Genomic DNA, 119328 nt, shown 5'->3' with positions numbered 1-119328 from the left:
ATTCCGAAGGTGTGCTCAGTGCAGAGAGTTAGAAGAGGACGTGTACTCAGATGACCTGTGGTGGGGCGGAAGCAGGCCTGCCTGGCAGAGGGAGCTGCGCAGCTCGGTGGGGGAAGCACATCTGTGGGAGGCCTGGGGGTGTGGGGCAGGAGGCAGAGAATCAGGGGCTCATGGAAGCCTTGAAGGACAAGTCCTGGAACTCGGGGTTTATGCTTAGAGAGTGTAGGCCAGGAAGAGCTTCTGGGTAAGAGAAAGCTGGGTCCTGGCTGACCACGCTTCAGAAAGGATGGATTGGAGCAAGAGCACCAAGGCTGTACTGCAGGAATGCGGGGCCACAGGGGCAGGACCAGAGAGCATGGGAGAGGCTTCCGGGAACCCTGGGACAGGGATGCTGCCTGAGGGGGAGGCTGGGCGCGGGCAGGAGGGGCAGCCCGGGGTGGCGCCTGCCCTCCTGGGAGCCTTAGGGAGGGCCCAGCCACCCACCAATCCATTTACTTATTCATCATCAAAGGACGTGCCAGTACATGTGTCAGGCTCCTCTATCCCAGACTCTGAGGTGAGTCTCAGAACCATATGCACAGTAATTAAATGAAATAATGCAGTACCTCGCCCAAGGTAAGTGGGCCCCAAAAGTCTCCAGCTATGATGAGCTCCTAACCTAACTGGAACAGTTAAAATCAGGGAGCCCTTCCTGGAGGGGAAGGCATCGGTGTGCAGCACAACTCCTGAGGGGCACAGGGAGCCATTGACAGGCTTTACACAGGAGAGTGACTTTGAAGCTTTATGTTGGTCTCACCAGACTATAACTTCTAGATTACAAATCACCACCTTCTTCTTTTTCCTCTAAACCTTTCGTGGCTTAATTTTCGGTATATAAAATTTCAATCCATCTAGACTTAAAAAACAACATTTATATGAATAAGTTTAGAAATACTCAACAGTAGAGAAAAAAAGTATAATGAATTCCCTGATATTGTATATAAAAAACCCTAAAGAATCCACTCCAAAACTACTAGATCTAATATCTAAATTCAGCAAAGTTGCAGGATACAAAATTAATACACAGAAATCTGTGGCATTCCTATACACGAATGATGAACTAGCAGAAAGAGAAATCAGGAAAACAATTCCATTCACAATTGCATCAAAAAGAATAAAATACCTAGTGAAAGACCTGTACTCTGAAAACTACAAGACACTCATGAGAGAAATTAAAGAAGATACCAATAAATGGAAATACATCACGTGCTCATGGATAGGAAGAATTAATATTGTTAAAATGGCCATTCTGCCTAAAGCAATCTATAGATTCAATACAATCCCTATCAAAATACCAACAGCATTCTTCAATGAACTAGAGCAAATAGTTCTAAAATTCATATGAACCACAAAAAACCCCAAACAGCCAAAGCAATCCTGAGAAGGAAGAATAAAGCAAGGGGGATTATGCTCCCCAACTTCAAGCTCTACTACAAAACCACAGTAATCAAGACAATTTGGTACTGGTACAAGAACAGACTCAGACCAGTGGAACAGAATAGAGAGTCCAGATAGTAACCCAAGCATATATGGTCAATTAATATACGATAAAGGAGCCATGGACACACAGTGGGGAAATGACAGCCTCTTCAACAGCTGGTGTTGGCAAAACTGGACAGCTACATGTAAGAGAATAAAACTGGATTATTGTCTAACCCATACACAAAAGTAAACTCGAAATGGATCAAAGACCTGAATGTAAGTCATGAAACCATAAAACTCTTAGAAAAAAACAGGCAAAAATCTCTTGGACATAACCATGAGCAACTTATTCATGAACATATCTCCCTGGGCAAGGGAAATAAAAGCAAAAATGAACAAGTGGGACTATATCAAAATAAAAAGCTTCTGTACAGCAAATGACACAATCAGTAGAACAAAAAGCCATCCTACAGTATGGGAGAATATATTCATAAATGACAGATCCAGTAAAGGGTTGACATCCAAATTATATAAAGAGCTCATGCACCTCAACAAACAAAAAGCAAATAATCCACTTAAAACACAGGCAGAGGATCTGAACAGACACTTCTCCAGAGAAGAAATTCAGGTGGCCAACAGGCACATGAAAAGATACTCCACATCCCTAATCATCAGAGAAATGCAAATTAAAACTACAATGACATATCACCTCACACCAGTTAGGATGGTTAACATCCAAAAGACAAACAACAACAAATGTTGGTGAGGATGTGGAGAAAAGGGAACCCTCCTACACTGCTGGTGGGAATGTAAATTAGCTCAACCATTGTGGAAAATAGTATGGAGGTTCCTCAAAAAACTAAAAATAGAAATTCCATTCAACCCAGGAATTCCACTCCTAGGAATTTACCCTAAGAATGCAGCAGCCCAGTTTGATAAAGACAGATGCACCCCTATGTTTATCGCAGCACTATTTACAAAAGCCAAGAAATGGAAGCAACCTAAGTGTCCATCAGTAGATGAATGGATAAAGAAGATGTGGTACATATACACAATGGAATATCATTCAGCCATAAGAAGAAAGCAGATCCTACCATTTGCAACAACGTGGATGGAGCTAGAGGGTATTAATGCTCAGTGAAATAAGCCAGGCGGAGAAAGACAAGTATCAAATGATTTCACTCATCTGTGGAGTATAAGAACAAAGAAAAACTGAAGGAGAAAAACAGCAGCAGACTCACAGAACCCGAATGGACTAACAGTTGCCAAAGGGAAAGGGACTGGGGAGGATGGGTGTGAAGGGAGGGATAAGGGGGAAAAAGGGGCATTATGATTATGTACATACACATAATGTAGGGATGGCACGGGGAAGACAGTATAGCACAGAGAAGCAAGTAGTGACTCTATAGCATCTTACTATGCTGATGGACAGTGACTGTAATGGGGTGTGTGGTGGGTACTTGATAATGGGAGGAGTCCAATAACCATAATGTTCATGTAATTGTACATTAATGATAGCAAAAAAAAAAAGTATGATGAATACTCATGTATCCATTTTCCAGCTATTATTCCACAACTTTTGGGAACAGACCCAGGGCTGCCAAATTTTAATCTATTAAGTAATGATAAAAAAATACCATTTACTAGGCTACCATCCAAAAGACAAACAACAACAAATGTTGGCGAAGCTGTGGAGAAAGGGGAACCCTCCTACACTGCTGGTGGGAATGTAAGTTAGTTCAACCATTGTGGAAAGCAGTATGGAGGTTCCTCAAAATGCTCAAAATAGAAATACCATTTGACCCAGGAATTCCACTTCTAGGAATTTACCCCAAGAATGCAGCACTCCAGTTCGAAAAAGACAGATGCACCCTTATGTTTATCGCAGCACTATTCACAACAGCCACGAGATGGAAGCAACCTAAGTGTCCATCAGTAGGTGAATGGATAAAGAAGATGTGGTACATATACACAATGGGATACTATTCAGCCAAAGAAGAAAACAAATCCTACCATTTGCAACAACATGGATGGAGCTAGAGGGTATTATGCTCAGTGAAATAAGCCAGGCAGAGAAAGACAAGTATCAAATGATTTCACTCATATGTGGAGTATAAGAACAAAAGAAAACTGAAGGAACAAAACAACAGCAGAATCACAGAACCCAAGAATGGACTAATAGTTACCAAAGGGAAAGGGACTGGGGAGGATGGGAGGGAAGGGAGGGATAAGGGGGTGGAAAAAAGAAAGGGGGCCTTACGATTAGCATGTATAGTGTTGGGGGGGAGCACGGGGAGGGCTGTGCAACACAGAGAAGACAAGTAGTGATTTTACAGCATCTTACTATGCTGATGGACAGTGACTGTGAACGGGGATGTGGGGGGGACTTGGTGAAGGGGGGAGCCTAGTAAACATAATGTCCTTCATGTAATTGTAGATAAATGATACCAAAATAAAATTTAAAAAAAATACCATTTACTATTAACATGATTTCATAAAAGGACATTTTAACACATACAAACACTCAGATGGAGGCTTTAAATTGAATAAGTTCAACTTGGGGAGAAAGGACCCCCCCGGGGTCTCTCCTTTTGTTATGTCACCAGGGCTGAGTCCGGTTGGAGGACAGGAGTGGGGCCACCCTGGCAGAGGATATGCTTTGGAAGGGCCCAGGCTGGGGCTGGGTCAGTCGCCTCGAGTTGAGGCTGGAAAGGGGCCAGATAGGGGACACTGATGGGATACGAGGGGCTGACCCATTTTAACCTGGAAATTTAGTTCTTCTGTTTCTCTTCCTTTCTTCACTGCATTAAGTTGCAGTCTGGGTTGGGAAGGAGCCGTTTTCCTTCCTACCAAAGGCCTGTTGGTCCCAAATGCTGGTAGAAAGGTGAAAAGCTAGCATTGTTGATGATTAAGGCCACTGGGAGGAAAGGAAAGAGGGCATCTGGGTGGAGAGAAAGAGGTAGAGGTTCTGGGCAAGGCCTCAGGGGATGCCAGCAAAGGGGTTCCCGGGTGGGACTCCAGCCCTGTGATCTGAGGGTGTGGTCCAACAAGGGCATCCCAGTGCTGTGAAGAGCTGGCTTAGTGGCTATCAAAAAGGAATGCTGCAGGGGCCAAGAGGCAGCCAGGCCCCACCCGACTCCCCAAGCACCCAGGTTTCTCAGGGACAGAAACTTCCACATCTGCCACATCCCGGTTCCCCAGCATTCTGCCTGGCAATGGACAGGACCAAAATCGGCCACATGGATTTTTTTTCAACTGCCCAGGGCAGCTATCTCTCCAGAGGTCTGTGGAAGCCAGGGCCTGAGACCAGAGGAGGCTGAGCTGAGCAAATGGCTCTCCTCTGACAGGGTCAGTGGGGAGGCGTCAGTGAGGCGGGACACAGACTCAGGGAATAGTGGGTCTCACTGCAAAGAGGGGAAAGCTGGAGTGAAGGGAGCACCCAGTTCTGTGTATTGGATAAAGGCATGATTAAACAAATGAATGAAAGATGTTCTGGCTTCTTTTCCCCAAGCCTTTATTTCCTCAACTAGAAGCTCAGGACCCATCTGCCTGGCTGGGCTGTCATAAAGTGTCAGTGAAATAAGCTGGATTAGCTTCACCCCCTCATTTAAGACACAGCTCAGACATCACCTCCTCCAGGAAGCTTTCCAATCTGAATATGATACCATCTGGGCCCCAGCATATCTCAACACTATGCTTCCCCTGCCCCACCCCTTCCAACCCCCACTTGGGAAACTGCTTCCATCACTGAGTTTGGAGTGCTTTCAAGGGAGAGGCCACATCTGACTAATCTCTAGGTACCCCAGCATGTGATTTAAGTGCAGTGTTCTGCACAGCGTGGGTGCTTACTGAAGACGGACAGATTGACTTGGCACACAGTAGGAGGCCAGCAGGTTGGCCTCCTTCCCCCTAGCTGACCTCATGACAGGAAAAAGGCCAGCAGAGTAGCCTCTGGCCACCAGATGGCACCCTTTAGCCAGGTAATGGCTCTACCAAGGGGCACACCCAGGATGCTGGGGGCAGGAAGAGGGCTGCAGAGAGTGACTTGACCCTCTGCCCAGGCTATGCAGCCAACAGCTCTCAGCAGCCTAGGCCACGCCTTCCGCGCTCCCTGCCTGATCTCTGGCCTGCCAGCAACTAGATGTTTAGCTGGGCAGAACGAGCAGCGGTGCTCTCAGGGGTGCCCCCCCCCTGCAGTGCATGGCTGGCAGGAAAGTGGAGGGTCTCCTGGGGTACCCCCACAGTGCAGCTCCTGCTTTGGAGCCAGCAAAGGCTCCTTGTCTCCCTCTGTCGCCTGCCCAGCCTGAGATTAGTACTTCAATTAGCACCTCTGGGCACGTGGCCCATCTGGGAAGAACAGGAATCCTGGGTGCACTGGGGGACCCTGGGCCCCGGCAGGCAGCTCTGCGAGGCAGCGGACGCCGCCGTGGGCTTGGCAGCTCTGGGTGCACCCCTAGTTCTGCCGGCCCCTAGCTGTGGCAAGTATGTCACCTCTCTGAGCTTTAATAGGTCACAGCTTCCATTTACTGAGGACCTGCTACTTGCTAGGCACTCCTGGGCACAGGCGTCCTCTCAGGCATTATTCACCAGACTTACAACTGTAGGGCTGACGGCGCCTTCCTTAAGGGATGGGCGGCCGGCTGATGAGTGGGTAAGGGCTGAAGCGTAGGCATGCAGAGGCACCTTGAGTGCAGGTGCCCACAAGGTGGCAGAGGCAGCCTGAGCTGGCCCGCAGGACGAGGTCTCCTGTGATCGTGGCTGCTCCGCACCGATGGCAGGTGGCCTCGTCCTGTGTCTACTCTTGGTCCCAGCAGCAGCAGTCCACCTGTCTCCATAACCATCAGTGCCACCTATGATGCCCGGGGACTCCCAGGCAGCTGCGGGGTGGGGCAGCAGCTCCTGGAAGGCCAGTCCCACGAAACCAGGCCCTGCAGGCTGTGTGCCTGGACAAGCCCATCTATGTCCCCTGGCTGAGCAGTCGTGGGGAGCTGGGGCCACAGGACCCGTGTGTTCTGGGGCTCCTCTATCCTGGAGGCTGTCGCCCTGCACTCCCCCAGGACCACGTCAGGAGGCACACGTGCACGGATTCTCCAGTGGAGGGCATGCCCACGCCATGCATGTGGTTCTCCTCTGACCTTCCCACTGGGGTCAGCCTTTCCCCACAGCTGCACTCCTCTCTCCGCTCCGAATGTGGTCATCCCTGCCTGGCACCAGGAGCACAGCCCCGCTTCCTCAGACATACCTTTATGTGCTGACTTCTTAGTCTCCTTCTGCAGACGGGCGCCCCCCTCCAGGGCAGGGACCAGGCCTTACTCGTCCATCTCCTCCAGTACCAGCAGGGGGCATAGGGCAGCCTTTACAGACTGCCTGGGTGAGAATGGGTCCGACACCGCCTGTCTGCAGGAGAGGACATGGCAGGGGCCGGGGAGGGCGACAGGGCTGGGGGCCACACAGATGGCAGGGCCAGGTGAGGCTCCCCCGTCCCCTGCCCCATCACATGGGGCCACAGGACCCGTGTGTTCCGGGGTTCCTCTATCCTGGAGGCTGTCGCCCTGCACTCCCCCTGACACAGAGGTCAGACGGTAGCAGAGACAGGCTAGGGAAGGGCCCAAAGCCCAGGCATATAATCTGCAGAGCCTGGTGCAAAATGAAAATGCAGGGCCTGTTTCTCAAAAATCACCTAAGAATTTCAAGATGGCAACAGCAGAGCGCAAATCCAGCGTGAGGCCCTTCATGACCACATGAGGTCTCAGCACTTTTAGTGCAGCCTAATGAAGAGACACCCATGCCCAGGACAGGTCACAGCTCTGACGGCCACCCCAGGTGGCCATCCCAGATGGGCCAGTGGCCGGCATGCACTTTGGGGGACACTCAACTCAAACGCACACGTCATGAAAGAATGGCAGTGATGTTTACAAAAAATTAAGTTTATAAATATTTTCTCCACTGTACAAAGTTTTCCCAGGCCTGCCCACCCCATCACTGTTCACATTTTTCATGTTTTTAAAATCCCAGCTATATTTATTTTTTAAATCATAAAATATACTTTTTCTTTGTTCATATTTAAAACTATTTACAGGGGCGCAGAGAGGCCAGGGGGCCCGGCCGAGGTCAGGAGGAGTCCGTGCAGGGAGAGGGAGGGGGCGGGAAGAGGTGGAAATAGCTCCTGTCCGTGGCGGGCGAGGGGGGGCAGCTGTCCTCCGCCGACAGGTACGGGCTGCGGGGCGTGGGTGGGGGCGGGTAGGGGTCTGAGTCCGAGTTCAGATCCAGATAGTACTTGCTGGCCTTCCAGCGGCTGGCACTGTAGTCGCTGTCGCACACATCCGTACTGCAGGGCGTGGCAGGGGGTGCCGTGCCGCGGACGATGTAGGGCCTGAAGGGGACAGGGAAAGGGGAATGGGACCTCGGTCCGGGGAGACCCACATGCACATCTGAAGAGCACAGGGCCCCGCCCAGCTGCATGGTCTCTCTGAGCCTGAGTATCGCTGCCTCTAAAGTGGGCACACCTGCCCCTGCCCCGTGGGGACCGGCAGCCCCAGGCCAAGGTCGCCTTTCTGGAGGACAAGGCCTCCAGAAACAACCTGGTTAACCATGGACACCTTACTAAACCCCTCTGGCTTCACTTCCTCATTGACAAAATGGGGAGGATGGAACAGTACCCATTTCAGAAGGGGATTATGAGGACTACATGCGATTCTTCACGGCAAGTGCTGGAAACAGTGCCTGACACCAGAAAGTGCTTGACAACCGTTCCCCATTATCATTATGTCACTATGGGAGGCAGCTGGCTTGGAGCAGTCACATCTTGAGTTAAAGCAGCCTGACCCTGGAGATGTCCCCTGACCGCCCCGATGACGACACTACAGGCCAGGCACTGCCTGTACCCTGAAATCCTGTGTTGGGCTGCCTTGTGGCCTAAGGTGGGGACTGGGATCTTAGAATGTGGGGCTCACAGAGGGCGGGAAGGCGGAGCCAGAGCCCAAGGAACAGCGGGGGCACTTGAGGCTGGGAAAAGCAGCAGGAGGGTGAGCTCAGGGGGCCCGAGGGGGAGGGAAAGGGGGTCAGAGGTGGGACCAAGATCAGGACAGAACAAGCAAAGCATGGGAGGACCAAAGACTGAGGGGCCCGGCTGGCTGGTGCGGATGTGACAGCCCTGGGGCCGGCAGCAGACGAGGCTTCTGGGGACAGACTGAGGCCAGGGCACCAGGGAGCCACAGCAGGTCCCAGAACAGGGCCACGGCCCCGCACAGAGAAGCATCTCTCCTGAGGCAGCAGGGCTCCCAGCAGCCACGGAGTCCCAAACGGCCACCAGATGGCAGGTGGTGCGCGTCCTGGTCTCCACTGCTCGGGTAGCTGGGCAATGACGAGGGGCCTTCGCCACTCCCCAGCGTTGCCTCCACCGGGGTGGTCCAGGGGCATGCCGCAGCCCTCAACCCTACAGAGGGAACTGGCCTGGCCTGGGCCCCCTGCCACCTACCCCATCAGGTAGCCCACTTGGGGGTGAGGTGCCCAGTGTTCCCGTGGGTCAAAGGTCAAGAAGCCCACCCTGCCCACTGCAGGCTCTGACTGGCCCCTGGACACTGGTCAGCACACCTGGATCCCACTCCTCACATGCCCCTTCCGCGCCCAGGCTGGTGGGGCATGAGACCCCAGTACAGACAACATGGGGGTGGGAGCTGAGCAGGCCTGTGGGTTTCCAGGCTCAAACAGGCCCTGCAGTGGGTGAGGAGAGAGGACTGTCCCACCAAGGCAGCTCATATGGACTTGGATTTGGTCCTTCTGGGGACCGGGCACTGCGCAGAGGGTCACTGCCAGGGTCCCACAGCTGGATTCAAACACAGTCCATCTTGGGGCCTAAGTCCTTGACCCCGGCAAACTGGCCTCCTGGGATGGGGGCCTGGCTATGCTGCCATAGAAACTGCCTGGTGGCACCATTCAAGGCATGTCTGCATGGGCATGTCCCCACTTACAAAATGCCCCCAAAGCTATTTCAAGAGCCCGCTCAGAATGTGGGACTTGGTTAGTGTTCAGCTTCAACACCCAGGCCAGGGCTCCTGCTTGTGGGAAGGCAGCCCGGTGTGGTCCGAGGGCAGCAGTGAGCCCACGAGCTGGACCTCTCTCCCGGCGTCCTCCAGGCAAGGGGTGGATGTGACAGCCCTGGGGTCCTCCCCTCCCCTGGCGTGCGGAGGCTGGGGCAGGGTTCCTATACCTGCACGGTCTCGCAGTCGTGGGAATGTTTGAAGAGTAGAACATGTCCACGTTGTACAAGGACGGGTCTGTGGCAGGGGACGGCGGCGGGTTCAGGATCTAAGGAGAGCCAGGCGAGGGTTAGGGGCCTGATGGAGCGGTGCATCTCCACCCCCTGCCAGCCTCCCTCCAGGGCAGGGTGCCAACGGCCCAGGCCTGCTTGGCTCTGAGGCCCACACCCCCAGGAACCCCTGGTCTGCAGCCCTGTGGGTCAGGGTTGGCCAGACTCGGAAGGTGGACTGGCAGCAGCAGTCACCCCAAAGGCCACCACGGTGAGAGGTGGAAGCAGCTGCGGTGCCCAGGTGCCCACCCTGCTGACGCCAGCTCAGAGGCGGGAGGTCCCTGGGCACCTGCCCTCCCTCGCAGGCGTCCCCTGGGCCAGCGAGCACCTCCCCAGGTTCCTCTGAGACCTCCCCGCCAGCCCCCCTTTGGACCTTCCCACGCTGTCTCCCCCAACATGGTGCAGTCTGATGCCCACGACACATTCCTGGCTGCCGGCGCTCAGGTGGCCCTGTCCCTGCTGCAACCCTGATGAAGCACAGGGGTCCCCACGTGGGGTGGGGGGGTGCAGGCCCGCGGCCCGCCCTCACAGTACCTCTGAGCAAATCAGGAAAAGGTGCCCCTTTCTCAAGGGACTGTATTGCCCCAAAACTGTGAAAATAAACACAATTTTACTGTGTGAATACACCTTTCAGAGGTGGGCAGCATGTGACTAGCCCCACAAAGGGCCAGAAGGACGTGGGGCCCAGACACCCAGCCAGGTATGCATCTCCCCTGGCAACCAGCCCGCCTCCTCTGGGTCCCCCAGCAGCTGTCCCTGAAGGGGGCACTCCCGCCTTCCCACGGCAGCTGAGAGGGAACAGGGCTGACCCTGCATGCCTAGGACCGAATATCCCCAGGCTGCTGAGGGCAGAGGAAGGGCACTGTGGCTGCCTGGCTGCAGATGCTCCCTGGGGAGGGACTACCCCTCTCTGGGCCTCAGCTGCCCGGTCTCCAAACTGGGACTGGGGAGACCTGCTTCCTGACACCTGGTGAGTCCCCTACAAGAAGCGCCCAGCCCTTCCAGAAGCACCTGGGCCCCTGCTCTTTATTCTGGGGAGGGTCCTCTTCAGTCCAAATAGCCAGCCTGGGGCTTCCTCGGGATGTGACCCCAAAGTTGGATGGCATGATACTGGGGGGAGGGAGTCCAGAGAGGGGAGCAGAAACCAGGCAGGGGAACCCCACACAAAGGGCCCCCAGCTATCTGCATGCCCCAGGCCAAGGGGCCTGTTTTGTCTTCTGCCCACAATTTGACCTGCTTTCTCTTCGCTTCCAATTCCAAAGGCACCAGGAGCCCCTCCTCTGCCCGTGGCCAGTGCCCCCCACCCCTGGGGGCCTGGGGAGGTCAAGGCCAAGGAGTGGCCCCGATGGTCTTCCTGAGACAGCAGTAGGTAGATTTCCAGCAAGTACCGGGGGTGTGGCATGTCGGTGCCCGCTCAGCCATGGGCTGAGCACAGCTGTGCCCTCAGCATGGCCTGATCTTGGCCCTCGGGACACTGCCTCGGCCAGTGGGCTTTTACTGTGCTCAGGAGCTCCTTTCACCTCCACTGGCCAGTTCCTTGGCATTCCAGTGCCTACCGATAACTCGTACGCTGCACCTGCTCTGTGCTCAGGCCTCTCTCCTGGTTGAATCGCCACTAGTAAAGGCCGCCTGACAGCCCTCAGCACAGAAATACAGGCGGGTGCCTCCTGCCTCAGTACATTTAACTACATTCCAGAAGCAGCAAACATTTAAATAAAAAGCATGCAACCTTGAGAACATTTAGAAAGAGAACATGGAAAGAATGGTTTCTTATGATCAGAGCAGGACAGCCTTTCTGAGCTTTCCAAAAAACCAAAAAAAATCCTCAGATGCCCACAGAAGATCGATTAATTTACTGCATAAACAACAAAATATACCATAATCCAAATCAAAAGACTGGGAAAAAAAATATCAACACACATCTTAGGCAATGGGCTAATTTTCTTAGTATGTCTATACGTAAACAGACCTCACAAGTGATTAAGAAAAATACCAACAACCCAATATAAAAAGGACATTAACAAACCCTCCTGAGAAAATAAAACCACAAAGGTTACTGAACATGCAGAAAAGATGTTTAATGTCATATGTAATGAGATAAATACAAATTAAGATTATACCACCAACCATTCTCACCCTAAATTAGAGCTGTGGGCGGTGTTTGAGAGGGACAGGCCTGCTGGTGTGGGGCTTTGCTGGTGGGAAGGTGGACTGTCCCCTCGGGAGGGCCACTGGGCAAGGGAGGTGAAGATGACCAGTGCTCAGCCTCCCGCTGCCGCCCCTCGGGAGGACAAACGAAGCGTAGGGGTCCCATGCAACGCAGCTGGAGTAACAAAATGCCCATGCGACCTGATGCCCCCATACCACCTTACCAAGGCTGCTGTTCAGCCACCAAGAAGAGGGTAGCACTGCCCAAGGAGCAAATTCCAGGGAAAGGCAGGGTAGGGGCGGCAGGTCCCACCATCTGCCGAGGAATGGGGGACCGGGTAGTTACCACGTGTGCAAAATGGGGCCATGATAGCGCCACCTTCGAGAGTGGGTTGAAGTGGCATACGGAGAGGGCTCTCAGCTGGGGACCGTCAGAAAAAAACTAAAAGCAGTTTTTTAGCAAAAAGTGCCAGCGTTTTACCTATTATAAAAAAAAAAAACTCAGAGAGGAGCTATCACTACCTTCAGATGCTATGATTTGGGTTTTTAAAAGTACATGTGAACCACTCTGTATAACACTGCAACATGTGCCATTGTACACGTGTCCAAAAGCCCAGAATGCGCACCACCAGGAGTGAGCCCTGCTTAAAACAGGTGATGTGTCAGGACGTTCACCACTTAGAGCAAACCTGTCACTCTGGTGCAGGATGTTGACAACGGTGGATGCTGTGCATGGGGGTACAGGAGGTACATGGGCAATCTCTGTACCTTCCTCTCAATTTCGCTGTGAACCTAAAATTGCTCACAAGAAAACAGTCTTAAAAACAAAGTTGTAAGTATGTAAAACTGGTGGAATCTGAGTGAGGTCCGAGAACAGCCTATCAGTGTCCTGACTGGGACACTGTACTATTGCCATGGACTACGTATCTGTGTCCCCCAAATCCCTATGTTGAAACCTAATTCCCAGTGTGGTAGTGTCAGGAGGTGAGGCCTCTGGGAGGCCATGTGGCCGTGAGGGTGGGGCCCCACGCAGGGGGTCAGTGCCCTTAGGTGAAAAGCCCTGAGAGCGTTTCCTTGCCTTTCTGCCACGTGTGGAACACAACTGTCTATGAACCAGGAACGGAGCTCTCATCAAACACCAAGGCTGTCGGAGCCTCGATCTCGGACTTCCTGGCCTCCAGGACTGAAACCCCACTTGCGGTGTGAGCGAGCCAGGCTGTGGTACTTTCGTGAGAGCAGCAGAGAACAACACAGCAAGCCATGGTTCTGCAAGAGGTTCCCACCCGGAGATTGATTTAAGGGTGGACAGTGTGAAGGGCGTTGCTTCTTCTAATGGCTCATGAATCTACAATTACCTCAAAGTGAAAAGTAAAAACATGACTCTGCTGGGAAAATGAAGTCCACACTGGCACACTCGCTCGTGTACAGATTACCGTGGAAGGACACACGAGGACTGGCCACAGGACTCGCCACTGGGGGCTCTTGCTCTGGGTGAGGGGGGATCTCTTTTTGCTGAATATTCTGCCATACATTTTGAATTCTGTATCACGAACATATATCCTGATACAAAATAATGCCGTTAATTGAAAAACAGCTGGCTCCACGCAAGTTTCTTTTTGGGTGACGAAATGTTCTAAAATGCTGGTGGTAGTTGCACGACTCTCTGAATATGCTGAAGCCCAGCAAACTGTACACTCGAAGTGGATGAATTAAAGGGTATGGCAATTCTATCTCAATAAAGCTGGTGAGAAAAAGAGCTGGCTGCTCAGTGTTGTCTCACGCTGCCGAAGATGATCCCTCCAGCTCTTAGCAGAGCCTGGGGACCGACGAGCCAGTTTCCTGGGCCTGCTGGTGTCTGCATGGGGGCCCAGGGGCTGTCCTGGAGGAAGCCTGGCCTTCCGCAGCTCCCTGGTGTTCTCAGCTGGAAAAGGGGCTGAGAGTCAGGAAACCGCAGCAGAGGGCAGGGCGACAGGAATGATGGTGGGCATTCTGAACTCCCAGTTGCGGGCTCCTCGCTGCTGCCACCCCTAGACGCCGCCAGGCCCTGGAGCCTGCCGGGGTCTCGGTTCCTATCCTGCACACCCGAGATAGCAACCTCCTCCTCTACATTCTTCCTCCCAGAACCTGCCAGTGCTGTTGGATAAGAAGGGGACAACAGCCCAGACACAAGTGGCCTCCAAAAGGGAAGGAGGCCCAGCCCTGGCGGTGGGGCCCGCTGGAGACGCCTCCGCTGGAGACGCCCAGAGGAAGCGCAAAGGACTTTCTTCACCTTGGGAGAGAACAGTGTTGCAGGAAGTTGGGCGTTTAAGAGTTTAACAGCACAGAATCATGTGAGGTCACACCCCGATGTCTCGTACACACAGAATCACACCTGGGCACCAAGCCCACCCTGTAACCCTTGGGCTGTGCTCTCGGAAGTGGCGGTCCTCCCCAAGCCAGCCCTGGGGAGAGGGTCTGCTTGTGCAGGGCTGGGGCACTGGAGGCTCCAGTGCTTCACGCTCTGCACAGTCATTTGTCTCTCGCATGCGGCCTGGCCGGGGCCAGCCCCTCACCCCATTCGGGCTGCCAGGGAGTATTTAAGCCAGAAGCCACCTGTGAGTGCTTGTCCTTTGGAAAACCAGCTATTTTCTGGGAACCAGAAAGGCCTTGGGTAGAAAACAGGGTACTCCGTATGGGGGCAGAAAGGGGAAGCTGGCACAGACACACATGGGGCACCCTGTCAGCCCCTGCACAGGCAGCTGCAGACAGGGCAGGCCTGCGAGGAACACAGCTGCCACCAAACACTGAGACGCCCAGCAGCAACCCTCGGAGGTGAGGGTACAGGTGAGACCTCCACTCTCGCTATCTGTATGTGGCCTCCAGATTACCCACAATGGACAAGGAGTACCTCTTTCTAAATACAGAAAACGAAAGAGAAAACCCAGGCGTCCAGAGGGAGCAAAGGGGGCGTGCTCACCACTCTCCGTGGTGGGGGAACAGCTCGTGACCCTAGAAGCATTGCCTAGCCAGCCAGTAGTGGCGGGGACCCCTGGCTGGCCAGGCCTCCTCCCGCCCCCACTCACCGGTGGGTGCAGCGTGGCCTTGGTACTGGACGAGCTGCTGGATGAGGCCCCGGTGACGTGGTTCCGGTCGTAGAGGGGCACCGCGCCCCGGCCCCCCATCAGGCTCACAGAGCTCATCATGGACTTGCCACACGAGATGCCTGGTGGGGGAGGGACAAGGTGAGTCAGGGGCCAGGCCGCCCAGGGTCAGGGCACACCCCCTGGGCCCTGCAGCCCAAGAGACCCAGGTGTAGGTGCCTGAGGAGGGCCCCCACCCTGCAGGCCCTCCCCCCCACCAACGTGAGTCTTTTCAGTTAAACGGGAGGGTGGGAAGGAACTCAGTAGGCTCTCAGGGAGCCTGCCTGACAGACAGGGCCCCACTGTCTGGGGGCTGCCACAAGGTGACAGTGCCACCACACTGCACCTCCCAGACCTCTCAAGAAACCCAAGAGAAACCCCACTACCCCAGGGAGAGTCAGGCCACATCTGCACAGACATCAGGGTCCAGTGAGGTGGCTCTGGGCAGGGAGCCAGGACAGGAGAGAGGGACCCAGGGCTAATGGGCACGGGGCAGTCCCCACAGTGGCCCTGGAGCTACCCTCCCTGACCCTCTTTGGACTCAGCACCTACTGACCCCACCTTCTTGGCTACACCGTGACATGGCATGAACAGGTGTGGTTCAGCCTGGAGGAATGGCCCCCAGGCAGCTACACACATGGCCTCCAAGGTGTGGGCTCCTGCTGGACCACATCTCAGAAATTCTAACTGCTCAGCCCCAGGACCACATCCAGGACAAGGCTGCTGCTTGCTATGTCCTGACTCCTTCTGCTCTAGAAAGCCTAGCTGCACCCATTTCCAGGGGACACGAGGATTTGAAGAGGACACAGGACATGCCCCAGGAGAATACGAAAGGACAGATCCCAAGAGTTGTCCCCACACCTCCAAGGCCAAGGGACAGGTCCTGGCTGTGCAGGCCCCTGTGTTGAGGATTCTGATGCCCAGCACAGCTCAGCAGGAAAGCCTGCACGCCAGCATCCCTTAGCGACGTCTGCCACGGGCATGAGGGGGCTGGTGGCAGCACTCCGGGTCCACTCAGCCCTGGTCCCACAGAGACCGCTGAGGGGAGCCCCCACCTCCACCCAGGGCCCCTGCACAGCCCAGGCTCCTCACCTGGAAAGGGCCCGTGCTGGGGGCCGCCTGGGGCTATGAAATTGAGAGGCAAGTGGGGCGTCCCGCTGACGTACTCGTGCGGGAAGGGCCCCCCGGCCGCCGTGTAGCGCTGTCGCACTACACGCTGGCACACGAAGTAGACCCCGCCCACGACAAAGAGAGAGAGGATGATGCCGATGACAGGCCCGATGGTGCTGCTGTGGGCTGGGCTGTCATCAGAGGGCGGCTTGGTGATCTCTGCCGGAGAACAGAGAGGAGAAGGTCACAGGAACAGGCTCTCTGGCCCCAGGGTGGGCGCTGTGTGCTTGGGGGTGGTTCTGCCTGGGCCCATACCCGCTGCCGGAGGGCAGGGGAAGGGGGACCACCGGGGGTGCATGGGCAGCAGGCTGACCCCCACTGCCCCTGCAGCGGGCCTGGAGCACCCTCCTCCTCCTCCTCTGCTGCCACCTGGCTAAACTCTACATACTTCCAGACAGCCCCTCAACGTGACCCCTTGTGCAGCCTCATACCCACCCTTGTCCGGCACTCTCAGGGTGGCTGAAGACAAGTGTACCAGCTTGTCCCATGAGTCATGCCCTTTGTACAGCTGGGCAGCTGACCACCAGGCCACAGGAGTGAAGCAGGTCGGCGGGGCCCAGGGGCTCCAAGTCTGTCTGGCACGGACTCGACCCATGCTTAAAGGCTGGGCTGAGCTGATGGACGTACCCAGGGTTCTGGGTCTTTATCCGCAAGGGCTTGCTGAGCCCCGAATGTCTGCGTGACACAGAGGCCTAGGATCCTGAAAGGCCCTAAGGGAGGGTAATGTGAGGGGCAGAATGCGACAGGATTTGGACTTGGGGGCTCAGCCAAACCCGCAAAGCTAGGAGCAGGCTCAGGGCTACACAGGTGTGCCCAGGGGTCCTTCTGGACATGGCGTGACAGCCAGGTGGGGGCGGCTCCACCATCCAAGCCATGGGGGACAGCAAGGGCTCTACACTCAACTTTGACAAGAGGACATTCCCCTTCCCACCAGGCCGGCCCTGTGATCCAGAGGGCAATCCACTCCGTCTCTCCTGCCAACCAAAGCCCACAGGAGAGGGAGAGAAACTGCTGGCCCCAGTAATAAGACTATGGATAGACACCAGCCCTGACCCCTAGGGCCCAAGCCACGCTGTCAGACTGGGCCCAGCGGCCCCGCCGCTCACTGGAAACGGAACCTGGGGTGCCTGGCCTGGGTGACACGAAGGCACAAAGTGCTGTGAGTCCCTGGGGGCTGCTCCTGCTTCCCCACCCACAAGGCCTCTCTCCTGCAGTCAAAGCTCTCAGCCAGGTCCCTCTGTAGTACATGGCGTGTCCGTGTCCTACTTTCTGGGACTCCAGCTCCCTTCCTGTCTCATCAGAGACAGCCTTTCAACAGCCACTACCTCTAGGAAGCCTCCCCTAACTGCCCTGGCCTCACATCCTCTGGCCCCTGTACCCCTGGCTGCATGGGCCCCACCACTGGACGGTCAGGGAACGTGTGTACATGTGCACATTGCACCTCCTCAGCCGGGCAGCAGGTTGCCAGGGAACACGCCCCACCCCCATCAGGGTAACCTTGCCACCTGACAGATGCTGCTGAATGAGGGCCTAGCAGGCGGAAGCACGGCCCTCTCAGGCGGGCCTCTGCGCCTCAGCCCCGGGTGGAAAGCCCCACGGCTCCCAGGCTTCCCCTCCCCTTCCCAGCTAAGCCTCCCAGCTGCCTCTTCTTCTGGGAAGGCCTCCCTGCCTCCCCCCAAGCCAAGAACTCCTGGTACCCCAGCCTCGCTGGTCCCCACAGATGGCCCCCAGGATGTTTCCTCATCCAGACTCCACACTTTTGGGGTGACCATTCCCCTGCCCCGTGGGAAGACCACTCACCGCACATGAGCTCATCAGAGCCATCGACGCAATCGGGGAAGGAATCACACTGCTGTTTGATGAGGACGCACTGGCCACTGGCGCACCGAAACTGGTTGGGCAGGCAGACGGCTGCAAGGAGGGGCCTTGAGTTCAGAGAGGCCAGAGGGCACCATGCGGATGGCCACCAACCAGTGCTCCTTGCCCTGCCACCTGAGACCCAACAGAGGTTCCAATACAGAAGGGACAAATGGGACCGTTTCTAGAGCAGAGCCGGGCAGTGGTCACACCAATCCAGTCTTCAGCCTCCCCTCCATGGCTGCTGTTCCAGGGCCTACGCATCGCTGGGCTAGGGCAGGCAGGGAGAGACCGCCGCCTCCCCGAGGTACTTGAGGTTCCTTCCACGGGCCAGGCCTCCAGAGCCAGCCAGGAGTAAGCCGGCGCCTCCCCCAAGGCTCTCCCGGGTCACCTGGGAGGGGAGAGCCCACTAGAGGAATGCCCTGGAAGGGGCGGGGTCACAGCAGAGCTCTCAGGGGGAGGACCGGGGAGGAGAGCTCAAGCAGGGAGGCAAAGCAGCCCTTTCCAGGTGGCCGAGGCAGCTCATGGCCCCCCGCAGTTGGGGGGAGAGGCTGGTCCTGCGGCCACGCTGTTGCCTCACCACTCCAGTGAGGACCTGGAAGGAACTGCAGCGGCCCCAGGCTCTGCCGTCACTGGCCCTCCCGGCACGTCCTGCCTCCGCTCCCCACCTGCCTGCCCCCGTGCCCCTCTCTGGGAACTAAAGACAAGGGGACCCTGTCCTCGCAGTGTGGGGGACGATTTCCTGGTAGCCAGGCAGGGGAGGAAGCTTCTGAAACAGGGTGAGCCGAGAGCCCGCACTAGACCTGCTGGAGGGACTGCATCTGACCCCAAGAGGGGCACTCCGAGTGGGAGGGCAGGGGGATGGCTCGGGGGTCCTGCTGCTCTCTGGGACCGGCGCCAACACCGTGTGCCCAGGCCAGGGCCTGCAGCAGGGCTCGGCACAGGGCGCTTGGGCCACGGGTCTGTCGTAACTGCTGCACTCTGCTCCGGGGAGGCCAGCTGCGGGCAGTGCATGGACTAAGGGGCCCGCCTGCGTTCTAGTGCGCCTTTATTCACCAAAACCCACGGTGGCCTGGATTTGGCCCTCAGGCCACAATCTGCCAATCCCTGGTCTATCTCCTCCATCAAATCCTCAAAGGGTCCCCAGTTGGAAGATGTAACTGAGGCTTTATAAAACCATCTGGGGAAATGACCCTCAGGTCCTCCTCTTCCACAAAATGGCTACTCATCATGAACAGGGAGGGTGGGTGGTGACCACACAGCATCTGTGTATCTGAGAATAGCACCGTGCAGCTGCGGGGGCGGGCAGCTAGAGTGACCCTTGGGTAGCTCCGCAGCAGTCATGGGGCTGGGGCGCTAACGATATACGGCAGAAAATAACCGAGCAGGTCGTCTACAAAGGGAAATCTCAGAGGGTGCACAGAGACACGTTTCACTGTCAAGATCCGAAGGAAGACCCTGCCGGTCTGGGGACCGGATGACCACACCGACCTGTTTTGTCACTCCCGACTCAATGAGCTGTTGGAGACCACCCAGGAGTAAGCCCTACCCCCACACTGCTTGGTGGAGGGCAGCACGGCAGTCTGGGGTGGGGAGCAGCCAGAGTCAAGTCACGGAGGCCCAGCTGACCCCTGGACTTGCCTTGGGTTTCCGTGAAACCCTCGACTCAGTGGAGGCCGGCAAGCCAAACTGCTTGGCAGGACAGGACGGGGCCAGACGGCAGAGCTGTTCTCAGCGGACCTAAAACTAACCCATCCCCTCCCAGGACGAGGAAGGCCCGGCAGTACCGCCTGGGCAAAGGCTTCACGGGGATCTTACTCGCCGCCCCGGGAGGGCGAGGCTCGGGGGACTGCGGCTCTCCAGGACGGACGCGGAGGGGGCGTGGCCTGGCGGGGCGGGGCCTGGGCGGGGCCTGCTCACCGTCGCAGTCGGCCTCGTCCGAGCGGTCCTGGCAGTCCGCCTCGCCGTCGCAGCGCAGGCGCAGGTCCACGCACTGGCCCCGGGCACAGGGGAACTGGGCGGCCGAGCACACCGGGCAGCCCTCCTCGTCGCTCTGGTCGTCACACTCGGGGAAGCCGTCGCAGCGCCAGGCCCCAGGGATGCAGTCAATCTCCCCAGTGGCGCACGCAAACTGGTCGGGGGAGCACGTGGGAGGCTCTGCGGAAGGGCAGAAAGGGCAGAAACGCCATCACACGCCGCCCTGCCTGGCGACGCGAAAACCAGGCGATGTGCTCCTGGGTGTCACGGCAGGGGACACGCTGCACCGGCGAGTGTTGTACCCACACCGTTTCCAGACCGTGTCCTGTCCGCCGTCCCCCCTCCTGCCCCAAGGTGACGTGATGGCGGGGTTAATAAATGCTTGCTGAGCGGAGATACAATCTTTGCTGTTTTGCTTACTGTGGAGGCGAAAGGGGGCCCTTGGAAACCTGGGCTTGCAGCAGAAGGCTCCGCACCAACCGGAGCAGAAGGCACTTTGGGCTGGGAGGCTGGGCAACGGCGTTTCTCTGGGCCCTGGACCTCCTCACAAGCACCCTGAGGGCCCTGGGCCAGGTCTCTTGGATCCTGGCCGCCCCGCTGGCTGGACACCCTGCCTCTACCTGCCTCTGGGGCCCCCTCTGCCAATCTGGTGCCGAGTCTGCGCGCGTGTCAGCTTGTTCACCGGAGCGTCCGCTGCACCGCTGCTGGGAGTTGGGAGGGTCAGAAAGCAGGTGGTCAGCACCCACGCCTGTTACATTCTGGGGGTACATGGAGCCGTGGGCTGGGACTCTGTGGGCGGGCAGTGTGCCCACAGGAACCTTGCTGAGGAGTGTGCCAAGGGCAGGAGGGTAGAGACAGCATGCGGAGGTCCAGGTGGGGGAGGGAAGGCTCCCGGAGGAGGGAGTTTCATGAGGGGAGGAGCTGGGAGGGTGCATGACTGGAGGATCTGGAGCCACCTTGTGCCAGGCGACTACAGTGACCACAACACCCCCGGGCCCAGCTTCCTCAGCACAGCACCCTAGCGTGGGCCAGACGCCCCACAGCGCTCAGTGAATGGCACTGTTCTGGGGGCCTGGGGAGTGGGGCCGGGGTGGGGGTTGGACAGGCTCCCCTCATCAGCTGTGCAGCCTGACAAACCACCCCCCCAGCCACCCAGATACTCTGGTCCCTAAAACAGAAGCAGCAGCCCTCTGTCACGGCTCCTCGTGGGGAGTAAGAGAGAGAGCAGGGTGTGTGTGCATGTGTGTGGCTACAGGTGGCCTGGGAAGGGTTCAGTGGCACTGAAGCCATGCGGGCTGCACCTCGCGCCATCTGGCTCCTGCCATTCATGAGGCACAAGGGTCCGCATTGCCTGGGCACTTCGGTGAGCCCTCACCCTGTGACTCCCTAGAGAAGCAGCCAGGGAGGACTGAAGATGGGTACACAGTGAGCACACACTTCTTGCATTACGAGGAAAGGGCCTGGTATCCTCCAGTCTGGAGGCTCAGGGCCCGGGGCAGGTGCTGAGAGAGGGGCCTGTCCCCCATGGGAGTCCAAGTGAGAGCTGAGAGCTCTGAGCAGACCCCGCCTCACTAGGGTGGCTTAGACAGCTGTGGGAGCCGCACGGCCACTCAGGACGCAGAGGCGCATGAGCTCTGGTGCTGAAGCTTGGGGAAAACAAGAGGCTTAGGGGGGCCAAGGGAGCCCCCACCAGAGCGCAGACACGAAACAGCCCCTCTGCTCTCAGCCAGGCTTTCTGGAGTCACAGTGTGAGGTCGGCAAGCAGAAAGCCCTGGACAGGCCCTGCAGCCCTGCTCGCTGGGCTCCCAGCAATGGCCGATCTCTCCAGGGAGCAGACAAGCTGTGAGAGCAGGCCTCTGTACTGGCGAGCATGTGCTGAACACCTGCTGTGTGTAGGGCACGGTGTGGGTGTCATGGGCGTAAGAACAAGAAGAAAGGCACAGGATAAAGACCTGCCCCAGGAGCTCAGAGGAGAAGCAGAGATGAGAGGGTCTCAGGTAGAGAGGCAGCCCTGGGAATTGGGCCTCACTGTGGTACAATAACACCTGTCACTTTTTATTACTACTGCCATCCCCATGACTAACAGTAGCTGCATCCCTGTGTGCCATGTGTCAGGGACCATGCAGAGCACTCTGTTACTTAATGCCCATTAAATGCTCAGGGATGTGCTCTCAACCTCTCTTTTTCACAGAAAGTGGAGGCTCAGAGAAGGCAAGTGACTAGCCTGGAGTCACTCAGCTGGGATTTGAACCAGGCCTTCCGACTCTACTCACAAAGTTGACTACTGCCCACTCAGCTTCAGACCTTCAGAGGAAGAGGGCCAAAGGTAGGGGGAGGGGAAAAGACAGAACTACAGAAAGAAACAGACAAACCCACTATTGAAGTTGAAAACTTCAACACCCTCATTAGTAACAGAGCTCAAGCAGACAGTCAAGAAGGATACAGAGGACCTGAACAGCAATGCAATTAGCTGGGTCTAATTAACATTTGTAGAACACTCCACACATTAACAGTGGGATACACACTCTTCTCAGGCTCACGCAGAACATTCACCATGAGAGACCACATGCTAGGTCATAATAGACACCTAAACCAAGTTAAAAAGATGGAAATCACACAAAGTATGCTCTTGGACAACAGTAGAATTAAAAATTAAACTAGAATCAGTAACAGAAAGATGGCTGGAATATTCCCAATTACTTGCAAATTAAACAGCACACTTCTAAATAATTCAGGGGACAAAGATATCCTCTCGGGAGAAATTTAAAAATATTTTAACTAATCAAAGAAAATACAACTTATCAAAATTTGGGGGATGCAGCAAAAGCAGTGCTTAGAGGGACATTCATAACCCTTAATGCACCAATTAGAAAAGAAAGGAGGGTAAATGAAGAGACAATTGGCCCTGGAAACTGGATGCCACAAAGACTCTGATTTTAGGTGTTAGGCAACAATTTGGCAGGCAGAGAATCAGGTCCCTGTCCAGCATCCCAAGAGAAAGCACTGAGGTCACACCTACCACCACAGGTCAGTAGGTTCTGCAGGAGCACGAGGTGGACTGGGCATGAGCACCGTGGCGTCCCATCACCCTTGGCAATGCAGATATGGGAGCAGCCGCCGTTGTCTTGGGCACACGGGTGAGCTGCTGTAGAGACAAAGAGGGAGGGGGTTGGGCTGTACCTCCCACCTCAGTGCTGTAGCCAGAAGATGCTGGGAACGAGGGCCAGGCAAGAACTCACAGGAACTGGCACTCCTGTAGGCCAGGTCCCTGCAGATCCTCCCACGTAATTCCCAGGGCAGCCTATGAAATCTGTTTCCACTGACACTGCGCTTTACAGATGAGAACAGGGGCTGAAATCACTTACAGAACCTGCCCACTGCACCCCAGTCCGTGGGCAACAGCTCTCACTCCCCACAGCCATCACTCTACCCTGTCCACCTGTCCCTCATGGTGTGGTGGCATGCCCAGATGATATGTCCACATCCTGATGCCCAGAATCTGCAAGTGTGACCTTATTTGAAAAAAGGGTCTTTGCAGATACAATCCAATTAAGGATCTGGAGAATAGGTCAGCCTGGATTTTCAGGGTGGGCCCTAAATCTGGTGACAAGTGTCCTTATGAGAGACTATGGAAGAGGTGAAGACAGACACAGAGGAGGAGGCCATGTGATGGCAGAGGCAGCAGCGTGGGACACAAGAAGCCCTGCCACCACCAGAAACCAGAAGAGGTAGGGACCCCCAGCCCACCCGAGCCTCCAGAGCCAGTGCAGCCCTGCAGCACCTTGTTGGGCTTCTGGCCCCCAGAGCTGTGGCGGGATAGTTCTGCAGCTTTAGTCTTCCGGTCTGTGGTGGTTTGTTAAAACAGCAGGGCACTGAGTCCCTAGGAATGAAATGCGTCCAACACCTGAACAACGGGAAGGCCCGGGAGGAGGCTGATCACCTTGAGTGACAGGAAATGACAGAAAGCTCCCTCTGCATCCCCAGAGCCAAAGAAAAATCACAGTGTCCCTCCTCAACCTGGAGGAGCAGGTGTTTTTAAAGTGACAGAAGCCATGGTTTAGAGCAGAAGTCAGCATACTGTGTAAACAAGAAAGAAAATAGTTTTGGCTTTCCATGCCAGATCTTCTGTCACAATTCCTCAAGTCTGCAAGCTGTAAGCAAAGGCAGCCCCGGATGGCACACAAACCAACAGGTGTGGCTGTGCTCCAATAAAACTTCATTTACAAAATCAGGTGACATCTGGGTGTGTCACTCCTGAATGTTGCCTCTGTTTTGCAGTTTAGGTGTGGGATCTTGTGGGGAAACTGGCTGGGGGACCCCATCCCAAATCAACTCGGGAGAGCTCACTCAAGGATTCCCTGCCCTCCCCCAGACCCAGGAGCTTCTCCATGTCACCCTAGACATTGCACATTAGCACCAATGGGGGTGTCCCTCATGTCAACCATCCCTGTGCATTAAAGGCTGCCTGGCCCTCCCAGGCTCTCAGGTCCAAGGAGCTGCTGGCCAGCGTGCTTTCTGCTGCCATCGGGGGGTCTAGACATTCACGAGCTCAGCGTTTGCTGCTCTGACCACCTGCCAGCCTTCTGAAGGCCGGGACACCCAATACCCAGAGATTTTGCTGAGGACAGTGTAAGGGGCCAGGTAAGTACGTGCATTCTAACCCAGATCCACGGGGTGCCTCAGCTGCCCAGAAGCTGGGGAGTGTTACCAGGCCCAGGCCAAGGCCCCACAGGGACAGAAACTGGCCACCCGGCTGTCAGTACATAAGTGACCAATTTGCTGGGTCTGATGTCACACCCTGACTCACAGCAGTGAGCCCATCGGCCTCATTCAGACCCAACTGCTTGTACTTACAAAACAACTCTATAGAACTAGGTTGCCAACTGGCCTGCCCCACTGAAGGGAAGCAGCTGCAAAGCCCTGTCGCTGCAACACGGGGTCTGGCCTCAAGGGCAGGTCCCGGCGTGTTTACAGCCAGCCAGAGGGGCGAGTTCACACTGTTTGTGAGCTCCACTTTGCTCAGCTGTACAGTAAAATTACTGTGAAATAACATACCGAATAATGTACTGAGCACAGGGCCTGGGATGCAGGACACTCAAAACATGGCGTGGCTGAGAGGGAGGCCAGGGGCAAAGACTTACCCACTAAGAGTGATGCTGGAGCGGAGTGAGACCCGAAGGACTAGCAGGAGCCACTCGGACGCAGAAGGAAAGGAAAGGAACGGGGGTGAGAGAGGGGGGCCCCGGGGAGTGGGGACACGGCTGGGGGGAGGGCGAGGGGCCGGCACGGGGCTGCAGAGTGGGTGGAAGCAGGCGGCCTGAAGGTGGCCAGACCTGGGGCCATGACAGGACGGGCAGGGATGGCCCAGCTCACTGCGCTGTCCCTGCACCAAGCATCACACACACACACACACACACATGACCCTAAAACACACAAGGAGCCGTTTGTGGAGGAGCAAGGCCCCAGGGGTAGAGGCCCCTCTTGCCCAAGCCCTTGGGCACAGCCAGGCAGTTGTAGGCAGAATCTTTAAACGCCCCCCCAATTTCCCACCCTGATCCCAGCACAGTGGGTGTGATGAGCTAATGTGCCCCCGTTTTGCTACTTCACACAGCAAAAAAGATTCTGTAGGTGCAATGAAGGCTACTAATAGCTGATTTGGAGTTAATCAAAAAGATACAGATCTAAAGGTGGGTTGGACTTAGTTATGGGGCCCTTGAAAAGCAGGGCAGGTTCTCCAGTGGTGGGAGAGGAAGACGGTGGGAAGACCAGGGTCTCTCGCTGAGATGGAGCGGGCACTGGCTGCAGCAGGGCCTCTAGGAGTGGCAGGCGGTGCAGCCAACAGCCAGAGAAACAGGGCCTCTGCCTCCCAGCCCTCAAACCAGCCCAATCTCCTCCTTTATCCAAGAGGCCACTTCAGGGGTCACCATGCTCTGGGCAGATGCCCACCCTCCCCTTTGGCCCCCCACGTACAGAACTCCTCTGGGCTGATGCCCTCCACAGCGTGGATGCCAGTCAGGTGGGCGACGCGGCCCTGGACACGCGTCCGCTTATCCCCAGAGGTCTTCTCCACGCGCTCAATCATCTGCTGCTGGCGGTCAACCCAGTAGAGGTGCTTGCCCAGCACAGTCAGGCCCACAGGCTGCACAATGTTGGCATCCTCCAGGGTCAGGCGGTTGGCCCCTGCAAGCGGACGAGCACCCCCTAGTGGCAGTGGCCCTCAGCAGCTCAGCCCATGCTGGGCTTGGGAGAACAGAGGGCTGCCAGGCAGCGGGGAGGGGGATTTCGTGCTCCGGCCAGGGCTGGGAGCCGGGGCACATTCCCTGGAGTCAGGCAGACCTGAGACCAGTCCTCAGACAGCCCTGCGCCCGCCTGGGCTGTCTCCCGTGGACCCCGCTGCTGGCACCCCTGCACACACAGCACCTTCCCCTCCCCTATCCCATCCCATTTTCTGGAGGAAAAACCCCTCTGAGCATCGCTGCTCACTCTTTTCCAGTCCAGGGAAGCACAGCCTGGTCACCCTCTCTGAGCCGCACCTTCTGCCCCTACCACGTGGGGACCTCATCCTTTCAGGTGGGGGTATATGTGAGGTACGAAAGCCCAGCACACTGCCCGCTCAAGGGAGCTCACTGACAAACCACCATTACCGATGCCTGAGGTCAGGCCTGCGGGCTGCCGAGGGACCCGCTCTCCAGGGAGGCCCTGGGTGCGTACCTGACAGGTCGCAGCTTTCAATGCGCTTCAGGTCTGCATCCACCCAGAAGAGCTTGCCCAGCACGTTGTCCACCACGAGGGCCACGGGGCGGATGAGGCCCGTGGTGAAGAGAACCTCCCGCTCGGTGCCATCCAGGGCTGCGCGCTCGATCTTGGCCGCTCGGTCCTGCATGTTGGTGAAGTACAGGTACCTGCGGGAAGGAGCAGGTGAAGGCCGGGCTCTGCACCCTGTGCCTCGGCCAGGGTTGAGCTTGCCAAGCACCAAAGAGACCAGCCCTGACCCTCGGGGCATCCAGTGAGCTGTGGAAAGTTACTGGTCACATGGCCCCGGCCCTCAGGGCAAGCCCCCAAGGCTGAAAGGTCACATCCATACTGGCTTGAATGGTGTCCCCCAAGAATTCGTGTCTACCTATAACGTCAGAATGTGACAGCATTTGGAAACAGGGTATTTGCAAATGAAATTAAGTATCAAGACGAGGCCATACCGGTCAAAGAACGCCTGGAGGACCCAGAAGCAGGGTGTGGACACTCTGGCCCCCACCTGGTATGACAGCACCCCTGCTCCCCAAACCTTCAGCACTCAGCTTCACTGCTGGGCTTCATGCCATCCAGCTTCAGGCTGCCCACCCGCCCTGGTTATTCCCTTTGGGACCCTCCAAGTCTGTCATCATGTCCCAGGTGCCCTCCCACCCATCCAAGAACCTGAGGGTGGACAGTGGGAGTGTCCAGGACCTTCATGGAAGGAAGATGCTCCCAAGAGTTGAGGGTGTACACAGTAAGGTAGTGAGCTCCCCATGGTGAAATATATGCGACTGAACAACCAGCCACCACTTGGGATGCTACAGAAATTTTTGCATAGGGGTCAAGTCTGATGGAGATGCTACCAAACCTGCCAATTAGAATTTACATCCTTCCTGTGTCTCTGAGCAGCCCCCCACCCCCAGCCCTCGCTTTCTGCTAAGGCCGTCCCTCAGTCTCCGCTTCTCGCTGCCGTGAATGAGTGGGTGTGCTCCCATGAGCTGCTCTGGTGGGACCGCGCACAGCTCCTGATCACTGGAATGGCCGGGGCAGAAAATCCCTCCCAGCCTGGGAGTTTTTCATCCAAGGGATACCCCACACCGAGGTGCCCGCCCACCCCTTTGGCCTCGCACCCTCGCTCTGCGTTGATAACGATGGCCCTGGGCTTGTCGCGGTCCCCACGGAGCACCACGCCCATAGCCTCCCCATTTAGCCGGTGGACATTGATGGTGTTGGTGGCCTCGCACGTCCAGAACAGTGTCCGGCTGTAGATGTCGATGCTGAGATCGTGGGGCTGTCGGTCGGGGTTCTGGCTTTGGCTTGGAGAGGTCAGAACGAAGGGCTGTAAGACAGTATGAGGCGAGCTGGCTCAGACGCTGCAGGGAGCACAGAGGCCTCGGTGCCTGACTCCAGACCGAAACCCAAAGTTCTGACCCCGCCTGGGAGCCTTTCCAGACAGATCAGCTCCCATCCACATGCCCACGTGAGAGCAAAGTGGTGATTCTTCCTGTCGCCTCTCCAGGCCTCCTCCACCAGCTCAACCCCAGCCCAGCCCAGCCACTCAGCCTGGCAGCACCCATGCTCTCCTGGCCCTGCTCCTGCTGCACAGAGGGACCACCTGGTAGCTGGATGGTCAAACCAGGACGAGATGTCCCCTTCTTGAGACATCTCTCTTCTTGCTTTCTTGGACTCGTGCTTTCGGGTTAAGACCCTCAAATCTTGACTTTTAAATTTAGGGTGCCAAGACAACAGGTGTACAGAACGGAGGTCTGCCTGAGACCCTCTTCCCTGAGAGAAAGGGATCGGGGGTACAAGGCCAGGTGAGGGTGCGTGGATCCCAAGTGCATCCTGGGAATGGACGGGCTGGTCACACCTCTCCGCCCAGGCTCCCCCTTCTCTGCTGCAGGTCTCCACCCCAGGAAGATTCTACCAAGAGCTTTGCCTGACCCCGTGCCATCCACTGCTTTCAGGGCCACTGAAAGAAAATTCCTTCAGAGGGACCTCGTCTCATGAGCTGAGGAAAAGGGAGGGGGAGCCCGGAGCCACCCTCAGCCCTCATATGGCAGAGGCTGGATGCCCGGGTGCATCCGGCCTCCTCAGGCTACTCCAAGATGGCGTTCAGGTTCTTGGGTGACTTGATCTGGGGCAAAGGGGGTCAGTCACCTGGAGCTCCTGGGCTACTGGCAACTGTTTGATGAAAAGTTCCGTCCTCTGAGAAGGGCACCATTAAGATGACGCTCTAGGACGGGTCGCTGCAGACCCTCTTAATCTACCTCTTTTCAGCAGTCAATAAAACAAGAAGTCTCCTGGTGGACAGGAAGACCCCTTCCCTAGGCCCAGCCTTTTAGGCCCAGCTGGAAAGGAATCCCCCCCACCCCCACCCCCCCACACCAGCCTGGGGACCGACCTGTCCTGCTGAGCACCTGGAAGTGTGTGACTCACATCTGAACACAAAGCACTGCTTAGAGGGTCAGGTGTTACTGTAGATAACCACGTCCCCAGGAGTTGTGGGCCCTGGGAGCCAAGTGCCAACTCCAACCGGGCACACTTCTTTCCCCAAAGCCATGAAACTCTCTGGCTAAAGACCACAGCTTCATGCAGATGATGGGCTGGGAATGTAGCACGATTCCAGCCAGCCCTGGTCGGACCCATGCTCCCCAGGGAGGTTCCCTGGTGGGAGCCAGGCTTAAAGCCAGACTCTGGGACCCCAGTCATCAGAACACGCAGCTTGATATGAACGACACACTGCCCACACCTCTCTCCACAGGCAGACACACACAAGGAGACAAACTCTAGCGACTGGCCAGTTTATAAAACCAGATCTCCAATTTTAAATAAGGAACAATACTTACACATAACGCAAAATTTCTTAGGAGAATCCTGTCCTGCACCATGATCGACACCCCCTCTCTACACCAGGAGGCAGTGCACCTGGCCAAGTGGGAACGTCTGCAGCAGCCCAGGGTGGGCGCTAACCACATGTCCACTGGCGGATGGATGGAGGAGCCCAATGTGGTCCACTCACATGATGGAATATTCTGCCTTCAAAGGGAAGAAATTTCTGACTCCTGCTATGACATGGGTGAACCTTGAGGGCATTATGCTGAGTGAAGTGAGCCAGAGAGACACTGTGTGGCTCTGCACAGAGGAAGCACTTAGTGTGGTCAGACTCACAGAGGCAGAAGGTAGGACGGGGGGCGCTAGGGGCCAGGGAGTTAGTGATTCATGGGGACAGGGTTTCAGTTTGGGACGGTGGAGAGCTCTGGGGAGGGGGGTGGGGCAGGCAGCACCACGACGTGAATGCGCCTGATGCCGCTGAGCTGTGCACTTGAACACGGAGCAGATGCAAATGTTATACTGTGTATATCTACCACATAAACAAGTCTAAGAAGTAGAAAAAACAACTTAGCCAAGTAGATAATAATTTGGAACACTGCCTTGGGGGCCAAGGGATGCCCTGATGAGGACCCAAAGCCACAGAGGGTGGAGCTGAGCCAGAGATGTGGGGAAAGGCCCATGTTTTCCAAATTAAGCGGAGACCCAGGAGCTGCCCATAACGGGCTTTCCCTTCAGAGTTGCCCACCACCACCTGAGTTCGCCCCTCATCATGAAAGAATGCCTCTCAGATGAGATTTTAAGGCAATTTGCGTCCACTAACTCTCACAGCAGGGAAGCCACAGTCCATCAATTAACACTTCCCAGTCTCCAAAGGACTCAAAGTGACTGTCAGCTGCAGGGAGGGGGTGGGAGGAGCCCACTCCCACTCCCATCAGGCTCGGCTCCCACTGGGACATTACCACAGCTGCCCAACCTCCTGGGCTTTACCACCAACCAGGGCCACAGGGCTCAAAGGACAACTCCCTAACTTCACATCGCTGCCGCTGAAGCGCTTTGTCCAAGCAATGCCCAGCCCCCACAGACAGCATGGCGTCCAGTTCGGGACAGACACCGGTCATCTGAAAATCTCCCCTGAGCATTTTCTCTGCATCATTGTCATAATGGGATCAAGATTTCATCAGAGCAACAGAAGCCCGTCTGCTGACCACTCGATGGAGAAAGAGACCATTGGTCCTGCAGCTTTTGTCAAAGGAGTCTTGGGAAAGCGGGACGAGGAGCCAGGCAGGTCTGAATTCCACAGCACCGGAAAGCCAGTCACAGCCGCCTGCCGCACGGAGACAGGGAGGCCCGAGGCTGCCGGACAGCCTTCCTGCCATAGGGCCACGAAACCTAGCAGGAAGGCAGTCAGTTCTGCTGGGACGTGTGTTTTGAAAACGCGACTCTGTTCCCATACAGTGATGTTATTGGGGGCAGTTTCACATTTGCTGATGCGCAATTTCATGCTTGAGAGACACTAGGTGAGTCCAGGGCACTGAGGGCAGCAGCCGGGCACACACATGCACAGGCACACACCCCACCACCACAGTCTGCCCCACCTGCGCCGTAAGCCATGTCCACCTACACCAGGGTTACAGCTTCCATCCCACTGCAGATGCTTCTCCTAACACTGTTTCACAAAAACCAGCTGCAACCTCCTGACACCCATGTCCTCAGCCAACTTTAGGTCTTTCCAAAGTAAAGCAGCACAGGACTTATGTATTTAAGTCACCGTAGGATTTCTGCATTGAACCATTTAACATGTGCAAAAAGGAGCTCCTGTATTTATGAGGTTCCTATCTTTTTTTGAGTGTCACTGACGGAGTTCTGAGAGTTGTGCACCCAGCACTGTCTTCCCCATAAGCCTTGTGGTTTTTACAGTGCAGTTTTGCAAAGCACGGTGAGTTTTAAGAACGCATATGGCATTGCAGAACAGGCTACACAATTCCTATGAAATACAAATAAATCCAGACATGAGGGAATGAAAAATCCCATGAGGTTTGTCCCCTGCCCCCGCTCCCCTACTAAACAGTCACAAAACCCAGTGTCTACATCTAACCGCAGTCTAAGGGTTCCCACTGCTCAGGGTTCCAGCCTGCAGTGATGTGACAGGAGCCCACAGCAACCCCACTGCCGCCCCAGGGCACCTGCCTGGGTGCCGTCGTCCTTGGCTCGCTTGATGTTCTGGCGCCCGTCCACCCAGTAGATGAACTTGTCCAGTGGGTCATAGTCGATGGCCTTGACATTCCTGAGCCCGTGCAGAGGCAGGATGAGGTCTGGGCTGTGCTGGTCATCGGGGATCATCCGGCTGATGGCACATTTCTGGCTGAACAGCAGGAAGGCGGGGGGCACTAGAGGGAGGCAAGCAGATGAGGGGGCTGCACGTCAGCGTCTGGAGCCGAGCGGGGAGTCGGCAGGCTTGGATGGCGCTCCAGGTCGTGGTAAAGGGGAGATTTGTGCTCTCCCCTACTGGATGTATGTGGGAAAAAGGCTGGAAGGACAAAAAGCTCTTTCTCAGGGGAGGACTATGGGGAACTCTCCTCTCCATGTTACACGGGTCTTTGTTGTTTCACTACTTTGTGAGTGTGTGTGTTACTTTTGAAATGGATATCAACTTACTTTTAAATTATCAAGACTCATAACGGAAGGCAGGCAACAGTGGGTACACATCCAACAACCCCCCAAACACACACACAAGTACTGCCGGGCTGACTGTCATCTGCTGTCCACCCGTACACGCTCATGTGAGCTGCTGAGAACCACAGGAAGCAAACAGTGACGGGGACTTTCTGCAGGGGTGTCAGTGAGCAGGGCCGCTGGGGCACAGAACGCATCACTCAGAATGTGCAGGCCACTTTACAGTCACCATCAGAGGTATTACAATTGGGCGGTGTTCGAATCCAAGCCACGGCCCCAGGCCTGCCAGCCACAGGAGCAGGGCCTGAGTCCCAGACGCCCCCTCGGGATGGCGGTCACCCATGCCTCTGCTTGGCCCTTCAAGGTGATGGCTCCTAGGACCCAAGGCAGCCCAGGAGTAGGGAGTCCCAGGCTGTGGCCCCAGGCCTGTTGCCCGGCAGCACGGGCCTCAATAAAGCCCTCTGTAGCCTTAGGTTGCACATCTATACAACTGTGCCCAGGAAGACCAGCCCTCCAAGTGCCCAGGGCCATGTGAGGCATTTGGACAAACAGCCTCACAAACTACCAGAGGGTTATCACCAGCTCTCTGCTGATGTCTCAGGAGAAAAGCCTGCCAACAAGAGGTAGGATTCTTCCTGGGGCCAGTGGGAGAAAGCCACCCTCAGGCTCTCTGAAGCCCCCCTTCCTTATCATCAAAATGAGAACCTTTAGAAAAGGCCTACCTAGTACAGAGACTGTGAGGATTCCACGAGTGTATGTGAGGCCAAGTGACAAAGGGTCAAGAGCAGGGGCCCTGAAGCCAGCCTGTCTGGACTCAAACCTTATCGGCTGTGTGACCTTGGGTGGGTTACTACACATCTCTGTGCCTCAAGTTCCTCGTGTGTGAAATGGGGACAGTGATGCTCCCAGCCCTGTAAACTTGAGGATTAAATGCCATAAAAAGCGCTCGGGACAACGCCTGCTCTGTGAGTGGGTGCTCTCCCCCAGTGACTGGTCTTCACACCCAGACATCCTTCTGGGGAACGTGCCAGCTGAGCACTTAGCCCATCTCCTCATGTCTTGATGAAGCAATAGGTCCTCCACCCAGGCTGCGCCTCCCAGGAATGTGCAGCTTGTGCAGCGCACAACCTGCCCAACATCCACGTGTACCAAATACCCCGACAAGAAGCTCCTTTCCACCTCAGCCTCCAGAGCTGGCCTGGTGTAATGTCGGGGTGGGGTGCAGGAGGAAAGTTAGACACGTACGGCTGCAGTTGCGGCTGCTGGGGTCCAGGGTATAGTGTGAGGCACAGCTGCAGCGGTGGCCACCAGGGATGGCGAGGCACAGCTGCCCACACTGCCCATTGCTGTGCATGCAATCGTTGAGGCCATCCTGGCGGGAGGAGTGGAACACCAGGATGTCCATGACGAAGTCCAGGTGGCCCTGAATGAGGGTGCGGTTCCGGCCACTGGTCTTGTCCGCCCTCTCAATGCTGTGCAGGTTCCAGTCCGTCCAATAGATGTAGTCACTGTACTGTGTTAGGCCGAAAGGGTGCGGGAGGTCATCAGCAATCACAGTCCGCTCCTGACCTACATGGAGACACATATTGTCAGCAATGCACGGCCAGGCCACAGCATAGGACGCCATCAGGCAAACCAGGTCAGAGCCACCTGGCAACCTCAGGGTCGTTAAATTGAGCAAAAGAAGCTAGACACTAGAGAACACACACTGTATGGTAACACTAATAGAAAGTTCTAGAATAGCAAAACTGGAAGTCAGGGCAGCAGCCACCCCTTTATGCCAGCAGTGGAGGACTTGTGAAATAAACCATGGGGTAGCCATTCGATGGTGTAGCCATGCACCGAGCATACTTATGTGTACCTACCATGCACCATGGGGTAAAAAGCAGGGCATGGGGGCTGAGCTTAGGGGAGGGGGAGTGTGCAGGGCCTCAGGGACACTCAGCATGTTATGTCCCTCGACCTGGACACAGTTCTCCACATCCTCACTTGTCAAACTGGGTGTGTTGTACAAACACTCCTCCAGGTAAGTTCTATTTCACAGTAAAAATGGTGCCAACAGAAACACATTAATGACATGAGAACATGCTCGTCATAGAATAAGAGGAAACAGAATGAAAACTACACATGGCATGATCTGGAATCATGTTTTAAAAACTATTTTTAAAAAGTAAAGAAGTGAAAACAACCTTAAGATATCAACAATTGAGGACGTTTACTTTAAAAATCACTCTAAAAAATGTTGAAACTAGAAAGTAATATGCCTACACATGAATATTGGTAATTACAGAGTGTTGAAATAATGGAAAATTAATTTTTCTTCTGATTTTTCTGTATTTTCAGAAACTTTCTAAATTGATTATTTTATTATTAGAAAAAAAAGTTATTAAGTAAGATGCTCCCTGACTGCCTCCATCAAACACCCCCCCCCCAACCCCAGGGCTCCTGGCTGGGAGCAGACAGGTCCCTGACTTCAGTCATCACTGTAACTAAACACCCTGAGCACAGGCTGGGGGCAGGCGAGCCGAGAGATGTTTACGCATGGGGTCTCCTTCACCATTTCACGGCAGCTGCCTGAGGATGACGCCAGCAGCATTAGGTGGTACACTGAGGCACAGAAAGGGAGCTGGGCGGCAGCCACACGCTTCGGGAGCGGCAGGGCTGCGGCCTGGCTCGCCTTTGCTCTCCCAGGGCCTCACACGTCGTTAGCCCGGTGTGGTGGTAACAGGGAAATGAGCTATGGCAGATCCGGCCCCATGCACGTGGCCGCCCTCAATCTGCAGGGTCGTGCGGGTTTCCAGGGCTGTCGCTGGTTTCCAACCCGGCATGCCTTCCCTCCAGGTAATTAGCTCAGCGACCCTGGGAGCCCGGAGCCCCGCTGTGACTGGTTTCTCATCTGGCACCAGCCTCCTGTGATTCACTGCGGGGCTGGAGTGGGTCTCGAAGACAGTCAGACCTTGCCGTTGGCCTCATGGACCAGGACAGTCAGTGTGCAGGGTGGGTGCTGCCTGCCCAAGGCAGAAACCAGGCACTGGGGTGCTAGCTCTGCCCCGCTCACTTAGTACCCAGCCATTGAGCTGGCCTATGATTCAGTGACCTCATCTGCAAAACGGGCACAACCATGCCCACCCCCTAGGTGGCAGCAGCAGTAATTAGGAAGGAAACCAAATTCCGTGGCACAGGCAGCCCCATCACCTGATGTATCCCAGGAGAGTGGACATGGCCACAGCCCTCCAGCACTGTGTGCTCTGGGTTTAAATCCTGCCCCTACTGCTGGTGACTTGCAGACTTTTTTTTGTTTAACTTTACCACCAGGTGTTGGGTGGAGCCTGGGAGCAGTCTCAGAACAATGCCTTGCACATAGCAGGTGTTCAAGGTCAGATGGAGATTAAGTGTGTGGCCCTGGGGTCTCAGTGGTGCTCTGGGATCTTAGGCAAGTCCTGTGACCTCCCTGGGCCTCAGTTTCCCCATAAAAGAAAACCTATACCGTGTAGTGTGGGGCCAAACTAGAGTCCTGGCACAGGGCTTAGCTGTCACCAGGGCCTCCGTTGACATGCCCACAGCAGCAGAACCAGGAGTGGAAAGGGACCACGGCCAGGAAGGCCCCAGCTGGATGAGCACTCAGGTGTGTCCACACCTCCTGAGGGGCCTGAGACTCACAGGCCAGAGGGCACAGTGCAGCGGAGGCTGAGAGGCGGCCAGCACCCCAGCCCCTGCAGGACCCCACCAGGCCTCACCCAGCATGTTAGACGACTCGATCATGTTGGTGTCCAGGTCGGTCCAGTAGAGGCGCTGGTCAGCGTAGTCAATGGTGAGGTCGTTGGCCCGGCCCACCTTGTCCACCAGCGTCATGCAGTTGGTCCCATCCATGAAGGCCCGCACGATCCTCGGCTTGCCGCCCCACTCCGCCCAGTAGATGTAGCTGGAAGGGACGAGGCGAAGGGCAGGCATGCCCATGCTCAGCACAGCACAGGGGCACACGGCAGCCACCACCTCCTTGGCACATGCCTCCCTACCCAACAGAAAGCCGCGTCTAGGACGTCCTCTGGGAAGCGGGGAAGGCGTCACGCCCTTAGAGCCCCCAGGATCCCCACATTCCCCTGGGGGCTGTCACCATGCCTCCTCCTGCCTCCTGAATTCCCAGAGCATTTCAACAGCAAAGTAAGCTTACAGACGCAAACCGGATGCAGTGATGAGGTGACCCTGCAATAGAACCTCCAGGCTGGGACACTTTTGTGGGACAAATGCTGACTAAGCTGGACTGGATGCTGAGTGATGGGGGAGACCAGGATGAACACCGGTGGATCCAGATGTACAAAAACAAGACCCCTGGGGTGGGCAGTAGCCACACCTCGCTCTGCTGCCTCCAGTGGCGGGTCCTTCCTTTCTTTCGCAGCTCCAGAAAAGGAATCCTGATTCCAGAATCACCTACGTTTTACTTGCCCTTTTGCTAAAACCTGGGCTCTTCTCTTTGTTCTGCCATCCCGAGATTCTTCCCTCCCTAACAGAGCACGTGGCAGGCAGGGCTTGGGGCGCTCCACACCCATCACCGATGCTTTAGGGGTGAGCACAGAGAACTATGGTGCAGAGGAGTCTGGCCGCAGTGCCCAGCACGGGACCCCCAGGCTGCTGGCATCTAAAAGCAGTGCCACATGAGACAGGTCAAACTGTGGCTGAGCAGCTACGAGGAGCTTCTTGTGAGCAGCCTGGAATTCAAGCGCCTCCAAGCGGCTCTGAGACAGCGAAATCTGGCAACACAGGGCAGGGAACAGGGCTTCTTGGCCCAGCTCTGCTCTAACTGCTTATGTGACCCTGGGTAAGTCACTGAGCATCTCTCAGCCTCAGCTCCCACATCTATAAAATCAGGGGCAAAGATACACAGTCCTTGCTGGCCCCAGGATGGTGATGGAACCACCCACCTAAAGGTGCCTGGTACAGTGGCTGCTAGTCCTTCCCACTGCTGTGGGCCCGTTTTCCCTCTGTGAAATGAATTTGATCCTTCCAGGGGTCCCTCCAGCCCAACCACCTCGATGCTAGGGGTGGTTAGTACCACTCAAGTCAGAGTGCCAGGCGGGAAGCCACGCACTGGCTGATGTGGAGAATTGGGAGGGGGATGAGGTCACACACGGCAGACAAAAGAGCCCCTTACCCTTTGGTGGGGTCCAGGGCCAATGACCTCGGGTTGTCCAGGTCCCTCCACACAAGGACCTGCCGGAACTGCCCATCCAACCGGGCCACCTCAATCCTGTTGGTCCCAGTGTCTGCCCAGTAGAGGTTCTTGCCCATCCAGTCAACGGCCATGCCTTCTGGGTAGTCGAGGCCAAACTCGATCACGTGCTCCACCGAACTCCCATTCATGAAGGCTCGGCTGATGGTCTGGCAGCAGGTGAGGAGAGGGACATGGGTTAGAAGCTGGCGTTTTGTGGACATACAACCATGAGGTCTCGGCCACCTGGAACACCTGCTGACCACATCTGGGCCCAGATCGCCAACTTCAGCAGTTTTTAAATGGACATTTAATACGCAGTAAAATACAACCTTTTTAGAAAAAATAACTTAGCACTATTTATATATTTATATTTATGTAGATACAGCCCATGAGCCTTAAAAATAGTTGGATCCTTTCACCTAGTTATCTTTTTCATAACATTTTATCGCAAAGAACTTACAAAAATACAAAAGATGAGGAACTACAGACACGCCTTGGAGACACTGCGGGTTCCATCCCAGACACCGCAATAAAGCCAGTGAAACGGACTTTCTGGCCCCAGTGCATGTAAGTCATGGCTATACTGTAGTCTATTAAGTGTGCAATAGCATCATGTCTAAAAAAAAACAGTACATACCATAATTTAAAAATACTTTATTGCTAAAAAGCTAACCATCATCTGAGCTTTCAGTGATTCATAATCATTGATCACAGATCACAATTATAGAACTAATGAAAAACTTAGAAATATTGTAAGAATTACCCATTTGTGATACAGAGACACACAGTGAATAAAAGCTGTTGGAAAAATGGCACCAACAGATTTGCTTGACTCAGGTCTGCCACAACCTCCAATTTGTAAAAAAAAAAACAGTACCTGCAAAACACAGTAAAGCAAAGTGCAATACAACGAGGTAGCCTGTACTAAAAATGCAAAATAAAGGCTTTTACACACACAGATGTTCATTACTGAGGAACTGTTCAGAGTTGGAAAAACTGGAAGCAACCAGAACATTTAAAATAAGGGAATAGTTAATAAAATAGGGAGTCTGCAGGGAAATATTTACACATTTAAAGAATCATGTAAAGAGTTCATAATAGGTGTTTACCTGTTATAATGTTAAGTGACAAAAAAAACAGCATAAAGAATCCTCTGTAGCATGTGATTGTGATTATGAGAAAAACTAAACGGAAAGAAACTCAAAGAAAATTCACTGAAGCTTTAGCAGCAGTTGATTGGGGCCTGGGAACTATGGGCGATTTTTATTTTCTTCTTTATACTCTTTTACTTCCTTCTTTACAAATGAACCCTTGTGACTTTTAAAGTCAGAAAATCTTTAAGAGATATGGAATATAAATGGTAAAATATAAGATAAATGATTAAACTATTTCAGTCGTCCAGTAGTTGAGACTAGGAGTCAGCAAACTCCTTCTGTAAAGGGGCAGGCGCTAACTATTTAGGCCTCAAGGGCCACGTGGATCTGTCACTCAACCTAGTGGGACAAAAGTAGGCACAATCGATAGACAAATGGGCGTGTGTCTATTGACATGTTCCAGTAAAACTTTATTTACAAAACCAGAGGGCCAGCCCATGGACCCAGTCTGCCAAAACCTGCTCTGGAAGGTGACATGGCCCTTCATCTAGGACGTTTACATCTGCACAGTTTGCTGAGCGAGTGGGTGCTGGTGAGGGAGTGGGGCGGGGGGTGAGTCTAAGGACAGTGTCAATTTATAACCAACATTTCAGTTATGCAGTCACTCTAGAAAAGCCCATCTGTGTGTCTATTTGGATCTGCTCACTTAGTTTACTGAAATAGACTCACTGATATTTTATTGGCTTGGATTGTTACAATAAATACCATTCTTTAAAAAGAAAGCCTCTGAAGCAGTCAGTTCATTACAGCCAAGGCGTTCACAGGAAAGCTTCATGCACAAGACGCCTAGCAGGCCGTACCTTCAGGCTGACGTCTGTCCAGTAGATGTGATTGTTGGACACGTCAAAGTCCAGCGCGGACGCCTCCTTCACGCCAGTGAGCGGAATGGCCACGTCGTTGTTGTTGGTCTCCAGGGAGATCCTGTGGATGGCGGCCCTGCTGGTGAACACCAGGAAGGCCTCGGGGACGATGCAGGTCTTCAGGTCGCTCAGCAGCTCCAGGCCGATGGGGCAGCCACACTTGGTGGCATGGGGTGTGAAGAAGCACAGGTGGCTGCAGCCCCCATTCCTGTCTGCACACGGGTTGGTTCCTGGAAATAAACACGCCTGCTCTGAAAATCAGCAACCCAGCAGCAATCCACAGGCAATGCCAGGTGGGGCCCTAGGTAGCACTGATGGAAACCAAGGTCCTGCCCTGGCTCGGGACGGGCAGGAACAACTGTACTGTAACTTGCTCTGTCCGCACAGCAACCTGCGGAGGAAACTGAAGCCCAGAGAGGGTGCTGAAGGTCACACAGGAAGCGGCTGGGACAGAACAAACCCAGGAGGTCTAGCCTGGCCTGAGATCCGGCCCAGGCAGGGCACAGACTACACAAGGTGGTGGCAGATGTCGCCCTCCCAGGCTGGATCCTGGGCTGCAGGCCGACCAGCCCCTGAGATCCTGCCCAAATGGTTCCAATTCCTCGTGCACTCAGCAGACTCAAAGACGCAGACAAGCCCAGGATAGCCTCTTTACTAGAGCTTTCATTTATTTTTGGCCAGCCTGCTAATTCCACCCATCTACTGAAGTGCTGTTAAAATTGGCTTTGATTTAGTGTTAAATGTTTCAACTAAAAAAAGACTCCTTTCCCCATCTCTCTCAGTAAATCTTGAGATGAGCTAGGGAGAGAGGAAGGGAGATGAGCCCCATTTCTCAACTTAAATTGTACCCTATGGATCATCTTTTTTATCTCCTTTTGTTTTTTAAACACTCACAGGCAGGTCCCATCTTCCACAGTGGCTAATGAATGGGTTTTAAAAGGTGGCTGAAAACTACCGTCAATCCATTGCCTTTGTATCAATGGATGTTGCAACTCAAGGCCAATTCCATTAACACAGGTGCACTGGCTGCTTCCCAGCCGCCCCACCCCCCTTCCTCCAGCCCTTTGCTCAGCCTTCCCTTCTGCTAGGCATTCCCTGACATGCACCTGCTCCCTGAATTCCAAGCTCAAATTCCCTCTCTTGCGAAGGCCAGGAACCCCTCACACCCCAGCCACAGCCATCACCTAGCGGCAGCGACTAAGGTGTCTCACCCCTTGACTGTAAGCTAGTGAGGGTGGCACCGGGTCCTCTAGGGGCACTCGTTCATTCATCCAGCAGAGGTGTGTTGAACATCTCCGATGTGCAGGTGCTGGGGCCCCAGCTGGAAACAGAGGCCCTGCCTCCATGGAACCCCCGGTCTCGTCCCCCCCAAACACATGGACCCTGCTTTCTCCAGTGAGGCCTGACCTGCATTTGGAATCCTTTTCATAGAGACAAAGCTTGTTAAGTGAGCTTTCTGCAGACCCTGGCTTTCAGGTAAACGGTGTGCGCCTGAGGGGCCCTCCCGGCCACTCCGGACAACAATCACAGCCCAGCCCAGCGATGCGGCTGAGGCAGACCGGGGATGAGGCCTGAGCTCGGCCACTCATCAGCTATATGGCCTTGCCTCCTCTCTTCCAGCGCATGTGGGCAATACTGTAATTAGCATACAGGGTTGCTTTGGGCACTAAGGTGCGGAGCCAGAGCCCCGCACGCCCAGGCACTCATCAAACACTAGGTGCTGCTAGAGCAGTTATCCCAGCAGTGCGGGTCACAACCACCGCCTAGCCAGTATCTCTGGTCAGTACACCACCTCCATGCCCACCTGTCTTTAACCAGGTATCAGCACCATTTCCTACCCTCCCCATCCCAGTGGATGCCCCGGCTGGACACTTACACCCCCGGCTGTGGCCCCAAACCTGGCTGCCTGTGCTCCACAGGGCAGCTACAAGCCTGCGGCTTCTTCCTTGAGCTAGTCGGCACGACCAGCACGTGGCTGGGGGCCGTCAGGACTCACCGACAACCCTGGCCACGTTCACAGCCTTGAGTCCCATCAGGTCAGGCAGCTGGTCGATGATGACGTCCCGGCTCGCCTTGACCTTGTGCACGCGCTCGATGCTGCGCCGCTGCCAGTCGGTCCAGTAGATGAAGTCCCCCAGCAGCGTGAACCCAAAAATGTGCGGGAGCTTGTCTTCCAGGAGCGTCCGCCTCTTAGTCCCATCGACGTTGATCACCTGTGGGACGGCAGACACAGGTCTGCGGGAGTGCAGCGCGTGGGCCGGAGCTGCGTCAAACAAGAGGGGCTCGACCCTCAGGCACCTCAGCTCCATCTGCATGGCCCAGGCCACTGTGCAAAGCCAGGTGCCACAGCTCACTGGGCAGCTGGACAAGTGACACTGGGTGACAGGGCTGTCTAGAAGCTCTCCCCACAGCCTCCCGTCCCTGGGTGTGGATGCTGTAAGGGGAATTCCTCCTGTTGCCTGTCAGCCGGCAGTGGCCGCCAGAAGTACCGAGGTGTGGGTCTCAGACCAGGGCTGGGCTATCAGTTAGCAATGGGTGCCCCCTATGCAACACTGGACGTACCACCCTCGATGGGGGGTTGAGTTTCAAAAGGCTGAACTCCTACCGCACCGCCAGCCCTGGGCAAGACCTCTCACTTTCCTGTGGACTCGTTTCTTGCTCATCAGGACCAGATGAAGTCTGAGGGTGCTTTTCGTCCCAAGCCCGAGCCTGTAGCTCTAAGATACTTTCCACCCCCAGACACAAAAGTGGCCATTTACTCTGAGATATAAAAGCTAAATATTTTTCTTGAAGTCAGTGCTGATTAAAAGCATCACCACAAAAGCCACAAAGGAGAAAAACACTGTCAAACATAAAAACGCCTTAACCCACTGAAACACATGAACAGGATACGGTGTGATTCTGATGACAGACGACCCTGCTGGAGCTTATATCAAAAGGGAGACTCAGTAAAAAGGCACCGTGCGAACTCCCGGGCTCCCCGGCCAGGATGAAAGAGACACAGCGAACGAAAGGCAAGTCTCTACAGGCCTCCTGGGGCCAGATTCTATTCCCAGCTCACCAGAGAAGTCACAGACCCTCTGTTTTGCAGGTGGCAAAAACATAAGATCAATTCATGGTTAGCAGAGAAGACTTTGTCCTGTTGTCGGACAGCACGAACAGAACCGCAGGGCCCCCAGCTCTGCCTTGCCTTGGGCAAGTCCCTGCACCCCATGGACCTCAGTTTCCCCACCGTAACTGAGCGGAGCAGCTGAAGTCACCCGGGAACGTAGGCAAACAAAAAACAATGGCTGGGTCCCGACCTGGGGTGACTGAATCAGAACCGGAAGGCACGGGCCCGGGTAAGGACCTGCAGGCTGCTCCACCCTGGTAGTGCCAAGGAGCAGCCCAGGACAGAACACAGGGTGTGCATGACATGGTCCTTTGGACCACGAGCTGGCGGCTGCGGTCTCACCTGGAGGGCAGAGCTCAGGTGGTCACTGATTTCTGTGCCAAACTCAAGTGCCCCTGCTGGCCCCTCTGGTCAACAGGAAATGGCAGGTGATGGATCAACTCTCCCACATGGTCTGGCATGCTGGCTCCTGTTTTGAGCAGAACCAGGAACCTCCTGCTTCTCTTCCCCACAAGAGGGAGGCACATAAAGGCAAAGGAAACCCCCTGTGTGCTGAGCACCAAGCCCCTCATGGGACCTTAGCACAAGGCATGCACCCGGCCGGGGTGTCGCCCTGGGATCAGAGCTGAGGCAGCGAGGGTGGGAGAAGAGTGTCCCCAGGAGCACACCGCCCAGCGCAGGGCTCAGACGAGGCCCGGGCCCCGTCCCACCCGGACTCAGAGGGACGGACTGAGGGACCGCAGACGAGGACATTAACACTACAAAGAAGACACGCTCCAGAACCAACCAAGACTCCCCGTTCTGATACGCCAGGTCAGTGCTGCCCCTTCGTGACTTCTCTCTCCCATCTCTTCCAGCCTTTTCTTGATTTTCTTTAATAACTGAACTCCAGACATAAAGAAATGCATCCACTTGGAAGAACAGCAGGACTCTAACACTTGAGAAAATAAATGATCCCAAAGTGGGCTTTTCACAGCAGCTTTCAGCACAGCTTGAGTAAATCCAATGCGTCTATGTAAGTACATCTGCTGGACTGGGCCTTTCCCAGATCCTGCAGTAGGAGTGGGGCCTGTCCTTGGCGAGCACACCCAACGTGCCCCACGGGCCCGACTCGGGGCCCCTACCTTACCCCAGAGCCTAGGGTAACACTTCCAAGCAATTCAGAAATAACAGAATCGAATTTGAACTCCAAGAATGTTAGGGTCAGGAGAGAGTACAGAGATTTTCCAGGAGAAAGGCCAGCGAACTTCTCTGCAAAGGATCATAAATATTTTCTCAGCTTTGCAGCTATATGGTCCTTGCAGTGCAAAAGCAGCCTTGTAAGAGAACAAGTATGGCTGTGTTTCAAAAAAACCTTATTTAGGCAAAACAACCAAAATTGTTTGTGGATATCTGAAATGGGAATTTCATATCATTTTTGTATGTCATGAAATACTATTCTTAATTTTTCAATCATTTAAAAGTATAAAAACCACTCTCAGCTTGAGGGTGGTACAAAAACAGGCAATCTGATCCCAAGGGCTGTAGTTTGCTCTCAAAGTTCCTGTGTCTTTGATTTCCAGGGAAGGAAACGACGTCTCCAAGGAGTCACCTCAAAATGGTCAAGCCAGATGCTGAAGGCACCCGAGTGCCAGCCGTGCTCCACCTCTGGCCTCTGCCTTCCTGTGCTCAGCTGACCCCAGGCTCCATGCCCAGGTCTGGGTGGAGTGGGGGAAGAGGCAGGACCAGCAGAGCAGACACCAGCAGGTCCCGAAGAAGCTACGCTCTGGAGAGCAGGGCCCAGAGCGGTGGGGTCTGCGGGGCCTCCCCACAAAACAGTGGGCCCCAGAAAGTCACCTGAGGTGCAGTTTCCTTATCCTGAATCCTGTTTCCACAGACTTGGTCAGGCACGACATATGAGCCCAAGGCCAGTCCTTCGAAAGCTATACATTTAAAGGAAGAAGAGTTTGTTTTCTGATGGAATAATTACCAGAAATCAGACGAAAAACCCTAAATTAAAATGGCTATGGTTACTTTTTTCCATGGAATAAGATCCTAAACACACACTTGTGTGCACACCTGGAAGCTCAGTCACCAGGAAGCTCCAACTTCCTACCTGAGGACAGGGGACCCACAGGGGACCAGCCTTGTATCCGTCACTCCTGCAGTGAGTGCTTAATCTGGCCATAATGCAAGTCACCTCCACCGACACAGTAAATGTCAGGAGCAGGTGGGTGGTTATATTTTTAACTTCTCAGTCTGTGGCTTATCCTTGGCCCACCTGCCAACCTGGCCTGTGGGGTGTGCAGGGCCTCCCCAGGTACTCAGAGAGCCCACCCCGATAGAGGACATCCACCAAATGTCAGCTGCAGGGGATGTAAGCTCTCCACAGTCCCAGCCAAGGAGAGACAGCAGGTGGCCACAGAGAGCCCAGGGATCCCGGGGCCCCCAGCAAGTTCACAGTAAGCCACACCAGGTGACCCTTCCTGCCTCAGAGATGGGCCAAGACTGTGGGTCTGTGAGATCTCAGCTTGTCCCACCTCAGATCAGAGCAAACAGAGGGAAGCAACTGAGGAGGAAGCTTTATAAGCTCAAGTCTTCAAAGGCCCAGGACCAGTCCTCGCATTCCGGCGGCAATGGCTGAAGCCACCATCCGCAGACCAGCCTGGTCACTGTGTGCGCCGGGTTGTTTAAACGCTTTGCCCTACCTCAGGATTAAAGTAGGTTCAATCTTCGATTAAATGATTCCTCCCTCTACTCCAGAAACAGAAGGCAGCAAACTGCACACAAGTGAAAGAGACAAGGCAGGACTTCGGAACAAAGGCGCTGGAGAAGCAGAGCTGCTTCTGGGGAGCCAGAACAGCCCCCAGGCCCGTCCCCTCCTCGGCGTCCCCCGGGAGCACTGGGCCTCTGAGCACTGAGTCTGTCCTGCTGTTGCTGGTCTGTGTGCCCCTCCAGGACACTCCTCCAGGCATGGCATGGGTGTGTCTGTGCCCGCTTTCCAGCACAAGGTGGTGCTCAGTGATGCTGGGAGTGACCACCGAGGGCTGGGGAGATGCTGGTGGGGACGGGCAAGGCTTGTGTGGCGCTGTGACCTGAGGGCAGTTCTGCTCAGGGGTGACCCTCCAGGCAGCTGCGGTAAGGGGGACACAAGGCACGGCCCGGTGAGGGGCATGTGGGAGCCACAGACAGTGCAGGAGGGAGTCACGGAGGGCGTGGGAGGGGCCGCTCCTGACAAAGACCCATGCATCCCGAGTCCCCTGACCCGAGCTGGACTTCAGAGCCCTCCCACCTGCTTGGGGAGACCTCGCCGACTCCCAGGGGAAAGGGTGAAGACAGTGATGATGAGGATTCTGTGGCTGAGCAAAAACACTGGCTGGCGGGGCTGTAAGGCGCCACAACTTCTGGCGGAAGAGATGCCTCCAGGTGGGACCCTTGATGTCGCCTTTGCGGAGAGAAGAGCCCGCACACGGCCCAGTGCATGGAGGAGGTGGGCGCTCCCCACGCATGAGCCCAAGACACACACTTGGTGTCCTGCCAGTGGGTTTCAGCCTCGGGCAAGTGCGCTGTGCATTCACTGTGACCAATGAAACTGACAGCGGAATGCTCTTGGGGTGAAAGGGTTACAACCAACTTTATTTCCAGGTGGCAGGTCAGTCACTAGAATCCCGTTCACTCAGAGTGAGTCTGCAGGCAGCAAGCCATTCTCTGCCTCTGCGCCTCTCTGCCCCCACAGCCGTCCTCCGGGCCCCTCTGTCCGCACAGCCGTCCTCTGGGCCTCTGTCCTCGGCGCTGCCACCACTCCAGCCTCTGCTCTGCTCCCCTGCAGCCTTGCAGCCCTGCCACCGTGTCACCCAGAGTACTGGGCAGGGCTCTTTACAGAGTCAACAAGCCATGTATTGCCCACAGGTGTGCAGTGAGCTAGCCAACCAGGGCCAGGTGAGAATCCTGGCCACGGGAACTCTTATTTTATCCACACTGGGGTAGCTGCAGGACTCTATGCTTGTGGGCTGCGGAGCACAGGAGGGAGGAGCTGCCTGGGGGACCCACGCAGGACTGTCATGGTCTGAGGGTCTGCCAAGAAGCAGATAGATGGGGAGACACGTGGGGCCCAAGAGGCCATCCAACAGCTTAGAGAGACAGTGAGTCCCAGCTACTTTTATGAGTAAAGTTGAATCTTGTGGCATAAAGCCTAAGAGGTGTGGTGGTCAGAGCAGGAAGGGCCTGGAAGGGCTGCAGCCCAGCAGGGCAGGGAAATGGGGAAAGCACCAGCTGGCAGGGGGTTGGAGGGTGTCGGGGAACACTGGGCCCTGCCGGTGACCTGGAGTCCCAGGAAAGGCTGAGCACAGACTAAGGGCACCCTTGCTGCAGGAATTTCCAGCCCCAAGAGCTGCAGACTTAAAGAGGGTTAAGGTGGCTTCCCAGGGAATTCTTGGGCCAGCAGGATGGAAAAGCAGGCAGCAGAGGCAGCTACAGGCACGCAGAGGGAGACCTGCATCCACAGACCTCAGCCCATGCCCATCCCACCTGGCTTCAATCTGCCAGTGTTGGGACTGATTTGGTGTCTTGCCAATGGGTTTCAGCCCCAGGCAAGTTCACTATGGATTCAATGAGACCAAGAAATGACAATGGAACATTCTTGGGGTGAAAGGGTTTGTACCCAACTCTATTCCCACGGTGGCAGGTCAGTCACTAGAATCCCATCCACTCAGAGCGAGTCTGCAGGCAGCAAGCCAGTCTCTGCTTCCAGGCCTCTCCGCCCCTGCAGCCGTCTCAGCCTCTGTCCTCGGCGCTGCCACCACTCCAGCCTCTGCTCTGCCCTCCTGCAGCCTTGCAGCCGTGCCACCGTGTCACCCAGAGCACTGGGCGGAGCTCTTTATATAGAGTCAATAGCAATGTATTGCCCACATGTGTGTGGTGAGCTAGCTGACCAGGGCCAGGGGAGAATCCTGGCTGTGAGAGCCTTCACTTTATCCACAGTTGGACAGCCCCCTCCACCCCACAACCAATGACAAGGACAATTAGCCAGCAAGGGGGTGGCCCCAAGCCCACACCTACATGGGGAGCCAGTCGCCGCCTGACTCCCATCTGTCCCTTATGACAGCAACGAGCTAGTCATCTGAGGGTGCTCCAGTCATGCTGACTCAGGGGCTGGCCTGAACCTGATGGCTGGGATGGCTGTCGCGGACAAGGCCAGCAGGAGGCCCCACCCAGAGGGCAGCACAGGCCCCCCATGGTCTGGACTCTGTTCCATAAACCCCGTCTGTGCCATTAATACCGTCCAGATGAAGCCCTGTTGCGTCAGCTCAGCATTTCCAGACCTTTGTTCTCCTCCCAGTTCATTAAGGGATCAGCCACAGCTGTCCTGTAAAGTCCTTCTTGGGGACTGGTGGGCGGAACACGGGAGCCCGATTACCTCTTCAAAGGGAAAGCGAGTTTATCACCTTCTAAAGTTCCTTTCTTCCCGCGCCTCCCCTCTGTGTTCAGAGCCAGGCCATGTGCATACCCACTCTGAATGGAATCCCTTCTCGCCCTCAAAGGCAACTCGGTAGAAGATGCCCAAGGACGGGCCTCAGGACCCTTCATATATGCACTGGCCACTTTGATGTCTGCAGGCATAACCTCCCGGGAACATCAACCGAGGCTGGAAGAGGGCCCTACCCTGCCCTGATCCGTTTATACCCCCCTGACCATCCCAGCCACTCGGAGTCCAACTCACCCCTCAGCTGACCCCCTGAAGCCTCAGAACCTACTGTGACCCCAGCAAGGCTTCCGCACCTGGGCGGATGGCCTGACCCAAAGTCCTGTGTAGCACGAGCACCTGAGGGGGCGCCCCAGAGAGCCGTCTGTGGGGCATATTCACCGGGTGGCCCTGCACCTGGAGCAGAGCTGGCACTCACTAAGTGCTTGGTGGCAGACCCTGGGACCCGAGAGGGAGGTGCAGGGGTCCACAGCAGGCAAACGAGGGCAGGTCCCCAGGTATGCGTGGGCCACCACCTCAAAGCTCACCCCTATGTCAGTCATCCCCACCCTGGGGGCATTTCACCAGTGGAAAGAATGCCAGAAGGGTCTGTCCTGGGCTCAAGGCTAGACCCCAAGAAGTTGCCATGACCTGAATGCACCTGTGACTCAACCAGGGTGTTTCCCAGCCTGCGTGCGGTGTTCACAGGGAGAACGGTCTCCACGCCCATGCGTGTCCATGGCCTCCCTGGGGCGGGGGCGGAGGGATGTCCAGCACAAACCCTGCAGCCGGGCCAGCTCTGTGGGCAGACGGCAGCAGCGGCCTCGGCCAGGCATTCCCCGGTGTGCGCCGCCAGGCAGGGGAGGAAAGGGGCCCGAGGCCAGGCAGCCTGACAACCCTTACGCGACCTCATTCCCCGGTCCATCTGCATCAGCCACTGCACACGACACAGGCTAAGGGCCTCGTCACCTACTCCTGTCCCTCCCCTATCCTCCTGCTACTGTGATGTCACCGCCGTTAGTTTCCCTGCTGCTTACCCTTGAGACTCAAATATGCTCCTCATCTCCCAATCGTTCTCCTCCTAACTTCTGTGTGTTCTACTCACCGGTCACCACGGTGGATAATGTTCATGTCACATATACTCCTAGTATCATATTTCACATAGTAGCCTGACACTGTCTTAGGGCTGTGTCTGCGGTTTGGTTCTAAAAGCAGAAAATCAAAGTCCACCTACTCACTGGCTGGCACTGAGCACATCACTGTCCCCAGGACCTTGGTCTCTCACCCACAAACGGGGACCATGCCATGTCCTCAAAATACGATTGTGACACAAGCGCAAAGAAAAGGTGCTCAGCACCCACAGCATCAGGAAGAGGCAAATCAGAGCCGTGCGCACCTCAGCCCACCCAGCGGGGTGGCTATGGTAACAAAGAGGAATGTGGAAAACCGCGAGTGCTGACAAGGGCATGTCGGACCTGGAACACACGTGCACCGCTGGTGAGAAGGCGGCACGGTGCAGGGTGCGAGCACAGGCTGGCAGCTCCAGGGGCAAAGCCAAGGCTGGGATGTGACCCAGCGGCTCCGCTAAGTGGGTACCCAGAGAATCGACAACAGGTGTCAAACAAAACTGTACGTGAACGCTCCTAACAGTGTTGTTCACAATCACCAGAAGGGGTAAACAGCCCACTGGTCCATCAACAGATGAATGGATAGAACGTGGTCTCTCCAACACGATGGAATGTTAGTCGGCCTTAGGAAGGAATGAGGCCCCACAACACACAGCCACGTGGATGAACCCTGAAAAGATTCTGCTTCATGAAGAAGCCAGACACAAACGGGTGCACTCTGCACGATGCCATCCGCATGAAATACACAGAACAGGCAGATCCACAGGGACAGACAGACTGGTGCCGGCCAGGGGCAGAGGGGTGGGTGGGTAGGGGCATGGGGAGTGACAACTTAATGGCTGCAGGGTTCTGGGTGATGAAGATGTTCAGGAACTAAAGAGTGGTAACAGTTGTGCGACACTACAAATGCAGTGGATGCCACTTTACTGTACACTCTAACATGTTTGAATGGTTAGTTTTATGTTACGTTTAATTTGCCACAATAAAAAAGACCCAACACATTGCAGCGGGGGTAAACAGAGCCACACCTGTGGTGGGTCCGGCAGTGTCGGCTGGACACGCGCATCCCGACCTTCTCCAGGGGACGGGGTCCTGGAGGTGAAGCCCCTGTGGCAGACCCTGCCAGGAACAAGAGGCTCGAGAGCAAGTGTCTGCAAACTCCCTTTAGCAAAAAGACCCTTTTAAAAATGATTATTAACAGGGACTCGGACAGGACATGACTCCAATAGCGGCCAGTGGGGTCTGTGTGGGAGAGGCGTCCACCCAGCCCGTTCCCTTCGCATTTCTGCTCAGAGGCGTGGCTGGAAACCCTAAGCAGGTGCACACTCGTGTCTCGCTGCTGTCCTCCCCCCGCTCGCTGCCCCGTGAGGGTCTCCCCATGAAGCCAGGAGAAGAGCGGAGGAGACCGCCAGAGTGATGCCAACAAGCAGTGATGTGCCCGGAGGTGACGTGAGACGGACGAAGACCGCCCAGCGTCACCGGAACTACAGTGGGTGCCCACGCCGAGGGGCACAAACACCAAGGACCTCCCTGCGACAGGGACAAGCTGAACTGCCCTATCAAGAGCACTAAAAAACATACGCCCATGAGCAAAAAGAAGTTGCAGAAGAATGCACATGGGACACCCCTCAATTAATCATGTAAAAGAAAATGTCTTTTAATGCTTGGGAAGGAATCACCAGATTCAGGATGGTGGTCGCCTCTGGCTTCAGCTACACTGATAAGGTTTTTTTTACTTAAGCTGGGTGAGGGATACATGTGTGTTATTTAATTTTTATCATGACTCTGAAGTTTGACTAAGACTCACAAGAAGCTACAGGTCACTCAGAGGGTTCCCTGGACCCTTTGCCAGCTTTCCCCACAATGTCTTATGTAACCACAGTGCCTCTAACAACACTACAGACCCAGCTACACCCCCCTACGGCCTTTCTGTGTGTCAGGGACACACCACAGTGAGTCACCATGTCAAGGATTCTATTCGGCCGAATTGCAGAACACAGGCATCATCTGATGCCCGCCTGATACGCAGGGCGGGCTGCAGGGGTGGCCGGGCCCGGCCTCTGCATGAAAGTCAGGGCCCAGGGACTCCTGCGTTGCACACCTGTGCTCATTGGCGTCCAAAGCCACTGCTTGCACACCTGCGAGCCACGGACGGCTCACCTCGATTTTGTCCGTCTTGGCGTCTCCCCAGTACAGCTTCCCTTCCTGCAGGTCCAGGGCTAAGCCGTTGGGCCAGCCGAGCGAGGTGTTCACCAGCACGTGCCGCTCCTGCCCGTCCAGGTTGGCGTACTCGATTTTGGGGTTTTCCCCCCAGTCTGTCCAGTACATGAGGCTGGAGAAGAAGCACGCGTCCATGACACTGTCTCGGCCCTGCTGCATTCCAGGGCTGAGAACAGCGCCCTCCCCCCCGCCACACAGGTCATTCTGGGGAATGCCGGCTGCCTGGACAGATGAGCACTAGGCCCGTGGGCAGGACGGGGCACTCCACGAGGGACAGCGATGCCCCCGCTGCCTCCAAGGACTGGGGCCCTGGGACTCTAGGCCCCGCGGGTGCACCTCCTATCCTGCAGGGCACTGACAGCAGACACCCTGCTGAGGGACTGGTGGGCTGCGGGGGCCAAGCATCAAAGGGCAGGAGAGGCTGAGCAGGACTTTCTCCCAATAGCCCAGGGCTCCTATGAGCAAAGCAGACAGCATGTGCTCCACGGCCTCAAGGGACAAGGCTGGACACTGGGAGGGCAGCTCTGGGGCGGAGGCTTCAGCACAAGGAAAACCTGCCACAGCTGTGCCCTGAATCACAATGCGCCAGCCAGACTGGCCAGCCTCTCCCGCCCGGCACCCCGTGAGCTCACACACCTGACAGCCAGCCCCACTCCCCAGGGGGGACCCCAGACTCAGGGCTGGGAGGAACCCTGGAGTCTGCTTCTCCCACCCCCACTCCACAGAGGAGGACAGTGAGGCAGTGACCTGACACGGGTCATTGGCAGCAGAGCAGGGAGCAGGTCCTGGGTCTCCTAACCCTGAGCCATGACCCATCCACGTGAGCTGGCATGAGCTCCTCTGCATCCTCCCCTGATGCCCTGCCCTGAGGGACCCATTCTCCCCCTCCTCGGGACACAGTCTTGCTCTTTGGCAGCTGATATGGAACAGGGTCCACCTGCCCCACCGTGCTCCCTGCTCCACAAGGGCTGCTCAAGCCACAGTGCTTGGCCCCCAGGTCTGACCTGCTGCGCTTCTGTGCACAGAAGGCGCTCCACGGCACACCTGGGCCAAATCACGAGCCATGAGCACAGGCTCCGTGGGCACACAGGCTGTGAACCCAGCCCTGCTGCCAGGCACCAGGTCACTTCATTCCAAGCCTCAGCCCCGGGGAAACAGGAGAAGCACCTGGTGCCCAGCGGGTGCTCCACAGATGGCAGCCACCGCTGGCTACAAGGTTGCTATTACTGCAGCTTTAGTTACTGCCCACGAGGCATAGCTGCTGGGGCCGCCCTTCCTCCTGTCAGCCAGCTCCCCCAGGCCCTCTCCAGGCTGGCCCACACCCTGAACTGTGGGCCCGCGGCTTCTCCTGCAGCCCCAGCTCCACCCTTCAAGAGTGTCAACTGCTCCTCCTCCCTCAGGGTCTGCCAGCTCAGAGATCTTGGTCATGAGCGCCCAGGAAGGCACTCTGCTGCCACCCTCTGAGCTCTGGGCATCTCAGAAAGGCTCTTATATAAGTTGATAACCTCTCTGTTTTCCCAAAATCCTAAAATGTAAAGTTGGAAACAGACTGCAAGGTCCAATCCCAACCTCTGGTTGTGTGACCTTGGGCAAGTCCCTTCACCTACCTGAGCCTCAGCCTCCTCCACTGTACAAATGTTTCTGCCCAAGAGGTCACAGGAAGGGGAAGAGGTTCACCACGTTTATCCTGCTTAGAAGAGGCCTGGTCTGTGCCCCTTAGCGAGTCCCTTGGACGTCCCCACTGTCACCCTCATTTGCCTGGAAACCAGCCCGGTGGGTCAGTCCATTTCACAGATGAGGAGACTGAAGCCCAGGAGAAGAAACAACGTACCCAAAGTCTCCAGGGCTTTGTACACCTGTACCCAGCAGCCTGTGTCAGAGCTTCTCAAAGCCAGGTCCCCAGATCACCGTCTCCTGGGAGCTTGTTAGAAATGCAAATTCTTGCCCGTCTCCCCCACCCCCCAACCTCCTGAATCAGGACCTGGGGAGCAGGGCTTGGCCATCTGGGTGTTAACAAGCTCTCCTCCAGGGGATACTGATGCAGGAGAAAGTCCCAGAACACTGGTTTCTCTCGTTCCTGTGTAGCCTGGCCCCCAGCCTACCCACCCCCAAGCCTTACCCCATTACAGGGTGCAGCACGATGGCCCGGGGCTCGTCCAAGTCCTCAGACACCAGGATCTTGCGGGAGGTGCCATTGAGGCGTGTCACCTCAATGCGGTCTGTGCCTGTGTCGGTCCAGTAGAGGTTGCGGGCCACCCAGTCGATCGCGATGCCATCAGGGTCATTGATCTCAGTGTTGACCAGCGTCTGTGCCCCCGACCCGTCCAGGTATGCCCTGCGGATGGCCCGCACCTCGTCATCTGTCCAGTAGACATAGCCCTCCAGTGGGTCATAGTCAATGGCGATGGCATGCCGGATGTCATCCACCTGAAGCACGATGTCAGTGAAGTCTGGCGTGTCCAGGGAGATCCTCCGTAGGTCCGTCCGCCGGGCCAGCAGCAGTACCTCCTCGGCCCCTGTGAACACACGGGCAGTGGGGTCAGAGGTCTGTGGCAGGACTGGAGGCTGGGCGCGGGCAGGAAGGGGCACAGCCAGGTCCCCAGAGGCTTGGCGCTTCTGCAACAGCAGGTATGTTAGATAACGTTTGCCAAGGTCTTCCTACAGTCATTAGTTCATTATAATAATAGCTCCATGAGGCTGGCACTCTTTGCTGCACCAACTTACAGATGAGAAAATGGAGGCACAGGGAGGTTAAGCAATCAGTTGAAAGCCACACAGCCATCTGGCATCAACCACTGTGAAGAGCTGCCCCACACTCAGTCCCCCTTCTCCCCTGCAAGTCCTGGCCTGGGCACTGGACTCCAGGCTGCCCTCGCCAGCCACTGTCCCCAAAGCCCCACTTCCTATGTGCTCACCCTTCGTTGCGCAGCCCAAATGCCACTCCCTCCCTGAAGCCCTGCCCCCACCTGCCCATCCCACAAGGCAGCTCACACCCCATGTCTGCACCCATCATCACACAGTCCCACACCTCCCTGCCAGGGGCCGTCTCACCAGGGAGGGTGAGTGCTTCAGTCTTCCTCGTTGTCACCCAGGCAGTATTAACATTTTGACTCTGTCCTGGACCCTCCCTGATGGGACTGATGGGCACTTCCAGCAGAAGTAGCACATGGACACTCAGATGGACTCGGAGACCCCAAAGGGGCTCCCCAACCCCAGCCCAGAGGCTCTGGAGGCTGCTGGGGTCAGGATGCATCATCCCCAGTGCTAGGCCATGGCCCTTTATGGTCTCAAGGACCCACAGAACTAGGAAGATCAGGCCTAGAGACCACTTTTGGCATTTGGGAGCCACTTGCCTGGTTTGATGAAAGGCCCAGGATGGAAAAGGACCCGCGTGAAGTCACAGAACAGTGCGGGATGGGACAGGGACAGAACCAGTCTGGTGCCTGTCTCATACCCAGGCCCCCAGACCCCAGCCTCTAGCCAACTACGGGGTTTCCGCGGTGCCTGGCCAAACCGCAGCCCTCCAACAACAGACAGGTCGGTCCTGCACAAGCAGCCAGCTTCCTGCCACAGTGGCGGGGCCTTCGGAACCCATGCCTTGCGGAGACATTCTGGGGTCCCCTGCCCTGAATTTCAAGTGAGGGTGGGAACCCCAACCTGACTCTTCTGCTCTGAGGCCCCGAGTTCACAACTCAATTCCTCCACTGGAGGGCGCACAGGCGGCAGCAATGGCTTCATGGGCCCAGGCAGGGGGAAACTGAGGCAAGTGGCGGGAAAAGTGAGGCAGCAGGCAGTGCGTACGGTGCCCCAAGGGCCCAACCACACTGGAAACCCCCAAGGTCCAAGTTCAGATTTAGTTAGAGCTGTTGATGCGAGTTCTGATTTGGTTTGTGCTGGAAAGAGGAGGGAAGGGGAATTCTGAATTTCAAAAGACTGTCTTTCTCTGGGTTCCCTTCCCAGAATGTCCTGTTGACATCTGACCTGTCCTTCCAGGCCCAGGTCACACACCTCCTCCTCCTCCAGGAAGCTGCTTCTGCCTCCCCTGCCCCAGTGGCGGGGCTGACCACACAACACGCCGTCTGACCCTCGGCTCCAGCACTGCCCTTATGAGCTCTTTAGGGTTCTGGCACATGCCCCCTTGGCCCTCTGCAGCCCCTGGGCAGGCGCCAACATCCTACGGAAAGCAGGGAGAATGCAGGGCAGAAACCCGACCCTGCTTCCGCTGTGTGGCTTTGGGCAGGCCCCTAACCCTCTCTGCGCCTTGGTTTCCCACATACAGGGAAGAGTCAACCTGACCTGAAGGTACCTGGGTCCCCATCAAGCTCTGACATAAAGAGGACCATAAACCAAACTCCATGGAGGGTTCTGGCTTACCCTGCCGCCATGGAAGGAGGAGGAAGCCCCCCAGGCTGCCCAGGAGGAGCCCCATCCAAGCCCCGTCTTCAAAGCTTTCCAACGGGGCTGGCGAGCTCCCAAGCCCAGCCTGGCACAGCCCCACTGTGTGAGATGGAAGGTGAACGTCAAATGCCCCGACCACAAGTAGCACTTTGACAACTTCATAGAAAATATGGGTGCCCGACAGAAAACGACACTCAGTTCCCGAACACATTCTGGAGCCTGTTTCGCCCACCCATTTCCGTGGTCCTCCAGACACAAGCACCTAAGAGCACAATCCTCACACCAGCCCCCGAGGTACACTTATGCCCCATTTGACTGACCAGGAGCCTGACGCACAGAGGTTACGCTCCCCACCTAAGGGCCCACAGCAGCAAGAGGGAGCATTCTGATCCCATGAGCATTTTGACCCTAAAGCTGGCTGGCACCCACAGGAAGCCCAGGGCTGACGCACTGCCCGGCTGGCTGGCCACTCCCTTCCCCCGATCCCCAGTATCTTTGTGAGCAGCTACTTTAGGCCCTGGACCAGGTACTGGGGCTCAGAGTCAACAAAATGGATGTGGGATGTACCCCCATGTCGTTCCTGGGGTCCCAGGGCAGAGACCTGCAGGGAGCAAGACCATCAAGGAATCGGTGGAGGGAAAGCAGGGCTTGGCCTGCAAAGGGAGCGGCTGGGACTGGGGTCTGGCCTCCAGCTCCAAGAGCCTCTGGAGTCATGTGGCTGGGACCACACGGCAGAATCCAGCAGTGCCCCCGACAGGTGCAGAGCCGTCGGGGGCTGAGTGTGCCCAGCCCCAGCTCTCCAGTAACTGGGTCAAGACAAAGCCTAGAGCACACCACCCATCAGAGAAGCCCATTACCAGCACCCTTTAGAGCTAAGTCTCTGAGGCTGAGGCAATAATTAAATGCTGGGATAAATCTGTAGGTGATAATTGACTCCAAGGGGGTCTCTGACACCCCTCTGGGCTGCAGAGCCTTTGAGGTTTTTATTTGCATTTTGCCAAGAAAAACGCACAGGCCAGGACGGGGGAGGCAGCCACTGCCCACACACTGGACTGAAGGTCTGAGTGGGTGAGCCCAGTGGGGAGGAGGGGGGCGCTCTGTCCGGGGCCAGGCCCGCGGGGGCAGCTGCGGAGAGAGAACCACAGACCTGGGCTCGGCTGGCCGCTGGCCGAGAGTGTGCCCACAGGTGACCTCCAAGAGCGTGAGCAGCAGCCCTTGGACCACCGGCAGGTAGCCTGGGGACACTGTGCGGCCCATTAGGAGGAGAGGTCAGCACCTTCCCTGGACCAGATGCAGCCTGGGTAGGAGTTTGTTTAAACACCAGGGAGTAAACTGTTTAGAAACTAACTGATTCACCAAATGGTTTTCTTTGGGGTTGTTTAAACAAACAGCCTGCTCCACAGCGCTGCCAGAGAAAGTGAAACCTTCGCCTCACTGGGCAGCAGTGCCTAGAGCCTCCTCTGGGCGGGCTCTGCCCCTCCCTGCCCTCCCTGCACACACAGGAGAAGGGGAGCACCCCAGTCTCGGGGCCAAGCACAGGGCACGGGGTGCAGGCCAAGCTGGGTCGCAGCCTTTCTGGCAGGAGGTTCTCCTCAAAACAAAGTGGACCTGAGAGATGGCCGAAATCATGGACACGCCAGTTCAACACCCTCCCTCTCCAACAGCCGTCCAGACAAAGCCGCCCTCTATCCCCCGGCCCTGCCCCTGTGCCAGGTCCGAGATCACACAGACAGGCGACACAGAGAAGGCTGTCACCGCACAGGGTGGCTGGTGACAGACGAAACTGACTCCCTCACAGTCTCTGGAGGCCAAAGGTCAAACTCAAGGTGCTGGCAGGGCCCCAGTCTCCCTGAAGGCTTGGGGGAAAGGCCTTCCTGCCTCCCCAGCTCCGGCGGTTGCCAGCAATTCTTGCTGTTCCTGGGCTTGTGGCTGCATCTCCATAACCTCTGCCTCTGTCTTCACAAGGCCTCTTCCCCTGTGTGCCTGCGTCTAAATTTCCCTTTCATAAGGTCACCAGTCACTGGATTTAGGGCCCACCCTAATCCAGTGTGCCCTCATCTTAACTTGGCTATTTCCGCAAGGATTTTCTGCCAAGTGAGGCCACATTCACAGGTCCCGGGGCTGGGACTTCAGCGTGTCTCTCTGGGGACACAATTCAGCCCACAACAGGGAGGGAGCACAGGTTGAGAGGAAAGGTTCCATGGAAGGACAGGCAGGCTCAAGGGAGGAACTCCAGGCAGAAAGACCACACGGAGGCCGGGGAGCGCCAGGGCCATCCTGCAGCCAGCATGTGCAGGACAGGGCTGTCCCACAGGCCACAACTCTTCCCTGAGAGCCCTCTGCACACAAGACATGGGGGCGGCTCTGAGGCCGTCCCTGTCTACAAGGAAGCTTCATGCAAACAACACGCTGTGCGTGCAGCAGGAGCACAGTCCCAAGACAAACAAGAGCCAGCCTGGAACAAAAGCCAATAGGAAACGTGCAAGTGCCCACAGCATTTGGAATGTGCCCCATCTTCCTTCTAGTCTCCGGCGGGGGTCTGCCCATGTTTGAAAAGTGCCAGATGGTGAGTGTTCTACGGTTTTGCAGGCCACAATGATATCTGTTGCAATCACTCAACTCCACATAAGCAATTGTATGCAAACACAACTTCATGCTTCGACACTGAAATTTGAATTTCCTATCATTTTCCCATGTCACAAACACCCTTCTTGTGATTTTCTTCTCAGCCATGCAAAAATGTAAAAATCACACTCGGTTCAGTGGCTGCAAAGAGCAGGCAGCAGGCCATCTGGCCCATGGGTGGAGGTTTGCTGACCCCTGGATGAGAAGTATGGGTGACTTTTACAATACTGGAAATTCTAATAGCAGGGGAAACTGTAAGGTGGGAGAATGGATATAGAGGAACGCTCAGAACTCCCCATTTGCTTGTCTTGTAAACCTAAAACTGCTCTAAAAAAGTCTACTAATCTTTAAAAACACATTAAAAGGCATATGAATCAATAAAAAAATCACCCAATAAAAAAATTGATATGCATCAATTGCTGGCAATCCCCAGCAATAAAGGAGCAAAGACCATAAACACAAATTAACAGAAGGAAAAAAACAGTCAATAAACATGAAAAACAGGTAACTTCTGGGTAAAATGCAAATAGGAGTGAGTGCCGGTTGCCACCAGCTCAGGTCTGACTTGTTCCCGCTGTGCGTGGGTGCAGCACGTCCCTGCCTCCCAGAGGAGTGGCACGAGAACACATTTCCTGGGCAGCCACGTGGCTCAGGGACCCTCTGGCCCAGTGATTTCCCCTCTGAGAACCCAGCCCAAAGTAGCAGCTAGAGATGCACAAAGATTCCTGGTCACAGAAGGTCACCATGGCTTCACGATAAACAGCAAAACCCAGACCGGAAGAAAAGAACCCAAACAAATGTCCCACAGCAGAAAAACATTAAATAAATGAAGGTGCTGAGGGGCAGATCATTACAGGTGCTCTAAACACCACGCTCCGAAGAGGGGCTGACAGAGGACACGCGGGCGAAGCAGCAGGTGGGACACACCGCAGCCCGCACACTACGAGCAGATGGTGCAAACACAGATCCGAGCACCCGCACAGAGAAAAGATGGGCGAGACATGAAGGCGCTAACAGCAGCTATCTCTGGGTGGCAAAATCATCAGTGGTTTATATTTTCCTGTCATTTTTTGTGATGTTTCCCTTTTGACAGTGAACACAAATGTAACTTTGTAACAAGAAAAAAATAAGACTTTAAAAAATGGGCCCTGGTGGCACCTTCTCAGTGACAGCCTGGGGACTGAGAGAGGCAGCGCTCCGCTCAGTGAAACTGCCATGTGGGGGCGACTAACAAGGCCTTCAGGTTCTAAGCCGGGCAGGCGGGCAGAAAACGGGAGAGGGGTTTGAGGCAGAAGGACCATAGCCACTGACGCCCCAGGAGGAGGAGGCCCTGCTGGTGGGCTGCAACACGTGGGGAATGGAAAGGTCCTCGTGCTTAATCCCCTCCGTGCCCCAACATGGGAAGAGGAACTTCACAAGGAGCAAAACAACAGCACATCCCAGGGTGCGGACAGGCCAAATCAACACAAATGAAAGAGACAGGGCCCTCAAGTCCCAGCCCCAGAGCTGCCACCCAGCCTCAGGGCCCTGGCCATCCCAGCAGGCAGAGTGGATGTCACAACTGCTCCCCACTGGACCAACTGAGGCCCCAAGTCACAGCCCTTCGTGGGGAGCACAGCCCCCCCCTCCCCCGCAGAGGCTCATTCCACTCCAGGACAGCTGCTTCTCCCTGGACACAGGAAGTGGAGAACAGCCTCCCTGCCCCTGGGCCTGCCCCCAGCCCTGCCCCGAGCCCCAGGGTCTCCCTCAGCTGCCCCCACGGGAGGCCAAGCCTACCTCCTGGGCCTGGAACCGCACAGGCAGAGCCATCAACTCTGCATTTTCTATGGGGCCATGAACAGCCTCACAGCTGGCAGGCAGCTGGCTGACTTTTGTTTTTCAGCAACTGATTAAGTTTCTCCACTGCCCCCCTGGGATACGTGGTTGGACAGACACCGAGACCACAGCCCAGCACCCTGGCCCAGGGAACCATGCCACGTGGCCACAAGGTCACAAGGCACAGAGGAAGTGGCTGGGCCAGGCACTGGCTCCACTGGAAACCTGAGGTCAGACAGTTGTCCACCGCACAGCCCACCTCAGGCCTCCCAGTGAGCATGTAGAAGGCTGGAGCCTGCCAGGCAGGCACCCCATCTAGAGTCTGGGCCTCTGTCCACACAGCTCTAGAACGGGCAGGCACCCCTCTGCCTTCCTGTGCTCCTCCACCGCCTGACTGTGCCCCTACCACACCCCGCAGAGGCCACTCCCTACACAGGCAGTCCAGTCCACTGGTCACGCCCACTTTGGCCCCGGGCCATTCCTGGGTGACCCGGAACCAGCAACCTGACCTCTCTCTTCTCAAAGGTAAGAGTCAAGTGTAGGTAAGGCCCCCCAGTGAGGCTGCGAGGTTCCCTGAGAGTCGGTGAGCCCCCAGCCTGAGACCACACCCCAGCAGGTTCCCCTCCCAGTGGCACTGGATGCACACTTGGGACCCATCTTGGCCACGTTCTTCATGAAGTAGGAGCAAAGATGTGCCCCAAAGGCTCCCATCCTAGGCCGGAGGGAACAAAACGAAAGTATGGTTCAGGGGACAAAGGTGGGCCGTCCAGCCACTGAACACAGGGACATGGGGCTGTGGACCATCAAGTGCCTCACATGAGGGAGGAGGCCGGCCCCGCCTCTTAAGGCACGTGGCTCAGCTATTTCAGAAGTGCACAAGAGTCCCCTCCCCAGCCCAGGCACACCACACTGCATGGCGTCCAGGTGTGGACAGAGCGGCCATACTTCCTCCTGCCGACACCCTCTGCCCTGTGCTCCTGGAGACGGCTCTGGCCGGGTCCCTTTGTACCCAGACACATGAAAGCTCCCTAGGGCCCCAGGCAGTGGGGGTAGCCCCTGGGCCAGGCTGCCTGGGTTCAAACCCCGTCTCTGCCCCTTCTGTGGCCTTGGGCAGGCTCTGACCACATACATGTATGAAGCGGGCTGGCCACAGACCCGCCCTCCCAACAGCTCCTGTGAGGCACCGACCAGGCCAGGGCCCAGGCAGTGCCTGGCAGCCCCCAAGAAACATGCCTGCCATCGTCCACGCTGGCCTGGTGGTGGAAGCCAAAATCACGGAGTGGGCTGAACCGTATGAAAACATGGCCTCTTTAGCTCAAAGGTGGTTGAGCATCAGCAGTTCACATGGTTCAACCTCACTCAATGACACCACACTTTACAGTTTCTAAAGCACTTGCAGAGACATAATTGTGTTTAACTCCCAGGTCGAAGGTCCTGCATTTCGTAAGGGTCACAGCCACATCTGCACGGTCAAGGCCAGACTCAGACGCCAATTCCCACTACACCACATCTCAGGGGGTAGCAGGGAGGGGCAAGGGAAGGCCCCTCTTGGCACAACCGCCAGAGTCATCCCTGGCTCCCAGACAACTACAGAGCCTCACCTCTCACCACGGCAAACACCCTTGAAGGCAACTAACCAATCTTCCCAGCCTCTTCCTGGGCCTGATGTCAGTTCCACGGGAAGCCAGGCCCCTCTCCCAGTGGAGGTGGGAGCAAAGTACCCCCCAGGGGCCAGAGTGCTTGCCAGTTCAGGAGGAGTGGGAGGCTCCCCAGGGAGTGGGCAGGAGCTCAGGGGCGGCCTGGAGAGGAGCGAGCAAACTACTGTGACTGGAATAGGAGGTCAAGGGGGAAAGAGCCCCCTCGCCTCTCTGAGGACAAGCCAGAGGCCTGAGGCACTAGCCCAGCACATGAAGGCCTCTGGACCCACCCCCAGGGCACATGGAATTGGGGAGAGCAGAGGCGCAAGGGTTCAATCGGTGGAACCAAGACAGGAAATCTGCAGCCACCACCAAAGCCAGAGGCAGCACGCGGGGCATGCAGCAGGCAGGAAGGTCTTCCTTAGGGCAGCCTGGGGGCTCTACCAGGGCCCAGACCCCACAGGCTCAGAACCTGACTCCAAGCACAAGGGGAGCCACCAGAGAGAGCTCCAGGGCCAGTCTGCGCTCAGCTGCAGCAGCAATGGAGACCCCAGACCAGCTAGTGGGCACAGGGCCAGTGTCAGGGTGAGTAACTCTAAGTCTGCAGCCAGTGGCCTCCTGGCCCCAAGGCATCGCAGAGCTGACCACGCCCAGGAGGCACCGTCTGGTCTTAACCCCCAGCCCCAGGATGCCCGTTTCCCCTTTCCAAGAACATGGCAGCTCCCCTCTCCTCTTTTATCAGATTTAAGTCAGTCTTCAGGATCAGGCACAAAGGAACACATGCTGTGTGGTTCCACTTCCAGGACGTTCCGGAGCAGGCAGAACTGATCCCCAGTGAGGGAGGTCAGGACAGCGGCTGGCCTGGCAGGGAGGGGAGGGTTGCGATGGGCACCAGGGACTTTTCCGGGGGCTGGAGATGTCCTGTATCTGGGTACCTGGGTTGGGGTGGTGATTATGCAGCTGCCCACGACTGTCATGCTTAACCAAAGTACACACTTAGAATCTGTGAGTTCTGTTCTTTGCAAGTTATACCTCCCATTCCAAAAAAAAGAAAAGGAAAGTTATGCTTGGACTTGTCACACCACTTCCTAGGGCCACGCAGTCTGATTTTCTTACTATTAAAAATTCACGGTCCATGGCTGAGAACAGCAGCTGCCTTCTGTCTGCACAGTCGATGCCAATCACAGCCGGGGAGGCAGCAGCCTCGGCCACAAGGGCCTCCTTTCTCTTCCCTTTGACCTACTTCCCTGATAAGTGACAAGACAGCCAGACAGGGAACAGTTGCACCCCTTATTCCCCGGCCCTGGGCCCCGGGTTAATCTGCCTGGACAGACAGGGGATGCGAGGGGTTTTGAGACGCCGCCCAGTTGTCAGTCTGCCTGTCAGACCCGACAGGGACACATCTGTCCCTCCTCATGGGCTACATTCCGCCGTCTTTTTGTGTCCTGTCCCTGCAAACATCTGCTAAAACTACTTCTTACCGAGGTGTGGCAGGCGGACCCGTAAATCACAAAGTCTGTGCCTCCAGGCCACCCGACCAGCAGCCACAGCGTCGTCTGGAAAGGCCTGGGTGGGCGGCACAGAAGGATGCCTGGAGCAAGCAGCCTGGCCGCCCTGGGCACATGGCCCCGACGAGCCACCTGCCCAGAGGGCCCCAGTGACGAGAAATGCGTGGGGGCAAAAGCCACAACAAGAGGGGCACGCTCCACAAAGAGCTGGCCCCTGGAGAAGGGGGGGGCAGCAGGCTTCCCCTGGACGGTGGTGTGACTCCCATGTAAGGCCCCGCTACTGCTGTTTTTAGCCCATTCCACAAATTGGAAAAACATGGAGAAAAGCAGAGCCAGCTGGGCGCCTCAGTTGGGGAGGCTGCCGGGGGAGGGGGCTGGGACTGCAGCCTGGCCCAGGACGGGCTCTCTGCCTGCTTGTCTCCCAGGCTAAGTCCCAGCCCCGTAGGGAAGCTGAGTGCACCCCACCCGCTGCCCACCACCAGGGTCTCACCAAGCCCCCAGCAGAGCTGCACCCGAGGAGGGGGCCACCTGCTGTGACATCCTTCCCAGTCCCAGAACTACAGGACCCTCACCGGGGCCACTTCAGGAGGGGCTGGGGCACCTGCACCACTGCAGCCCGGAGCCATTGGGTGTTTGCCACCCAGAGGGGCCCAGGTCCTCCTGAGCCCAAAGGGAGGGAGCCCCGAGCCCACGTCCTTTCTGTAGGGCCCCACACAGGCAGCACAGCACTTACACGCAGCTTCTCAGTCGACCCCCAGTAGTGCTGAAGGGGGTGCACCTGCTCTCCCCACCTCACAGATGAGAAAACTACCACTTGGAGGGCTGGCATGTGGCCACGAGAGGACCGCCCCCAGCCTATCCTCCGCTTCCAGGGGATGTTTGCATGCCCTGGGGTGGTGTACCCCCCATTCATTGGAGTCCATGCATCAACATCTCAGCCTCATCCTTGAGGGAGTCACCAAAACTCAAACAAGGCTTTTATTTGCTCAAACTCAGAAAAATATGGTTCACGTACATCACAATTTCTTCATATCCCAACTCCATGACGCATGAGAGGTCAGATGCCCAAAGCGAGAACCCTGGCTTCAATCCTGAGACGTGCAGGTGGCTCCTGACCTGCTGCCCATCAGCCTGCCTTGGGCACGTGTCAAGTGCAGAGTCTGCCCTCCACCTCTCACACCCTGTCCCTTGTGGAAACTGATTTGCAGGGCTGGGAAGCCTATCTGTGACATAAGGATGCCAGTAATTCCAGCACAGCCAGGTGCTGCCCGCAACCCCAAGTCCCTCCCAGCCCAACACCAGCCTTCATCCCATGGAAAGGGGAGCCACGTGCCCAGGGCACCCAGGACACGCATCTGACTGCCCGGCCCTCACCAGCAGTATGAGGAGGGTTCCCCATTGACCCAGTACCCCTCCCAGCTTCTCCTGGCACCACCAGGCCGCACACCTACTTCTGATTCCAAGAGTTTGGAGAAGAATTGCTCTCCTGGCAACAGATTGCCTATCTGGCTCCAAGTTCAAGTTCAAGTTCAAATTCAAGCACAGGTCACATTTGCTGGGCACCTGGCCTTCCTCCCAACAATCCCTTAAATCAATCAGGTACTATTATCATGTCTTTGCATGGGTGAGGAAACAAGCACAGAGAGGCTGAGTCAGTGTCCCCAGATCACACAGCCAGGATGTGAGTTAAGGTGTCACAAAACGATGACCACGCATGGAAAGAAAGCCATTGCATGAGTGAATGTTCTGGATTTGCCCAAGACTGAATCTGCTCACCACCCCAGAAGTCTCTGGCAGGCTCTCAACTACAGACCTAAACCATGTTATACATTGCGAATGTCGCCTCCGGTGTGCCACTCCCCTCCCCCCACTTCTGGAATAGAGAAAGTGGCGCCGGCACATAATTTCTCCATTTCTGTCTTGTCCAAAAGCCTTTCCGCTAGCTCAGGGCCATCTCCTAGGCCGTCACACATGGCCTCAGTTCTTCATGCCCCTGGGACACCAGGCCTCACCAATTCCATGGCCAAGAGGAGATCCACAAGCCACCCAGGGGCCTCTCTGCAGGCCCCTGAATCCCATCCTCCTACCAGACACCCCAGCCTCGAAGACTCTCCTGGGCTCTGACAGCCTCCACGGACCTCCGTGTACCGGGTTTTTGCCCACAGGACCTTGGAGCTCCCATCCACGGTGACACCCAGCAGGATTTAGTCTTCTTTTCTTCAGGTTACCCTTGTGTTACCAGCTACTATCTCCAGGCAGTTTTCACAATCAACACCCTGCATATGGTCAGCAGTCAAAATCCACATTCCACATGATTTATGTCCACCAGGATACAAAACTGCACATGCCAATGGACGCCGGCTATCTGGAAGGCCACACGGGGAACCAGCCACCACGCTCACGTGACAGGTGACGGCCTTTGAATCAAGGCTCCTCCTTCAACGTGACATCATGTGGCAAGGGCTGGACACTATAGTGGGGTGAAAACAGTTCTTCCAAGATCAAGGAGGGTGGCCCTGAACCACTGAAGTCAGGGGAGTCTGTGGGCCAGCTGTCCTCACTGAAAGAGGCCAGGAGTGTGGGTCAGCCGCTTGCCTCATCTCTTACAACAGGAAGGACAGGCTTTGCTGCTAATCCACGTCCATTGGCAGGTGTTGGTGTCAGGTGCTCATCACAAAGCTTCTAGCCTCTGGTGCCGCCTCCTCCAAGAAGCCCTCCCACCTCAGGCTGCCTCCTCCACTCTGCCCCATGTCTCTCCCATCCCCCTGCAGGAGAGGGCTCCCCAGGGCTGTTCTGGGATGGGACAGCTGATGTGTGGCTTTAAGAAAGAACACAATGCCCTCCAAGGGCTCAACCACAGGCAGAGGACCCCAGGGCTCAGAGGCTCCAGCTACTGGAACACCGGGAACAAGAAAGGAGTCAGGGGTCCGCGTGAGACCCCAGCCCCTGCCTCCTCTGGTTGGAAAAGAAATCAGCCCTCCCCCAGCGGGGGCGGAGTAAGAGAACCGAAGGAGGGGAACAGCCTGCAGTGGACCTGCCCTTCCTGCTCCCGCAGCCCAACAAGCCTACGAGGCGCCAGCAGCATGATCGCAGACACGGCAGCCAATACTGTGCGCCCATTACGGGCTGGGCACCCTGCAGAACACTTCCAATTCCTGTGGATGCCCTGGGTCCTCCGTGGCTCCCTGGGCAGGGGTGCTCTGTGACACCCATCTCATAGGTGAGAAGGGGAGGCACACGGTGACAAGGCCCTGGGCATCATCCCCCCAAACGACCAACAGCTCCTCGGGCCCCAGGGTGGCCCAGGCAGGTCCTTTCTGGGTGCCATGCTTCTCCAGCTGTGCAACTTCATGGCGCCAGGACTCTGGCATTCTATTAGGGCCCACACCCCAATTCCTAGAACTCTGATGCATGAAGGAGTCTCACAGGGCCCCTTATCAAAGCAGCCTGCATGGCTGCAGGAGCCACATTTCGGGGGCTTGTGTCCATCCCTGACTCCTTCCCCAAATGTTCCCAAGCAGCCTGGCTCCAGACACCCCAAGTGGGCAGAAATGACAACCACACCTGCTTTCAGCCATGCCTCTGGCTGTCCCACAGCAGACATCACCAACCATCCAGCAGAGGGCTCGGGCAGGCATTACCAATCAATGGCAGCAGCAGACACCTGATCCAGATGCCCCTAACTCCAGGCCAGGCCCCAACCTGGCCCTCTCATGGCAGCACAACTCAGAAAGAGCAAAAACACAAATAGAAGAGAAATGCCCGGCGGGGAAAGATGGCCCAAAGGTATGTTCTCTTGATAAACTATTCTTCAGGTACTGGAACTCATGTTCTTGGAGCATATACACTTTGTAATTGCAAATGCTACTGCAATCATGTCAAGTGAAATGTGTGACACACATCGCGAACAGCAGAGGAAGACACACCAAGATATCAAGACTATTTCCAAATTTCCCTTCGGTCTCTAATACACAAAGCAGGGCTGGCTACATAATTTGCAGGGACCCCTACAAAATGAAAATGTGGGGCCCCTTGTTAAAAAATTATTAAACATTTCAAACTGATGGTAACAGATCATTCAACCAAGTGTGGGGCCCTTTTGAACAAAAGGCTGTGTGTGACAGCACAGATCAAACATCCACGAGGTCAGTCCTGACACCAACTCACTCCTGCCTCAGGGCTGCCACACATGCTGTTCCTGTCCCCTGTTCCTGCTCCCTCCTATCCGTTAATCCTGGAAGTCTCGGCTTAAATCGTGTCTTCAGGAAAGGCCCTTCTCTGGCCTTTCGTCTCAGATAGCCAAGCCCCCACCCCTGTACATCATTCTCAGGCTCAGCCCCTCATCGGTGACCTCCCTTACTCTGATCCAAATCAAGGAAAGCAGACTGTGCCGACCAGTCCAAGGGTGTTTCCCCAAGGGCACCAATGCCAGCAGCCGCTGCCCCTCTGCCCGCCCGCCCACAGCCGGCACTCCATCTCACCTGCCTTGCACGTCCTGCCATTGTCCTGAAGTTGCACGCCAGTGGGGCAGGCGCACGCATAGAAAGGCTCCCTCGGGGACAGCAGGCACAGGTGGGAGCAGCCGCCATTGTCCTCCTCACATCGCGTGTGGACTGGGGAGAACAGCACGGTGAGAGAAGTTTCTGGAACAGGGCCCTCGATATCCACACCCACCCACCACTCCTGGTGTGGGCATCCTCTCAGCTTGGCCCCCTCCCCTAATCTTCTACAACAGGACACCCCCAAAGGACACCTCCTCCATGAAGGCCGCCCCAGTCTTCCCAGGCAGGATCTCAGGACTTGGCTGTGCAGTAACAGTGGGGAACCCCTGGGACGGCAGGTTCCTGGAGCAGAGGCCTGTCTTATCTTTGTGACATGCTAGGGCCCCAAAGGGCCTGCACAGTGCTTGGCGGCCCCACATGGACACTGGGCTGAGCCTTAGAGAAGTTTCCAGAACAGGACCCTCAAGGCTTCCCCCAAAGCTCCTTCCCCCAAACCTTCCACAAGCAACTGAATTGAACAAATACTCTGGCCTCTGACTGGCCTCTGACTGTGCCCAGAGCAGGGCGAGGGTGTAGCACCCCTGATGCGGAGTCCTGAACCCCCATTAACCAGAGCAGACTTGCTGGGCAGGGCCTGTCCCTCATGCTGCCTTAGGCTGGCAGGTCACCCCAAGTGTGGATGTGGTTCAGGACCGTGACATTCTCAGCAGAAGACAACTCCAGAGAGGCCCCTTCATCCTGGCACCAAGAACAGTTGCCTCCCTGGGACCCCCTCTTAAGTCCAAAGTTGGAACCTTTACAGCACCATGGCCAGAAACGGCTGCCCCGGTCCCCTTGAGGGCAGCTGCGGTCCCGCGGGGTCAGGTGAACCCAGGGCTCTGACCCCACCGGTCACCTGCCATGGGAACCCTGAGCTCTGAGGTTCGAGCCTTTCATCATCAGGGACCCCTGCCATGACCTAGGAGGACCCCAGGCTAGAGCCTCGACTTACAGCAGATTTTCTATTAGTAAATATGTAGCTTCCACTGGGCCTTGAAAACGGGGCACCCTCCCTTGGGAATGGCCTTTCCACCTCCAAGGACTGCCCGGGTGGGGCCCTGCCCGAACAGCCTCGCACCGGCTCTGCAGAGCGGCCTCTCCCAGCCGCCCCTGCACTCTGTCCACACCTCTGCCACCCCGGCAAGCACCCCCTTTCCCTCCACCGCTCTGAGCGCCCCCTCCACTTACAGTAAGGCTGCCGCTCAGGGCTGAGCACCTGGATGTCCATGGGCGAGTAGAGGGCGCCGAGGATCTCCGTCCTCTTCTCGCCGGTCCTCTTGTTACAGGCGTGAATGGAGCGGGTCTGCCAGTCCGTCCAGTACAGGGTGTCCCCAGAGAGCGTCAGGGCAAAGGGATGCGTCAGGCTGCCCTCCACCACCTTCTGCCTGCGGGAGCAGAGGGAGGAGCCGTCGGCACGGCCCAGTCCCCTGGCTCCCGGCTCTGAAAGCCTTCCACAGCACTTCCACGGTGCTGCTGACCCACCTACCCCACAGGACAACGGTGGCTGTGACGGAGCAGGGAGACCAGGCAGAGCCCCCCGGGAGCCGCCTCCTGCACCGTCCAGACCCAGCCAGACCCTGCCGTCCCTGACAGCGACATCCTTGTTTCCGGAACGGTGGCTGCTGGCAAGGTGCCCCACAGGGAGGAAGGAGGGAAGGAAAGCGGCTGCGGGAAGCAGACCTGGTGGCGACGAGCTGGTGAGAAGCACGCCCCCTTGGCCCAGTGTTTTCACAACTTGATACAAACCAAAGCAAATATACTCGCTCATTCCTGCGGTGCCAGTGATGTGTATTATCAAATTAAACTTGATATAAACATGAGAAGCAGCTTTGCTTTTCGTGTTTACAACACCCAGCAAACAGGAACTTGTTCTTAATGAGACTGTGACCACTGACAAGCACACCCTAATTTTACACAGCCGGCAGCAGGCGTGGCTCTTGGGCACAGTGACTCTCCCCCAAGTACAGGCTCCCTGGGGGGTGGGGGTGGTCACCACTCCACCACGTCCCCAGCCCCTGGTTACGGCATCTTGGACAGAGTAACGCTCAAAAGGTGTCACGGGGCGACTGAAAGCCACGTGCCCGTGCTCTTCCTGATCTGACATGGCACTGCCCCCTTTTTTACTTGATGTCACCTTTTAAAAAGTTGTATTAAACTGAAATTCACATAACACAAAATCCAGCAATTCAAAGTGAATACCTGAGGGCTATGCAGCACACTCACAATGTTATACGACCACCACCTCCTTCACTTCCCAGACATTTCCAGCCCTCCTCAGGAAAACCGCCCCCATCAGCAGTCACTTCCCACGCCACCCCTGCCCCTTCCGGCAACCCCCACAATGTGTTGTGTCCCTTGGATGTGTCTGTTCTGGAGATTTTACATAAATGGAGTCATACGCTGCGTGGCCTTCCGTGTCTGGCCGCTTTCACTGAGGATGTTTTCAAGGGTCATGCACATTGCAGCATGCGTCTGTGTCTGTCCCCTTACACACTGAGCGATGTCCCACTGTGTGGCTGTTTCCCACTCGTTATCTATCTGCCAGCTGCTGGGGAACGTTTGGGACACTCCCACCTTTTGGCTCCTGTGGGTGGTGCTGCCACAGACATGCATGTACAAATACGAATTTCAGCACCAACTTTCATCTCCATGGGGTGTGCACCTAGGCTAGATCACGTTCATTGCATGTCTAATTCTGAGGAACCAAATGGCTTTGCATGATGTCATCATTTTTTGATCAGAGAAGCCCATCATTTCTCAGGCTGCTCCTCCTCCCCAAGTCCTGCCTCACTGGAGGCACCTTGAGAAGCTGGTGCCAGGCTGTGGCCTCCCCTGGCCCACCCTCACTCCTCCTCTCAGGCATCTCCTTCTCCTAACGCACCTCCAGCCATGCCCCCTCTGCTCCTCTTGGATCCAGGGAGTCCCTGAGCACACCAGCCTTTACTGAGGGCTTACTGTGCCCAGGCACCACGCACCTCCCTGTGTGCACTGCTGCATCAGACCCTGTGAAGCTACAGAAAGTACAATCACTACTCCCAATTCACATCTGAGGCTCTGACTCACAGTGAAGCAACCCAGTCACGGCTGAGAGGGGCTGAGCAGGTCTGCTGAGCTCCAGTGCTTGTCCTTTACTATCAGGTCATACCTCCACTGGAAGAGCCCTGGGCACATCCATAAAGGGGGTTAGCCACCTACAGAGCCAGAAGAATCTGGTGGTGCGGCAGGCTGAGAGTGCGCCCTGCAGTCATGCTGCCTGGCCTCCCCTGTGGCTCTGACCAGCTGCGTGGCCTTGGGTGAGTTCACGTGCCCCTCTGAGTTGTTACAACAGGGGATCAAAATAGCAAGCACTTCACAGGGTTGGAGCGAGCATGAAATGAACTGATAAATGTCCTGGTAAACAGCAAGTGCTATGGAAGGGGTAGGCTCCAGCACCATCACCACCGCCACCGCCACCGCCACCATCATCCTCACTACTCCCCATCACAGTCCCTTGGCTGGGACACTCCAACGACAGCCTTTCCAGACTCCACTCTACCTTTCTTAACTGCCGGGATCCCTCAGCTCCCCAACGACAATGATTCCTAGGCTGCCACACTGTCCAAATATCAAACAAGGTCCCAGGCCAGTCTGTGCTCACAGGGACAGTGGGACAGACTGCCTCACACCAGCCAGGGAGCATGGGGAGCGTGGCCCAACCACAGGAAGAGGCCCAGGAATAACTGAGGCCTCCCGCCAACAGCATAAGAACAATGTTCCAAGCGGTTCCTCTGGCCTCAGTCAAGCCTCCAAATGACTGGGACCTCAGGACACACGGAGCCAGGACCACCCAGCTAAGCCACTCGTGATTCCTGATCCCTACAAAAAAAAGCTTCGACTCCCAAGTTTGGGGATATTTTGTTACACAGCAATAGATGGCTAATACACAGAGCCTGGATAAAATGTGGTAAACCTGCTAACATGCTCAAAGCTGCTTTAGGCTGGCACCTGCCCGGGTTTGCAGAGACCCAGCCACTGGGTACTCACCGTGCCGTGTTGCCACGACCATCTACACCATGCCCCCAGCACATCCCCTGCCCAGTCCAGGAGCCCTGCCCGTGGATGTGGCACACGTACCCCATTTCTGCTCTAAGTTCTGAAAAATCCTTAATTCTTCAGGTCCCCAAGGTTTCTGACACGAGACTATGGGCTCGAGTTAAGAAGGTTCATCTGCCAACACTCAGCTTGGACTGGCCGAAGCCCTGGTGGCAGCCAGGTTGCAGGGGAGATGGGGAGCCCACAACAGGGCGGGGACCTACCGGAACGAGCCGTCCAGGTTGGCACGGTGGATAAAGCTGAGTTTGGCATCGGCCCAGTACAGCTTCTGCTCCTCAAGGTCGATGGTCAGCCCATTGGGCCAGTAAATGTCCGAGTCCACGATGATTTTCCGGGTACTGCCGTCCATCCCCGCCCGCTCAATCCGGGGTGTCTCACCCCAGTCTGTCCAGTACATGTACCTAATGAGGACGGCAGAGGTATGAGGAGAGAGAGCTGACACAGACCTGTTTTTTTCCTTCATTTTCTGTCCACGCAAATGCAAACATATGCAACAGAGACAGGGAATTTGCCCTAAAGTCTCACCCACCAGTGATAACCAGTGTTTAGTGCCTGGAGTATTACTGCTTCAATTTTTTTTCTAAGTGGCTAGTAATATTAATTTGTAAACAAAGTTGGGTAATCAAAACATACTATTTCCAACTTGTTCTCAGTTACCAATATATTCTGGGTACCCTCTTTTTTTACGAATAGAAATCTTCCTTTTTCTTTGAATGGTGATACACATATGGCAAATTATTTAATGACTACAGTCTGGATGTTTGGGTCATTTTTTATTTTTGTACTACTATGAAAGTGCAGCAAATGAATATCTAAAAGGCAATTAAAAACACGTAGGATGGATTATTATTCAGCGCCAAAAAGAAATGAGCTGTTAAGCTATGGAAAGACATGGGGGAGTATTAAGTACAAGAAGGTAATCTGATGGAGCTGGAGGGTATTATGCTCAGTGAAACAAGCCAAGCGGAGAAAGAGAAATACCAAATGATTTCACTTATCTGTGGAATATAAGAACAAAGGAAAAACTGAAGGAACAAAACAGCAGCAGAATCACAGAACTCAAGAATGGACTAACAGGTACCAAAGGGAAAGGGACTGGGGAGGATGGGTGGGTAGGGAGGGATAAGGGGGGGAGAAGTAGGGGGGTATTAAGATTAGCATGCATGGGGGGGTAGGAGAAAAGGGAGGGCTGTACAACACAGAGAAGGCAAGTAGTGATTCTACAACATTTTGCTATGCTGATGGACAGTGACTGTAAAGGGGTTTATAGGGGAGACCTGGTATAGGGGAGAGCCTAGTAAACATAATATTCGTCATGTAAGTGTAGATTAGTGATAGCAAAAAAAAAAAAAAAAAAAAAGGGCAGTTCCTGTGTGGTAACCTCCAACGAGTTCTACACAAGGGTATAAAGGGCATATAAAAGTGTAGGCAAAGGGTCTGTTTGTGTTTATACAGAGGATCAAAGCCTAATTGGGCTACCCCGAAAATGAACTAAGATACGATATGAAAAAGAACTTCCAACATCTGCACCCTCTGGAAGACTCATGCCAGAAGATGATCATCAAAAAACCCCAACAAAGATCCACGCACTGCTACAGCTGTAGATGCACTCATCCCACCAGTTCCTGGACCTGCCATGGGAATGAGGAAGGAGATATCTAAGCTGGCCTGTGCATACAGTAAAACAACAAAATTGGACTGGATCTATACTGTTGGAACTCAACCAAGAATTTGGAGAAGTGCAAATTGTAGCGCTCCAAAGTCTTACAACTACAAACTATTTATTGTTAAAAGAACATATGGCATGTGAACAGTCCCCAGGAATGGGTTGTTTTAATTTGTCTGATTTCTCTCAGACTGTTCAAGTTCATTTGGACAATATCCACCATATCATAGATAAGTTTTCACAAATGCCTAAGGTGCCTAACTGGTTTTCTTGGTTTCACTGCAGATGGCTGGTAATTACAGATATGCTTTGGTTATGTAACTATACTCCTATTATGTTAATGTGTGTGTGCAATTTAAGTAGTAGCTTAAAACCTATACATGCTGAAGTTACTCTACAAGAAGATATATCAAAGAAATAATCAATCTTCCCATGTTTTCTTCCGCCTGCTACTTCTATAGCTTTTCTTCTTCCTTCCTAATTACAACCCTTAAATAGAATTCGTGCCTCATATCAAATTTACCGAGTATCATAATTCTTCCAAGTGGTAAAGATACCTCAAGACAAATGCTGGGCATAGAAGCCACAGGGCATAAATATGCAAAGAAGTAAAAAGCTAACTTTTTCAAACAATAAGGCTTCTCTCTCACTTACCAACTTCACATTTCCCTGTATGGCCCCGGAAGATGACTGGTTAGCCAGAGACGGGTAAGATTCCTCAAGGGAGGAACAACCTAAGACAGGCACAGTCGCAGGGGGGCCATCAGGTGAGAAATTGGGGATCAACAGAGGTGAGGCTTAGAACCTCACCCCCCCGTTCTGAGAGAAATCTTCTGCATACGTGGATGTTTTATTGCCCTGGTCTAGCTTGGATTAACACATAGTCTACAGGCACACACCTGATCATCTACATTTGCTCTCTTACAACACTAAACTATGTTTTCTACCTTTATCTTGTATCTACCTACCACTTCAGCATTTTATTAAAAATAATAATAATAAAGAGAGAAATGTGGTATCCACATATAAATCAAGTATAAAAACCAAATGAGTATTCATATTTGAACTGACTGTTTATAGTTCATAATGCATGAGCAAAACCGAAAGTTTCTGTGATGACTGCCCTTGTACTGTTCACTATGTAACTTATTCATTATGTAAGAATTTGTTCTACATGTAAAAACTTGTTTGTTATGCCTCAGAAGATTGGAGACTGACAAAAATTAGGCTTGGGGTGGAATAATGATTGTGCATTGAGCATTGACTCCCCTATACAGAATTTTATTGTCGTTAACAACCATTTGATCAATAAATATGAGAGATGCCCTCACAAAAAAAAAAAAAAGGACAGACTTCCAATGGTAAAATAAATTAGTAACCGGGATGTAAGGTATAGCATAAGGAATATAGTCAAGATATTGTAACAGCCTGGTAGGGTGATAGCTGGAACCTAGAATTATGTATATAAATGTTCTACCACTGTGTTGTACACTTGAAACTCATGTAATGTAATACTGTGTGTCAACTACCCTTCAATAAAAAATAATTATTAAAAAAAAAAAAAAAAAAAAGAATAGAAAAAAAAAAAAAAGAAGGTAATCTGAAAAGGCACATACTGTATGATTCTAACCACATGACAGTCGGAAAGGCAAAACTATGGACAGCTTTATAAAAAGATCAGGGGGCTGCAGGGCTGGGGAGGGAGAGACAAACAGGTGGAGCCCAGAGGATCAGTAGGGCAGTGAAACTGCTCCGTGTGATGCTATCATCGTGGACACATGACATTCAATCTCTGTCAAAACCCAAGGAATGTACGTGGATATATCTAGGGAATTCTCTGTATCTTGCCCTCAATTTTGCTGCAAATCTAAAACTGCTTTTAAAAAATAGTTGATTAAAAAAAAACACACGTAAGTGGGGTATACACTGAAATAATAACAGCAGTTATGCCTGGGTGGGTTTATGAGGGACTTGGTTCAGCTTATCCGCGTTCTCAAGTTTCCAGCAAGGGTCAGGCACCACACAATCCATGAGAAACCACCACCTTCCTACAGGCTTCCGTATTTCATACCCCACCAAGTGAGTGGAGACAATATGCTGTGATACCAGGCATCCCAAGTGACAGGGTCAAACCCTGCTAGGGCCTGTGTGCCCAGGTCTGCAGGCGGGGTGCCTGTAGCATATGCGTGGGGGCTGGGCTTGCTCTCCAGTGGAGAGTGGAGGGGAGCCACACCAGCCTGGAGCACAAGTCCTTCAGGTCCATCCAGGTTGGCTGCGGATGGCCACAGGACACGAGGGGCAACAGACCTATTTTATTTTGTCTACCTTGCATCTCTCTGCAGTGTAGGAGGACGCTGCCTGGATTTCCCTGTGAGAAGCTCTGCTCCCACGCGTGGTCCATGCAGGTCCCCAGGTGGTACAGTCCCCACACCTCTCCTCCTCCAGGGGTGGGCACAGATGCGTCCTGGCCAGTCAGCAAATCCCACTACCCTCAGCCTTGGTGACTGCTTTAAAGACAGGCACCCAACTGGGCAAGTGAGGGGGCTCCAGGGGTTCCCTGTGCCATTCTGCCAGGGACAGCAAATCCAGAAAGGAGAGCCTGGGGCCTGCAAGAGTCTGAGACCAGTGTCATTTCTCAGATATCCTACTTCTGTGGGCCAGACTCTTTTCAGGCTGTGGTTCTCCATGCCCAGGCAAGTCCCCACAGGCCCTTGGCTCCACTTCTGCAGAGGTAAACATCACCCCACTTCAGCAGACCCTGCACCGCTGTTCTCAGGGACCAGCATGGTCATCAGGGACACAGAGAGGACAAGCCAGCTTTGCCCCGTGGGGGTCTCCACCCAATGGGAGAGGGAAAGTGATTGGCACACAGCCGCCACCTTCCCCACCACAGTACTCTGCAGCCACAGGAGACAGACGCTGGAGGGGCCCCCCACTTGTGAAGCCATGCAGCTTTCCCAAAGGGCTGTCATTTCGGAGCTGGTGCCATTGCCACCAGCTGGAGGGGTTGTGACAAGATTAAGGAGAATGAGCTCTCAGGGGCTTTGTACAAAACGTGCCCTCCTCGCCACAGGCGGCGAGTGGCAACCACGCCCAGCGGTTGTCACCAAGCTCCCCAGTGGGCACAGACTGGAGGAGAGGGCACACTTCACAAGGAACCCCTCTCCGAACAGCCCCTTGCACTCTCCCCAGAGCATGGCACATAGGAAGCGGGAATCACTATTCCCATCGGACAGAGGCCCCGAGGGCTGCCCTTCCCCCTGTCACATGCCAGTGGCCCTGGGGGCGCAGGGTTCTCCAAGTGAGGCCAGAGCCCGGCCATCATGTGACTCATCCTGCTGCCAGCGGGCACGGGGTCTTAGGGAGCCTTCCTGGCAGCTGGGGGCCGCCGTCTCCTTTGCCAACTTTCCCACCCCCAGCAGCCTGGAAGGGGCCCAGCTCTCCGGCCGCCTGCCCGGCTGGTATGAAGAGGCTGATTCTGGGTGCAGGCCACTCCTGCCCGCTCTGAATGCTCCACCACGGCCAACGGCAAAGGCTGGAAAATGGGAAGGCTCAGGACCTCCAAGAGGAGCATAATTCAAATTCCTTCCCCCGAGTTTCATAACAGAGGCCCGCTGGTTTCCTTAAATGGGGAATTTGCGAGCCATTCCGATACCAGAGACTGGCTGGCATGGACGTGCTCTCCCAGAATCTTGAACACCGCCACAGGCCAGCCAAATTCCACGGAGGAAAATCAACTTCCTAAGGGAAGTGCTCCAGCCTGTCCCTGCGCAGAGGCCGGGGCTGTGCTTGTGTGTGATTTAGGGAAGGGCCGTTTTGCATTTTAAAGAAGGGGCTGGGTTTCATCCCTGCTCATCCTGAGACCCCGGAGCCACTGCAAGGCCCCAGGGGCTGCTGCAGGCCTGGGCCTCCCCCAGGGCCGGCCCTAGATACTCAGGGCCAGAGGGTGCTCCCCAAGCCTACCTGCCACCCGTGGGCACCTGGAAATGATGTATCTCCTTCCCCACCCTCCGCCAGCCTAGACACCCGCACTTTGCTACCTACGCTGCTCAAACCACCCCAAGTCCAGTCTCTGGGGTCCATGGGTCCTTCTGGCTGTGGGGCTCTTGGTCACGTGCACGCTGCCCTGACCATTCAGACTGACGACATCTGAGGCATGTATCCTCTCGCCTGGGGAAGACCCCATGGAGACAGCATCAGAGGGCCATGAGGAGACGGCAGAGGCTCCAGTGGAAGAGGCAAAGCTGCTCTCTGCAACATCGTGCCAGCAGCCACTGTCCCCACTCTCAGCACAGAGTCCCATCTCCAGCACTCAGCTCAAACTCATGACAAGGACCACTACTCAGATCGGTATTTGGCGAGTGGGGGTGCCGCCTGTGGCTCCTGTGCACCAGCCTGGAATCCTTCCCTCCTGCCAGTGTGGTGCCTACAGACACAAAGCAGGCACCTCAAACCTCAACCACACTCACAGACGAACTTGGGGCCTTCAGTCCGGCATTTGCGCCTTCACTCAGTTTGCTGAGTGGGAGACTGTTCTCATTCCGCCATCGTCAGACACATCACTGGGGCAGGGGAAGGGGTGTGGGAAGCTGGGGACTCAGAGGTCCTGCCCAGGGAATCAACCCCAGAGTCAACGCTGCCCCAGGGGGCGGGGGGTGATCCCAAGGAGATCCAGGGAGAATTCAGAGGCAAGATCAGAAAGGATTTCAGACACTTAATAGGGGAAGCCAGAGCCAGAGACCGACCAGCTGCCTAGGACGGTCCAGGCAGAGCCAGCTGAGGTGCGAGCAGGGAGAAGACGGCCCTCAGCTGGTACCAACCACCTCCCAGCCAAGATGGCGACAGGCCGTGAGGAAGGAAAAAGAGAAATCTGTGCACAGACACGGGGACTCATTGCAGCTGGTGTATAACAACAGCTTTTAGTATAACAGCTAACATTTACTGAAGCCACTAATTGTTCTTGGTGTTTTGGGCTGGACACGTGACATGGTCACGCCCCTACACAGATGGGGGCACCGAGGCACAGAGCAGCACCAGGTGCTTGTTTTTTGTCTTTCTCTCTAAACTACATGCCGAATTCCAGCAAACTCATATGGTTCTGCCTTCAAAACAGATCCCAAATCTGGCCACTTCTCACCCCCAGACCGCTAACTTCCCCATCTATGCATCCGTCCTCTATCACCGGGATCACAACAGTCCTAATGCAGCTCCCTGACGCTGCCCCCAAACTCCAGTCCCACTCCTAGAGCTAGAGGGATCCCCTTAAGCATGAGTCAGACCCGGGCCTCCTCCACTCAAAACCGGATCTGTCCCTGCCACCACACCACAGCCCCTCCAACAGGCCCAGCCTCCTGCTACCTCAGGACCTTTGCACTGGCCATTCCCTCCGCCTAGGATACTCTCCTCCAGATGGCTGCATGGCTCTCGCACTCATCTGCTTTAGGTTTCTGCTCAAACATCCCAGGCTCCTGACCTATGATGGGAAGCCCCTCACCTCGCCCTCCCTGTCCTCAGGCCCTGCTTTACCCTCCTCCGTGGTACGTGCCCATCTCAGACATACTATCCACTCAAAGTCTTCTCCCCATAGTGTGTCATTAGGGTCCCGAGACTGCTCCCCTTGGCATCTCCCACTGCTGGCACATGCCCCCTCTTAGCCAGGGAGACGGCCATGCCAGCCAACACCTCCCAGAAGGCACAGGAGAGGCCTGAGACAGGATCCATTTACCAGGGCAGAGACTGTCCAAGATGGTCAGCCTGGCCCCAGGGCAGCTATGGGCAGCTCAGCCCACCTGGAGGTGGGGTGACAGGGGTCTAAGGGAAGAGTCACTGGAAGGACCTCGACCTTGACTGACATGGCCCCTCAGGATGCTGCGACATCCCTCTGGTGGTGGGTACCAGGCTCGTCTGGCCTTACTTCAGCAACTCAAACACTGGGGCTGTAAATCCCACCCCAACCAACCGTATGCACCCTGATGCACCTCACACTCACATGAGCGCATGCCTCCCATCCTCACACTCAGTGGCTCAGACATACTTGTGTGCATGTGCATTCACACACACACACTCAGCTCTTACACAAAACAGCCAGCTCCTCTCTCGACGTCAGAAGCCAGTCTAATACACTGAGTACCCCTGACATACCCCTCACCCCACCCATTGCCTGAGCTGCCCAAACACCAGCCTTAGGTGGGACAGGCCTCTGCCTCATGGCCCTCATTCCAACCCATTCCACCCACCCCAGGGCAGGCTACCAGGCTCCTCCTGTCTGGTCTGCAGGCCACACAGCCCAAGTCACCCCCAGGGTGGAGAAGGGCACTGCTAGGGGCAATAGCGAGCTGGTGGCCATCAGGACCAGGGGTCCTGTTGTGTTTCTGTTCAAGGTGTCAGAGAGCCATCTCTCCCGAAGGAACCAGCAGAGAGCCAGACAGACATGGCAGTGGGCTCGGGGCTGCCAGCAGGTCAAGGGTATGTTGCCCCCAGGCTGAGGGCAGAGGTGGGTGACTGAGCAAACAGCTTCCACTCAGAAAAGTCTGGAATGAACCTCAGCGGGCTGGCCAGTGAAGCTCAGCCATATCCCCATGACCTCTCCTTCCCAGCCTTCAACTCTGAGCATGTTCGTAGCTTTACCATCACTCACAAACCCCACCTGGATCACATGACTGGACCCTGAGCCTCATGCGTCATAGTGAGCTCAGCCAGACCAAGCAGCAGAGGGGAGCAGAGGGCTTCCAGAACAGACCAGAGAAATGCTCCTCCAGCAAGTGCTGGACAAGGAGTTTCACTTTCTCCACTGTCACCAGCTAATGCACTGAGGAGGGTGTAAAGGTGCAAATTCTACCTGAGTGTCTGCACCTCCTCAGATGCTGTTACACATGCAACAGAATATTTAAGCATTCAGATCCACAGCCCAGCACATCCCGTGCCTAAGACCCTAATGACATTTGAGCAGAGGCCTGAAGTCATTTAGAAAAGACTAGTGACTACAGAATATCAAGGGCAGACAATTCTCAACAACAAATTCTGGCATAACTCATTTTAGGACTGCCAGGTTTTCTCTGAAGAAACTACTTGAGCTCAAGTAAATTCCAGAAGGAAATCATGAGCCCCCCTGCCCCCGGCCCCCACCACCCAGCCAAAGAGGAGAGGCCACTGGCTTACCCGTGAGCGGGGTCCAAGGCGATAGCCCGTGGCTGGTCCAGGTCCTGCCAGAAGAGGACCTTCCGGGATGTCCCGTTGAGATTGGCCACCTCGATGCGGTTGGTCTCCGAGTCTGTCCAGTACAGTTTCTTGCCAACCCAGTCACAGGCCAGGCCATCAGGAGACACCAGGCCAGAGATGACCACGTTCTGCACGGTGGCGCCCGTCTGGTTCAGATAGGTCTGCTTGATGGCCTCCTCGCTCACGTCCGTCCAGTACACAGCTCCCTTGGAGAACTGGAAATCCACCGCAGCCGCGTCCTCCAGGCCACTGACAACAATGGTGGACTCCAGCTTGACCCCGCCGGCGTCCACCAGCCGCACATCCCGGCGGTTGGCAAACAGCAGGAGCGGTGAGGCTGTTGGGGCAGAAGCAAACCATAAGGGCCACTGGTCCAGCCTCGGCCATGCAGCCCAGGACAGGGGGCTATGTGCTGGACCCCTCCCGGCACCTGCCTGGCCTGTGTCTAAAGCCCTCTGCTTGCCCCTTCCTTCCACTCCCCAAGGTGCCGCCAGAAAGAAGCCCAGGCAGGCCCACGCCTTGCCGTTCACAGGCTCTTTCAATGCAGCAATGGAGCTGCTGTTTCCAACAAGACCAAGGGCTGCTGGTCATCCCGCCCGGGCCTGGTACTTCTTCCTGCTGTGCCGACTACCCTGTGCAAGGACGCTTCACGAGCCACACTGGTCCTCTGGGGGCTGCAGTGGTACGGTTACATCTCCTTCCTCCACTGGACACAAGGGAAGGGGTATGAGGGCAAGGCTCTGGTGGAGGCCGGGCTGGTACACCCAAAGCCCATGCCAGATAAAGCTTCAGGATCCCCCTACAATTCCTGGACCACCGTGTGAGCTCAGGCCCCTTGCTGAGACCATGGCCTCGGTTTCCCACTCTGGAATACCATCCCTCAGCTCCAACCCCTTTGGTCCCTCCCTACGCCACCTGGAGTAAGGTCAGGCTGCTAGGGCAGGCACCTGGCTCAAGCCCCGGCCCCTCCCCGCCTGAGGAAATGAGGAGGATTCAAGGTCAGGACAATCTCTGGGGCTCTGCTGCTCCCACCACCACCACATCAGTCCACAGCCCTTTGTGGCAGGAAAGGACATTACAAAAATCAAACAATGGGATATTACAATTACATATGAGCTGGGCATCCTGGCCTCTTCCAAGGTGGAGATCACCACCAAAGACTATCAGTCCCCAAATTTCGGCCCTCCCTGCGCCAAGCATATGCAAGTGGAAAATAAAGAACACAGGTCATCGCAGGCTGACAGTTCTCAGCAGTTCTCACCAAGTACTCGGAGCTGTATGGGTCTCTCACTAAGCCTCCTGGGGATCCTGTGCACAGGCCTGGGGTGTGAATGACACCATGCCCACTTTACAGAAGGGGCAGACAAGGCTTCGAGAGGATCCTGCACAGCAGAGGTCAAAGGCCTCGCACTTTGGAACACCCACTGTGTACTGGCTGCACAAGTATACTCAGTTTGTAAAAATGCATCACTTTTCATGCATAGGTGCTTCAATAAAGTTATTCAAAATTAAAAACAGAACTTTCCCTATTTCCCCAGCTGCTCACAAGAATCCTCCCCAACAGGCCGAGGGGTCCGGTGGAGCCTGCACTCCAGGAGGGCTCGTTTGCCCATCTAAGAAAACCCCTGCCCCTGCCCCAGCCAGCATACAGAACCTGCTCTGTGGATGCATCTCATCCGCCCTACCCAGCCTGCAGCACCCCAAATTTCAAGACATGAGTTACCTCTGCCCATGAGAGGTGAAAAGGGAAAGGGGGACTGCCCAGAAGGAACGGGTTCCCACCCCCAGCCAGAGTCTTGGCAGAGCTGGGGTGACACCCACAGTGGAAGCCTGGCTGACACTTGGTACCATCTGAGGATCGCCGGCTGTCCACAGAAGGTAGTGAGGGGGGAGGGATGCCAAGATCAGGGAGGGTCCAGAACGTTCAGAGGAGGAAGAGTCAGTTTAGACCGAAGGCAGGGGGACTTCACAGGGAACAGGGTCACATGTGGGACCCTGAGGGCACAGAGGCGCCAGCAGGCAGAGCTGTCACAAAGACACCCCACGGCACAGCCAGGGTGACTTGGTGTGCTCGGACCATGGTCCCATCCAGCGTCACCCACTGCTCGTGACCACCAGTAATCCGTTCAGCCTGTGAGGCTTCCATTCCCCGGCCCCTGAGGTGCCACGCGGCAAGGTTCCCTGGCTCGGCCGCTCACCCAGCAAAGGCATGACCCGCCCAGGCCTGTGGAGTCAAAATTCCACACCATAGTTCTTAACGTTCGGGGCTCACAAAGCCTGATAAGCTGATCCTTTCCCCAGAAACAGACACACACAAGTGTGCACATCCGGTGCTGTCCCCCAGGCCCTGTGACCTCCCCCCACCAGGGTGCACCCTCTCCAGCCTGAGAACCCCTTGCTAAAGCTGGCAGGGAGAAGTGCGCTGACTTCCCTTTCCAGGCCCGATCAGCCTCTCTGGGGCCAGTGACAGGGAATGCTGCCCCAGGCATTCACATGGGGGGTCACGGCTGAGCAGCACCAGGCGGGCGCTTCCAGCCCGGAAGAGAAGCGCTGAGGAAGGGGCGCCCCCAGTGTGGGTGGCAAGTCGCCAGAAACCAGTGAACCCCTCCCGGCAACAGGGAGAGAAGGGGGAGGAGGGGAGCTCCCAGCAGCTGCCCCGGGGAACAAGAAGTCCTGGCTCTGCTCTGCTCTTTCTCCCTGAACTGGAAAGACCACATTTTCACCCCATTTACACTCTGGGTGTTCAGGTGCGCCCTTCAAAGGTGCAGGTCGTTTGCAATTTCCTGTGCTTTTCCTCAACTGGGATGCAAGGGGGGGGGGGGACGTGCCTTGGAGAGCCGGGCGGGCCACAGGCAGGTCTGGGGGTCCCAGGCACACGGCCAGGCTGGCAGGATCTTCTAGGAGGAGCCGTTCTCAGACAATCAGAAACCACCGCACATTCAATTCCTACATTCTAAGAGGCACCCACATCACCTGCCCACCACATGGGGGGGTTCACAGGCACACCTGCTCCTCCAGACCCCCCCAGGTCCTGGGGTATCCTGGCTAAAAAGGCCCCGAGCCCTTGCAGGAGATGGGCCTCCTCAGGCCCCTCCTCTCCCATAGGTGAAAGAGGCCCGGGGCGAGACAGACGCAGAGACCAGGGGATGCAGGCCCAGCAGAGGAGGGCAGAGCAGAGGCGAGGAAGCTGTCAGGACAGGCAGCCAAAGAGAGCGTGCACAGAGCTGAGAGCACGGGACCAGGAGCCCACCTCTTGTCCTGCGTTACAGCGGGGAGCAGACAATAAGCAATGTGACTGATAAGGCACATCAACACTGCCTTCTGGGAAAACAGCAGCCCCAAGAGCTGGAGTAGGGGTGCCATTTCACATAAAGTGGTCAGGGCAGTGTCACTGAGAAAGTGACAACTGGGCAGACTCCCAGGTCAGGGGAGGGCACAGCCAGCAAAGGAGCGGCCAGTGCAGAGGTCCTGGGGTGAAGCACGTGGGAGAAGGAAGATGCTGCTCCTGTAGGCTCCTCCCTGCCAGGCGGTGTGCCCACGTGCCGGGGACCCCTGTGGTCAGGGGTCTCAGCTGCTATTTCCCAGGAGAGGAGACTGCAGCTCTGAGAAAACTGACTTGACCTGCCCTAAGTCACTCCAACTCAGGGACCATCTATCGACTCAAGGCCTGAGCTTTGGGGAGAGTGAGAAGAAAGATTCGCAGTTAGAGGCGGGGAGGGCAGACAGGCTGAGAGCCAGAGCAGGGAGGCCCTGCTGCCACTGTGCGCCAGGACCCACACGGGGCCAGCACGAGAAAGACATGGTCACCTGGTGGCAACCCTCTCCAAAAACACCACGTCTGGTGGTCAGGATCATGAAAACCCTGTCCCCTGGGGTCACCCCTGAGGAATTTCACCCCAAGGATCACCAAGAGAAGAAAAGATCCTAGTCACACTACTTGCTTCAACCTTATTTGTAAGAAGAAAAAATAAACAAATGAAATGTCTCCAATGTTGGGTACTTAGACTGTTCTCTCAGTGGAAACTTGGATTCATTAAAGTAGTAAGAAATGCGTAAGTTACCATGTTAAATGAAAACACGCACATGCGTGCGTTCATGCGCGCACACACACACACACACACACACACACCCATAATTACAAACCCTGATTTGTACTAAAACTGCAGCCATGAAAATGCAGTAGGTGGGGACAAAGACTGAAAAGGAGACTAGATTAGGCAAAGATGACCTTGTTGAGTTCCTGGGTAAATACACTTCTAATGTTTTAACCTTGAATTCCATTATGTTGCCATGAAATCATCTGTGCAAATGTTTTTTTTCAGGACACATATCACACGGCAGACAGACTGGGTCGGCCCTCCAAGTGTGAGCCCACAGCCAGCTCTGGGTGATACTCGGAGCAGGGCTGGCTCGGACCTGGCCTCCTGTGAAATGGGGGTGACCACTGTCTCTCCACTTCAGTGGCTGTGAGGCTTAAGGGGCACAGTTCACTCAAAGGGTCCACCCAGCAGCTGCATGTTTTAAACACTTAATGAGTAACAGCCAGTGTGGTGGTCATGGTTGTAATGAACTAAATGTCTCATTCATCCAGTCCCAGGAGGCCTGGGTTCAAACCCTAGCCTGGCCTCGGGTGTGAGATTTGGGGCATTGTGAGGTTTCATTTCCACTCTGCCTGTTTCCTCGTCCGTAAGGCAAGAAGTGATACCTACGCTTAAAAAGCACCACCGACTGCTGTGGGAAGCACCTGGCAGTTCCTCAGAAAGTCACACACAGGACGACCCTACAACCCAGCAAGTCCACTCGAAGGACCGCGTCCAAGGCACGCCAAACAGGGTTCAAATAAATACTCGTAAAGCACATTCACAGTAGCGCTCTTCACAAAACCTAAGAGATGCAAGCAGTCCAAATGGCCATCAGCGGACAAACAGACACAAGGTGGCCCATCCATACAGTAGCATGCTGTTCAGCCATAAAAAGGAACGAATCCCGGACACACATGACCACAAGACGGGCCTCAAAGACATTACGCTACATGGAGAGGCCAGACACAAAAGTCCCCAGATTCCACACATGTGCAAAGCCCAGAACAGGCAACTCCACAGAGACAGACAGTGGATTGGTGGGAGGGGGATGGGGAGCCCCAGGGGGACTGAATGCTGAGTGGGTGCGGGGTTTCCCTCTGGGGTGACAGAAATGCTCTGGAACTAGACAGAGGAGGTGGGGCAAGACAACATTGTGAATGTGCTAAATGCCACTGAATTGTTCACTTTAAGATGGTCCCATTTTTGTGAATTTCATCTCAGTAAGTTTTTAATTTTTTAAAAGGCACCACTGTGCCCTGAGCAGGTTGAACTTTCCCATGACATTCTCCCTTCATCCTGATCTCCCAGTTGTTCTAATAAGGCACAGATTACCCTTTCTGTGACTCTGGATTTACGGAGCCCTGCTCAGCACAACCTTCAGGACACCCACCACGTCCTGTGGGTTCTCTGTACCTCCGTCTTGGAGTGGGGGCAGGTCCTTCGCCCCTGATTTCCAAGGTGGTCTGATGCTCTCAGCAGCCTTGGCCAATCAGTGTCAGACAAAGGTCGGCTCTCTTCCTCATCCTTGGGTACCAGGACTCGTGATTAATTTCCAGTCCCGACCACAGTAGATTCAGGAGTCTGATAATCTCACGCCAACAATCCCACTTTACCCCACATAAGCATATCCAGTATTTATGTAGAGAATTCACAGCAGATGTCTGGGCTTCCATTCCAACAGCCTGTATTTTACACTGTTCACATGGTTACACTAAACACAACCCAACTCAAGGTAATCCAACTGTCTGCCACTACCCCGAATGAGCAACAGTTTCAGTACACGTCTTACTAACACTCACTAAGCATTACACTGCTCACTGAGGCAGGCCGGAGCCTGGACACAAACTGTGGGCTTATCAGTCACATACAGCCCTATGGGGAAGGCCAAGAAATGGAAGACAGCATGGGGCCATAGGCAAGGAGCCTACAGTTTAGCTGGGCAGGATGCCCACTGCACAGACATGGGCACATGAACCACCACCTAAGCAAGAAGACAAGACGGATGAGCAACATGGACAGGAGGCGCCTGGAGGAGAAGGGGCTGTTGGGTGGACCTGGCAGGCCTTCTGGAGGAGGAAAGACAGAAGCCTTAAAGGACGAACAAGGCTTAGTGAATGCCAAGAATGCCCAGGCCCAACACCAACGTACGTCCCCGCACTGGACAATCCTGCTCACGATGGCTCACAACTTCCCTGACACCCACTGGCTCTGAGTGTCTTCTGGCTTGAGTTTCTCATATGGGCATTCACATACAAGCCCCACAAGCCTCCTTGAACTTCTGCCCCCCGACAACCCTCCTGCCAGGACCACACCTCCAGGTATGCCAGGTGCACTTCCGCCTCCCCTGCTGCTCCCAGCCTACTTGTCTAGGCCTATGCCAGCACCACGGACCCAAGTAAGATGGTTTCCTAACCGGCCAGCCCTCCTGCTTTACCTCTGTCAGGATGTCCTGACTGTCCTGTGCCCACTACACCCCCTTACACATTTTACATTCATCCCAAGTCCCACAAAACCTCTTTTGGGATTTTTTTATGGCATTTTATTTTAAGTTTTTACAATATGAAAAAGCAAATATGCTCCCGAATAAGCAGGAGGTACACAAGACAATCTCTCAAATATGGGGTCTACGAATTAGGGGGATAGACTGTGGACACGGCTCTCGTTCTGCCTCCTGAGAGGTCCTGGAAGCAGTTACTACGAGCAGCCGTGAGCTCGCCCAGGTGCTGGCTGCCCAAGATCACTCTGCACTCGGGGCACCGGCGTTCCGCGGGGAAGGGGCCGGTCAGCCCCAGGGCTGGGGTGGGGAAAAGCACGTGTAAACCTGCAGCATATCGTGCCTGAGAGCAGAGATATCCTCAAGGGATGGAGGGGACATGCCAGGAGGTCACAAGAGCCAGGGGAGAGGGACCCTCACCGGCCCAGTCTAGGCAAGTTTTGATGCTTAAGGCACTGCCGTGTGCAGCAGCAAAAGGCTGGTTTTAACCATTTATTAAATGATGATGGGAGGTGGATACTGGTCATGGTTGCACAGTGATGTGAGTGTACTACATGCCTCTGAGCCGGAAACTTTAAAGTGGCTCAGATGGCAAACCTCATGTCATATGTATTTTGGCACAACTTAAAATATCAATATATATTAAAAATTACGATGTAATAAATACTTTAAAATAGTACAAGCTACCAAAGAGAACGACTTAGAGGTATAGTTTCCACCTTCCTCTGGGATTTTGTTTTTAATTAAGTTGGCCGGTCATTAAGACATGTCCGCAACACACTGTTCATTTATTTAGGCCAGTGTAGATGCATCTATTCCTGCTTGATTAAATGGGTTAAGATCAATGTTCCCATTTATTTTGATGTTCAAACTTGCCTAGATTGGGCCGGAATCTCTGCTTCCGGGACCTCTCTACTGCAGGCAGAGCGAGATACACACACACAGCCCATCCTCCTCAGTCACAGATTCCATATTTAAGAGATCACCTATTCACTGAATTTTAGGTATAATCCCCAACTCAACATTCACAGAGCATCTCTGACCATCCTGGACATGCACGTGCCACAGAGGCAGGAAGATGGAGCTGCCCAACATGGCACGACTCTGCCCAGTGTCTGCTCTCACGCTGAAAACACGTGTCCCTTCTACAGTCTAGTGGGTGCTACGTTGTTCACAGTTCTGAGCTTTCGGTCGGTGATTCACTGTTTAAGACAGCCCCGTGCGTAGTGCTGCAGTGCTGTCTAGCACACCCAAGTGCAAGAAGGCTGTACGTGTCTGACGGAGGAAACACGTGTGTTAGAGGAACACCACGAGTTCAGTGTCAATGAGCCAGCTACAGGTAGTAAGGTGTCTTTAAACAGAAATATGTGAGATAAGGTAATGTATTGATCGGTAGACAAAAACGTGACTCATGGGAACCCAACCCCGTTTCCCATGACAGTGATGATGGTTCAGTATTTGCTAATTCAGCATTTGTGGAGACGCTACAGAACATACCTACTGTGAATAATGAGAATCAACACTAGGTATATACATTGGCTTTTGTACACACACACCTATTAACTATTTCTACATCTATTTCTGTGCACGCATGTGTGTGTGTGTGTACATGTGGCAAAAATCCATGAAGGCGTGGCAGGCCTTACAATTTTATAGTTTCCCCCAAGTACACATTAGGACACTTTGTATTCCCCATGTTCGGCAGAACCTTCTCCAAAGCGGAAACCTGGCTCTTGTGGCTGTCAGTATATTCACTTATCTGCTCAAAATAACCAACCTCCCAACCACTCACAGAGCCTCTGCTGCCCACCACCTCTCACCCCATCTCCACCTTCTTCCCAGATCCTGGGCGCCCCAGGCCACGTCTCCACAGAGGCACCCCTCACCCCACTTCCTCGAATGCTAGGCACCAACATTTATGCTCTAGGAAAGGACAGGAAAAGCATAACCGGGGATCATACTGAACCTATAGATCAATCTGGGGCAAAGTGACATCTCTATGACCCTGCCTTCCTACCCGTGAACACTTACTTAGGTCTTCTTTCTGTAAAGTTGTATTATTTTTTGCAGGCAGTCTTACATATTACTACTTAGATGTAATCTTTAATACTTTAAAATTCAAACCATTATTTAAAGGAAAATAAAACTAGTGTGATTAAAATAGAGACTGCAAAATTCCCACGAATCGTATGATAAAACATGAAACTTCAAAGACACTTTGGCTGGCGTGGGGGCAATCTTTCAGGTAACATGGAAGGCTCCCCCAGTCCCGGCAGGAAAATCTATTTCTCCTCTAAAAGGAAATGTGTGAAAAGCGCTGATCTGGCTAAATGATGGGGATCAAGGAGGAGCCTGAGTCTGCACAGTCCCCGAAAGTACAAGCAGTCACCCCAGCTCTGAGCTCGGAAAGGGCCAAGCCCTCCTTTCCAAGTGCCAGAACCATATGCTTGCTCACAAAGAACCAAGTCATAGACCTGGAGATGCTCACTGCTGTACCATTAGCAGCATTCCTGGCAAAATGATGCCTCGGCCTCTCATGGAACCTTCTTAATTAAGGTAGAAGAAATATTAAACACCAAAACTCACTTTCACGTGGGCAGTTCCTTGAAGGCAGGGACTCCTCACCCAAAGGTCCATCCCTGGCACCCAGCGCATGGGAGGTGCTCAGCACCTGTGCTGGCCTCTCACAGTGGCAGCAGTGGCCATGTGAAGCCTCGCACAACTACAAGGACCACAATTCCGGTGACAGAATTTCACGTCTCCCTCGGGCTTTGCCCCACAGAGACAGGCTCAACTCAGTGACACAATTCTGCAGTTGTCCAAACATTCTAAAGGAGAGACATGACATTTACAATAATAATAAAAGCTTATTTTCCTTTAACTGAGCAGATGTCCTTCCTTTTATGGAAAGCTCAGCAAACTCAAACTTGTAGGTCTAGAAGGGCTGAGCAGAGAATCCTGGGTAACACACCCCAGAGCCTGGAACAAGCCTGCTCCAACCACTTCCACCTTGGCTGTGTATCACAGCTCTCCTAAGACTCCCCTGTCCATCTATCCACCTTGGAATCCCCCCCAATTCTTCCTGGTCCCCCAGCCTGGCCTCAGGCTCCTCTACACAGACCCCACCCTCTCCACCTCCATGCCTTTAGCCATTCCTACCCCTGCAAGACCCTCCACGGTCTCCACACCCGGCCCAGGTGAAAGCCGGGGTCCTCCACAAGCCCGACCAGCTCGCCTGCCTCCCCTGAGCGTGTTGTCTGCACTCGCAGGCAGGACCTACTTCACCCCACCTCCTCAGGCTGGGCAGCCTCTTTCTGCCCTTCCCACTCCAGGTGCTATCATGATAATGAGGTAATGACCCTTCCATCCATCATGTGAGCTACTTGCATTTGCATAAAAACTATAAATGTCATGATTTGCTCTGATTCCAGGGCAGATGTAGCCACGGCTGGCTGGCCTAAGACCCCCACGATCCAAAGGGCTGCCTACCTCTCCCTAACCAAGGAGGCTCAGGTGACAAAGAGCTTCTTTCACAACAACTGGGGGGTGGGAGGTGGTGTTCAGAAAAGAGAAAACTCCAGGGGTACTTCCTGGGTTGCGGCAGGCAGGAGAAGGCTGGGAAGCAGCTCCAGGAAACTTCCAGAACGCTGGAAGTTCTATGCTTGACCTGGGCTAACAGGGGAGCTGTGGGCATTCACAGAGGTCTGTGCACATCACCAGCTACAGAACGGCAACAGTCCCGTCCCCCCTCCCTGTCCCGGCCCAGCCACGCCAGTCAGTGCCCCCAACGCCGGCCTCGCGCCTCCCCTGGCTGCTCATCCATCCACATGCTCGCCCCAGACCTCAGCCGGGCCAGGGGTCCCCGTCTCTTCCTCCCAGCTCAGTCACCCCCATTTCTGCTGCCCCAGGGTGCGTCCTGGTCTCCCAGTCTTAAGACACATGTGCACACAAGCGCAGCCCTATAGGAAGGCGGTAATTAACCCTGAGGCCCAGGCAAGTTTCCTGGGCAAGGACCACATTTCAAAGGTCAGGGAAGCAGACGGACAGGAAACCTACAGGGGCAGGTTTAGGGGGTGGGGCAGGAAAGAAGAAATCAGTCGCAAAAGATAGAGAACCAAGTGGCTTATTTCAGGCACCTCAGAGGACAAAGCAGCTTAGTGCTGGGTCCTGGTCTTCCTCAAGCAGGGAGAGGAGCCTGGCGGTCCCTGCTGTTCGCCTGCAGGAGGCCGGCTGTGGCCCTGGAGCAGGAGGGCAGACACTCCAGCCAGAGCCAAGGACAGGACAGGCCCCCCGTTCCGGGGAGAGCCTGGGCTCAGCCACTCTGGGGAGTCCTGGGAGACAGCCAAGGCCAGGACCAAATGAAGGCCCCCTGCGTGGCTGCCAGTGTCAGCTGGAGCAGCCCACTGCCCCCAGAGGCCAATTTAGGGGCCTGACCCTGGCCCAATGACCTGGGCCCCTTCCGGGAGTGACTGTGTGACCCTAACACCCATCCAGCAGAAGGTCACCCCCCAGCCAAGGACTCCTCCAGAGATGACCACCAGGTGGCCACTGAGCCCCCACCTTGCAAGCTGCAGCCACTTTTCTCCCCAGTGCCCGGTGTGTAGCCCACCACCCACACAGGACAGCAGACCCTAGGAGGGCAGACAGAGGAGGGAGTCAGCATCTGGTTGGGTCTACTGTGCACCAGCCACCCTCTCTCTACCTAACCCAACTTAATTTCCTGACCCCCATGATGAGGGAGGAGCCATTTCATCCTTTTTTTTTCAAGCAAATGAGGAATCTGAAGCCCCAACAGGTCAAGAGGCTGAGGCCACGCAGCATGCAACTTGCAGGGGTAGGGGTAGAGCCCCCCAACCCTAAGCTGGCTTTTCCCTCCACTTCCCCCCACGGTGCTGCACATCACCATATGGACTCTAGACTCTGGACCCCTAGACGCTAGAGGGGACAATCCCAAAGGCAACCAACATGCACCTCAAAGAACGTGGAAGTTGACCAATCTCACCAAATCCCTTGATGAGCGTGGCCAGGAGCTTCCTCTGACCTTAGATTCGGCTGGGTCACTCCACACACGCAGCGGGGGGACAGTAAAGAATGCTGGTGATGTCACCCATCACTTTGGGCTCACCCAGCTCACACACCAGTAAGCACCCTCTCTTCCCAGCCTATAAGGCATGCCCAGGTAAAGGGGACACAGCCCAGCATGTAATTACCATTTTAAAGGTTCTGAGAAGTCCTGCAGTGAAGAAACCTACTTCACTTTCTATGCCGCAGGATTTCGCAAGTGTATCTGATCACAGAACACTTTTTTGTTTCGACCCAGGGGCCACATTTTGAAAAAACACTGGCCTGGAGTTAAAGTGAAATGGAAAACAGAAAAATAAAACCGAATAGGACACGTCAGCTGAGGTACTACAGATCCAGGGTGCTGGTGGGTCTCTGGCTCAGCACACTTGCCCCTACCTCCCCTTTCAAAGAAAAGGCGAGTGTCCAGGAAGGCCGGGGGCTCCCACGGCCACACCGCGGCCGGAGGCAGAGCTGGCAGAGCTGCCTTAGCAACCCGCTCTCCCCACACCATCTGGTTACAGGGACATCATTTACAACGGACACCCAAGGCGCTGGCCCACACTGACAAGAAAGCTGCCCCCTCCCCACCAGGGCGGCGTGGAGCCAGAGGGACCCAGCTGACCAGAGCCCCAGGCTGAGTCCTTGCATCCAGTCCCAGAGGCTGCAGAGCTCCCACAGCTGTTCACGCCAGCCCCGCCTGGTATCCAGTCCCAGCGCCAGAGAGGGCAACACATCCCGCGGTGGGGCCGGTACCGGGGACAGACTGCCTTTTCCAAAGCCGAGCCCATTAGTGGGGCCTGTTGGTGGTGGAAGCCAGGGTTAGTTATGATCACTATATAGCAGAGATTTTCCTGTGAGGGAAAGTGCTCCTCCCTGAACGCCATTTTCTCTACTAATTATGTTTCAATTGGGCAAATATAAATATTTCACTGCAGTGGCCGCGCAGGTACTGACAGAGGTAGGGGTTCCAGAAGCCGAGGCCCAGGAGCCTGAGAAGGAAAGAAATGGATGAGTAGGGCTCCCCAGTAGGCACCTCTGCCTCTCTCTCCCCATCCTCTCATACACGCTAGCACACACACACATGCAGACGCATGCATGCATGCACATGCACTGCCACACACACAGGCATGTGCACACATGCAGGCATTCATGCACAGGCACACACACACATGCACACACAAGCACATAGACACTCACGCATAGACACACGTGCACACACACACATGCATGCACTCCTCTGCCTACAATGCTAGTGATACCTAGGACAAGTTTTTAGGGAATATGACATTTCATTTACGTCTGCAAATGTGAGTTTTCACTAATTAGAAGGTTTAGGGTGAAGCAGGGAAAAATATGTATTTCAGAGTCCCAGTTTGTCTTGCCAGAAACCAGCCCATTACTAACATTCTTATTTTTGACAAAATATAGCTTTCTGATTACATACCATTTCAGCTCAATGGCTCCCGGCCACCAGGCTCCCGGAAGTGGCCCAAGGCCACTGCAAAGATTAGGAGAAAAGGTCCTGGGATAGAGACTAGGGGACCCAGGGGGCTGACCCTGCCATCCGTGCTGGTGGAAGCATGTCAGTAGCTTTCTCCAGGTCCTGAGGCCCCATGGAAACAGGCACCAAATGGCCATGCATGCAGGTTCACACAGAAAGTGGACCACACTGGACAGCAGTTCTGGGAGCTCTACCCACTCCAGGCCTCAGGTTCTTCATCCATTAAATGAGGAGACTGAGGGCTGGGCCAAGGACTCAGCACCACGCTTAATTAAATGCACTGGGGCTCTTCAGCCGATTTTCTTTAAAGATGAGAGAAAACACTTTTACAATCCAGCAGCGAGAGAGGCACTGAGGCCTCAGTCTGCCAACATTTGGTCCCTGCATGACCCCGAGCATCTTCCCCAGGCTCTCCCAGCCTCAGCTTCCTCATCTACATAAGACAGTGACGGCACCCAGCCTCCAGAGCAGCTGGAAGGGTTAAATGAGTCAGCCAACCATCTCTGAACCTGCCTGGTATCCTGTAAATGTGCAATAAGTGTTAGCTATTTGTGTCTTTTAAGTCCAGATGTTTGATCTCAGGTGTTCTAAGGCAGGGTGCATTGATCATAAAATAAAGATTTTCATTAAATGTATGCCCCAAATAAAGCAACCCCACAGAGATCATTCTTAATGGAGACCAATAACAAAACCAACCTGAACGCAAGCTTGTGTGGGTCTCTCAACTATCCCTGGAAATCAAGGAATTTCTAAGGCTACTGTGTGTATGTGCATGCATGTGTGTGCATGTGTGAACGGGTGCACTCCCGAGAGCACACACACCGCCCCATCACAAGAAAAGCAGCAACAGGCCAAGCAGCCATGGGGAGCCCGAGGCCCCGCTGGACTCCAGTGATGCCCACCTGGGTCGGCCTGCTCTCCAGCCAGCTCTGCACTGGTACTGTGGCCTGGACACCTGCTCTTTGGACAGGGTATTTGATGCAAAAAAAGACCAAAAGAGGGAGAGGCCAGATCAACTTCAGGTCACAGAGGTAGTACCCAGTCCTGGGAAGCACAGACACAATGCAGGCACCAGAATTCAGCTCGCAGCCACACAGCAAACTCAAGGATCAGAACAAAGGTACAGACCAGTGCCTCAAAGGCGCCACCCTGCAAACTACCATCACGAGCAAGCAGACAGCCAGGGCCTCTAACCAGGCTGGTGCGAACCAGCCGCTCTCGCTGAGGTGGGAGAAGGTGGAACCATCCAGCCCTCCCCCACGCCCACTGGCGGGAAAACAGCGTTTCCCCACACGGTTACAGGGACCTCATTGTTCTGCCTGCAGAGAGGAAACTGGAGAACTGAGCTCAGAAGGCATTTTGGAACTGGGAGAAGAGAACATCTGGGAAAGGAAACACATGTCAGAAACAAACATACCTTTGTACTAGCTTTTATTTCCTTTAAGTGTTGCAAAGAAAAAGAATAAAAAAAAAAGACGTGCCAAATTTACCATCACTCTACAAAATCTCCTCTTTACGGGGCAAAGTGGGAGGCTCTGTTTGAAATGATCTACTGTTCCTGGGAGAAAGCAGCCACTGGGTGCTGAGGCCCCAGCACCACCGCCAGGAACCAAACAGAAGACCTCAGGCTCACTGACACCCCTGCCTCAGGCAGGACTCGGTGGGCAGACAGAACCACCAGATGGAAGAGAACTCCAACTGCTGTCACCATGCTTTGCTTTGAGCCTCCCGCCTCCTGGCCCCTGTTGAAGCCTCTCACGGTGCCGACATTCCTTGAGGAACCAGCCCCGCTCGCTTCTAAATACTGTACTGGGTTTTGGGGCTGCCCATGAAGTTCAACCTGAAGACCAGCTCCCGAGGATCTTGAGAATGGAGCTCCGTGTGGGGTCTGGAGTTCCTAAGAAAACGGGGAAGCCCGTCAGAGTTCCACAGGGCCCCAGGTGAGCTCTTCCAGGTGTGGGGACTCTGTGCAGGAGAGTGAAGATGGCATGCAGTCCCCACAGCTCACACCGGCAGCAGCACCCCTGCCCCCACTCCATGCCTGGTGGCACATCAGTCTCTCCGTGCTGGACCCTACTTTCTGCATCACAGTGGGTGCTCCTCGTGCCTGACATCACTTAGTCCCCACAGGAGGTGGTCCCATGGCCCCTCCACCTCACAAACGAGGGGACTGAGGTGCGAGGGGACTGAGGTGCAAGGGGACCAGGCAACCTGCCCTCAGCTAGTCAGTGATGAGGGGACCTCAAAGAGCCCCGGTTCTTCCCACAGTCCTTGAAACTCATTCATTTTGCCCCACAGAACAATCGAGGGACCCCGGGTCTCACTGCAGAAGGGTTGGGCAGGGAGCGGCACCCAGGCAGGCTCGTTCACCCCCAGGAGCTGCAGTGACCCTCTCAAGGGCCCGGGAGGGAGCACAGTCCCTCAGGCTCTGTCCCCTCAGGGCCATGGCCCCCACACCTGGCCACACACCCCATCCCATGTTCCAAGACAAGCCCTCGGTCCTCAGGAGGAGGAGGAAATGGACAGACGCACACAGCAGCCAGTGCTCCCCGCTGCTCCTTCTCAGGCAGAGGCAGCTGGTCCGGGAAGGGCACTGCCCTGAAGGGGAGCCAGGCCAGAGTCAACAGCCCTCCTGCTCATCTCTGGGTCTCCCACCCCAGTGCCACACCTGCCAGGGTGGGCACAGAAGATAACCCTCCCTGTGAGACACCAGGCAAGGCCCAGGCTGACTCAGGGTCCCCAGCTGCAGGGCTGAGCGCTAGAGCCACACAGCAACCCAGGAGAGGGACTCCACACTCCCCAGGGCCCCCTGCAGGGACCACATGGGCTTCGGGGGTGCCTCAGGGGGTTCTAAGCTTGGAGCTACATGTCTCCTCCGTGATGGGGCCTAGCGCAGGGGTGGAGGGCAGTTAATTCTGCAAACCCGCGACCACGCCGAGCCTCAGCAGAAGTCTTGGAGATGTAGCAGGCCTCCCTGCCTCCAGGGGGGATGTGAAGGTTGAAGCAGAGGAAGGATGACCCACCAGGCCCAGAAGGCAAATGCTGCAGGGGCAGAGGCCTCCATGCTTTCCCGAGGGAGAGGTCATCCGGGGAGGCTGGGGTCCGGCTGGCTGGGCAGACGGGCCTGGGTCACAGGCAGGAAGAGGCACTGCTCTTCTCAGGCTCCCCGGAAGATCAGCACTGGCCGAGGGTCAGAGCGCACACAGGAGCAGTCGCACACACCTGCTAGAGGCTTAAATTACTCCCCGCTACCAGCAAAAACAGGAAGTCAGGAAGGCCAGAAGCCGCCCAGGCCAAGGAGGGAACGGAGGGTCCCACTTGGGCTTGTGGCCAGAGAGCAGGGATCTGAGGGCTGCAGGGTGTGCCCCCAGGTGGCCCTGGAAGACCCTGTCTGGCACACCAGCAGGAGGGCAGCACCCCTCACTTACTGTGGAGCACCCACTGGGTGCAGGGCTGGTCAGGAGACTGGGTGATGGCACTGACCATTCGCGTCTCCGGGCAGGAAAGCCAGGTGGAGCAGGGACCTCAGTCTGAGGGTGAAGCCCCGGGGCCCAAGCTCCCTCTGCTGATGTCAGTGGGGAAGCTGACAGGGTAGGGAGGGTCCCAGCAGTGGCTGGGCAGGTGGGCAGGCCAGCCAAGGCATGTGGGGAGATGGAGGGCTGGTCCACCGTGGCCCTGTGAGTCTGCTGGGCTGGTGGGGCAGGTGGGCAGCTGTCAGAGGGAAGGGGCAGGGAAGAAGGAAGCAGGGTCCCTGGCAGCTCACTCTGAGGGAGGGCGGGGGTGTGCTGGTACCACCTACAGGCAGAAGGGTGGCCTCCGGATCTCCAAGGAGGGAAGCAGAAGCTGCCGCCGCACTGCCAGGGCAGAACCGGGGGAGGGGCACCACCCTCGGATGCCTGCCGGCCCAGGGCCTCTGCGGACACCCACACCCGGCTTCCAGCCACAGAATGAGTGCTGGTTTCACCGAAGCAAGGATGCAAGTCTGGGGCCCACGTGAGCAGGCCCACTACAGCCGTGAACACAGCTCGGACCCCCACCTTCCAGCCGAAGTGTGGACCCAGTGATCTGGGCTGAGATGGTTTCGGCCAAGCCACCTTCCAGCTGGAGCTGAGCCTGACTCCAGAACCCCCTGAGGGCTCTCTCCCCAGAGAACAGGAGTTAGGGTTGTCAGGGTAATCCTAATAGCTGATACTGAGCACCTGTCAGGAGCCAGCCCGGCGCTAAGCACTTTGCAGCCTCGGGCATGTCCATGGGTGAGGCAGGACGATCACCCGACAGGTGAGGAAACTGAGGCCCAGAGGAGCTGCCTCACTTGCCAGGGCCGCAGAGCTGACGGTACAGCCAGGAATGTGAGCCAGGCGGAACAGGTGGAAGAGGCCTCCATGTGCCCCAGGGCCCCCAGGCTTGCTGCTGCTGGGACTCCTCTGGTAGCCCCTCAGCTGTTCACAGCAAACCTGGGGCCAGCAGGGAAGGAAGCAGCAGGGTGGGGTGGGGTTCTCACTCCAGGGACGCCCAGGACGGCGGCTCTGCTTGGAGGCCAGCAGCAGGGGTGGCTGTTGGGTGGAAACATACACCCGGCCATATGCGCCATGGGGTCTGACCTTCTGGAGTGACCACTGCTGACCAAGCAGGTCCTAGGTGCCACAGGCAGGCAGAACAGAACAGCGTCCACCTACACGCTTCACACAGTCAAGGAGCCGGAGGGGGACACTTGCCACCTGAGGACCTTGCCGATCATGGATCGGGAGGCGTTCCTGCCTCAGCATTCCCAACTACTTGTACGTACTGCTCTGACACAAGCAAGAGAAGCTCAGAAAAACCCCATGCCTCTCATTTCCCTGGATCCCAGCCATCAGGACGAGGCCTCGACGCTCACCGCGGGAAGGTCAGAGGAGTGACTATACCCCAGAGACCCCGGGAGGCTCCCCCTCCCGGGTCTCAGTGAGGCAGCTCCCTAACAGGATGCCTGTGTGGTGGGGTCCCGCCTTCAGCCATCCCATCTTGGCAGGTGCACAGAAGGCCGTGTGCATGGTGAGGTCTCAGGAACTGGGCCAGGCAGGGGCTCAGGAGCCCAGTGGCAGAAATGCTCCCCAGGGCAAGAGCTCTAAGTGGGTCCTCACGGATCCTCACAGATGGAGCACAGCGAGGGGGCTGCAGGAAGTCAGCGCCTACTCTGGGCCTAGGATCCCACTTCACCCTCCATATCAGTTACTCCCAGCCCTGGCCCACAGCCCAGGGGCCACGAAGGGGTCCTGGCTCCAACAGGCACTTTCAACGCTGAAAAGCCAAATGGAAACAACTTCATGAGGGTCTAATGCAAGCCCTGCAAGCCTCCACATCTGCTGGTTTGCAGAACTCCCGCCAGCTACGCTGGGTGGTCATGCGTATCTGGGATCAATAATCAGAAAAGGCGATTACTTAACAAATGCAATTTCCTTTTAAGAATAAAGTCTTTCAAAACAGAGAAAAAAAAATTTAAACTAGAAACTCTAGCCAAACAATGGAAACTTCCCTTTGTTCTGCTTTTTGTTTTAAGCAATCCTCTGTACATCTCAGACTGGTGGCTGCTCAAGTGCCTTCTGAGAGAAGGTAGGGGATTAACTGCAAATATGTGTAAATCCTCGGTTGGCCATTCCGCCAGCTCTGCTGCACATCACTGGGGGGCCACTGAGGCAGAGACCTCTTGAAGCAGCAGACCAGCCCACCGCATCTCTAAGCCTCCCAGGGACACAGCCCTCTGTACCCAGCCAGCAGGTGGCAGCTCTGTCCCCAGACACTAGGCCAAGCACCCCAAGCTCTGCAGGGAGGGGCTGTGCTGCAGCCACAGCATGCACCAAGGCAAGGGGGACAGCTCCTCTCTGGGTAGGGGGTGCACACATGATTCTCCAGCACCAGGGCTAGAGATCTGACATTAGGCTCTTGTGAGTGGGCACTCCACGTGACCCGTGGGAGAGAAGAACCCTGCAAATGCAGGTGACACTAGGAAAGCAGTGTTCACAGCTCATGGGTCCTGGCCCACCTGAGAGCTGCAGCCGACAGCCAGGCATGGACCATGGGCTGCCGCAGCCACCGCAGGCATGAGGAGCAGCTTACAGGAAAGGGCAGTGACAAGGAGACCACAGCAGGAGGGCACTAGACACTGCCCCTCACCCCCCACCCCCAACACAGCACAGGCCCCTGGGGGCTGTAGCCGGATCACACAGAGACCTAGGCAGGGCCAGCCCGCACCGGACACGCAAGGGGAAATCTGAAAGGGGCAATGCTCTCCCAATGCTTAAATGCCTGAAAGCTCATTAAAAAAAAACCTCCCCCTCAGCTACCTACGCTGCATTTATAACTCAAAAGCAACAAAATCTTTTTTTTTTGCATAAAAATTCATTGTGCCAGTATTTCCACTTTTTGCATGATTGAAAAAGTTCATATGAAGTTTTTGGAAAAATGATAAAAATGATGGGTGAAGGATACAGGTGACAAGCCCCACGGTAACATCCCAGAGTCTGGGCTGCGGAAGGTAGGCAAATGTTGCACGGATGCCGGACTTCCTGGTCAAGGGTGGGCAGGATGAACCAAGTTTCTCTAAGTGAAACAGCTTTATTTGTAGCAGGCCTTCTCAGAGTCCACACCTCAGAAATATGGGCTGTTTCTGGGGGAGGAAGCCCCACACGTGGCCCCAGAAACCTTCTGTCATGGAACAGGACAGATGTTCTACAATCTGGGAAACACAGCTGGGTTGAATTTCAGGCTGTGGGGTGGGAGCTTAAGACGCAGCAGATTTATGGGCCAGAGGAAGTACAGACGTGCCAGATTTGCTGCCTGGATAGATGAGGGCCTGGGAGGCGAATGCACAAGGATGAAGATGGCCTCTGTCTCCAAGGCTCTCTCATGCTGGGTGAGCCAGGGAAGGCTCCAGACTCCAAGGAGCTAGATCTGGCTGGAGAAGCGTTCACCCCAGGGAGCAGAGAAGAAGGTTAAAGCCAGCTCAGGGACAGCACAGAAAGTTCCAGCTTCAGACATTGGGAAACCAGTGTCATTCTCCGGGAAAGGGAAGGACATGATGAACTAGTTCTAGAAAAATTAATCTGTCTAGAGTGCAAGACAAACAGGCAAGGGGAAAGTTCTGGAAAGCAAGAAGACCACCTAGAAGCTGAAGGAGTCCTCCACTCCAAATCTAGTCCTGTAAGAAGTACTATGGGCCTACAGGTGAGGCTTCAGGCCTAGGGGGTCTGGGTAGGGGAGCAAGGAGCATGGAAGGTTTTCCCTTCGTGAAGGAACAAGAAAGGGATCTGCCTTCAGAGGGCAGAGAACAGGAGTCAGAGTGGGCTTCACCCCTCCGGCTCCGGCAAGGAGGATCCAGGGAGGGCAGACCGCACCCGCTGCACCCCAATCCCCTCCACTTCAGTCTCCTTTTGAGAGCAAGTTCACTCCGGGGAAAGTTCAGAGATACGGCCTTCCCCGCAAAAGCAAGTTTGAGAACACATGCTACTCTGAAACCACCTTGCAGAGAGGGCAGCTCTTCAGCTCCCATCACGGAGAATGCCTGCTCCTTCCAGGGCAGAATCCAAGGTGGCAGCTGCCAGCGCAGGCAGCCTGGAAGGCACCCAGGCTAACATGCTCTGGCTTAATGCCCCATTGAGCAATTTCCTGAGAGTTTTGTTAGGCAGGTACTGCCTCCCCATCTGGGCTAATAGAGGGGTGCAGCCCAGGGAAGAAATTTAAAATGGCTCACATTTTGTTCTGGAATGAACTAGGGGAGGGGAGCAGTAATTTATGAGATAATTATATTTGCCCTGGGGCTTATGCTAGAATTAGTTCTATGAGAGCTTGTTTCCCTAGGCAGACGCTGGGGTGAGCGCAGGAGCAGGAGCATCTCAGACAATCCAGCAGAGTCACCGCCACTGCTCTTGCTAACAGGGACCAAAAACATGAAGACAAGCTCATGGCGGCAGATGAACTACTTCCACCCACAGCCACAGGCCAGCTTACTTGTCCAAGGGCACTTACTCAGTCCAGCCCACCGACACCTGTTGCATGTCACCATTTAGCATCCCCAGATCAGAAGATCAAAGAATGGAACCTGATAGGCTGACTCCAAAGTTCACCACAGAGGAGTACACATACAGGAAAAGTACATCTTTTTTCGAAAAGAACAATGAAGGGAAAACTGCACCATCTCAAAATACATCATGATACTACAGAGATGAAAACACCACGCTATACAGAACGGTATACCACAGGTCAACAGCAGGCTCCAAAATAAGAAGCCAAGCATCTGTGGACACTGAACTTGGAAGAGTGGCATTTTAGATGAATGGGAATAGGATGGGCCATTCTGTCAAGGCGTTGGGACAACTCTCCAACCACTTACGGAGGCTGGGGGCAACACCAGGGACTGTTCAGATCCCTACCCCATACCATATACTCATCCACCCCGCCAAATAAACCCAGATAGAACAACGTCTGAATATAAAACACAAAACAGTAACAGTCCTGGAGAAAATAAAGATGTATTTACAATCTGGGGATAGACAAAGCACGGAACCCTGCAGCCAAAAGGGAAAAGACTGGGAGTTTTCATTGCACAAAACCTGTTAATGTCTTTAGATAATTGACCACCAGAAACAAAGATCTAGGACTAGCTACAGACCAGAAAAAAAACCTGGAATAAATATAACAAAGTATTAATATCTACCTCAAATAAAGAGCTCCTAACAATCAATAAGAAAAGCATTAGCAACTCAACAGAACAATGGGCTACAGAAAAGAGTAGGCAATTTGCAGAAAAATAAATACAGATGGCCAATGAGCCAGTAATGAGCGCAGTACAAATCAAAATGTGTTATAAGTTTTAACAAAATTGATTTTAAAAAATAGAATCTAGTAATTGACAGCACAGGAGAGGATAAGGGAAAGTACATACTCTCTCTCACAGCTGGTAGGGAATCATTTGGTGCAGCCTTCTTGAAGGAATTTGTCAGCATTTTTAAAAAATTACAAATGTATATACTCTTATACAAGGAATGTATCCCACAGAACTGCTTGTACACACATGCATTATACATGAGCAATGGTACTCACTGCAGCATGCCTTATAACAGCAATAAAACCTGGAGAAACTTAAATGTTCCTCAACTAGATAAAAGCCATGAAGTATGGGATATCCGTACTATGAAATACTACTTGGCTTTTAAAAAGAATGAAGATCTAAAAGTAAAGATACATAATACATTAGCAAGAGAAAAAGACAGGCTATAGAATGATAGGTAGAGAGGGACTGCATTTATGTAAAAAATATGAGTGCATGGAAACACATCCCATGCTCATGGATAGGAAGAATTAATATTGCCAAATGGCCATCCTGCCTAAAGCAATCTACAGATACAATGCAACCCCTATCAAAATACCAACAGCATTCTTCAACGAACTAGAGCAAATAGTTCTAAAATTCATATGGAACCACAAAAGACCCCGAATAGCCAAAGCAATCCTGGGAAGGAAGAATAAAGTGAGGAGAATTACACCCCCTGACTTCAAGCTCTACTACAAAGCCACAGTAATCAAGACAATTTGGTATTGGCACAAGAACAGACCCATAGACCAATGGAACAGTCTAGAGAGCCCAGATATAAACCCAAGCATATATGGTCAATATGATAAAGGAGCCATGGACATACAATGGGGAAAATAGCCTCTTCAACAGCTGGTGTTGGCAAAACTGGACAGCTACATGCAAGAGAATGAAACTGGATTACTGTCTAACTCCATACACAAAAGTAAACTCGAAATGGATCAAAGACCTGAATGTAAGTCATGAAACCATAAAACTCTTAGAAAAAAACATAGGCAAAAATCTCTTGGACATAAACATGAGCAACTTCTTCATGAGCATATCTCCCTGGGCAAGGGAAACAAAAGCAAAAATGAACACGTGGGACTATATCAAACTAAAAAGCTTCTGTACAGCAAAGGACACCATCAGAACAAAAAGACATCCTACAGTATGGGAGAATATGTTCATAAATGACATATCCAATAAGGGGTTGACATCCAAAATATATAAAGAGCTCATGCACCTCAGCAAACAAAAAGCAAATAAGCCAATTAAAAAAATGGGCAGAGGAACTGAACAGTTCTCCAAAGAAGAAATTCAGATGGCCAACAGGCACATGAAAAGATGCTCCACATCGCTAATCATTAGAGAAATGCAAATTAAAACCACAATGAGATATCACCTCACACCAGTAAGGATGGCCAGCATCCAAAAGACAAGCAACAATAAATGTTGGCGAGGTTGTGGAGAAAGGGGAACCCTCCTACACTGCTGGTGGGAATGTAAATCAGTTCAACCATTGTGGAAAGCAGTATGGAGGTTCCTCAAAAAACTCAAAAGAGAACTACCATTTGACCCAGGAATTCTACTTCTAGGAATTTACCCTAAGAATGCAGCATCCCAGTTTGAAAAAGATATATGCACCCCTATGTTTATCACAGCACTATTTACAATAGCCAAGAAATGGGAGAAACCTAAGTGTCCATCAGTAGGTGAATGGATAAAGAAGATGTGGTACATACACACTAAGGAATATCATTCAGCCATAAGAAGAAAATAAATCCTACCATTGCAACAACATGGATGGAGCTAGAGGGTGTTATGCTCGGTGAAATAAGCCAGGTGGAAAAAGACAAGTATCGAATGATTTCACTCATCTGTGGAGTATAAGAACAAAGGGAAAACTGAAGGAACAAAACAGCAACAGACTCACAGAACCCAAGAATGGACTGACAGTTACCAAAGGGAAAGGGACTGGGGAGGATGGGTGGGAAGGGAGGGATAAGGGGGAAAAAGGGGCAGTACAGTTAGCACACATAATGTAGTCAGGAGGGGGCACGGGGAAGGCAGTATATACAGAGAAGACAAGTAGTGACTCTATAGCATCTTACTACACTGATGGACAGTGACTGTAATGGGGTATGTGGTGGGGACTTGATAATAGGGGCAGTCTAGTAACCACAATGTTACTCATGTAATTGTACATTAATAATACCAAAAAAAAAAAATTCCTGTTGGAGGGTAACTAGCAGGCTCTTGTGCTTTAATTGAAACGGCAGCCCTTACGCCTACAGGACATAAAATAATCCTAAAACCTGGGGGGAAAAAAAGCTTAAATTGAAAATACCAACACCACTAAATGTTAGTGGTGCTGCGTGTGGAGCAACTAGAATGTTCATATATTGCTGGTGGGAATATAATCTGATATAACCACTTTGAAATGTTTGGTAGTTTCTCCTAAAGTTGTATATACACTTGAACTTTTACCCAGTCATTCCACATACAGCCATTCTAAGTATTTATCCAGGAGAAATTAAAACATATGAGTATTGAAAAAAACCTAGCATAATAATGTTTACAGCAGTCATTCACAAATCTTGAAACCCATCAACATGTGAATGGGTAAGTACTGATAGAAGCAACAACTTGAATGAATCTCACAGGTAAGATGCTGAGTGAAAGAAACAGTATATAAAAGAGTAAATATTATATGACTCATTTACGTGAACATCTAGGACAAACAAAACTAATCTAGTTCGAAAAATAAATCAGAACAACGGTTTTCCTTTGAGGGGCTGGGTGTAGGCGGTTGAGAAAGGCCCAAAGGAACATTTGGAAGATGGAAATGGTTTATAAATAATGATAAGGGTGTGGGTTATATAAGTACGTCCATTTTTCAAAGCTGAGTTGGGATTTATGCATTTTGTTACATGTGTATTTTACCTGTAAAAAGAACAGTAAAAATAATAGAAACATAGACAGGCATGGGAAATAGATGGAGGTAAGGATGGAAGTAGAGAATGGATAGTAGAATACGGATGATTGTTAAGGCTGGGTGATGGATACCTGGTGATTTATTATAGTGTTCTGTTTATTTTGTACATGTCTGAAAATTCTCATAAAAAAAAATTTTAAGTGAAAAAAGAAAAATAGGAGTGCTGTTCAAAGGTACCAGGCTAGAATGTGTGTTAAAGGTTTGGTCATCTCCGAGAGAAATAGGACAGGCAATAAACAAGAACACCTTTATTTATTTTTTCACAGAATGAGATACCATGGTAAATGTTTAAGCTGTTCATATGTATTCATGTATGTCTTGCCTTTAAATATATATATATGCATATATTTGTAAAGGAAAATGGCCAATAAGCACATGTAAAGATGCTCAATGTCATTAGCCACAGGGAAAATGCAAATCAGAACCACAATGTGGTACTGCTTCACACCCACTAGGAAGGCCAGAACCAAAAAAAAAAAAAGGAAAATAACAGCGCCAACCAGGATGTGGGGAAACTGGAACTCTCATGTGTTGCTGGGAATGTAAAATGGTGCAGCTGCTGAAGTTCCTCAAAAACTCAAACATAGAATTACCATATGATCCAGCAATTCCACTGCTCGGCATAGACCCAAAAGAACTGAAATCAGGGTCAAGAAGAGATATTTGTACACCCATGTTAACAGCAGCATTATTCACTATAGCCAGAGATGGAAACAATTCAAGTGTCCATCGACAGGTAAGTGGGTAAACAAAATGTGCTCTATCCATAGGATGCAATATGATTCCGCCATAGAAAGGGACGGAGTTCTGATACACGCTGCAACTTGGGAGGAATGCCAGAAAAACAGTGTATTAAATGAAGGAAACCCTACACAAAAGGACAAATATTGTATGATTCCACAAACGTGAGGAACCTAGAACACTCAGATTCACAAACACAGAAAAGTAGACTAGAACAGAGTGTTGACTATCCCCAATGACGTGATGGGCAAAGGCTGGCCCAAGGGGCACACAGATAACAGGGCTGCTCAGGGCTCCAGGTGGTACCCTGCCCCATGTGGCTTAGGGGTGCTGGACCCCCTGGGAATGGGCTGGTGGCCAGTCTGGAGCTCCAGCCAGTTCAGGGCTGCCAGCCAGCCCTGGAGGCAAACAAACACCCCCCAGCACCCCCTCACACTCCACCGCCAGGGCTTTCACCACTCCCAGTCCACAGTGGACACCTTCCCTACTCTGACTCTCAATCATACCTGGGGTGCTTTGCAAAGGAAACCTGGCCACATAGGGCAGCACCTCTCAAGTGGACTTGAAGGAACGGCCTGTAGGTCCTTCCTTGACACTGGCTCACTGGCCCCAACCAGTACCCTGCAAGGCAGACACCATCAGCCCAATTTTGCAGGTGAGAAAACCAAGGCTGAGAGCTAGCAAACAGCGCCCCCGGGGCTGAAAGGAAAGCAGACAGCAGCCTAGAGCCCGCAGGACCCTGGGGCTGGCTCTGTGTCCTCCCCACGGCTGCCTCTGAACATCAGCACTGGGACCCACATTGTCCCCAGGATGGCCACACAGGGGGCCTGTCTCGGGGCACACACACCACTGCTTTCTGAGCAAATGTGTTGCCAGCCCATGAGGGGAAGGGCTGGACGCCACCCTTCGTTCCTTTCAGGGCCTCCCCATTTTGAGTGTGTTAGCTGACTATCCAAGAGGCCTCCTTAACCACAAATGCCCAGATTCTCTCAGGGCTCTGTCATATTGAACATGGCCCTGAGTACACCTCTCTGTGCCCTCCTCCCTGCTGGCCCTTAACCTGTCCCCTGCCTCGGCCCCCTCTGCCATCAGCTCTCCTGTCTCTGAACTGAGACATGGATCTAAGATCTAAGAATCTGCCCATGTCCCGGCCCAGCTTAAAACCTTTTCCACTGTCCCGAACCCGCTAGGACATCCCAGCCCCAGCCCGTGCCTGCTGAAAGAAGTACCCAACCAAGACCCACCCTTCAGTGGGTGAGTGGATAAGCTCCATCCACACGAGGGAATATTACTCAGCCATAGAAAGGACTGGAGCCCTGATACACGTTACAGTGTGGCTGGACTAGAAAACAAGACGCTAGATAAGCAAAAGAAGCCACACACAAAGGCCCCCTCTCATGATTCCATGTGTATGAAATGCCCCACGGAGATAGAAGCAGACTGGCAACAGGGAAAGCTATGGTCCTGTGGGTGTGATTTATTCTGGGGTGACGGAAACGCTCTGTAACTTGTTAGAAGTGGTGGCTGCACAACACCGTGAATGTACTAAATGCCACTAAACTGTGTACTTCAAAATGGTTATTTTATATTTCGTGATTTTTTACCTCAACTTAAAGGAAAGGTAACGTCAGCACCTCTCACCCAGGACAGACCCGACAGCCTGCATCTCCTGCTCCTCCTGACTAAGGTTTTCGGAAGCTTCTATTGCTTCTGGATCACACCCAGATTCAGTGGCGTGAGCCTTTCAGCAAAGGAGACCAGCCAGTCCTAGCGGACAGGCTCTAGGACCCTGAGGACAGGCCCTTGGGCCTGCCTCTCCCAGAGCTGCACAGGCGGCTTTTGCCCCTGGGCTCCTCTACTCCTCTACACGGAAATCCCTGACAGCAAAGGCCCGGCCTTGCCTGCTGTTCCATCCCCAGCACTCCACACAGTGCCAGGCACCGAGGAGTAACAGCAACAATAACATGAGCTGGTATGGTGCCAGGCATGTGTTAATTCACTGTATGATCCCCATTTTACAGAAGAGTAAACTGAGGCACACAGAAGTGGAGTGAGCTAGCTGCCCAAGCTCCCTGCCCAGCAAAAGGCAAGGCTGAGATTAGACCCTTGGTACTGAGGCTCTGTCCAACCATTATCACTCCAAGGAACCCCATCCAGTGGGGCAGCAATGAGTCAGACAGCCAACTAGATATCCAAGGTCCAAGACTGCAATAAAAGCTTCTAGACCTCCCAGGTCACAAAGATCAAGGACTCTGTTTCACAATAGCCACTGCAGCTCGGCCACCAGAAGTCTCTCCCCAGGCCAGGGATGGTGCTCAGGGAGGGTTTCACACACTGCATTTAATGCTCCCACCCGCTGGGGTAGGGGGCACCAGGTGAAGACACTGGACACAGAGCAGCTAAGTAAGCTGTCCAAAGTCAGCTACTGAGCATGTGAACCCAGGGTGGCCTGCACCCGAAGCCCCTGCTCTCAGCCCCAGCAAGGCCAAGCTGCAGGGCAGGGAGCCACAGGGAGTCCTCACCTGCCTGCACCATCCCGCACCCCACCCCGTCCCCCAACCAGTGTGCAAATTCTGCTAAATGCCTGAGTGGTGGCACAGTGCAGCTGAAATTAAACGGATTCCAAATACGACAGATCTCTACAGCAAATGCTGGATCGTACTGATTGGGTAAATTCTTGGATCTGAACAGGAGGGTTAAAGCCACGTGGGCCCTGCTTTGAAAAGCAGAGGATCCTTCAGTGGGAGATTCTTGCAAGGGACTCCACACAGCATTTAGTTAATTCAACACCACCTGCTGGGCCCTCGAGGGGTGAGGGTTGGGGACATGCAGTGGACATCTGTAGTAACCACCCTGTGGGGGACGGGAGGCAGGGGTTGGGACAGGTGGTCCTGGAGCAAGTGTTGTGCGCCAGAGGGGGGAGGCCTGGACTGGGGAGCTGGGGAAGGCCATTCCCAGCACGGGGCCCACGAGAACAAAGGCATTTCATGGGCTCACGGCTTCAAATTGCAACAGGAAGCAATCAGGAAAAATAATTAGCTCCCAACTTAGTGGCTCCACTACGGACTGAGGCTTAAATCTAACATGGAAATCAGGGACACAACATATAAACAACAGTCAAATCATTTCTGCAGAAAGTTTCCTCCTCTTCCTTCCATTTTAGGACTGGCCTACCACATGAGCCAGTGCTCTAAAAACCTCGTGTGGACATGCTTCCTAGCATTAAGATGATCGACTCTGCTTTGGCCTCACACAGATCCACAGATGGGATGCCTTCTACTTAGGGGCTTGAACCACAGAATGCCAGGCATTCAACTCCAGCAAGGTCACCCCAAAACGCACAGGAAATTCAAAACTGCAACAAAGTGAAAAGCAACACAGCCGGCTGAGAAACCCCACCTTTAAAACAAACATTTACCAAAAAAAAACAAACAAAACTTTTGCCTCCGTGATGCAGGCATTTCCGGAAAGCGAAGGAGCAGGGCTGGCCTGAACTACTCAGATACTGTCATTGTTTTGTCGTCACCTTGTTTTGCTAGTATTAGACATGGCCGAGAAATGTTAACACGCTCCCGAGAGAGACAAATTTGGGGTGAAACCGCCAACAATCCCTAGGCTTGGGCTGGCAGGCAGGAGGTGGTGAGGAAACCACTCCCTCTCCGTCCCCCAAACCTCAATGGAGGGGCCGCAGCACTGGGAATGTGACCACAGAGCCAGGCCAAGACACCTCCCTGCAATGTCCACACTTGGAAATACTCAGGGAGACAGCTGTTTGCCTTAAAGGGGCCCAGACAACGGAACCCGAATCGCTCCCCACCAACCCAAAAAAAAAAAAACTGCAGCCGCCAGAACAGCAGCCGGGAGAGTACAGGACTCGCTGGCCGGGTCCACTCCCCTGGCCACAGTCCAGAAAAACAAAACACTCACGTCCTAAGAGAATGATTTAGGTAGCGAGAGGCTTGCTTTAAAAACCACATGGCAATCTCCAAATTAAAAGAACATGTGTAGCGTTTCACAAGGCGTTTAAGTTTCCTGAGTCCTCCTGACCTCAACCCCACCCCTTGGGACACACCAAAAGTCGGAGAGCAAGGTCCCCGGTCCTCGATTTCCAAAAGGGTGTGCACGACTGAGGCACCAGCACCCCTCCCCGCCCGCCGCGCCCCGGGCCCACGTCAACCCGCGCGGCGGCCCCACGCGGCCCGCCCCGAGGTGGGCACCAGCCGGGGGCCGCTGTTTGGAGTCCCAGCGGCCAGACAGGTCGTCCGGGTCGCACGGGCACCTGGCAGGTGTCAGTCGTTTGGAAACCGCCCGCAACTTGGCCGGGAGGAGCTTCGCAACAGGCCAGGCCGCCCGGCGCCCGGGCTCAGAACTTTCTCTGCAACTTAAATCAGTTCTGGGAGCGCGCAGGCCGGCCGCGCGGCCATCAGAAACAGCCTCGCCAGAGCTCCCGACGCAGGCCGGCGGGGCCCGTCTCCGAGTCGACAGTCCCGCTCGGGGCCGCCCGCCTCTCCCGGCCGGCTCACGCGGGCGCACCGCCGAGCGCCCGGGGGCCGGGCAGGTGAGGGCCCGCCCGCGCCGCACCTGGCGGGGCCAGCGGCCGCGGGACGGGGCCCGGGCAGGCGAGACAAAGGGCCGGCGCGCGGCCCCCGGGCGGCGGGGGGCGGCAGGGAACTGCGGCGCGCGCCCCAACTGGCACCCAACTTGCAAGGTCGCCTCCACGCGCGGCGCACTTGGCCGACGGCGCCCAAGCCATTGTCCCCGCGCCCGCGCCCGCCTACCCGCGGCGGGGGCCAGGCTGCAGCACAGCGCCAGCAGCAGCAGCGGCGGCGGCGGCGGCGGCCGGGGCGCCGCCTCCATGTTGTCCGGGGCCGGCCGGGCCCGCCGCGCTCACTCGGGCTCCATGGCGCGGCGCGGCGCGGCGGCGGCGGATCCTCGCGCGGCTCCCGGCGCCTGCCGCCTCCCCCTCGGGCGCTGCGGACCAGGACGGCGGGGGAGGAGGGAGGAGGGCGCCGAGCGGAAGCCGCGCCGCGTCTCCGCCCCCCGCGCCGGCCGCGCCCTCCCGCGGGCGCCCCCCGGAGCCGGCCCGCGGCCTAGCTGCCGCCCCGCGAGGGGCCCGCCGCGTCCTCTGGGGCTGCTGGGGGCCGCGGGGTGCGCGCCGGACTTCCACCTTGCGGAGCCGGGCCCGACCAAATAGTCCCGGAAGCAAGTGTGTCACCTGTAGAGCTGCGGGGACCCAGCCTTACCGGCGGGGAAACTGAGGCCCGGGGTGCGGGGCGTGGAAGGGGGCCGCCCGAGGGCAAACGCTGTGAGACGGTGTCGGGGCCGGGAGCCAGGGCCCCTAGCCAGGTGTGTGCGCTTTCCTGCGATGCAGCCACTCGGCAGGGTCCCGGCGGGGCGGCCCGCCACACCTGTTCTCACGCCGGGAGGGCGCGGGGCCGTGAGCTGGTGACGAAGAGAGGAAGGAGCTGCAGGGGCTGAGAGTGGGGGTGGGCTTGAGGTTTAGGGGTAAACCAAATATGTGCCCTCTGCACTAGTTAGGGTACAGGAAGACAAGACCGAACTGAAGACAAACGCTTCTCTTCGGAATGCGCCGCTGGGCGGGCAGAGAGAGAAACCCCTGCAGGATGGCAGACCTCCCCCTTGACCCATTCAACGAGCTGACACCGCGCTCCCCCATCCCCCACTGGGTGCCCCCCTGGGCACCAGGCTCAGCCCTGAGCCTTCAGGGCACGGCAGGGGCTGGGAGGGGGCCCAGCTCAGCTCTGCAACCTTGGGCCACAGTTCAGACTCTGGCTCTGCTGCTCCCCAGAATCAGGTGTGCCCTTGGTCTGGTCTAAATATAACCTCTTTTCGGAACTTCCGGTCTTAAAAAGTAAACACAACAATGCCTGTCTTTGCAGGTAGGAGCTAACCAGCTGTATCTCCCATGAACAGCTGAGGGCTCGGGGATGCACACATTCTGAATATATTTGTGACTTTACAAAACTAGTGGTCACGCAGAATGCCTCTGTCCTCGTGGGGTTTATATTCTAGGGAGGGAGACGAAAACAAGAGACATACAAGTTTATTTTTTTAATCGAAATATAGTTTATATATAATATTATATCGGTGTCAGAAGAACTTAGCGATTCAATATATATATACATTACAAAATGTCACCAACATAAGTAGTTACCATCTGTCACCATACAAAAATATTATAGTATTACGAGCTATATTGTCTGTGCTATACTTATAAATTATTTAGTAATTTAAAGTTTGTCACTGATTCTGTAAAATCTTTCTACATAGATAGATAGTAACCCCACTAGAGTGGGTGAGGAATTAATAATATGGTTAACTGTTGAGCCACTGTGTTGTACATTTGAAACCAATATAAGATCGTTTATCAACAATACTTCAAATATAAATAAATGAATAATTTGAAGTTTGTACCTCTTTATCCCCTTCAGTTATCTCACAAGGTCCCTGCTCCCATGGTAACCGACCCTCTGTCCTCTGTTTGAGTCTATTTCTGTTTTGTTTGTTCATTCTTTTGTTTTTCAGATTCCACATATAAGTGCAACCATATGGCATTCCTCTTTCTCTGACTGACTGACTTCACTTAGCATAATGCCCTCTAGGTCCATCCATGTTATTGCAAATGGCACAAGTTCTTTTTTATGACAATAATATTCCATTGTGTCTTTGCACCACATCTTCCTTATCTATCGATGGACACTTCAGTTGCTTCCATACCTTGGCTATAGCACTAATGCTGCAGTAAACATAGGAGTGCATATATCTTTTTGAATTAATAATTTTTTTTCTTTGGGTAGAGTGCTAGAAGTGGAATTGCTGGATTACATAATGTTAGTTTTCTGAGAAACCCCCGTACTGTTTTCCATAGTGGCCCCCATTTGCACTCTTACCAGCAGTGTATAGGGGGGTCCTTTTTCTTCACATCCTTGCCTGTTATTCCTCCTCGTATTGATACTAGCCATTCTGATGGGTATGAGGTGATATCCCACTGGGGTTTTGATTTGCATTTCCCTGATGATTAGTGATGTTGAGCATCTTTTCATGTGTCTGTTGGCCATCTGTTAAAGACAAATAAATTTAAAACAAAAACTCCCAAACACCATAAACACACCATGAGGAATGCCATGGAAATGGAGGGTGTTAGGCTGCAACGTTGGGGGAAATTTTGACTTAGAGAGGTAGGGACATTTGAGCTACCACCAAGGGACAGGTGTGCTGAGGGGAGAGCAGGTCAGGCAGAGACAGCATCAAGAAGGAAGGCTGTGGGCAGGGGAACCACAAAAGGCCAGGGTTGCTGGAGCTGTGGGTGGAGGTGGAGGGAGGCAAATGGTACGTTAGGAGAAGCCAGCTGGGACCTGTGCAGATCAGACCTGGAAAAGGAGTCAAGAGTTTATCCCAAGAGCAGTGAGAAGCCAGGTTTAAGTAGCAAAACCCCTTACTGAGTCCTCTCTCACACCCTGTGCCCAGCCCAGCAGTGCATCCTGCTGCCTCTGCCTTCAAAACAGATGCAGACTTCCGGTTCTGACACCCGCTACCACCACCCGAGCTGGGCCACCTCTCACCTCCCGGTGGATCTCCCACTTCCCACCTTGATCCCCTTCAGCCTAAGCTCACGGCAGCCACAGTGAGCCGAGTAAAGCAAGTCAGATCACACCCCTCCTTGCTCAAGAACATGCTATGACTCCCATTTTAGAATAGGAGCCAAAGTCCTTACGGCACCTACAGGGCCAGCCTCATCTGGCCACATCTCTCCCTTGCTCTCTCCAGCCTCTGCTACTCCTTCCTTCCCCTCCCCCAGCTCCAGCCAGCAGGGCCTCCGTGCTGGTCCTCAGTACACCAGGGCATACTTCTGTCTCAGGGCCTTTGTACCTGCTGTCCTAGCTGCTGGAGTTCTTGAGCCCAGTTATCCACATGGCTCGTCCCCTCAGATCTTCAGCTCCTCAGCCAGACCTTCCCTAATCCCCTTTGAAAATAGTAAACCACACCATGCCCACACCCATCCTTGCTCCATTTCTTCGCTGTACTTTTCTCCTTTGCACTGACCACCTCTGACGTGCTAAGTGCTCACCTATTTTTCTGCCCTCCCCTAGAATGGAAGCTCCATGGAACAGAGATTTTAATTTGCTTTGTTCACCGTGTGTCCCCCTGAGCTTAGACCAGGGCCGAATACATAGCAGGTGTTCAAAATGTTTGTTGAATGAAGGAATGAAGTGAAAAGATCTGAGTTACATTTATAAAAGGAGTGGGGACAGGACTGTGAGGAAGGAAGAGGGGATGTGGGGGCTGGTCACCAGGTGGGCGCTGTGGTGGCAGCCGGGAGAGATGGTGGCTTGGACTAGCAGGGGATAGGACACTCATGACTGGCAAGAAGGGACTGGATTCAGGGTATTTTAGGAAAAGCTAATGGGACTTGCTAAGGGGCCTGGGTGGCCCACAGGGCCCTGCTAAGTGGACCCTTATTATAACAGCTGGCCCAAAGTTCAGGTCAGGGTTCTCAATCTGAGAAGGGATACTGAGACGCTGAAGACCCTACCCTCAGTTATGCAAACGACTAAAAGGAAAATGAACTAAGACTAAACAGAGATACATTGGGATACTTTAATCTCAAGGAGGCAGGGGAATGCTTGACTCTGAGAATGGGAGACCCGGTAAACAGAGGAAGCCAGTTAGGTCAGGGGACAGTGGAGACCAGCACAGCTCCTGGGGTGCCCTGGGGTTTTCTTGGGGACTGCTACACAACTCTTGGGATGCCAGTTGTTAGGGGGCCACCAGAGACCCCCCCAAAAGGGAGGGACTGTGCCCCAGATCCCAAGGCATTAGAGTGAGATCCCAGGTTGCCTGACTCCAGCCAGAACTTTGAGAAAAGTTATTTGTAAGGAACAATTGAGAACAAATCACTAATTTGTTCTGCAGAATCTAGATATCATGAGGGCAGTAATTTTTAGATCCTTACCAGTGTAAGAAGCAACCGGAGAACGTGCTAAGCTCCCACTTCCCCAGAAGCCTGCCTGTTGAAGCTCATCATGCCAGCTGATCTTTGCTCAGGCCTCACGTTTGGAAATGTTTACTCTCAGTTCACTCCTCAGATGCAAGTTCCATCCCAGTGAAGTCACAGGTGCTTGGCACCTGTCAGGTCTAATCACCTTCAGGGACAAGGGCTCAATTGGGGTCCTTTTAGGGCCCATCAGAGGATGATGTCTCAGCCCTGTGATACTTGGGGCCGTGCCTGTTTGGTTTTCTTCCCAAGCTGGAACATGCTGACTCTGGAGTTATTCTGGCATGAGAGCCTTCCTGTCCTGCAGGCCTGGCGCTATGGTCAGAGGTGTGCCTAGGACTCCAGCATCCCAGGCTCCCTGAGCCCTGCGCATCCTCCAGAAGACAACTCAGCAAAGCACTGGGAACCGGCCCACCCCTCACATTCTGTGGGCCTCTCCCTGGCAAGCTGGTGGGCGGTGGCAGGCCTCGTTGAAGACCATGGTTTCTATGCTGAGGTGTGAGGGACACAGGCTGTACTTCACCTCTCTGAGCCTTATCCGTGAAACCCATCCAGCCCTGCACTTCAACCCTCCTGATAACTGCCCATGCCATGCGTGGGACCTGCATCCTGGGGCACATGACCCAGCCTGAGCCACACAAATGTCCAAATGTCCTGTCCACTTAGTTTTGTTTTATTGCAGAATAAGGAGTTGACATGCAGGTTTCATTTGCCTTTTTAACACTTTAAAGACACCCATAGTGAGTTGAGTGGTTTCCCAAAAAAGATATAGCTACATCCTAATCCCAGGAACCTGTAATTGTTCATTTATTTGGGAAAAAAGGTCGTCTTTGCAGGTATATCAAATCAAGGATCTTAAGATGAGGAGCTGGTCCTGGATTATGCAGAGAGAACCTAAATCCAAAAACAATCGTCCTTAAACAAAAAGGCAGAGGGACATTTGAGACAGATAGACCAGGAGGAGAAAGAAGAGGAGCAGGCCATTTGAAGACAGGCATAGGCCAGCGAGATTTGGCCACAAGCATAGGAATTCTTGGAGCCCCCAGAAGCTAGAAGGGGTGGGAAGGGTCCTCCTCCAGAGAGAGCAGGGCCCTGCCCACACCTTGATTTCAGACTTCTGGTCTCCAGACTGAGAGAATAACTTTCTGCCATTTTAAGCCATCCGGTTTGTGGTGGTTTGTCACAGCAGCCACAAGAAACTAATATAGCCCCTAATTTTCTCAAACACATTTTAGAGGGAAAGAAACAAAAAGTCAGAAAAGTAAGGGCTTGTCCAAGGTATCGTCTCCAACTGCTTTGATACTATGGCAAACCTGAGGAGGTGTAACAGAGACTGTGTGCATGTGAGGCCTGAAATACTATCCAGACATTTACAGAAACATTTGTCCACCCCTGCTCTAGGGGATCGGATGCAGATGCTTTGTTCTAAAACAAGTAAAGCAAAGTAAGAAGGTCAAGGGGTAAGGAAGGCCTAACCTGGGGGGTGACGTTTGTGCAGGGACCTGGAGGAAGGGAGGAAGTAAGCCATGTAGGAGCAGGGGAAGCCAGGGCAAAGGCCCTGAGGCCCAGCAAGGGGCCGGAGAGGCTGGAGCAGAGGAGCAGCTCAGGTCTGCGGGGCTTTGGAGGCATCTTCCTCTGAATGAGATGGGGGTACTTCAGAGGACCAGGGGCAGAGAGAGCACGGGATTTGATCTCCATTTTGCAGAATCCCTCTGCTACTGTGTGGGCAACAGACTGTAGGTAGGGGAGTCAAAGGAGGCCAGGAGAGGGGGCCACTGCCGGGATCCAAGTTCAAGACGGTGGTGACCAGGATGGCAGCAGTGGGGACGGCGAGAAGAGGTTGGGTCCTGGATCTCTGAGGGGAGAGAGAGCCTGGAGAGCAATGTAGAGGCCGAGAGAGGGTGTCAAGGGTGACATGAGAAGATTTGGCCTGAGCACCTGGAAGGCCAGGCTGCCTTTCACCGAGATTGGAAGTGCTGGTGAATTAAAGGGAAGAGATCCCGGGGTGGAGCCGGCCCAGTGCTCATCTAACTGAGATCCTGTTAGACCTCCCAGTGGAGAAGAGCGACAGGGCCTGCGGTTTGGGGAGGAGGGCTGCACTGGGCACAGACATGGGGGAACCTTCAGCATTAAGCCCACAGTCCCAGAGGAGCAGCCCCGGAGAAAAGGCTCAGGGGCTGCACTTCGGGGCCTCCAAGCTCAGAGGTAAGGAGGGCTCCCGGAAGCTGCGGAAAAGGCAGACGGAGGGGTAGGGCTTGTGCCAGCTGCTGCCAGGCGAGTGGGATGGGGATGGAGACTTGCCCACTGGACCTAACAAGTGGCCAGTCACCCATGACCTTGGAGAGCCATTTAGAAATATATAGTGGCTTGAGGGTACCTGACTTTTACTGATGGCTGGGCACACAATGTAGCTTAGTTGAATATGCAGGACCCCACAGGTCAAGGCAGAAAGCTCCTGGTCAGTACACCTGACTGGAAACCTGGGCAGCAGCCATACCTCACTGGTTACTCTTAGTGCAAAATATCCTTGGGTCACTTCTAGTCCCCAGAACAGAGTCAGTTCAGGAAATGCCATTACAGTTTTGGTTTAATGATCAAAACTAAAATTTATTCAAAGTCAGAGTTTCAACCTGCCCAGCTGGACTGGGCAGTGGCCGGGGAGCCTCAGCAGGGTGGGCCATCTGGCTCTGCCCTTCTCCTTGATGCTGCAGCTGGGGAAGAGGGGGGACACAGGGGCGGGAAAGGGCTGGGGGCCTGGCATCCCTGTGACCACACACTCTCAGGCTCTTTGTGGGTACCCTGGGTATGTCTCAGAGGGCGTCTGATCCCTGGGACACACAGCTTCACCCAGTTATCCAGGAAGCACAGGCATTGTCTGGCTCAACTGCTGGCCGGGCAGCTATAGCCACGGCCTTGGCCTTTAATTTATCAGGCATGGAGCAAGCACCACACACACATGTTGTCCCCCAATGCAGACCCCAGCTTCCTGTCCCCTCCGGTTCCTTGAAGCCTCTTGACAGTCTTGAGGTAATAAAGTGATGGGGGGTCACAGTAAAAAAAAAGAGTTATAAATTAGCCCACAGCCTGGAATAAGGAGTATTCTATCCTCCTAGCTGGACAAATACACCTTCCTAACACAGGAAGGCAGGGCCACACAAAACTCTTTGGACTCCTTGAAGTTCTGTGTTGGAGCATGGTGACAAGGGTCAGGTGACATCCCAGGTGCGTAGGAGGGGGCGTGTGGGGGAGGCACCCACAAGCCTAGACTCAGCCTCTCTGCTGTTTGGACAGGGATTTTGGGGTCCAAAAACCTGGAGCAAGGTGAGGGGGTGGGTTTGGCACCAGGGAGCAAAATGGCACTCCCCCCCACCCCACCCGCACAAAATGAGGGCTCTGCACAGGTGGGACATTGTGTAGTTTACTCTCAGGAACATTCCTGGAGCTCAGACATGGGGTGGACTCACCCCACCTCCCTGCAGGACCCACTCCATCCTTGGGGGATTCTAATGTAGCCACCTCAATAGCTATAATGGGAAGGGAGGTCAGGGAAGTCACCCAGGACCAGAGGATTTGCCTGGAGGCTGGGGTGGGGAGTGCAGGTCTCAGGGCTGTTGGTGGCTGGGGGCATGCCTGGGGGGTCTTGGGTCCCTGCTAGTCCCAAGAAGCCCCCTCCTTCTCCTTGCTGAGGTCTTAGAGGGAGCAGCTG

The 119328-nt window shown here is 54.6% G+C and overlaps 1 protein-coding gene across 1 annotated transcript; it reads right to left on the bottom strand.

The window, feature by feature from the left end:
• Positions 1-7372: 7372 nt before the first annotated feature.
• LRP5 (LDL receptor related protein 5) lies at positions 7373-111591 on the bottom strand. The gene is made up of 23 exons (XM_036875759.2): positions 111385-111591; positions 80843-81239; positions 72222-72419; positions 69115-69311; positions 67867-67998; positions 53522-53918; positions 51343-51514; positions 41500-41716; positions 39444-39733; positions 37430-37656; positions 36018-36202; positions 33526-33849; positions 31795-31994; positions 27903-28111; positions 26752-26942; positions 26011-26220; positions 23060-23185; positions 19984-20220; positions 18007-18117; positions 16129-16365; positions 14980-15119; positions 9671-9768; positions 7373-7834 (listed from the first exon to the last, which is right to left on the bottom strand). The coding sequence occupies exons 1-23, from the start codon at positions 111461-111463 to the stop codon at positions 7573-7575; spliced, it is 4836 nt and encodes a 1611-aa protein (XP_036731654.2). The 5' UTR covers positions 111464-111591; the 3' UTR covers positions 7373-7572.
• Positions 111592-119328: the final 7737 nt, after the last annotated feature.

The sequence above is a fragment of the Manis pentadactyla genome, chromosome 9, assembly GCF_030020395.1.
Source record: "Manis pentadactyla isolate mManPen7 chromosome 9, mManPen7.hap1, whole genome shotgun sequence".
NCBI classification, from domain to species: domain Eukaryota; kingdom Metazoa; phylum Chordata; class Mammalia; order Pholidota; family Manidae; genus Manis; species Manis pentadactyla.
This window is presented reverse-complemented; position numbering and strand designations above follow the sequence as displayed.

Bases quoted from the DNA above. Each gene is read 5' to 3' on its own strand.
- LRP5 (XM_036875759.2), bottom strand. From the start codon at position 111,463: ATGGAGGCGGCGCCCCGGCCGCCGCCGCCGCCGCCGCTGCTGCTGCTG. The intron at 37,657-39,443 runs GTACGGCCTGCT...ACCTGCTGCCAG, and splicing joins GGACAGACGTCAGCCTGAAG to ACCATCAGCCGAGCCTTCAT. The intron at 23,186-26,010 runs GTACGTGGGGGG...TTGTCTCTACAG, and splicing joins CATCAGCCCAGAGGAGTTCT to CAGCTCACCCGTGTGCCCAA.